At 48.8% G+C, this 143,530-nt stretch overlaps 2 protein-coding genes and 1 long non-coding RNA gene across 7 annotated transcripts in view; 1 reads left to right on the forward strand and 2 right to left on the reverse strand.

The window, feature by feature from the left end:
* SLC41A3 (solute carrier family 41 member 3) overlaps positions 1 to 1,898 on the reverse strand; it is a 73,260-nt gene extending 71,362 nt beyond the window's left edge. The window contains exon 1 of the mRNA XM_046677255.1: positions 1,873 to 1,898. Coding sequence (XP_046533211.1) covers positions 1,873 to 1,883 — 11 coding nt within the window. The 5' untranslated portion in view covers positions 1,884 to 1,898. The remainder of the gene's footprint in view (positions 1 to 1,872) is intronic.
* A 26,787-nt stretch (positions 1,899 to 28,685) lies between these two features.
* On the reverse strand, positions 28,686 to 109,742 carry ALDH1L1 (aldehyde dehydrogenase 1 family member L1). The gene is made up of 23 exons (XM_046680750.1): positions 109,641 to 109,742; positions 92,423 to 92,572; positions 90,206 to 90,440; positions 88,538 to 88,703; positions 86,501 to 86,602; positions 85,640 to 85,729; positions 84,575 to 84,712; positions 82,011 to 82,136; positions 78,527 to 78,618; positions 59,948 to 60,095; positions 58,201 to 58,320; positions 56,837 to 56,964; positions 52,670 to 52,820; positions 51,405 to 51,475; positions 47,375 to 47,480; positions 44,935 to 45,022; positions 41,668 to 41,761; positions 39,299 to 39,398; positions 37,799 to 37,897; positions 35,302 to 35,467; positions 32,541 to 32,646; positions 30,820 to 31,019; positions 28,686 to 28,997 (listed from the first exon to the last, which is right to left on the reverse strand). Exons 2-23 carry the CDS (start codon positions 92,547 to 92,549, stop codon positions 28,942 to 28,944), a joined length of 2,709 nt encoding a protein of 902 aa, XP_046536706.1. The 5' UTR covers positions 92,550 to 92,572; positions 109,641 to 109,742; the 3' UTR covers positions 28,686 to 28,941.
* A 5,457-nt stretch (positions 109,743 to 115,199) lies between these two features.
* On the forward strand, positions 115,200 to 131,213 carry LOC124249632 (uncharacterized). Of its 5 annotated transcripts, none has more exons than XR_006891434.1 (3): positions 115,236 to 116,693; positions 117,473 to 128,499; positions 129,487 to 131,213. It is a non-coding gene; the product is annotated as an uncharacterized LOC124249632 (long non-coding RNA). The 5 variants fall into 5 exon arrangements; XR_006891435.1 differs by having other exon boundaries at positions 129,670 to 131,213; XR_006891437.1 differs by having other exon boundaries at positions 115,240 to 116,693; positions 117,473 to 124,931; positions 125,077 to 131,213.
* The last annotated feature ends 12,317 nt before the right edge of the window (positions 131,214 to 143,530 follow it).

Consider the following 143,530-nt stretch of genomic DNA (forward strand, 5'->3'; position numbering starts at 1 on the left):
TATTTGTATGAAAAATTTTGTGGGACAATCAGTGTAAGCAGAATTGTGTATTTCTCAACATATCCGTGTATTCAGGCAACCTCTCGGCACGTAACAACACAGCGTCTGAGCCTTGGTTACACGAGGCGAACGCTCTATGCTGATGAACGAGTCTACAGAGGATGTCACTGACGTGGGAGCCTCATGTGCACCCGCTGGTTACCTCTTCATCTGTGGAGGTTTCAGTAATGGCCTTTCTGCCTGTGCAACTCATTGCCTTGACAGCTGGGGAACAGAAGGACAGCGTGCCCTTGCTGTATCCACTGTCCTGTTCTCTCTGCATGACCAAACAGAGACCTCTCATTGTCTCTGCCGTTGAATCTGCATGGTCGCTCTAAATGAGAACTCCCAGGAGGCATACGTGACTCTGGGTTTGCCTCCATGGGAAGAGCTTTCTCCCCATGGATTGGAGTGAGTGCCAATAACGCTCTCCCTGACACCAGAGGAGTTGGCCTGCGCCACAGCCAAAGCCATTTCAGCTCAGCAATGGTCCCTTCACTCACTGGCCAAGGTAGTTTTGGATAATCATATGGCACTGAATTATCTACTTGCTGAATAAAGAGGTGTCTGTGCGGTGGCGAACACCTCCTGTTGCACATGGACAAAAACCTGTGGGAAGTAGAAACCCAACTACCTAAGATTATAGAGCAAGCACATTGGCTACAACAAATTTCACCTGACAACCCACTGTCTCTTGATTTGTTCAGCTGGTTACCTTCAGGTCTGGGCTCCCGGTTTAGAACCATCCTGCAGGCCAGGCCTATAGTATTGCTCTTAATCTTACTCTGTATCCTTGTTGTGAAGTTCTGTACCTATTGCCTGTTGAATCTCTGTGAAAATGACGTGCCCAATAAGGTGATGCTGGCTCAGCCCTTTGAGACAATCTTCAACACCTACAACCTTGGGGGAAACAGACACTTTAGAAGGGAAATGCCTGAGAGTTCTCCCTTCTAATCTTCCTTGCTACTCAAATGTGGCCTAAACAGTTTCCCATTGCTATGCACTTTCCCTCCAACGTCAGACATGACAACCAGCAAGGGTCCTTCCTGGCAGTGAGAGACAAGAGCACTATGTGCAGGGAGCCTGAAGGTTGATCAGCGATGCTTTCAGAGAAAGATCTTCATCAAAAGGGGAAATGTAGAAACTAACTAAATTGGAGTTGGGAAGGCCTGTAGGGGAGCTCTGATGACCTATCACATACTGTTAATTACACCAAATAGGAAGAGACAGATGCTTGCATCTCTGGCAGGAAGTACAACTACTTTACTGATGAAGGAAGATTTCTCTCCCCACCTGGCAACAGCCCAGCCAATGAGAAATGCCACAGCTCAGCCAATGAGAAATGCCACAGCTCAGCCAATGAGAAATGCCACAGCCCAGCCAATGAGGAATGCCACAGCCAAGCCAATGAGGAATGCCACAGCCAAGCCAATGAGGAATGCCACAGTTCAGCCAATGAGGAATGCCACAGCCCAGCCAATCAGAAATGCCACAGCCAAGCCAATGACAAATGCCACAGCCCAGCCAATCAGAAACACTGCAGCTCAGCCAATCAGAAGCCGTTGCCACCCTGGACTGTTACTTTCCCCCAATGGACTTTTGTTAGAACAGCCCCTCCCAGACCCCCTTTTTCTCTATAAGACCAGCTCCCCTCATTCCTTGGATTTGCCTATGATTCCCTATAGTATGAGCATCCTGAATAGTAATTCTTTTGGCTATTCCTGAATAAACTTATTTTGAGGGTGAAATAGCAGATAAATTTGCACTTTGACAGACTGGACAGTCAAACAGTGCTAGAAAAAGCAAAACCATACCAAGAACAGGAAAACTCACCCAGCACTCATGGTCACAGGATAACTAGGCAGAATGAAGGCTCACAGCTGAAGCTCCCAGATGGTCAGACAAGATAACCAACTAAAAAGAGGGCCCAAAGTGTTCCACAAGAACAAGCCAATTAGAGAAACATAAACCATACAGATTTGTTCCCTCCTGCCCAAGGGAGTAAAACCTCTGGGTGACCCACTCATTGTGGTAGGACTCAGGCAGAACACGAATGAGTTTTTAAATATGCCAAGAAACCAGGCTGGCTCCAGGAGGAGCTCCCTCATTGCTGTGAAAGAAGCCGCATCTAAAGAAAATCACATCTAAAAGACATGAATGTGAGTCTGCTGGAATACCAACTACAACTCTGTGACAAGATGGGGCTCAGCCTGAGGACACACAGATGACTCTCCTTGGGCTGTATGACCGGGACCCAGTCCCCTGGCAAGAACCAATCCATGGCAATCCATTACAGCCAACGTCCTGCTCTGAGATGGCTATTTCATTTTCTCTTCTTTGGCAAGATTCCTGAAACCGTAGGAACATGCAAAAATATTAGTGAAATTACTTACACCATAGGAAAACAACACAGGGAAAGAATAAGAGTAATAACAATAAAGATAATGAAGACATACATTTATAGCCATGGTATTGGATTTTTTTCTGAGTAACTGAACTGATTAATTTTGTAATCATTATAATATTGTGTGCATATTGAAAACATTATAGGAATCCAATATATTAGTTGTATAGTTTTAAGTAAGTGTTCAGAAAAGTCTGAATAAATACACATGTGATCAATATTGTAATGTTTGGAGAATTTGTTAAACGCATAAATTTTGATTTATTAGCTGTGTAAATAAATGAGATGTAATCATTTTGAAGAAAGCAGATGTCTTTAAAAGTGCTGACCGCTCAACAGGTGTACTGAAGTCATAAATCAGGTGTTACACCAAGTCAGGAATGGGGAGGCCTCTCTGTGCAGGTACCCAGACATCCAGGCCTCGTGGACAGCACTGAAGAGCAGGTGTCCAGGTGTCCAGCTTTTTCTGGGCTCTCTCCACCAGCCAGGAGGGGCTTAGATAGCCTGAGCAGCCAGGGAAGCAGTCCATCAGAAGGACTTTTTACCCTAAATTAGGGATTTGAACCTACTAAGGCTAAAACAGGGAAGATCTCCACTCCCTCCAAAAAATAAGCTGAAAGCAAAAACCAGAGAGAGAAAAAAAAATTGGCTATATTAAAGTTTAAATACTCTGTGGGACAAAACTTCTAAACAAAATTAAGAGACAAGCAAAAGTCTAGAGAAAATATTTGGAACTAACAGACGAGAGAAAGGGACAGTATGCAAAAACAATGAAGAACCACCCAGCACCAAGGGACAAAAAGACCAGCGTAGAGAGCAAGCCCAGTGGCCTAGTGTTTAAGTTCAGCATGCTCCGCCTCAGGGGCCCAGGTTCAGTTCTCAGGTGTGGACCTGCACTGCTCTATTAGCAGCCATGCTGTGCTGGCAGCCCACACCCTAAGATTGGCTACAACAGATTTCACCTGACAATCCACTCTCTTGGAAACAGAGGAAGATTGGTACGATGTTAGCGCAGAGCAAATCATCCTCAGCAAAAAAAAAAAAAAAAAAAACCAAAAAACAAAACAACAACAACAAAAACCAACAGAGACAGAGGCAAAGGACAGAAACGGTGCTCAACGGAAGGAGGAAGACAAATCACCACAGACAAGACTCACCAGGCAGTCAGGCGGCCCAGAGGCCGCAGGAGAGGGAAGCGCCCTGGCCGCCGGTTGGGGGAGGGCAGGGGTCCCCCTCTGCCAAAGGCAGCTCGGCAGTGACTGTTTGGGCACAAATGTCCTCACCCCACAAGGCACAACTGTGGTGACTCACTGACACGGGGGCACAAGGAGACACGCCCAACAGCAAAACCCAGCACAGCCAGTGCTGGACTGTAGGCGTCCCTACGAGGACGGCATGCGGCCACGTGAAGGAGCGGGCAGCACTGCGGGCACCACCCAGAAACAGCTCCAGTGGAAACTGCCGCGGCCTGGGGAAGGCACCCCGACGGCTGTCGTCTGAAAGCGCCCCACGCTGCCCTGTCCTGTGGTCCACCTTCACTAGGCACACACGTAGGGGTGCAGGGAAAGGCCTGGCCAGGGGTGACCTCGGGAAGGAGGGGAGCTGCCTGGCTCAGAAGCCCAGCCGTGTCCAGCACCCAGCAGTCATTGCCACCCACTCTGTGCCGCTCACAGGGTGGGGACACTGTGATCCACCAACAGGGACCTCACGTCTCTGTGGATGGTGGTCAAAGGCCCTGAGCTTCATCGGGAACGTGGGGGTGCTTCATAAGGAGAATGTGTTCAAATGTCACTTAGATCAATACCAATGAGTACAGAGGGACAAATCAGGTCTCGAAGGGCAGGCCTGCTGGGCAGGGAGGCTCCTGTCGGGAGAGTGGGCTGTGGCTGCAGGAAAACCCAATCCTTTGCCACAGGGAGGGGTGAGGCTGGGGGGAGGTGGCACTGACTCCAAGGCAGGGGTCCCCACTCAGGCTTCCCCCTAGGGGACACAAGAGGGACAGGCTGCTGCAGGACAGCCCCCCACAACAAAGGTATCGGTAGTGTGGACTGACAGCCCTGCATGAGCCATAGTACTAGGAGCCCCTCCTTCGGGAGCAGGCCCTGAGACGGGCTGGCATGGGGATTGAGTCCATCTGGGCTGCCAGTCACATGAGTCTAAAAGGTCACTGATCTTCTCGATGCCTCACAGAGTTCATCCCCACCAGACTGATGACACTGGCACTGCATTTACGCGGTGAATGGGGGAGGGGACAGCTGGTCCTGAATCCTAGGGTCTGGGCACCTCATAGAAACTAGTGCTCTCCCCAAGGCAGGGGGACAGGGCCATTCCTGACCACCCGTGGGGCAGATGCTGGAACCACCTAGCTCTGCTCAGCTGCCACAGCTTGGCCGTCACCTTAGAGCCTCCGGGCTTCCCAGGCGGCCTGGTTCGGCGATGCTCTGGAGCCCACTCCCAAGGTTGGAATCCCAGTTCTCCCCAGATTTGTGTCCTTAGAAAAGTTAAATTTCTGTGCCTCCAAGGCCTGTCTGTTAAATGGAGATAATGGCACCCAACTCATAGGGTCCTGAAGATTAAAAGGAATGATGCATTTGCATCACAGGACACCTGATGGGTCCCCACAGCCAGTTCAAACCCCTCAAAGCTGATGTTTTAGATCAGTGGTCCTTAAAGGATCACAGCATCAGGACCGGTTAAAGACAAGCATGCTGGACCCACCTGAGTAGTTTCTAATTAGTGGGGGGAGGGGGTGGAGAATTTGCACGCGGAGCAGGTCAGTTTTAAGCCCAGACACCGGATGTGTGGAGCCTCAGAACCACCTGAGGAAAGGGGCTCGTCCCCCACGCTCTGGGTCCCGTCTCTGGCACACACCCCTCCCCTGGCGGCACGGAGGCCCCCCCCCCCCCCCCGCCCCGGGCCCCTACCTGGCTCCCTCTCCCACCACGGTAACTCCGTCAGAAACCCCGAGTTGACTCCATCTTCCGCGCCACCCCCGCCCCAGGCCCCAGCTCCGGCGCTTCCCCGGGCCGGCCTCCGCGGTGTGCCACCCCCGCCCTAGGCGCTCCCTCGGAAAGCCCGGCCCCGCCTGGCACCCACGCTCAGCTCAGCTCACCCCGGCCTCAGGCACCCTGGGACCCACCGCTTACCCCCCCCGCACCCCCCCGTCCCCCCCCCCCCCGTCGGCCGCAGGGCCGCCGCCGCCCGACCCGCCCCGGGCGCCCGGCGGGAGGCGGGCACGGCGGGCGGACGACGCGCTCCGCACCGGGACGGCTCGCGGAGGAAACGGGCGGGGCCCCGGGCCCGGCTCCGCCCCCGGCCCGGCCGCGGCGGGGCCCCGGGAGCACCGGGAGCACCGGGAGCGGGCTCGGGGGCCGGGGAACGCCGGGGGCCGCAGCGGGGACCCGGGAGCGCCGGGCGGGGCGGGGCGAAGGCCGGAAGGCCGGGCCACCAGACCCGCCTCTGGGCGGCGGCGCCGGGTGTGGGCGGCGGGCCGTGTGCGTCGCGGAGTCACCTGCAGGCTGGGCTCCCCGCGGCTGTGACTCTGTAAACCGAGCTGCGCGGGGCGCGCCGAGCTCGTGCGATCCGTGGCCGCAGCGGGTGCTCGCCGCAGCCCTTCCGGGCACGGTCTCTTCTGAGGCTGGTTGACAAGGGAGGAAACCGAATCACGGCGGGGAAGGAAAGGGGACATGAGGGTCCCTTCTTTAAGGGATGTGGAAGCCCGTCATTCCTACGGCACAGATGCCCGGCCTGCAGCCGGTGCTCCGTCACGTTTGCAGGATTCGTGTTTTGTTGTGTGGTTAACTTTTTAATAATGGAAATGTTCAGACGTACGAAAGCAGAGCGGTGAACCGGCCCGCACGCCTGGCGACCAGCTTCAGTCAAGGTCTGCATCTTGCCTTTTGTTTTCCCTCTATATCCCTCCCACAGACACACCTTATTTGTTTCCTGAAGTAATTTTAAAGCGTCCCAGTGACATATTTCACCTTTAAATACTTGAGTGTGTTTAATCGATAGGGCCTGTTTTTCAAACATTCCCATAATACCAGTATCACACCTAATAAAATTAACAATACTCAGTCCAGTTCAATTTTCCCGGATTGACTAAAAAATCTCTTTTGACTGTTGGCTTGTTGTAACCAGGGTCGGCAGAGGGATGAGGGATTTGAGAGGAAGGGGGCCTCAGGCAAAGTTTACCTGCAGGGTTTTGCCAGAAGCCTGCTTGTCCTGCCCTCCCCATGGAACAAAGCATTCTGTCCACTGGGAGCCAGTGGTCCTACCCTACACTTCCCAGACCACGCTCCAGCTACCCGGGACCTGGGAATTCCCAGGGGCTCTCAGCCCATCTCTAGGATGTATGCCAGATCGGCGCTCCCAGGAATGAACTCGCTGGCAGACGCGGGCTGTCTCTTCCTACGGGGCCACACGGAGCTCCAAGGAGCCCAGGAAGTCTGCATTTGAACCTGGCCTCCCAAGTTGCTATGGAGGTACATGTGTCAAGGCCAGAAAATAGAATGAACTCTATTTTGCAGCTTGTTGGTTTTATTTTGCAATTTTACCTATTTAAACATATGTTTGTGGGCCCTCATTTATACTCTTGCCCTGGGTTCTGTAAATTTTGAGGTAGGCCTGTCTTGTTTCAGTACAGTTATGGGTACAGGAAACATTTCATTTTATTCCTAGCTCTAACGCAAGAAAAATAAACCAGCAGAAGTTTAATGATAAATGGCAACTAACAGTTGACCTCAGTAGTAGAGAATTCATCGGGAGAACATAGCACTCTTGAAAAGGGGCAGCCATAGCTAAGCTCCAAGGAACTATTGCCATGCCAGGACACAGGATCCATTCCTCGGGGTCTTGTGAGTGGCAGACAGTGTGCACCACCCATTCCTGCAAGCTGGCTTGCGTGCCATTCACTCCCCTCATTACAGGTATTTGTAAGTGCCCAGAGTGCAGGCTCAAGAGCCCAGAGTCCTGGCTGGACTCTAAGCAGTGAATAGCTTTTGCAAAGAGCTACTATGCCAAAACTAGCTTGGGGATGGAAATTTAAGGTATGTAGACACAAAAGACATTTGTAAATGATGAAGTTCCAAACAATGTTAAGAGATATTATGGACAGACTTGTGTCCCCCCAAAATTCATATGTTGAGCCCTGACCCCCAATATGACTGTATTTGGAGACAGGGCTTATAAGGAGGTAATAAAGGTTAAACGAGGTCTAAGGATGGGGCCTGACCGGTCAGGACCTGTGTGCCGACTGAAAGAGGAAGAGATGTTAGCCCTCTCTCTGCACGCAGAGCAGAGCCTTGTGAGGATACAGAGAATGCGGCCATCTCCAAGCCGGGAAGAGAGGCCTCACAGGAAACTGTCCTTGCTGGCACCTTGGTCTTGGACTTCCAGCCACAGAACTGTGAGAAAACTAATTTCTTTTGTTTAAGCTGACAGTCTGCAGTCTGCAGTCCGTAGTCCTTTGTTATGCCTGCCCGAGCCAACCAACACAGGGGCTCACGTTTCCACAGCAAGCTGATCTTGGGGAAGCTGTGCACCTCGGTTCTCTCGTCGAGGAAGTGGGGTAGTGTTGGTGTTGACCTCATAGCACTGAGCATGACAGCAGCGGGCCGGTAGAGCCCAGCACGGGGTCTCGCAGAGTGAGCGCCCGCACGTGTTTGCTGCTGCTACGTTTGTTGCTCCTGTTCAAGTTCTGACAGGATGCACTTCGAATGGAGGGGCGATCCGGGCGCCGGGATGGAGCAGTGGGGGTGACTGGGGACACAAGGAGGGCCTGTCTGTTAGATGCACACAGGCACCCAGAGAGGCCTGAGCCTGCCCACACCTTGCCTCACGTCTGTCCCAGTTTCTTGCTGTTATTCTGCCACCGTAGCATCTACCCTGCATTCCCAGCCAGTCCTCGCCTTCCCCAAATGGCCTTCAGATTGGTGGCAGTAGCCGCAGCCCAGGGCCAGCCCAGCCCCACCTCCCTCCTTCCGACCCCTCTACTGCCCACCAGTGTCAGAGCCAGCGGGCAGCCCTGCTGGGCAGAGGCCTTTGTGATGGGCTGGCCTCGCCCAGCTCTCACCTCTGCACAGAGTGATGGATGTGGCCCAGCTCCACAGACTGACCCCACAAAATGACCTTGGAGGTTAGGGCCCTCTGCCTCTCCCCACAGCAAGCCTGCCCGCCCCTGTGCTGCCATCCAGCCCTTCAGAGCCCGTGCCTCTGGGCAGCCTGTCCCTGCAGAGGGCACCCTCTGTGATGCCTCCTTCACGCTCTGCCCAGATTTGTCCTCCCTGGGCATGTCGGGCACACGGCCCTCGGCCTCCTTCCTCGCAGTCCCCTGCACCTCTTCACTATGTCCTTGTGCTACGTTAGGTTGGATATTTTTGCCTCTCCAACTGTGAATTCCCCAAGGGAGGGGGCTCTGTCCTTTCATCTCTGGGTTCCAGCTCATTGCTGCGACATCGTAGACACCTGCCTTAGGTGGCCCGTGCACCCCGGCCCCCAGAAGCAACCTTGAAATGAGGAGTCAAGTGCAAGTAGGGGGGATGATCCCAGAAAACACTGGTAGAAGAGTGAGGCGGCGAGACAGGGAAAGGAAGGCAGCCAGGGAAGTCTCATTGTCAAGCAGTCACCACCATGGGCACCTAGAGCGCAGCCCTACCGGGACCTCTGGAGCCTCAGAGAGATCCCACCTGGAGGGAATGCCAATCCCGACTCCCGTCAATCCTCCCGCCAATCCACAGGGTGCCTGGCCCCCAGGCCCGACGCACAGTCCAGCGAGATGGGCCGGGCCGCTCTGATGGGCAGAGAAAGCCCTCTTCGGAATCACCGTCCCCCAACATTAAGAAGTCAGGCAGGTGTACCCGGGGCTGGGGGGCTGTGGTCGGGGCGGCGGCGGTCGCCTCTGCAGCACCAGGAAGACATGTGCTGGTCACAGGAACAAGTGAATGGCTGCCACGTGGAGAGCAAGCGTGATGTCCCAGCACCGACTGGGGCACACGGTGCTTTCTGTGCATCGTCACTAACCCTCAGGGCAAGCCTGCGAGGGGAACTTCCGCACACCTGCTTCGTGGATGAGAAAACTGAAGTCCCAAAGAGTTCCTCCACTTGCCCGGGGTCACAGCCTTGAGTGGGATTCAGACTGTTCTGACAGAGTCTAAAGACAACACCTTCCGTTGCATCAGGCTGCCTCTCTCAAACAAATGAATCGGTGAATGAATGAATAAATGCGTGCTTAACAAGGAAGATTGGCAACAGATGTTAGCTCAGGGCCAATTTTCCTCACCAAAAAAAGGGGAGATGCTCTGATTAATCCAGTGTTTCAGTTAAAAGATGACTGCTCTAGGGCTTATCTGCTTTTTGATTTTAAATTTATCATATCTAATTTATATATGAAACAGTAAAATTCCAAGGAATGAAATTTGATCTCTGATGATGATGAAGATGGTTCACGATCACTGGGGGCTGCCCCTCACCGTCCCCCCTTGGCATGCTGGGTAATCTGGGGCTGGCTCAGCTCCCACCGCCCCAGCCTGTCTTACCCGTGTGCTTCACTCACACACCTGGAGAAGTGGGCCGTTGGTGTTGTTTATCCTGCCAAATCAACGACCACATGCCGGATCTCTGCAGGGAACTGACAGAGACTCAGTGACAGCGGAGGCGGAACTGGGCGGGGCCCTGAGGTGGGACAGGCTGCAGCAGGCCACCTCTGCCCAGCCCGACCACGGCCTTGTGCGTCCTGGCTGTGCACTGCCAGGAGGGAAAGCAGCGCTGCTCTGGGAACTCTCCTGCCATTTGCAAAACGGTGAGCGTGAACAAAAATGTTCCTGTGGTAATGGACACAGCACAGACATTTCACTAGGGTGTCCAGCACACACTTACCTCCATCACGTCACGGAACTGGCAAGGCAGCCTGGAGGCAGGCAGAGAGGGCACTGCCACTCCCCTTTTCCAGTGAGGAAACGGGCTTGCCCGCTAGGGAGTGGCTGGCTGCGCTGGACTCACAAGGCAAAGGACACTCGTTTCTGTTAGAGTCTTCCCTACTGCAGACCCAGGAGCCTTCTGCACCCCAAAGTGCTTAACAACCAGCGACGGGTCCTGTTTTTAATTAATCAAACCCAAGAGGGGGGCTGTGGGAACCTCAGGTGCTCTTGTCTTTGTTGACGCTCATGAGGAGGACTTATAGCACCCGCGGAGAGCCGTGGACTCGGGATTCGCCTCTGTAAAGCTGCTGGCTCTCCCTCGAGGTAGGGATGTCAGGAGCAACTGGACCAGCTTCCAGGACACAGCCGACCGGAGACACAGGAGGGAGCAGCCCTGAGGAGGAGGACAGCACGTGTGCACCAGCTGCTGCCCCAGCGCTGGCCAGACTGTCAGGGGTAGGACAGCACCCGGGCTCTGGGAGATGAGCGCAGTGATCCAGAGCCTGAAGGGCCTGAGAGGACTGAGCCTGCTGCTAAAAATAGTCACGCAGGTTTTGCTGACTTCACTTTGAGGAGCAACTGGCAAAGGGGAAGAGATTTGTAGCCAGTCACTCCCCAGGCCCTGCAGGGAGCCTGTGTCCTTGATGCAAACCATTCCCTCCCCAGGCCTCCCAAAGGCCTGAGAGGCCCAGGCCATGTCAGTGCTTGGAGACCAGCAGTGTATCAAATAGATGAAGCAGCGCCAGCCCGGTGGCACAGTGGTTAAGTTTGTGCACTCCGCTTCAGTGGCCCAGGGTTCACAGGTTTGGATCCCGGACACAGACCTACACACCACTCATTAAGCCACGCTATGGCGGCATCCTACATAAAACAGAGGAAGATTAGCAACAGATGCTAGCTCAGAGCCAATCTTCCTCACAAAAAAAAAAAAGAAAAAAAGGATGAAGGAATGCCAAACAGGGTTACAAAACTTGTGGTACATTTTAAAGGTTAACATTTCTGATATTGTGATTTCTAATAAGAAATATATATTTGATCTTCATCCCTGTCTCTGGCACAGAGCTCCTAAAACCCTTGGAATTTCCTAAGTGATGAGAGAGATAAAGGTGTCTCTTTGTTACATCAATGAGGTGACTTTTGGAAAGCACCTGGGGATACAGGCTGGTTGTCAGGGGAACCAACCACATGATTGGAGGGTTGAACTTTCAGTCCCACCCCCTGACCTCCAGGGAGGGGAGAGAGGCTGGAGGTTGGATCAGTCACTACTGGCCAATGATTTAGTCAGTCGTGCTGTGTAATGAAGCCTCCATAAAAATCCATAAAGATGGGGTTCCAAGAGCTTGCAGGTTGGTGAGCACGTGGCGATTTGGGGAGAGTGGTGCCCAAAGAGCATGGAAGCCCTCTGAAAGACCTTTCCCCAGACCTTGCCTTAAGCATCTCTTCCATCTGGCTGTTTCTGAGTTATGTCCTTTTGTAATAAACCAGTAATCTAGTGATTAAACAGATTTCCTGAGTTCTGAGTTCTGTAGGTTGCTCTGGAAAATTAATCAAACCCAAGAAGGGGGTTGTGGGAACCTCTGATGTACAGCTGACGGATCAGAAGCACAGGGGACATCCTGGGCTGGGGACTGGTGTCTGAAGTGGGGGTAGTCTTGCAGGATTGAGCCCTTAACCTGTGAGATCCGATGCTATTTCTGGGCAGAGAGTGTCAGAATTGAGTTGAATTGTAGCACATCAGCTGGTGTGTAAGAATTGCTTGTTGGTTTAGGAACCCCCTCCCCACACACACACTCACTGTAATTGGGTACAGAACCTTTTAACATTAAACACATTAATGCTTAAAATATAATGTAGCAATTTTGCCAGGATTAAATCATTGCAAGATTTATTAAAAATTCTAAGTCATTGTGTACTATGTGGTGGAAGTGTTACTGCACAAAGGGCACAATCTACTCGCTTCAAGAGAAAAACCAATCTGTCAAAAGGCAAGATGGTGGCAGAGAAAGGACTTTTATTAGGCAATGAGCTAGCTAATCAGAAGATGATGTACTAACATCCCAAAGAATCATCTTAAGGGGAATACAGAAGCTTGAAGCAGTTATATAGGGCTAGTGGGCTACAGAGGAGGGATTCAGGAATGTTGACCATCTGCTGCCATAGACTGGGGGATGCCGCGCCAGACCTTTCCGCTGTCATTGATGATGGATGCCAGGATAGGATTGCCATCTGTGGGTCATCACATTCCTAAGGAACTCAAAAGAAGAGAGTTATTGTCTCATCACAGCGAAGCAGGGGTCATAAATCACGATGCATGCAGTTTCCTTTATGTTTCAGTTATTTATTGTCCAGCCTATGTGCAAGCCAGAGTATGTCTAGCTGGGTTAGTTACTCAGAGGGCACCAATAGTTACAACGAGGCTCCCTTCCCACAGTATGGCTTCCCTTATGCCAAACTTATGTTCAGCTAGCATCAAAAAGGTACAGATTCAAATTGTATAAGTGCGTCTTTTTCCTTCTGGCTCTAAGTGACATCTCAGCCTTCTGAATTACCTCATTTGCCGCTGACATTAAAAGTCTGTGCTTGGGAGAGCTTCAGCTGGGAAGATGAAAAAGGTCTGGAGATGAACGGTGGTGATGGTCACACAACAATGTGAATGTACTTAATACCACTAAACTGTGTACTTGAAAGTCGTTGAGATGGTAACTTTTAGGTTATGTGTACTTTACCACAATTTTTTTAAAAGTCTATGCTTGGAGCCTTTCATCAATGGGCAGGGCCAAAGGCACAGCAGCTTCCCTAGGACAGGCCTTGAACAGCCTCACCTCCTTTGCAACTGGGTCCCCTGCTTCTGCATTTCGTGTAAGAAAAATCTGAATTGGGGTTAGTGCTCCGGAGCCTGGGCAGCACCCCAGCTTTCCCACTGCCTCCCCTCCATATCGAAGCACATTTTATTTTATTTAAAAACTCTTTTCCTTTATTTCTTATTTATATTAAAATGTTGGCAATATATTAATTTTATTTAGATTGTGTGTATCAGTTGGTATTATGTTCTATGAAGCTTGTTAGAGGATATTAAAAGGGTGATATAAAATATTTGTTATATAAAATGAAGGTATTGGAATGGGTAGGGTTGAGAATCATTGATTTATCTCTTCCTATAGTGTTTGATATTTTGGATGCCACAAAAATTTATGGTTTTCTTATAAACTATGGCTGAAGGAATACCCATCTATTACTGTAGCAGTCAGGATGAGCTGTGTCAACAAACAATCCTGAACTCTCAGCAGCTCATAGCAGCAAAGGTTTCTTTTTCGCTCCTGCCACCCATCCACTGCAGGCCGGCAGAGAGTGTTCACCCATTGTAACCACTCAGGCTTCCAAGCTGGCAGAGCAGCAGCCTCTCAAATATTGCTGGTCACTTTGTCAGATAGGGAAAAGGATCTCAGTTGGCCGTTAAATGCTGTGGTCCAGAAGTGAAGCCCTTCACTTCTCCTCACACATCATTTGCCAAAATCAGTCATGTGACTCCATCTGCCTACAAGAGGACCAGGAAGTCGAGTTTTTCCACATGTCTAGAAGGCAAGGAGAACTGGGTATTGGTTCTATATGCCTCCCACTGGTCACTCTTAATTAGTTCCTTAGGATACGTTTTTATAAGTGGGATCACCAAATCAAATTCTCTTCATTCCTATTGAGAAAAAGCTTTTCAGAAAGGTTTGATATATAATTATTCTGTAGCCTTATCACCAGAGTATTCATGTATACCTTGACATATTGTCTGCAAATAGTGATAATTTGGTCCCTGCCTTTGCAATATTTGTACTTATTCCCTGCTGTAGTGCATTGGCCAAAACTTCTTATACAATTAAAAAACAGTGGTGACATCAAGCAATGATGTTCCCCATCTGAATGCAAATATATTTACTCATTCAGCCTTGACAATGAGCAGTGCCTGGGATCCTCTTATGCACGGCGTTTCATCTTCTCTAACTCACTCGAGGCATCGCTATAATGATTGTTCCCTCTCTTCCCTGCATCATAACATTTTTCTCTTTCTATTGAAACATTTCCCCCAGCATACAGCATGTTGTACCCCACTCTGCAAACTCTGGAAGAGCTGTCATACTTGCTTTTCCAGTGTCTCCTCCCATTCTCTTTGGAACTCACTCTAGTCAGGCTTTTGCCCTGACTACTCCTCCAAAACAGCTCACATCGAGGCCACCAGTGATCTCCATGTTGACAAATCCAGGGGTCAGTCTTCAGTTCTATCTTACACAGCATTTAGCACAGTTCATCAATGTCTCCCTCCTCCTTAAAGACCGTTTCTGCACATGGCTTCCAGGACATCACTTGCTTGGTCCTCCTCCTAACTCTTGGCGACTCCTTCTCATTCACCTTGCTGGCTTCTCCCCATCTCCCCAGTCTCAAAGTATTGGCAATGCCCCAGGGCATGCCCATAGTCTGCACCTCTCCTCTATCTGTACCTACTCCCTAGCCAACCTCATCCAGGGTCATGGCCTTAAATACCATCAATGGTGATGATGCCCAAATCTACATCTTCAGCATGGACCTCTCTCCTTAATTCCATCTGTATAATCTGTCTTCTTGACATCTCTACATGAATGCTTAGTAGGCATTTCAAATTTCACACATCCAAAACCAGCCCACTCAATTTTCCTGCTCAACTTCGTTCTATCGTCTTCTCCATCTCATTAAATGGCACTTATAGTCTTCCAGTTGCTCAAGCCAAATATCTTGATATTATTCTCAACTCTTTTCTTTCTCTCATACCACACACCCAATCCATCAGCAAATATTATTAGTTCTAGTTTCAAAAAATGTCCAGAAAAATTAATCCCCATCACTTCCACCACTACCAGCTTGTTCTCTCACCTGAATTAGAGAAACAGCCTCCTAACGGTGTCCTTGATTCTGTACACGCCCCCTATGGTCTAATTTCCGCACTTAAACATTGATTCAGATACTTCTTTTCTTAAAACCATGTGTATCAGTTAGCTTTTGCTAGATAAAAATCCACCTCAAAACTGTGTGGTGGGAAACAACAATCATTTATTTACCTCATGATTCTCTGGGTAGATAATTTGGGCAGAGCCCAGTCGAGTGGCTCTTCTGCTGGTCTAAATGGGGACTTCCTCATGCACCTGCAGTCAGCTGCCTGCCACGTAGGTGGGTGTGCCTCTGGGGGCTGGCAATGTTGAACCACATGTCTCTTATCCTCCACCAGGCTTGCTTGGGCTTGTTCAAAGGGTGGGAGGTGGTTCCAGCACCGCGAGAGCGAAAGCTGTGCATCTGCTTAAGGCCAAGGCTTGGACCCAGCATGGACATCTGCCACGTGCTATTGCTCAAAGCAAGTCACAAAGCCTGTGCAAATTCAAAAGACTGAGAAATAAACTCCATTTCTTGATGAAAACAGCTACAAAGGATTGTGACCATTTTTATAATCCACCGCACATTGAGTGGCATCGCACCTCATTCCTGTCTCCCTTCAGATCTCTGCTCAAATCCCAACTTGTCAGAAAGACCTTCCCTCCCGACACCACTCTCACCCCCAGACAGCACTCCCTGTTCCTCCACTGCTGTATTTTTCTCCAAACAATTATCACTACGTGACACATACTATACTGGCTTACTGGTTGGTTTTCCTCCACTAGAATGTATGCTTTACAAGAGCAGAAACCTTTTCTCCTGGAACAGTGCCTGGCACACAGTAGGTGCCCAATGTATATCTGTGGAATAAATAAAGAGATGGGTAAACGACTGACTTAGCTATTGATTCCATGTGATAATAATAATGGTGATAGAATTGACTAAATTGAGCACTGATGTCTCACACAAACGTGCTGAACACTTCATACTTGTGTTTTTCAACTCTCACAATGGTCCTAGGAAGTAAGGACTATGATGTTCCCATTCCATACGTGCAAAAAACTGAGGATCAGAAGCATTAAGGACTTATCCAAAGTCGCACAGTTAGTAAGTGGTGGACCTAGGATTTGAAGACAGGTACATAGAAACAACATGTTATTGTCAGTGGAGGTGATTCTGTTTTCTTCAGTTGTCCTTGCATTCCTTGGATGCACATGATTTGGTCATAATGACTTATTCTCTATATACAGTTGAATTCAATTTATGAGTATTTTATTGAAGATGTTGAAGATCTTGCCATTTGTGTGTTTAATCTAGTTTGGGTTTTGTACTATTTTTGTCAAGTCTGGGCAATGCAGATGTGATTGTTCTGTAGAAAGAATTAGAAAGCTTTTTCTCTTTTTCTATGTTCTACAACACAGATATGGAAGTTATCTGTTTCTTCACAGTTACAGAAAAACTTTCCTGGTCTGAGCTGAGGGCCTTTGTTGGAGGTTAACGCTGCCCACTGGTCCTCTGCTCCCCCTGCGTCTGGGTGCATAGCAACTGAACCTCCCACCCACTGGGCTGAGTGGGCTCTGTGGCTGGCCTGGGCCAGTTGGTTGGAAGCAGAAGCCACGCGCCATTTCCAGTGAAGAGCATCTAAGTGCTGACACAAGCCTCTGCAGGGTGTCTCTCCCTCTGCCACAGTGGGTGTCGATGCCCTGGAACAAGGAACCCTGGACCGAGCCCCAGCAGTCTGCCATGGACTGCAGCATAAGCAAGAAACAAGCTGGTCGAGCTGCTAAGCCGGCCAAACCTGAATGATACAAAAGGGAACTCTTTGGTGGCTTTTCCGTGTTTTCCCAAAAGTTAGTGAATCTGGTCAGGTTCTTGACTATTTCTTTTTTTTTTTTTAATTTTTATTGAGTTAATGATAGGTTACAATCTTGTGAAATTTCAGTTGTACATTATTGTTTGTCAGTCGTGTTGTAGGTGCACCACTTCACCCTTTGTGCCCACCCACCCCCCCTTTCCCCTGGTAGCCACTAATCTGTTCTCTTTGTCCACATGTTTAAATTCCTCATGTGAGTGGAGTCATACAGAGATTGTCCTTCTCTATCTGGCTTATTTCACTTAACATAATTCCCTCAAGGTCCATCCATGTTGTTGCAAATGGGACGATTTTGTTCTTTTTTACAGATGAGTAGTATTCCATTGTATATATATACCACATCTTCTTTATCCAATCATCAGTTGATGGGCATTTATGTTGCTTCCACGTCTTTCCTATTGTGCATAATGCTGCAATGAACATTGGGGTGTGTGGGACTTTTGGAATTGCTGACTTCAAGCTCTTTGGATAGATACCCTGTAGTGGGATAGCTGGATCGTATAGTAGTTCTATTTTTAATTTTTTGAGGAATCTCCATACTGTTTTCCATAGTGGCTACACCGGTTTGCATTCCCACCAGCAGTGTATGAGGGTTTCTTTTTCTCCACAACCTCTCCAACATTTGTTACTATTAGTTTTAGTTATTTTTGTCATTCTAATGGGTGTAAGGTGATATCTTAGTGTAGTTTTGATTTGCATTTCCCTGATTATCAGCGATGATGAGCATCTTTTCATGCGCCTATTGGCCATCCGTATATCTTCTTTGGAGAAATGTCTGTTCATGTCTCCTGCCCATTTTTTGATTGGGTAGTTTGATTTTTTGTTGTTGAGTTGTGTGAGTTCTTTATATACTATGGATATTAAGCCTTTGTCAGATGTATGACTTGCAAATATTTTTTCCCAGTTAGTCGGTTGTTTTTTTGTTTCAATCCTGTCTTCCCTTGCCTTGAAGAAGCTCTTTAGTCTGATGAAGTCCCATTTGTTTATTCTTTCTGTTGTTTCCCTTGTCTGAGAAGACATGGTATCCAAAAAGATCCTTTTAATACTGATGTCAAAGAGTGTACTGCCTACATTTTCTTTTAGAAGCCTTATGGTTTCAGGTCTCACCTTTAGGTCTTTGATCCATTTTGAGTTTATTTTAGTGAATGGTGAAAAAGAATGGTCAATTTTCATTGTTTTACATGTGGCTTTCCAGTTTTCCCAGCACCATTTGTTGAAAAGACTTTCTTTTCTCCATTGTATGCCCTCAGCTCCTTTGTCGAAGATTAGCTGTCCATAGAAGTGTGGTTTTATTTCTGGGCTTTCAATTCTGTTCCATTGATCTGTGCACCTGTTTTTGTACCAGTACCATGCTGTTTTGATTACTGTAGCTTTGTAGTGTGTTTTGAGGTCAGGGATTGTGATGCCTCCAGCTGTGTTCTTTTTTCTCAGGATTGCATTAGCAATTCGGGGTCTTTTGCTGCCCCATATGAATTTGAGGATTCTTTGTTCTATTTCTGTAAAGAATGTCATTGGGATTCTGATTGGGATGGTGTTGAATCTGTAGATTGCTTTAGGTAGAATAGACATTTTAACTATGTTTATTCTTCCAATCCAAGTGCATGGAATGTCTTTCCATCTCTTTATGTCATCATCCATTTCTTTCAGGAAAGCCTTGTAATTTTCGTCATATAGGTCTTTCACTTCCTTAGTTAAACTCACCCCGAGGTATTTTATTCTTTTTGTTGCAATTGTGAATGGTATTGTGTTCTTGAGTTCTTTTTCTGTTAGTTCGTTATTAGAGTATAGAAATGCTGCTGATTTATGTAAATTGATCTTATACCCTGCAACTTTGCTGTAGTTGTTGATTACTTCTAAAAGTTTTCCAATGGATTCTTTGGGGTTTTCTATATATAAGATCATGTCATCTGCAAACAGCAAGAGTTTCACTTCTTCCCTCCCTATTTGGATTCCTTTTATTCCTTTCTCTTGCCTAATTGCTCTGGCCAAAACCTCCAGTACTATGTTGAAAAAGAGTGGTGATAGAGGGCATCCTTGTCTCATTCCTGTTTTCAGGAGGATGGCGCTCAGTTTTTGGCCATTGAGTATGATGTTGGCTGTGGGTTTGTCATATATGGCCCTTATTATGTTGAGGTAATTCCCTTCTATCCCCATTTTTTTCAGAGTTTTTATCATAAATGGCTGTTGGATCTTGTCAAATGCTTTCTCTGCATCTATTGAGATGATCATGTGGTTTTTATTCCTCAGTTTGTTGATGTGGTGTATCATGTTGATTGATTTGCAGATGTTGAACCATCCCTGTGTCCCTGGTATGAATCCTGCTTGATCATGATCTATGATCCTTTTGATGAATTGCTGAATTCGGGCTGCCAAAATTTTGTTTAGAATTTTTGCATCTATGTTCATCAACGATGTTGGCCTATAGTTCTCCTTTTTCGTGCTGTCCTTGTCAGGCTTTGGAATCAGCATGATTTTGGCCTCATAGAATGTGTTAGGAAGTGTTTCAACCTCCCTAATTTTTTGGAATAGCTTGAAAAGGATAGATATTAAATCCTTTCTGAAAGTTTGGTAGAATTCCCCAGGAAAGCCATCTGGTCCTGGGGTTTTATTCTTTGGGATGTTTTTGATTGCTGTTTCAATCTCTTTCCTTGTGATTGTCTATTCAATTGTCTGCTTCTTCTTGAGTGAGCTTTGAGAGATTGTAGGAGTCCAAGAATTTATCCATTTCCTCCAGGTTATCCATTTTGTTGCCATAGAGTCTTTTGTAGTATTTTCTTATAATCTGTTGTATTTCTGCAGAGTCTGTTGTTATTTCTCCTCTTTCATTTCTGATTTTGTTTATTTGAGCTTTCTCTCTTTTTTTCTTTGTAAGTCTGGCTAGGTGTTTGTCAATTTTATTTATCTTCTCAAAAAATCAGCTCTTTGTTTCATTGATCCTTTCCACTGCCTTTTTTGTTTCAATAGCATTTATTTCTGCTCTGATTTTTATTATTTCTCTCCTTCTGCTGACTTTGGGCTTTGTTGGTTCTTCTTTCTCTCTAATTCAATTAGGTGTAGTTTAAGATTGCTGATTGGGATTTTTCTTGTTTGTTAAGATGTACCTGCATTGCAATGAATTTCCCTCTTAATACAGCTTTTGCTGTATCCCATATGAGTTGGTATGGCATGCTATCATTTTCATTTATCTCCGGGTATTTTTTGATTTCTTCTTTAATTTCTTCAGTGGTCCATTGCTTGTTCAATGGCATATTGTTTAGTCTCCACATCTTTGTGCCTTTCTCAGCTTTTTTCTTGTAATTAATTTCTAGCTTTATAGCATTATGATCGGAGAAGATGCTTGTTATTATTTCAATTTTTTAAATTTGTAGAGGCTTGCCTTGTTTCCCAACATATCATCTATCTTTGAGAATGTTCCATGCATGCTTGAGAAGAATGTGTATTCTGTTGTTTTTGGGTGAAGTGTTCTATGTATGTCTATTAAGTCCAACTATTTTAGCTTTTCGTTTAGCTCCACTATTTCCTCGTTGATTTTCTATCTGGATGATCTGTCCATTGATGCGAGTAGGGTGTTGAGGTCCCCTACTATTATTGTGTTATTTTTGATATCTTCCTTTAGGTCTGTTAATAGTTGCTTTATGAACTTTGGTGCTCCTGTGTTGGGTGCATAGATATTTACAATAGTTAGTTCTTCTTGATGAAGTGTCCCTTTGATCATTATATATTGGCCCTCTATGTCTCTCTTTACCTGCCTTATCTTGAAATCTGTTTTGTCTGATATAAGCATTGGGACACCTTCTTTCTTTTGTTGGCCATTAGCTTGGATTATCGTCTTCCACCCCTTCACTCTGAGCCTGTGTTTGTCATTGGAGCTGAGGTGTGTTTCCTGGAGGCAACAAATTGTTGGATCTGGTTCTTTAATCCATCTTGCCACTCTATATCTTTTTATTGCAGAGTTCAATCCATTTACACTGAGGGTGATTTTTGATGCATGAGGGCTTAATACTATCATTCTGTCATTCACTTTCCAGTTTTCCTGTGTTTCCTTTGTTTCTTGTCCTGTGTGTTTTAGCCTAGCCATTGACTTCTGAAATTTCTTATGCTGGGTTTTTTTAGCTTTTCCCTTATTTATGTTTTGTGTCTCTGTTCTTTTTTTTAGTTTAGTGGCTACCCTGCAGTTTGTATTCAGAACCTTGTGTATAACGTAGTACATTTTCTGGTGGTCTCTTACTTCCTTAGCCTAGACTGTTTCAGTCCCTTTCCTCCTCCCCTCCTAAATTATTATTTTCATCTCTTATTCCAACTCGTGTTGTGAGTTTGTGGTTAGAGTGATAAGATTGTCTTTGCTTTGTGATTTCCTTCCCTTTATCCTAATGCTATAGTGGAATATTTGCTATCCTATTCTGGTTCTATCTATTTGTCTCCCTACTCTGTATTTTGTGACCCCTTTTTCCGTTTTTTTCTTTTTTCAGGTATGAGGGCTTTCTTGAGGGTTTCTTGTAGGGGTGGTCTTGTGGCTATGAAGTCCCTTAGCTTTTGTTTGTCTGGAAAAGATTTAATTTCTCCCTCATAGCTGAAGGATATTATTGCTGGATAGAGTATTCTTGGCTGAAGGTTTTTATCCTTTAAAGTTTTGAATATGTCACTCCAATCTCTCCTAGCTTGTAATGTTTCTGTAGAGAAATCTGCTGAAAGTCTGATGGGGGTTCCTTTGTAGGTTATTTTCTTCTGCCTTGCTGCCCTGAGTATTCTTTCTTTGTCCTTCATTTTTGCCATTTTTAATACTATGTGCCTTGCAGTAGGTCTTTTTACATTGACAAATCTAGGAGATCTGAAAGCTTCCTCCACACACATTTCTCTCTCAATCCCTAGATTTTGGAAGTTCTCTTCTATAATTTCGTTAAGCACACTTTCTGCTCCATTTTCCTTTTCTGTGCCCTCAGGAATTCCAATGATTCTTAAGTTGCATTTTCTCATTGAGTCAGCTATTTCTCTGAGATTTTCTTCAGTTTTTCAAATTCTTAGTTCTCTTTCTTCCTCTGTCTGGAGCCAGTCAGCCTGTCTATCTTTGATTATGCTAATTTTCTCCTCTATGGTGTCTACACGGGCATTCAGGGAGTCCGTATTCTGTTTTATCTGATCCATTGTACTTTTCATCTCTAGTATTTCTGATTGATTCTTTATAGTTTCAATCTCTTTTGTGAAGTAACTCCAGAACTCGTTGACTTGTTTCTCTATATTTCCCTTTACCATTGAGTTTTTGGATGATAGCTACTCTGAATTCATTTTCACTCAGTTTACCTATTCCCAAGTCCTCAGGACTTAATTCTGTGTTTTTATTGTTTTCCTTCTGGTCTGGAGCTTTTATAAATTGCTGGATGGTAGAGGAGCGGTTTTTGCACATGATACTGTTATTTGGTTGTAGTTACAGCCTGTTGCCACTAGGTGGGGGTCGAGAGCTATGCATTCTGAGCTCTCCGGCTTCAGCCGCGATGGCAGTGTGCAGTGCGGGTTTGGGGAGGAGGGGCACTTTCTCTTGCGTGCAGACCTGGATTCCGATCAGCTCTCGCTCTCTGGTCTCCCGGGGCCCTGGCTTGATGGGGACCACACATGCGAAAGCTTTCGCCCATTTGTGGGTTTCTGCTGCACTGGTGGTGGGAGTCCTGGACGATCTCTGGACACGCGGCCCCTCCCCCGCTCCTTCCCTCACCCACGGCAGTGATCCCAGTCTTGGGGAGGGAGCAAAGATCTCTCCTACCCCATTCCATCTCCTCCGAGGGTGGCTCCAGCCTCTGCGCCCTCCGTCGTTTGGCTGCTGTGGATCTGTGACAATTTCTGTGTTATTAGGATTTTTTTGGTTGGAATTCAGTTGCTCCTTTTTGTTGTAATTTGGAGGGGAGAGAGTCCCGGGTGAGCTCACTCCACCATGTTGCTGACGTCACTCCTTGCTCATTCAGGTTCTTGACTATTTCTTGAAACAATTTTGGAAATTTTTTTCTAGAAGATAATCCATTGCAGTGAGAATTTAGAATGATCAACACTCAGCTTTGTCCAGTTGGTCAACAAATATTTATTGATCACCTATTCTCCATGAGGCCCTGTCTTGGGCACTGGGAAGAGAAGCAAACATGCTATGTGTTCTGTCCTCATTTTTTTTTTTTAAAGTATGCACTCAATATTTATTTGTTCAATAAATGAATAAAAGTTTAATGTAAACTAGACCTTGAAAATCATCCAATCTGCTCCATGAATCAGACCGAAGCTGACATTGATCTTGTCCTCACTGAGTATCAGGCATTTTTTAAACATAATGACATTTTTACAGATAAGGGGATGGAAGTACAAAGTTGATAACTCGTCAAAGGTCAGGATGAGACAGGTTTATCAATTCATTCATTTCTAGTTACTTATCAAATATCTACTATGTACCAAGACTCTGTTTCTAAGTGAGTCGGTCTCATGTAGGCGTTTTAGACAAGACTGCCCACTGCATGTAAGAATTTCAATTTGGTTCTTTTTGTAGAGTGATGTGCATCTTCATCTTTTTAATATATTTATTGTTAAACTCCTTTGCCCATTTGAAATGCAGTTTATAAGGGCCTCCACTCCTTGGCCAGCTCAGTGGCCCCATGACACCAGCACTGTGGTGAGAGTGCCCGCCAGGCACTCATCAGGGAACAGAAAGAAACACCTAGCTACTCAATGGCCTGACAAGCACATTTGGAAGAAGCAGTATTTTTGGATGATACTCATGGACGTGCAGTCCAACTGGGTCCTCTATGTTTGCACTTCCATAACCAGGTGCTATCTGTAAAGTTCTTTGTTCCTGCACTCTGCTCTGCTTGTATCCCATTGGGGACATGAGCCCTCTCCTCTTTGGGTTTTCCCAAAAGGGGCAGTGTACAGGAAAGTTCAGGGAACAATGAACAATTGTTGACTTTGGAGGGAGAAGGGGAAGGGCACGTACACCACATATCCCTACATTTTCCCCAAAGACTGTTTGCCTCTCTGCCCTTGGGGGTCTCCCTTCCCCTCCTTTCCCCCATTGTACCCAGCCTTGCCCAGTTGCCTCCTCCTGTCTCCATCTCATTTCCAAGTCCTCTTTCCTTCATTATGAAGAGCAATCCTGTGACCATCTTTTGATCCTAAACATCCTCTGGTGGTGGTTTTTACCACACCAGAACATTTCTCCTGGGTAAACGCAAGGCTCTCCCTGAAATGGCTGCTGGTGAATTCCACTTCCTTCAGCTCATCACACCTGAACGAAGTCAGGCCAGCAGAAAGCCACATGTGGACCATGGCAGGCTGTGCACGCCCCACACTCTCACTCTGACTATACTACAGTGTGATTGTATGCTACAGCACAGCGACTGTACCACAGTGTGGTTGTATGCTACAGCACCCCGACTATACCACATTGTGGTTCTATGCTACAGCACCCCGACTATACCACAGTGTGGTTCTATGCTACAGCACCCCGACTATACCACAGTGTGGTTGTATACTACAACACTCCGACTATACTATGTGGTGGTTGAATACTACAGTGCTCTGACTATACTGCCAGTATAGTTGTTTGTGCTGGTTGTAGTTTCACGTGTGCTCAGCCTACTTTGAGACAGGTCATAAGAAACAGCTTTCTGCAACTCACCACCCTACTGTAAAATAGTACGACTGATTATCACATTATAAAAAACTTTTCAGGAGCACTCATGAATTTCTTTCTCTAATCCAGAAAAAACTAGTTTATTTCCGTCATACAAACATGGTGAATTAGGACACTGGTCAGGTTTCCTGACACTCTTGGCAGCTTGAAAGCTCTCAGCTCAATTGTCATACAATTTTAGAGGGGTATAAAATTTCACAGCAGGCAGTTTCAACACCAACCACACTCCTGATTTTGTCTTTCTATTGCATCCCTCCGTGCTCCAATTTGCCCATGCATATTTTGATTTTGTTTATTATATTTATAGACTGCCTTTAACTCTTCTGTTAACATGGTGAGAAATAAATGCTTTTAAAAATTAGGGGGGAAAGTGGTAAAAGTTTCTTTCTCCCATGTAATAGTCTGCGAGCAAGTCCCCTCAGTTATAGCCACCTCCGTGATGCTGGGGATTCAGGCGTCTTCCATCAGTCTTCCATCACGTGAAGCTCTGTTCCCCTCCCCAGGTGCTGCCATATCTCTATGGTTGGAAAATGCCCAGCACCATGTCCAGGGGGTCTGCTTCCAGCCAACTCAAGGGGAAGACAAGAGGGAGAGTGACAGCATGACCTCCTGCCCTTGAAGGGCATGTCTCAGAAGTGGCATCTATCACTTCCACTTGCATTCTGTCCACAGACTTGATTCCATGACCATTGCTTAGCTGAAAAGGAGGCTGGTCTTTCTTCGGGGTGGCCATTTGACCAGGTAAAATTTGGGGGTTTTATGACTTAAGAAAGAAGGTGATAAAGAAAACGAAATGGGAGATAACAGTCTTACGCTCCTTACTGTGAGATGATAGAAAATACATATTGGTCTCTGCCCCTGGTTCCTGGCACAGAGCTCCTAAAACCCTTGTAATTTCCTAAGTGACAACAGCACTAGGAGCATCTTTTGCTACATTGAGGTGACTCTGGGTCAGCTCCCGGGTGGCTCCTGGATGGGGGCAGGTCACCAGAAAGACCAAGCCACCATTAGAAGCTTGGGATTTTTGGCCCCACCTCCTATCCTCCAGAGAAGGTAGAGGGGCTGGAAATGGAGTAAATAATTGATCGTGCCTACATGAGGAAGCCTCCATGAAACCCCAATAGTATGGGGTTCGGAGAGCTTCCGGGCAGGTGAACACATCCATGTGCTGGGAGAGTGGCGCACCCCAGCTCCGCGGGGACAGAAGCTCCTGCGCTCGGGGCCCTCCCAGACCTCACCCAATGTGTCTCCTCATCCGGCTGTTCATCTGTGTCCTTATCATATCCTTTAACAAACTGGTGAATGGAAGTGTGTGTTTCCCTGAGTTCTGCGGGCTGTTCTAGCAAATTAACTGAATCCAAGGGTCAGTAGATCATGGGAACCTCCAATCTGTAGTCATGTCGGGCAGAGTTGTGGGTCCCCTGGGGCCCTACCACTTGTGTTGGCATCTGAAGTGGGGGCGGCCTGTGGGATGGAGCCCTGCGCCTGAGGCTGCCCCCGGGAGACAGTGTCAGAGTGGAGTTAAACGGTAGGACATCCAGCTGGTGTCACAGAATTGTTTGGTGTGGGGAAGACCCGTACACGCTTGGTGACAGATGTGTCAGAAGTGAAGTGTTCCGTGCCAAGGTAAAGGAGACACAACAGAAGGGAAATGCACAGGAGAGGAAAACTGCATGTTTTTTCTTATATGTTTACCTTCGGTCTCAGGAGACTTCTTAAAGAGGGAAGGAGATAGACAGCTAGGAGCCAGTCCTGCACATCTCAACCAGAAGTCTCAAGTAGAACTATAACGGGCGCCCCGGCTAAAACCAAGCTCTGTGTGCGTCTGAAGAGGGAGAAGGTGCTTTTTGGGTTTGGGTGGGCCTGTGCTTGAGGCCTTGCCTGCTCCTCTGCCATGAAGGTCCATTTGCAGGGAGCCAGGGCTGCCCCTCTGGACGCTGGGCAGACTCGTCTCATGCCGGGAGGAGCCTGAGAGGACAGGCTCTAAACTGAGGTGAAAAACACATTTCTTGTTTTCTGTGGCAACAAGACTTGAGACTGGATGCTCCGGGAGCATTTGGGGTGGAGGCGAGCCAGCCCTGTGGGGGACAGGTGGGACTCGGGCAAGGGGGCACCTCCGTGGGGCCCGGCTGTAGGTCGGGGCTGCAGGGCCCTGCGGTGACCCCGTGGCAGGAGTTGTTAATTCTTCCTGACCGTCTAAGGAGGTCTTGTGAGAAGGCACAGCCTGGTGGCAGTGGGACACGGGGCATGGAGAGGAGGGCCCACTTCCTGTTTGAGGTGGAGTAGACACGAGGAGACAGAGGCACGCCACCCCAAGGTGGGAGCAGAGCCCAGTGGCATAGCCTGCTACCCTAGACCACAGCAGCTGAGGCCTGACAGAGAGACAAGCCCACGTAGGCTGACCCCCAGCATTGGACAGAGTCTGGGGGTTCAACACCAGGGGCTCTGGGAGGAGTGAGTCACTCCACAGGCAGAGGGGGCTTCCAAGCCCTCCCCACCTGGGAACAAAGAGGGATGCAGCTTCAACTAGCCATGTAACCAGGCAATTACTCTTCTCTGCCTCAATTTCCCTGTTTATAAATGGTGATAAAAATAATTGGGTGAGGGGACAGCCCGTGGCCGAGTGGTTAAGTTCGCGTGCTCCGATTCGGTGGCCCAGGATTTCTCTGGTTCAGATCCTGGGCGCTGACACTGCACCGCTCATCAGGCCATGCTGAGGCGGCATCCCACACGGGACAACCAGAAGGATCTACAACTAGAATGTACAACTATGCACTGAGTGGCTTTGGGGAGGAGAAGAAGAAGAAGAAAAAAGAAGATTGGCAACAGATGTTAGCTCAGGGCCAATCTAAAAAAAAATAGTTGGGCGAGCGAAAGGATGAAACAAGATGATGCATAAGGAGGGTCTGGAACCCTGCTGGGCATCCACTTGGTCCTCAGTCCTCAATCCTACTGTCTGCTACCAGCTACTATCATCACTCACAAGAAGATGCCTGGACAGACCCTCTATAAGGGCATATTCTGGGCGGAAGAGAAGGAATAGTGGAGGAGGCCAGGTACAGGGCTTTCAAAGGGACGGGAGGGGGCGTGGGGGTGGTGTTCATAGGCCGCTAAAGGACAGAGTCTGCTATGTGGAGAGGACTGAGGATGCCCCAGTATGGCCAGGGACCTGCAGAGGGAGGACGGGGCCTTCGGGGAGCTGTGGGACCCACAGGGGCAGAGCCAGGTGGGGGTGGGGAGTAGAATGCCAAGAAGAGAGTGGCACGTGGGGTAACTAAGGCAACAGCAGGTAAGTGAGGTCGTAGGGTTTGGGACCTAGGGAGTGGGGGTGCAGAGGGGAGAGCCCCAAGCTTCTGCAGGGTGAGAGAGTACAGGGAAGAGAGAAGAAAGTGCAAGGGGGACACCACTGGGCTGACGGGAGTCCATGGAGACACAGGACACACAAGCTGGGGCAAAAGATGGAGGCCGGCCCATGTCTGAAAAGCCAGCCTGGGGCGAGGACCTGGCGGCTGTCCAGGAACTGGCCTCCGCTGTAGTGGCCGCTGGATCCACGTCAACAAAGGCCAGCTCTTGGAGGCTGAGCAGCAGGGGTGGGCCCGGCCCGTCTGCCCGGGAGCCTGCCACGGCAGGCCATCTTCACTGAGGGAGACTGAGCCACGGCACAGCCCCAGGCTCCCACTGCCCATCCTGCTGCCTCAGCCTTCCAGGGTAACCCCACACACCTCTTGCACCCGAACTTCATTCAGCACCTGCTTTCTGAGGCTGGAGTTGATGCATACCCATTTCTCACTTCTGCATCTCTCCCCAGGGTGCCTGGCTCTCCCAGGGCTGGGCAACCTTACTCGAGTGCCGGAACTCACAGGGGCAGCCACAGATGGGGTGGAGAGAGACAGGGATGCCAGCTGCTGCTAGTCAGAACCTTTATTCACCTGGGACCACTTTCTTAACCAGCCAAAGGCCACTCGGATTGGATGGGTGGCGGGTGTCCTGGACGGGAACAGGGGGCAGATGGGGAGCTTCCACTGGGGCTGCAGGTGGAGGTGCTGTGCACTTGGGATGGGGTGAGAGGGCCATCTGGCCACCAGGCAAGGCAGGCAGGTTGTGGAGGGCAAGGACACACCGCAGAGATTGGGGCTGTTGCTCTCACTGGACCTTTCCCTCAGTACTCGAAAGTAACTGTCTTGACCCGCAGGTACTCATTCAGGGCGGCCTCTCCTGCAAGACACCACGGGTTGTTGGACACATCGCGCCACAGCTGCTCCTCCCGTAGGCCTTGCTGCCCCAGGTGCTGCGTGCACCTTATCTCACCAGACCCTGGCAGTGACCGTGTGGGTCAGCCCCGGCCCAGCCCAGATACAGACAAGGCAACGAGGCCCAGGCAGGCCAGGTGCCCGTGAGAGGGGGCAGGATTCCAACAGACGTCAGAATACAGACCAATCCAGGGCCACCATTCCAGAAACTTCCCCTGTTCTGACCATCACCTTGCTAGGGAGGGCTGCCCCTTCAGTCCAAGGGCAGCTGAGAGGCTCTCTTGGTGTCCTCATAGCACCCAGATGTGCTGGCCCATCGCCTCGCCCCCTGCTGCCCCCAGCTAATTCCAGGTCACACTGTGACTGGGAAAAGGGCACCTCACAGGGCGCCCATGGCCCTTGGAACCCAGCTGTGCTCTGTGGCTGGTGTGTCTTAGCCCCACAAGCAGCACAGAGAGCCTCCCCACCCACTAAGGCTGGCTTGGGGAGCCACAATTTCCCAGCTGGGGCTGAAGAGGTCTCTGGACCACCTCGGGGGGCTGTTTGGAGGCCTGGTTTGTGGGCCCTCTCTCTGCAGGGCTGAGGGGATAGGGGGAAGACGAGTTGGGGAGCTGAGGGGATAGAGTCCTAAGTGACAGATATCATATTCTGGGTACTTGGCACCCACAGCATCCCTCAGTGACAATGGCCCTGTGGATTCCTGTGGAGGACACCAGGAAGGTGGCCTGGGGAGACAGGAGGAGGTGGCAGACAAGGACAGAGAGGCCAGGAGCGTCCAGCATCCGTGTGTGCAAGCGTGTGTGAGTGTGAGCCCCGCTTCCGTGTGGACAGTGTGCGGTGTCAGCCTTTGGTTGGTGCTGTTGGGGCTCCCTTTATAAGCACCCTTGGGGCTTTCTGCAGAGTGGGAAAGATGGAGCAGGAGGGAAAGAGGAAACAGTGACAGCCCTTCGGTTTCAGACTCATCAGGAGCCTGCCTAAGGACCCCGAGTTGGACAGGGGGCCTGGAGGGACGGGGCCCTCTGGAAGGTAGTGTGCTGCTCTCTCACAGCTTCTGGCCCTTGCCAAGCTTGGCATCAGAGCTGTGATCCCCACCTGGAGCTGGTCCCCAGCTGCTGGCTCCCACACTGGTAGGCAGGGTGCAGCGCCCCTCCTAAACCACAGGGCAGCCCAGGGAAGGAGGAGCGTCCGGCAGAGCTCCACTCCCTCAACAGGCAGCAGGGCTTGTGCTCGGCTCCCCACCTGGTGACATCGTCTCTACCCTGAGGACTCACACTACCCCCAGGGCACACTCGGCCCCCACGGCTTCCCCTCTCTGCAGATGAAGGTTGAGTCCTGCCTGTGGTCCCCGGGCCCCCGCCTGCCTCTCCTGCCCCCTCTCCTCTGGCCGCCCCACCCGGCCCACAGCAGCACTCAGGCCTCCGGCCACAGCTCCAAAACAAAGCTGGCGCTCAGGACCTGCCACTGCTCTGTGAGGAACGTGCACCCTTAGGGCTTTATGGCCGGCTCCTCTATCCACTCGGGTCTCAGTGTAGGTGCCATCTCAGAGAAGCCCACCCCAGCCCCTGGCTTACGTCGCCCTCCCAATCTTCTTGCCCGGATCACTTCGTCTTGTCTGCTTCCCAGCACTGCTCACTTCTAGCAGGACCTTGCTGACTTTTGTAATTATCACTTGTCCCCTCCCAGTAAAAAGTGAGCACTGACAGCCATCTTGTCAATGCCACACCCCTGGCCCCTGGGACAGGGCCCGGCACCGAGCAGCCTGTAACAGATGTTTAGGATTAGGTTACCCAGGTCTTTGCCAAATCCGGACTGCTTGAACCCTCCAAAGGGAGCGGCCACGTCGGTCTTGTTGTATGTATTGACAAACACGGTGCCTGCCTGCAGCTTGTCACTGACATACAGAGCCTTGTTGATGTCCTTGGTGAAGACGCCAGAGGCCAGGCCAAACTCCGTGGCATTGGCCCGAGACAGCACAGTGTCCACGTCACTGCAGGGAAAATCCAAGAAAACCTCAGTGAGGGAGGGGCAGAGGGGCAGCCCTCGACATGTGACTCAGAGAGACCTGCACCCCTTCCCCCAAAGGGGAGTCTGGCCCCCTCCCAGCTCCCCACCATGCAGGACCCTTCAGGAGAAACGCTCTGGAGCTACAGATGGTGTGGAGGGGAAAGAAGGAAAGGGAGGAGGAAGAGCAGGTCAGATTCACACCCAGTGGGCCAAGAGGACCCCTCAGGTCATCCAGGGTGATAGCCTCACTTTACAGTCAGGGGACCGGGCGCTCAGAGTAGAGGCAGGCCGGGCCCGGCCACACACGGGGAGGCATACCCCAGGGAGCCACGTCAGGCCTCCCTGCCACAGACGTCATAGACTTGAAGACTTAGCACAATATTTACTTGGTAGGTGGCAGAAAAATGTTATTCTAATAAAACCCATATGTGATGATAATTTCAGTAATTTTTTGACAGTTGGAAGTATAGTGTATTGAGGATGAGGTGCCATTTTGTAATCTGCTCAAAGGCACTACTCTGAAAAAGAACAGCCAGGAAAAGAATCTGTGGTAGATCAAACATGGCCACAGAGCCCGATTCCTCTCCCTTGAAACCCGGGCTGGCCTTGGTGACTTGCTGGACCAATAGGACCTGGTGGAAGTGAGGTTCTGGAATTTCCAAGGCCAACTTCTGGATCTTGAGGAGCACTGCAGCTTCCACCTGGCCTCTGTAGGGGAGCCAGGTGCTGGACAGAGGCTGCCATGAGGGAGACAGCCTGCGAGGAGAGACCCCTACGTGGCACAGAGCACAGGCTGGTCCACCCCTCCAACCAAATTGCAGATTCATGAGTGAAATAAATAACTGCTGCTATTCCAAGGCACTGAGTTTTGGGGGTGGTTAATTACATAGCCGTAGGTAATTAGAACAGAGCCCAACATGCCAAGAGACATCCAGAGAGCCACAGAGGAAGCTCACAGTGAGACCCAAAGCAAGTCCCTTGACAGTCCCCTCGGTGTCTCCTCCCCTCAGTGGTTGACAAGGACTCAGCAGGTGGCCACACTGCAGCCACAGCCCCCACCCTGTTTGAGTTCTCCTTCTGGCCCCCTGGGGACAGCTCTGCACAGCTCATGTGAAGACCCCAGTAATGCAAGGAAAAGAATCAGACACGGGGCCGGCGCCATGACCGAGTGGTTAAGTTTGCACTCTCCACTTCGGTAGCCCGGGTTTGCCAGTTCGGATCCTGGGCGCAGACCTAGCACCACTCATCAAGCCACACTGTGGCAGCATCTCACACAGCAGAACTAGAAGGATTTACAACTGGGATATGCAACTAGGTACTGGGGCTTCGGGGAGGAAAAAAAAACGAGGAAGACTGGCAACTGATTTTAGCTCAGGGCCAATCTTCCTCACCAAAAATAAGAGCATACCTTTAAAAAAAAAAAAAGAAACGGAGGAAGAATCAAAAGTGTGGTTAAAAAAAAAGACGAATCAGGCTCTCCAGAGACACAAGCAGGATTCCCTACCCATTGGCAAACCGAGAGATGATCATGATGGGCCCGAAGGACTCCTCCTTGGCTATGAACATGTGGTCTTCCACGTCCGTGAAAACAGTTGGCTCAAAGAAGAAACCTATGGAGGAGACAGAGGCCCACGGTGTGTGGGAAGGCGGCCCTCCAGTGGTCCAGTCTCTCCCCAGCCAGGGCTGGGTCCCTCCAGCCGCTGTGCCCACGCTCACTCCAGCAACATAATGCATGATGCCTCTGTGATGGACACCACATTCTGTGGGTGGCTTTCCTGCCCCAAGCTACAATTTCATGTGATCCTCACACCTTTTAACTAAATGCTGCTGAAGAAAATAAGGCTGAAGCTCAGAGCTGGTGCGCGACAGGGCTGAGACTCAAGCCCAAGTCTGTCCCACGCCAGTGCCAAAGCTCATGGCCGCGGCAAAGACCTGGATTTTCCAGGGACATTTAATCTGAAGACATGTCTGGTTTCTTTGGCTACTGCAGCCTCCCAGATGGCCCTCCCTCGTCCCTGTGGGGTGGGCAGGGGCTTTGGACACTGGTCCTGACAGACAAAACCCCGAGGCCGAGCCCTTTCCCTTTCATGGCCCCGCAGGGTGGGCGCTGGCACCCTGGGCACAGGGAGCGTGCTCTCTCAGACAGGCAGTCTCCACTCTCCTGTGACATGGGTCCCACCCAGACTGCACTCGTACAGGCCCTGTCGCCCAGCCCGAATCATTCTGATGGCAGAAATGCTGTCACAGACCACTGCACCTCTGAGACCTTGCTGGACTAGATTTAATTTGGCCTGATTTAGGGAACATCAAGAGACCTGAAATTTTTTCTCTTTAGTTTTTAGAAAAATAAAATTTTTTAACTTGAAAAGTAATTTAATTAAAATAGTCCACATTTTCACACATTTATAAATTACATTTTAATTACCATTTTTAAAACGTGAGTTATGCATGAACACAAACTGACTCGTGGGGTGGCCTGTATTCACTCAATCTGCAAACCAACTGTTGCCCACTAGGTGTCATGAGCTCTGGGCTGGCCAGTCTCTGTCCCCTTCCTGCTCCTTCAGCTCTCTTCCCTGCCCTGCTCTGTGCTGGGGAGGAGGGTGCATGCCCAGGCTCCCTCATCCTCTGGCTTCCAGCTGGATTTGCTCCCATAGGAGGCAGCCCATATCCACAGCTCTGCCCCTCACCAGGTCCCAGGAATTCTTCTCCCTCTTCTTGCTTCTCAGGCCACGGGGTGGTGGCGATGGCTGCCCACCGTTGCTGGTTGCTGGGTACTGCCCCGCCCCTAACTGCTCTGAGAACAGGGCCTTCACTTCACTCTCTCGCATCGGGCTTCATGGAACACCCAGTCTAGTGGGGCGGGAAGGGGTAAGCAGACAGAGAGTGGCAGTGCAGTGGCGATGACACTGTTGAGGGAGGACCTGTGACACAGCAATGGCCTACACCTGGATGCCCTGTGAGCTGGATGGTGAGCTCACCAGATGGGGAAACTGAGGAGGTGTTCGATAACCAGAGGAACAATGAATGTACAGAAAGCAAGAAAATGCAAGATGTATTCAGAGAGAGTTAAGCACGGCGAAGGGTAAGCGGGTTAGAACCGGGTCAGGAAAGGCCTGGCGGGAGATGGAGGGGTCTGAGCTGCTGCTGCAGGAGAAGAAGCCACCATGAGGTGTTTCAACACTGAGGGACAGATGACCAGACCTCTGGAAGCTGCACAAGTAAAGGATTAGCGGGGTTCAAGAGGTCCTGTAGGAATCCGCATGACGGTCCAGGCAAGACAAGGTGGTGGCAGGGATTCAGGGGAGGCAAGAAAGATTTCCAGATTTAAGGGAATCAAGCAACTAATTAAAAGTAAGGGGTCAAGAAAAGAGAGCAATCCAGAACTCATTCTTTCCGTCCCTCCGTCATTCCATCAAATTAACTCAGGCTTGGTGTGAGGCTCAGTGCTGGCACGAACAACCTAACGGTGTCGAAGAGACACATGGCTCCTGGCCCCATGGAGCAGGCAGTCCAATGGGAAGCAGCACAAACAGTCTACACCCGCAACTCCTGCTCCTCTGGCTTGGGTGACTTGATCGGATGAAAGATTCGAGAGAGGCAGGTGTGTGCGTCTGGGGTCAGGTAGGAGCTGGGACCCCGTGATGAAGCAATGGATTTGGTACCCATTGAGTTTGAAAGGCCTGGGGGACATGCAGGTGGAGGTGTCCCGGTGGTCAGGAGTTCTGGGTGAGGAGGAGCCCACAGACAGATATTTGGGAGAGTCTGAGCCATTGTGGGGGTGAGATCCTCCAGGAAAGTGAGAAGCACTCCAAGCTCAGGACAGACCTGAGGATTTACGACATTTGAGGGACGGGTGGAGAGGAAGGGAGCTTCCAGCAGAGAGACTGCTGAGAAGTAATGGCCTAAGATAGGAAAACCATCACATCCAGGGCCGTGGACGCCATGGAGGAGAGAATTTCAAGGATGCAGTAATGTTAGTGGCACATCAGAGTCTACTTCAGTACAGATTAAACCAGCACTGACGATGCTTTCAGCTCTGGTCCTAGAGCTCATTATCTTGCCAGCCCCACACCTGGTCTGGCAGGTGTCCAAGTAGCCAAGGCTGCCCCATCCAAGATCCCAGATAGGGCCTGAGCCCTGGGAACCTGACCATGCAGGCACCTGGGCTTTAGATACCTCCAGTGAGAGCCGGGCAGCAAACCAGAGGCCATGCTACCTGCTGCCTCAGTTTACCCAAGTGGGCCAGGCCTGCTATGACTGACCTGGCCGAGGGACTTGATTCCCACCACAGACGAGTGTGGCCCCTTCCTTCACACCGCGCTGGCAATATTCTATCAGCTTCCGCAGGTGAGCTTGGTGGTTCTGCGGTCCATGGGTGGTGTCCCGGTCGAGAGGGTTGCCGATCTTCATCTTCCTCACCTCTTCTACCTGCGGAAAGTCCTCCCAGTCAGGTCCCCCTTGCGTGCCACAGTTTCTGATGATGGTCCTCACCTGACCCACCTCCAGTGTTTGCATTTTTGGTAACCAACCACTGGCCCCTGAAGAAAGTCTACACTCTATATTCTGGCCCTCTAGGAGCTCCATATTGTGGTTCCAAACCTGCCTTCCAGGCTGAAACCCCGAGGTGCATCCAATGTGCACGGAGAGCCAAGCCTAGTGTCAGACGGGCTGGGAAAACGGAGGTGTCCAGGGATACGGTGAGCAGGGAAGACAGAGGGCAGCACAGGCTTTGTCTCTGCACTGGTCCTGCACCCAACTTCACCGACTGAGAAGGTGAAGGAACGCTGGTCAAGAGACTCCAGGATACGGGATGGGGATCGGGTGGCAAAACACCATCCTGCTGCAGTGCCCTGGTGACGAGGTGGGACAGACACCAAGTGCCTGGGTCTGGAGTCCACCCTTCCCTGCCCCTACTTCTGTCTGCTTCAGAGCCCAGCTTTAAGGCTTCCTCCCCCAGGAAGCCTTCCTTGTTGCCTTGGCCAACAAAAAAGTTGGTACCACCCAGGACCACCCTCTGCCCTTCCCACCAGGGCCCCCTTAGCTCCTCTGGCTCTCCTGAAGGGGGGCTCCCACTCTGATACCAAGCCACCACTTTGCTCTTGTTTTCTGCTCCTGTCTGGTCCCCCAAACTGCTCTGGGATGCCAAGGCCACCTTGGTGAGTCTCCAGGATAAACATCTCACTTCTTGTGTCAGGAAACCATCACTATCCGCACAACTGTCCCTGGGAATCAAGCCCTCTGGTCACCCTGTTGGGGCCTGACGACACCCCTGCAGACTCCTGGATGTGGCCTCAGCTTTGTGCTCCCCACCACCACAGCCGCTCGGTGAGCACCCACGTCCCCTCCTCGTCTCCAGGCAGCCCCGGCCGTGCCACAGGCCTGGCCATCCCAGCGCTGGGCTAATCGCAGTGACGGCTCGCCCACCAGGCTGGCGGCTCCCAGAGGGCAGGGGTGGACAAACGGATGCATTTCTCCGCAGTGTCTCCCATCCGGGTGGAGCACGTGTCCCCAGCCCTTGAGTCTGGCTGGCCCGTGACTCTGTTTGGCCAGTAGAATGTGGTGGAAGCAACATTTAGTGAGTCCCAAGCGGCCCCTAACCCTCTGCTCTCACTTTGAGAGTGCCGCCACCACCCCTGTGTGCCAAGCACAAGCCACAGAGTGAAGGACCACAGGCACAGAGATGAACCGCCCCATGGGAGCCACCAAGTGCCCCGCCTGACCTGGCCAATGGGTGAGCAAGCTCGGGTGAGCTGCACCCCCACAGGACTGCCAACCCACAGGACGTAGCTGCGCGACGCTGTCATCTCAAGCCACTAAGTTTTGGGGTAGTTTGTTACACGGCAAAAGCTGTTAGACTCCTAGAAAATCCGTTCCTTCCCTCACTACCTTTCATATTTTACCCATTATTCAAGATCTTCTTCTCCAGCACCCCTTCCTGACAGCCGCCCACCCTATCCTCAGATTCAGCTCTCTCTTTTTTTTCTTCCAAATACAGTTTCTTTGGAATTGCGCAGAGAGCCCGCCCTTCCAGCAGCTCCTCTCCTCTCTGCAGGGGTGAGGCTCTGTCCCAGGTCCTGCACCCCTGAGTAGACCAGTGTCGACCAGGGACCTGGTCATGCCAACCAGCATCCTTCCCCGCAGCCTTTCTGACAGAGTCGGCGGGGAAAGAGTGATTTCCCTCTCTGCTTCTTCTGTAAGAACGTAGGAGATGCTGTCAGTGCCTCACCATCCCCTTTACCTGGGGCACCTTCCCCTAAGAGGACATGAGAGGGGCCTGATGGTGGCTCCCAGGAGATGATGGGAGCTGCCAAACTCCAGCCAGTGGACAGCCCACAGCCAACAACTGCTGACAGGGCACAACAGCCAGCCCCTTGACTCTAGGTGTACACCTGAGTGGTGTCACTTGTGGTCCAGAGCTCCTGTTTGTGGGTCAGGCCAGGCTGCATGTCACCTGAGACCATGTCCTGGTCCCTCCCGCCTTCCAGGCTTCACCTGAGAGCTCACCCTTGGTGAGCCACATGCACCTGTGTTCTCATCTCAGGCTCTGCTGCTAAGACCAGACCTAACACAGCCTCTTTGGGTTTTGTCAGTGTGAGCCGAGGGGTTGCTGTTTCTTGCTCAATATAAACCCCTGAAGATTTAATACAGCTCCCTGTGAGGGTTCCTTGACCCAGCCCGACCTCCTCACCCCCAATGCCCTGCAGCACCAGGCAACTGTGTCGATGAACCAGCAGCTCTGAGACCCTGCCGAGAACTTACCACCTTCTGCACAAACTGGTCATGAATTGAGTCCTCCACAAAGAGCCGGCCCGCGGCGATGCAGTTCTCCCCTTTGTTGAAGAAGACAGAGCTCATCCCCTTCGAAGAACAAACAAGAATGCTGGATTAGGACTCTTCCCAGCGGCGCCAGCCCCCAGCTCCCCGCTGGGCCCAGGTAACCTCTTCTTATAGAGAAGGGGGGGAATACACATGTCCTGGCCTCCTACCTTGGACCAGGCCCAACCAGCGCTGGACACGTGTGCTCCACTCATTCCTAAGTCACCACAAGAGGCGAGGCGAGAGGGGACAGTGTAGGAAGAGAGGCCATGAGGTGAGGAGGCAACAGAACTGTGGCCTGACTCCCACCACTGGAGGACAAAGCCAGTGTCCACATTGCAGAGAGAGGAGGACAAGAGGGAGTGGAGCGAGTGACGCCGGAGACTCCGCATGCTGGGCAGACTCCCTGGGGTGGCCCAGGAGGGGTCAGAGCCCATATTGGTGGAGCTGAGCCTAGCGAGTCTGTTAGCGTGGAGCAGGCGGCAGAAGGTGGGCAAAGGCAGGCAGCCAGCCACCGTCTTGGATGGGGTGCCAGCCCAGGCTCAAGGAAACTCCCGACAGAGTCAGAATAAATGTTCTCAGAGGCCCAAGGGGTCCTGCTTTTTAGACCTGGGGAGCTCCACGTGGGTGAAGTGTGGCTCTCCTGGAAGCTGGGACCACACCGGCAGCGTTGGCCTGGGCACCAGGGCCAAGACGCTCTGGCTGATGGGCTTGCCCCCCTCATTCCCCTATCTAATGAGGCTGGGCTCCCTTTCGTGTCCATGCTGGGTGTCATATTGTCCTCCAAGGCACAGGGGGACTTAGGTGGAATGGGGGGCATCTCTGGGCACCTGGCTAAACATGGCCTTACTGGTTTCTCCAACAGGTGTGGAGAGAGGACTGAGGCATAACAATGACAATACTAATGTGAGAACAACTGACACATGGCACCTGCCACGTGCAGCCACTGTTCCACGCCCTTCAGACACGGTAGCTGGTGTAATCCCTGTGACAACTGTAGAAGGGAGGCATTACTGCCCTCCTCACCATGAGGTGAAAGTGTTGGGGCCCAGAAAGGGTAAGTGACTTGCTCAAGGCTGCCCAGTGAGTCGGGGCAGAGCTAGGCAAGTGTGGAGACAGCACAGAGTTGGGCAAGGGAGTCTATGCAGAGTCTCAGCACAGGTGTCCAGGGTTCTGCTCATTTTCCCTCGGAGAGGAAAGGTGGCCCGGCTGACTTCAGAACAGATGGAACTGTGGCCCAGGTTTCCATCTGAAGCTGATTTCAGTTACCCTAAGTTATGAAACTTCTTGGGAAGTTTGTTTTCAAGGGCACGTGTCACTCCAAGGCCCCATCCTGCCAATCTGTGCTTGTGGTGACACTACAGTCTAGGCTAAATGTGAGTTTGACTGTGGAATCAGAGAACGGTCCACCCCTGCCCACCGGGCACCCAGGCCGGCTCTCACCATCTGCACCGCCTTGCTGAGGTCGCAGTCAGCAAAGATGATGAGAGGCGACTTCCCGCCCAGCTCCAGGGAGACCTTCTTCACATTACTCAGGGCACAGCTGGAAGGAACAGAGGTTGGTGGGGCTGGGTCCATGGGGGACGGGGGCACAGGGGGCTCCAGGTGGGGGAGCCGAGGGCAGCTCCAAAGCATGCTTTCCTTGAAAGAGCAAGCAGAGGGTGGGAAGGAACCCCGTGCGAGAGCAGGCCGCGCCTTCCCCCAGCCCCACGCTCGCCCAACAGCCCCTCCCTGCTCTCCACGACGGGCTGCGCGCTGCGCCTCCTTCCTCCCGCCACCGCGCAGCCCAGCCCCGCGCCCGCGCCCGCCGGCCCCGCCTCCGCCGCACGCGAGCCCCGCCCGCTGGCCGGCCTTCTCTGGGCAAGCAGCTGGCGTTTGGAAACGTCGAACCACTAAATCAAACACAGACGCATCCCCAGTTGGGGCGGTTGCGGCGCCACAGGGGCTTCAGCACCTCCGATTTTTAATGATGGGAGCGAACAGAGAAGCGGGGGCCTGTGCACGCCGCACCAGAGGGGGCGAAACGGCCTTGCTGATACTGTCCGAAAAGGGACGCTCAGTGGACTGGACCAGTGAAACTTGTGGCGGGGCACGGGGCGGAGGTCCTCACTCAGGACCGACTCAGGAGGAGGGCTCCCCTGTTTCCGGCACCAGCCACGGGGGCGGAGGGGAGGGGCAGGGGGCGGGGACGCCGCTTGGAGTGGATCCCGAGAAGAAGGTAGCTGCAGAGCCGCGGAGCGCCGCCCACGGAAGCCCTCCTTCCCCGAGGTCTGGGAGCGGACGTTCACCGAGCCCTCACTCCGGACTGCGCACACGCGCTTGGAGGCACTGTCATCGAAACTGCGCAGAGGAGCAGAACAGCCAGCTTTTCAGTCCGGAGAGGCAGATAAGCTGCTGGGACTACTTGCGGTTACTCCCCGCTCACTCATCTGTCTGTCTGTCCCGTCAGTCCGTCCTGGGCCCCCTCCAGCCTCCCTCTCTTCTCTGCTGCATTCAGAATGACTCAGAGCAGCCCTGCCTGGCACGCCCACAGGCTGCGACATCAGCCTTCTTGACCCTAAAGACATGATCCACCAGCCACATCTGCTGCTCCCGATTCAAAAGGAGTGACATGGCGGGTCACTGTAATCAGCACAAGCAGGGTGCCCACTCAAGAAGGGGGGACACAGCCCAGGCTGCTCCAGCCCGCTCACAGAGGGCATGTGTGGGGCTGAGGGGCACAGAGGAACCAGTAGGAAATGGGGTCAGGGGCTGCAAGAGTGTCCCTCGGAGAAAGAACTGCATTCTGCAGTGGGAGCTACAACGCGGAGACGCTGTTTGAGCCCTGGAGAAGCCTTTCACCCCGTGGAGTTGTCACGCCATAGCTGGACTGCCCTGGAGCTCACATGCATGAAACTTGGAGCAGAGACAAGTTGGTGGTTACATGTGCTCAGAGAAAGGCAGGTCAGTGTGCTCAGCAGAACCTCTAGCTCCTCTCTGTTTGCACCTGTCACTCAAAGTGCAGATGCCAGAAACCCACCCCCAGAAATTCAGCTTTAGTGGGGTGGGGTTCGGGCAGCCAGTGGTTGTCCTGGGGCCGCCAGGGCTGTGAGCCGCTGCCCTGTGGTCTGGCCTGTCTGCCTCTGCAAGCTTGTCAGCTACGCAGACCAGAACCACTGAGCATGCTACCTTCACTGAACTGGTGGTGAAACTGAGGCCTGAAAGAGTCAGGGCCCAGGTCACGCCATGAATTAGTGACAGAGCCAGGAACACAACCTCAGCTGGTTTAAGGCCAAAGTTCAAGGAATAAGAGATGGGAGAATATTCTAGATCAGTGGCATCCAACAGGATAGAATGAAAGCCTCAAATACTAGCCATTTCCATAAATGGCAATGTTTTTTTAGTAGCCACATTAAAAGAAAACTAAAAAGAAACCAGTGAAATTAATTCTAATATATTTTCTTGAACTCAATCAAAAATTTTATCATTTCAACTTGCAATCAATATAAAAAATTATAAATGAGGTGCTTTACTTGGTGCACTAAGTTTTGAAAATCTGGTGTGTCTTTTACGCTCACAGCACATCTCAGTTCAGAGCGCCTGTTCCTAGCGTCAGCAGCCACACGTGGTGAGCTCCTAAGTGGCCTCGCCAATGGCTCGTCAGACACGCAGAACTGGAACCTGCATCAGCTGGCCTCCAGGGACAACCGTGCACACGGAGGCATGAGAGGCAGGACTGAGCTCACACACAGCCCTGCCCCTGTCCCGACACTGTGACCAGAGGCCACAGCTTCTGTGGCAGCGGTCGCCTCTCTCACCCCCCAACCACTTACCTCTTCATGATGTGCTTTCCCACCTCTGTGGAGCCTGTGAACCCAATTTTCCGCACATCGGGATGGTCTGAGAGTCTCTGGCCGACCAGCGAGCCTGCAGACAGGAGGGGTGGTGCTGAGGGGCGAGAGGCAGGAGCCTGGCCAACCTCACATGTCCGCCCTGAGGCCAGAGCTCTGGGCTGTGAGACCCGTGAGCTTAGTGCCCTGAGTTCCTGGGGCTCACTGGGCCTTGTTCCCTGTTATGGGTGGAACTGTGTCCCCTTAAAATTCATATGCTGAAGCCTTAACCCCCAGTACCTCAACTGTGACTATATTTGGAGACAGGGCCTTTAAAAAGGTAAGTTAAAATGAGTCGTTAGGGTGGGCCCTAATCCAATATGACTAGTGTCCTTATAAGATGAGATTAGACACGCAGAGTGAAGATCACGTGAAGACACAAGGAGAAGATGGTCATCTGCAATGCAAGGAGAGAGGCCTCAGGAGGGACCAGCCCTGCCCTGTGACACTCTGATCTCGGACTTCCAGCCTCTGGAACTGTGAGGAAATAAGTATTTGTGGTTGAAGCCGCCAACCTGTGGTCCTTGTTGTAGCAGCCCGAGCAGACTCACACATTCCCCATGTGGCTTCCCAGCTATCAGAGTAGTCCCCAAGAGTGAGCACGTGCAGACTTCCAGGGTCTCCAGTAGAGACCCAAGGGACGCCTGGCCTGGCCCGTGGGGGCAGTAGTGCCCGAGCATCGCAGACTCCAAAAGACCTGCCCGCAGGCACAGCCTGTCTGAGAGAGCCCCAGGAATGGAGAGGCCAGGTACTTGCTGCCCCTTCTGTTCGGAATGCTTCGACTCCTAGCCTGCCCCACACCCCAGGGCCTCCCCACTCCACGCCAAGCCCTGCACACACCCCACCCCGCTACATGGCTACTTCCTAGTCACTCCTCAGGTCTCCTTTCAATGAGATTCCAGGTCTCCTCTCCCAAATTCAGCGTAATCTCTCTGCTTAAATCTCCTTCTTCTTTTGGCTTCTGACTCTGCTCTCCTAATGCCTCCTCGTTCTCTGACTGCTCTTTCTCCATCTCATTTGCTCAACACTCTTCCTCTACCCAACCTTAAAACACCCAGTGCCTCTGGCTCCATCCTGGGCTCTCTCCTCTCTTCAGTTCACACTGTCTCCTCAGCTGATCTCACCCTGGCTCACCTCTTCAAATGCCATCTTCCAGCACATCATCCTCTAAATCTGGATCCCCAGCCAAGCTCCTCTGGGCCCCAGATCCATTTATCATTCCTCTGCCCGCTCAGCACCTCCCCTTGGATGTCTCACAGCCTCTCCAATTCAGCATATTTGAAACTGAACTCTTAATCTTCCCCAAGACGTGCTCCTTCTCTGGGTTCTCCATTTCAGTAAACAACCTCTCCTTGCAGCCAGTTGTTCAAGCCAAGAATCCGGGAGTCGTCTTGACACTGCCCTTCCCCATCCCATCCACCGCCCAGCCCTGGGCTCCTCCACCCACCCAGTTCCTCCATCTTTGCTGCTCCCCTGCCTCTGAGCTTGCAAACCCACACGTGCCCGGGTGCACCCAGGAATGTTTGGTTTGGAAGGTCTGGAGTGGGACACACATCCTCTCTGTATATACTTAAAGCTCAAAAGTGATTTTCATGCTAATTCCATTCCACTGCTCTCTGTTAAAATGATCACTGTTTGGGGGAGAAAATATCTGAAAAAGACATGTCTGATAAAGTACAGTTAGCCAAAATACACAATAACTCAAGAATAAGAAAACAAAAAACTCAATTTAAAAATAGGCAAAAGATTGTAGTCTTGGATTTATAACAAATGGAAATGATATATATTTGACAACAATAGCAGAAAGGAGGTAGGTGGGAGCAAAACAGAAATGGAGCAAGGAAATGACACCAAAGGGTGACTCAACGACAGAAGCGAATGACGAGGACAAGAAATGTAAACAAGAAAGTTAACGTAACAAACTCTGTAGATACAGACTTGCTCTCCTTTCCTTTCACCTTCTGTAATAGACATAAAATTACATAAAGTAATACTTACAGCAATGTATCGGTGGGTTTGTAACATATATGGATGTGATATGCACACAAAACTATGTGACACTAGCACAAAAAGGGAGAGAGATAATAGAGGTTTGTCGGAATGGCGCTTGAATATTTCACTGGAATTAAATTAGTATAAGTTTAAGGGAGGTGCTGATAAGTTAAGCAGTACGCGGTAAGTCCTAGAGTAAGCACTTTGAAAATAAGAACTACGTAGTGAAAAGTCATTAAAAGAAAGCAGTAAAGAAGGAAGAGAGGAACAAGACAGGAGACACGGAAAGCAAAAGGTAAGCTGGCAGACGTAAATCCAGCTGTATCAATAATGACAGGAAGTGTGAATGATTCAGCAACCCAGTCAAAAGGCAGAGACTGTCAGACTGGATAAAAAACCAAGATCCAAGTACGTGCTATCTACAGGAGGCGGGCTTTAGACTCAAAGACACAAACAGGGTGAAAGTGAACAGGTGGAGAAGACTCATCACACAGACAGCAACCGGATGGAAGTTGGAGTAGCTATGCCAACATCAAACGGAAGAGACGCGCAGATCAAACTACTACAAGAGAGAAAGTGCCCGTCAAAAGGGGGGCCAAAGCTCTCTTTAAAAGCTTTCCTTATTTACAGTGCAAAAAATAAAATTAATGAACTTTCAACTCCGAAAGTTACCAAAACAATAAACACACAGGAGAGCACAGAAGGAATAATAAGAAGAAGAACACAAGAAAATAAAACAGAATAGCAGTGGAATGGGTAAAGAAATTCAAGAGCTGTTGTGGTTTATTTTTTAGGAGGCGGTATGGTGACAAACAAACATTTTTCATGAATTTAGTCAATTTAAAAAGAGAAAGGAAAAACGAAAAGTATAAAGAGGATATTATAACAACCACAAGGAGAATCAAAAAGGGAGATACTTCCAAGGGCAGATAATTCCCAAGTTACAGAATTTATTCTAGAGCACACACACAAAAGGGAAAACATTTGGGGAGGCGTTTGAAAGCTAAAACCCTTCCAGGGGCGGGTCTCCCCACTACATGGGAGAGAGACTCCTCTGCCACCCAGCTGGCTAGCCCCTGCCCCCACCCCAGCTTTGCACTAGGGCGCTCTGTCCCCCAGGGCACATCCTGCAGCAGGCCGTGTTCTGACCAAGTGCATCTCCAGCTGCCTGGAACCCTGGCTGCCCCAAATGCCCACTCCTCTGTCCATGGTCCTTACCAGATCCCGGGAGGATGTTGATCACGCCCTTGGGAATGCCGGCCTTCAAGGTCAGCTCTGCAAACTTCAAGGCTGTGAGTGGGGTCACCTGAGGAGTCAGGAGAGAAGATTGGGTCAGGGGGATTAGGGAGCGGGGCTCTGCCCTCCTCTCCCAGCAGCCGACGTAGTGAGCAGGGAAGAACAGCTGTGGCAGGAAGATCCCCAGGGAAGCCACGTTCATGTCCCACTGCAGCGGGTACCGCCCACCCAGCCCGCTTCCCCCACAGCTCCAGCAGAGAGCTGGGAACTACAGACCCCAGGTCCACACTGCCTGTTCAGCGCTGCCTCCTGGCTGAGCTCCAGCCCTGCCAGGCCCGGCCTTTCCTGCACAGCCTTTGCTCCTTCAGGCAGCACAGGCGAGGGCTGCCTTGCAGGGCCGCGTGCTCAGAGGGCTGCAGGGGGCCCTCCCTCCCCAAAAGCCAGCCTCCTCTTCTGGGAGCGGCCGCCCTGCCGTGGGCTCCGAGAGCACCTCAGTGCCCAGGCCAGCCTGGCACTCCATCGTCCAGGTGTGGCTCTCACCCACTGCTGTAGGCCACCCCGGCCCTGGAACCCCCAGCAGTCGTTCACCTGCTGGAGGAAGAGGGGGTGAATTTCTGGCCAGGGTAACTTTCCCCATCAAGATTAGGTCGCCCACCTCCAGGCTGCAGGCTGAGCAGCCAAATCTGTGGGGTGCTGGCCCTGGGGCTGTTAAGGCCTGTGGGGGGCTGGGTGTTCTTAAGGGCGATGGGTCAGTGGGGACCTTCCAGGGACAGCACCCCACACTAAAGGTGGGGGTTAAGCATCATCTCAGAGAGTTGTTGTGAGGCTTAAATGAGCAAATGTATGGAAATCATCACATCATTTGTTCTATATGTTAAAATGCTAGAGGAAGGCCTGACTCAGGGTAAATACATAAATGTCATCTAGTAATTCCACTTCTGGGAATGTATTCAAAGGAAATGAAAGCACTAACTCAAAAAGCCACCAGCACCCCCACAATCACAGCAGCATTATTCACAGCAGCCAAGACACAGAAGCAACCTAAGTGCCCATCGATGGATAAATGGATAAAGAAGTTGTGGTATATACACATACAGTGGAATATTATTCAGCCATAAAAAAACAAGGATATCCTGCCATTTTCGACAACATGAATGGACCTGAGGGCATTATGCCAAGTGCAATAAGTCAGACAGAGACAAATACTGTATGATCTCACTTATCTGTGCAATCTTCAAAACAAGATCACAGAGAAAAAGATATCAGACTTGTGGTCACCAGAGGCAGGGGTAGGAGGAGAGGGAACTAGATGAAGCTGGCCAAAAGGTACAAACTTCCAATTATAAATAAGTGCTAAGGATGTAATGTACATGATTGATGACTATAGTTAACACTGCTGTGTGGTATATTTGAAAGTCGTTAAGAGAATCCTAAGAGTTCTCATCACAAGGAAAAGAAATTTTGTTTTCTTTTTCTTTTCTCTTGTGTCTCTATGAGATGACGGGTGTTAAGTACACTTAGTGTGATAATCAACTCACAGTATATGTAAGTCAAACCACCATGCCGTACACCTTACACTTAATACAGTGATGGATGTGAATTCTATCTCAATGAAACTGGAAAAAAATAAATGTCAGCTACCATTATTGTTGGGTTTTTTATTATGTTAATACCCTTGGGCCCAAATTGCCCCAAAGAAGCTGGGAGAGCGAGAGAGCTGGGCGCACTGTCAGAGCGTCTCACCCTCTGTGCCCACTGCCCTGGAGACAGGCAGGGCGGGCCTCATACTGCCGAAGCACAGATGATGACTCTGAGGCTCATGGAGGGTCCTCACCCCTGGGGGACCCTGGTCAGGTCCTCCTGGCTTGCCTGAGTGACCCTTGACGTCCTGCCTCTAAGCCCCTGATCAAGGGCCATGTCACGTGGCTTCTCTGTGAGGGGCTGGAGTCCCTGACACAAATCCCACCCCTCCCCCTGCTTCCCTCCAGGACTCTGGTTTCTGAAGCCAGACAGGAGACCAGCACCAGCTTTACTAATAGAGCACACCATGCTGTCTCAGAGCACGGGGCCTGGACAGGGACACGAAGCAGGGTTTCTGCTCCCCCGAATCCAGAGTGCTGGCATCTGTGGCGAAATCTGTGACTCTGCTCACCAAGCGGCTGCAAACACAAGCACAGCTAAGCTGACAGCTGCCCTACAGCCGAAAGAACACGAAGTCTGCCTATGGCCAGCACCGGTCCTCCTGTAGGCCGCCTCTGCCCACTGTGAGGCCAGCCCATCAGCGGTACCCTTCCCATCTGGAGGAGACGCCAGAACCGGCATCAGCAAAGGGGCCACCGGGCCGTCTTTCTCCTCCTTTACAGAACACTTCCCAATACCCTCTATAGTCCACTGGGCCTGCGCGGAGCACAGCCACACCCACCTGGGCAGGCTTGATCACCACCGTGTTCCCAGCAGCCAGGCAGGCAGCCGTCTTCCAGGAGAGCATCATCAGGGGGTAGTTCCAGGGGATGACAATGCCACAGACCCTGCCATACAAAAGAAGTCTGTCTCTCCACTCAGCCACGGAGCCAGAGTGGACCTGCCAACTGCCCCTTCTCTCCCAGGGCTGACGTCCACTCCAGAGCCAGGCTGCTTGATACGGCACCAAAAGTCCCACTGAAGAACAGCTCATGCCTGCCTTTCTAGTCCCTGATGGGTCAGGATGTCCAGTCTGGCAGTAGCCCCTCTTCCTAGCAAGGCACGATGGCCCAGACACTGGACAGGTTCTGATGGGACCTGTGAGACCTGTTCAGGGAGACAGTTTGGTTGGGCGTGGCACCAGGCGATGGGGGTGGGGGTGACAGCAGGCAGGCAAGGGTGAGAACCTGGCAGCAGACAGGGCCTGAGAGGAGGCCAGGGGTCACACATGGGGGCTGAGAAGGTGTGGGAGACAGTCGGGATCACACTGGTGACTCAGAACGACATGGGAGAGGGTCCTTCTGGGGGTGAGGCCAGGTCAGTCTCGTGGAGAAGAGAAGCATGGAGTCAGCCTGGGAGGCCTGATAAGGCTTGGCCTGATTTGCATGAAGAGACAGCACCCAGTGTCGGCACCACCCCTCAGTCCCAGAGGAGGCCTCTGAGGCCGAGGCTGAGCAGTGTCCACATCAAGTGGAGGCCCCATGGCCCCAGGGGACCTGATGGTGACACCTGTGGTCCCAGCAGGCAGATGGCCCTGCCTTCCCCTGGCCCCTGTAAAGTGACTGTGATACAGCATGTCTCCACATCAGCCCCAACTGGATGAGCTGTCCACACAAGAGCCCCGCACAGATGACGTGACTGTTGTTTTCATCATCGTCATCTTCATCTTCATGACCACTATCGCCATCAGAACGTTTCCCCAAAAGACAACCTCTAAGCTGAACCAGTCAGTGGGAAGAGCGTGTGCAAAGGCCAAGGGCCGGGTGGCGAGGAGCGAGAGCACGTGGGCTGGCAGAGCGGGAGTGACGGGCAGGGCTGGGCGGAGGCTAGCCTAAGGCCCACACACTATCCTGGGGGTGACGGGGTGCGCTGAGGTGTTAGGAAGGCCGCTCCACACCCCATGTCTCCCCAGAAGACCCAGAGGGACAAGATGGCGGGGCAAACAGAGCAAGTGTCCCAGGGAAGTGGGTAAGGTCCCAGGGAGAGAGGGGTAGGCTGTGGTGGGCTCCAAAGAGGAAAACACATCTGAGGAGTCCCACTGTCACAGGCTGGATGCTGCCCCCAAAATCCATATGTCGAAGTCCTAACTCCAGAACCTCAGACTGCGACCTTATCTGGAAACAGAGTCACTGCGGATGGAATTAGTTAAGATGAAGCCCTATTGGAGCAGGGTGGGCACCTAATCCACTGTCACTGCTGCCCTTATCAAAGGAGCCCCGTGTGGACAGGCACACACACACAGCAGGCGAACCCCATGTTGACATAAAGTCAGAGAATGGGGAACGTTCCTCACTCCCCAGATGCCAGGGAGGAGGCCTGGAGCAGGTTCCCCATCACGGCCTCATGAGGAACCAACCCTGCTCACACCTTGCTGGGACTTGCAGCCCCCAGAATGCCGAGACAACGGCCTATTGTTTGAGCCTCCGAGTGTGTGTTGCTTCGTTCCGCAGGCCTCGCCAACTCCTACACTGGCCAATGTAGGGGAAAGGCTGTGGTCCCTGGGACTGGGGTCTGCAGAGTTGGCCCTGGCCCTGCTATGGGGTCAAAGCCAGCAGGGGTGTGGGACACGGGAATGGGACGAACGCTCTTTCCTCAGCCTCCCTGCTTCGCCTATTCTTGGTGGCCTTTCTTAGTTGGAAACCTCAGGACTTTGGCTCAGCCACTGTTGAGGCACCCCTCCCGGGCACTGTCCTGCTGTGCCCCAGGTCCCTGGGCACTGCCGTGGGGTGACTCCTCACAGCGGCAGGGTTGCAGGGGCAGTGTGCCTGGACAGTGGGAGGTGACACCTTCCTCTCAGTAGAGAGCCCTCTGGCTCCAAAGGATGTTGGGCTAGTGTGCAGCCAAAGGATGGGGGAAGGGGAGGGCCTTCCATGAGGCGGCTGTGGCTTTGCTCCGGGGGTTGCCAGGCCCTGGCCAGGGGCGTTGGTTGGTGCACGCTGGCTGGAGGCGCTTCAGGCACAACCCGTGTGCACTGGCAGCATCAGTTCCAAAGGTGTGTGTCATACAGAGAACAAAAGGAGGTCGCAGACCAGCGAGGGCGCTGACCTGGGGCGCTGGCCTCTGGGAGGAGGACATGACACAGCTGACGGCTGGATGACCAGCAGCCGGGGGACTGGAGGTGGGGGTGGGTGGGTGTGCATGTGCAGGGGACGTGAGTGTGGAGGGCCTGGGGGTCCTGGAAGAGGCCATTGTAGCTGAGCACTGTGAGGGGACGGGGTAGGGGCACAAGGCCCCCATCGAGAGCGGCCACAGTCAGGAGTACGATTTCATTCCAGAAGCCCTGGGGGACGCTGGGAGGGGCAGTGAGATGGCCTCATATAAATTTTCTAGTATTTTCCAATATGAACATCACAAAGATCTGGCCTTTGCTCTTTCTTAGCACCAGGTAAGAATTCTCCTCTTCGCCCCGTAGCTTAAGGTGGCCTGGCACCGGGAAGCCTGGGTGGGGACCCCTGCCTTGGAGTCAGTGCCACGTCCCCCCAGCCTCACCACTCCCTGTGGCCTAAAGGATTGGGTTTTCCTGCAGCCACAGCCCACTCTCCCGACAGGAGCCTCCCTCCCTGGCAGGCCTGCCCTTCGAGACCTGATTTGTCCTTCTGTACTCATTGGTATTGATCCAAGTGACATTTGAACACATTCTCCTTATGAAGCAATCCCACGTTCCCGATGAAGCTCAGGGTCTTTGACCACCATCCACAGAGACGTGAGGTCCCTGTTGGTGGATCACAGTGTCCCCACCCTGTGGCGGCACAGAGTGCGTGGGAATGACTGACTGCTGGGTGCTGGGTGCTGGGCACGGCTGGGCTTCTGAACCAGGCAGCTCCCCTCCTTCCCGAGGTCACCCCTGGCCAGGCCTTTCCCTGCACCCCCAGACGTGGGCCTAGTGAAGCTGGACCACAGGACAGGGCAGCGTGGGGCGCTTTCAGACGACAGCCGTCGGGGTGCCTTCCCCAGGCCGCGGCAGTTACCCCTGGAGCTGTTTCTGGGTGGTGCCCGCAGCGCTGCCCGCTCCTTCGTGTGGCCACATGCCGTCCTCGTAGGGACGCCTACAGTCCGGCACTGGCTGCGCTGGGTTTTGCTGTTGGGCGTGTCTCCTTGTGCCCCCGTGTCAGTGAGTCACCACAGTTGTGCCTTGTTGGGTGAGGACATTTGGGCCCGAACAGTCACTGCCGAGCTGCCTTTGGCGGAGGGGGACCCCCGCCCTCCCCCAACCGGCGGCCAGGGCGCTTCCCTCTCCTGTGGCCTCTGGGCCGCCTGACTGCCTGGTGAGTCTTTTCTGTGGTTACTTGTCTTCCTCCTTCTGTGGAGCACCATTTCTGTCCTTTGCTCTTTCTCTGTTGGTGTTTTCTCTTCCTTGGTGCTGGGTAGGAGGCCCTCATTTTTATGCACGGTAATCTTATACTCTTTTCAGACAAAATCTTTCAGGTAAACCCTCCGTTTCCCACCATGACCCTGACTGATATAGGGTTATTGTGGGGATTAAATAAAATCATACTTCTAAAGTCATTCAGACAGTGCCCGGCACAGAACAGGGAGTCTGGAAGCGGAAGCTGTTTCATCTGCTAGAATCTAAGACCCCTGAGGACAGGAGTTTCCAGCAGTTGGGATCACTGCCATATCTCCAGCGCCTGGAATGTCTGGCACATAGCAGTTGGTGAATAAACAGCTGTTTGATAAATATGTAAAAAGGGGATGTTTTGAGCGCCCCACCCAGTGCACTGCCTGGAAAGCGCCTGGCAGGTGGCCGATCTTTGCCCAGCACAAGGACTCACCCAATGGGCTCCTTCCGGGTCAAGCTCAGGTTGCGGTTGGGTCTGGCATGGTTGATGGGGATGGTGGAGCCCTGGAAGAAGCACAGGGTGTGTCAGTGGGAGGGCTGTCCAGTTTCTTCCCCTTCCCCTCTGCGCTGCCAGCCCTCTCCTAGGGCCCAGGGAGGAATAGGGTCTTGTCTGCATCCTGACGCCCCCACTACCCAGATGGGTAGGAGACCCAAACCTCCCAGCTGACGTATGACGGGACCATCTGAGGAGTTCAGATACAGGTGGAGTGGGCAGCCAGCAGGGCTGCACTGAGCCTGGCACAGTCCTCAGACAGGAAGCTGGTCCTAGTACTGGTAAGGCCTCTGGTTTTGACACTGGGGTGGAGAAACGGTGAAGGTGGTGCACAGGGGACCAAGTTGCCTCTAGAGGCTGTGCTGGCCCTGGAGGCCCTGGGTGGAGGCCAGCTCCAGCCAGCAGTGATGCAGCAGCAAACAGGGAGTGGGCACCGGGTGGCCCACCCCCCTCATCGCTGCCACACCAGCACTCTTCAGCCCCGTAAGAAGAGACGAGCTGTGGAGGTCAAATCTGGGGGGCACAGATGCCATTAGCCCCAAAGCCATGGGTCTCCCTGGGGTGGGCAAACCTCCAAAAATGACCCTGAGGCCACACCCTGATCCCTGGGACCTGGAATGTGGTGAGCCATCCTGCCTGCAATAATGCGGTACAGCACAGCTGGCCTCAGACCTCGGGGAAGGGAGAGGATGCAAGTGAGCCTTATGTAACCACAGGAGGCCCCCAGAAAAGCAGAGAGTTTTCTCCAGTTAGTGGCAGAAGAGAGTCAGAGGGATTCTAAGCCTGAGAACAACAAGCTATTAGTGGGGAAGGAGCGCTGGGGAGGACCAGAGAGAGGCCTGCAGGAGCTGAGAGTAGCCCAGCTGGCAGCCAGCAAGGGTTCAGGACCACAGTCCTGCACCCATAAGAACTGAACTCTGCCAGCACCTGAATGGACCTGGAAGTGGGGTCTCCCACAGAGCTTCTGGGTAAGGCCCAGCCCGCACCTTGACATCGACACTGTGAGACCTTGGCATAGAACCCACCTGAGCCCACCCAGACTTCCCACCTGCAGAACCGAAAGCTGATGAATGGTGTTGTTTTAAGCCGCTAAATTGTGGTAATTTGTTATGCAGCATGCAGACCAATGTGCTGCTTTTGGAGTTCATCACCAGGCCAGCCCACCTGTGTGAGCTCTCTCGTGGAGAGCAGGAGCCAGCCCCCACCTGGATCTTGTCGCACCAGCCAGCAAAGTAGCGGAAGGTCTGGATGGACATGCCCACGTGGGTCTTCAGGGCCAGCGTGTAGACGGCGCCTGCGTCCAGAGCCTCGATGGTGGCCAGCTCCTCCTGATGCTGCTCCATGAGGTCTGCCAACCTGCCCAAGGTGTGGGGGAAGGAGGGCGGTGGGCTCAGGCCCAGCACAGCCTTGCCTGCTCTTTCAAGGCCCTTTGTCAAGGAGTTGAGGGGCCCTGCCCTGCATTCCTGGCTCTGCCACACTCAGATGTGCTGACCTCAGTTTTCTCATCTGTGAGATGCAACAGTAATATTTACTTTGCTGGATGGGTGTAAGGATGATGCCCTTCTGTCCCTCTCTCTTGTCCTCTTTTTCTCTTTCTTCCTTCTTGAAAATATCAATGGATTGACTACTTTATAATCACCCTCACACATGACCCTGCAGAGGAGCCCACCTGCCTCTGTAACAAGGAGGTCACCACCCCAAGAGGCCGCCTTCTCTGTCTCTGCACAGCTGCAAACAGGGGAAGCACGTGGCTTCAACCACCACCGGGTCCAGAGGAGTGTGCTCCGAGGTTGGCGTCTCCGGGACAGAGAGGGAGGGATGATCGGGGAGATGCAAGGCAAGGAGCATCCACACGGCCCTCCTTGAACCTCAGGACTCCCCAGCCCAGCGCCCTCTGTGGCTGCTGGGTGTGCTGCTGTGGGCAGCCTGGGTTTCAGAACAGTACCCCCTTTCTGATGTGAGGGTCTCATGCACCAGGGCAGGGTGGACAGGGCAAGATGGAGACCCTGGGTCTAGAGCAGCCCTCAATCCTACACCCAGGGAAGCTCCCGCCCAGAGACAAGTCTGGGACCAAAGCCTGCTGGCCCATTTCCATCCTGCTCCTTCCTGCACATGGGCACCACCATGGCCCTCACACCCCCAGGTCTGCTCCTGTCCTCCTGCCTACAGCTCCAGGACCCCCAACGGCTGCCCACCACACTCAAGATGAAGCCCCAACCCTGTGCCTGGTCGACCAAGTCTGGAGCTCTGCCCATTTCCTCCTGGGGTCGCAGCACCCTCTACCTTCCTCCTGCCCCCTCCTTATGTTGGCCTCATCCAGGTGCTCCTGCCTGGGACCTTTGGGAGCCGCATTAGGTGCGGTGTGGCTGCACTGTCCCTCTCGACCTCCAGCACCTCTTTCAGCTCCAACTCACACCACTCTCCCTGGGAAACCAACCCTAACCTCTGCCCATCCCAGACCAATCATATCTGCACCTTTCTTAAAACCTCGCCTGACATCCTGACATTCACTTAGATGAGCCTGTCAGTACCATCTGCCCCTCCCACATGGGCAGGGACCGTGTCTGGTCTCCTGCTCCCACTGGATCTCCCACACCGCCGGGCACGTGGTCAGCATGCAGCACAAGGCAGGCGAGGGAAACTGCGGACTGAATAAGGAAATCAGCCACAGAGTCATTCTGTCACCTCAGAAACAGAGACGTGCCTGGGTCACTCTCTGAGTAAGAGGAGCAAAGGTGTAAATCACTTTTTGAGAAAAGTTATAGACCAAATAGTAAAAATGTCATGTTCCAGCATTTCAAGGACTAGGGTTTCATCAGCTACAAGGACAGAGGAGCCAAAGGTATAAATATGTGTCATAAATAAGCCAAAGATGGCCTCTGTATATTGGCCCCTAGGTTGCTGTGTCTTTACTGCAGGCTGAAACCCATTAGCTCGAAAGCCTACTGGTGCCAATTTTTACACATCCAATGATTTTAAATATAGCCCCAACAAGCAGATTTTTAGCCATTTACAGCCTGCCTGCTTTGCATCCCTTCAGGAACTTCATGCGGCAGCTGTTCCCACAGGTGAGATGGGCCATGCAGGTATGGCCATTGCCCGTTGGAGCGCCCTGGCCCAGAGACTCCAGCCATGCCGCCGAGTGACACTGCATGGACACGGGAGCCCTCTCCGCTCTCCCTGCTCCCCCAGGAGTTCCCCTGTATCCCTCCCATTCTGAGTATCGACCCTCACCACAGCCTCTGGAGGGTCTCCTGCTGCGAGGCTTCCCCACAGCAACCTGCCCAAGCAGCCCCGGCAAAGCCTGCTGCGTGTCACTGCCTCTCATGGTTATGTTTTCCCTTGAGCAGCCCCAAATCCCTCAAACCCCCGACACTTCTAGACAATGCCACGTGTGTGTGACAATCACACGTGTGTGTGATGTGGCAGAGTCACAGACCCAATTCCCAAGACACTCTTCCTAAAGCAACTATCACCCAGGCTCACTATTCGGGAGGCTCAGCCCGGGGGCTGTGTGGGCTCATTCTACTGTCAACTCGGCCCAGCTGTCCCCACATGGCACCAGGTGTGGGAGTAGTAGTGAAGTCACGCCCCAGCAGGTCTGCAGGGTGGACGCAGAGAAGGGCCGGCCCAGAGGTGCCTGGTGGGCTCAGCCGGAGCTCCAGCATGCCCCTGACCAACAGCAGCCCAGGCCACCCCCAGACTCTGGGCCATGGACCTATGGAAAGTGTCCGAACACAGGGCAACAGCTTTCCACAGACTCCCCCAGCAGCTCGGCTCCTGAGGAGCTCTATCTTGTCTCCCAGGAGTTCTGGGGGCTGCCTAGTGACTGTCTCTAACTCTCTCTTCTGGATCCTTCTTCCCAGCTTCTCCCACAATTGCATGATGTCTCATTCCTGTAATGCATTCCATATTCCCTAATACTCATGCTGGTCCTATTTCTTCCTTGAACCAGGGACGCTCTGCAGCCATTTCTGTAGGAAATCCTGTCCCGCTCCCTCCCGGGCCAGTGATGGGTGTGCCTCCTCCACAGGGACTGGGAGGCTGCACGGGGCAGGGACTGGGTCACTAGGAGCTCTCAAGCCTTGAGATGTCTGTCCACCCGGCCGGGTCTCCACTTAAGCCGTGCAGGGTGCCACCCCCTCACTGTCACTGTGGTTACTGGGGTTCTTATGACATGTGCCACCAAATGGCAGCAGAGCGTCTCGAGGGAAGGACACTGCTGTGGGTCCTGCAGTCTACCCCAGGGGTCTCTGCTCCAGGGCCAGAGCATCACCACGACCAGCCTGGGTGTACACGGTTCACAGCTCTGCCTGATCTCCAGGGGCTCTGGGTCACTAGCCAACAGCTTCCTAAAATTGACAGGTTCTCCAAGGGTCTTCAAACTAACGTGAGATAGGGCAAGCTGGCACGCCCTTGCCTGCCCCAATCCCCACCATCTATATTCAGTTTTGTAAACCATGCAGCCCCCTCTTGCTGGTTCTTTGCAGCAAGGGCTGCCCTGGCATTTCCGGCCAATAGAATAGCAATAAACAGCATTCTGACTGCGAGGCCACGGTGGAGGCTGCCTCCCATCGGGTGGCAAGCATGCTCGGGCCACAGGACCACCAGGCTCCGTGCCTGCAAGCTTCCCCAGGACCCAGAGCTCCTGAAACCCGCTCACCAGGCTTTCCAGTTCTGCTCAGCTCGCCTGCTCAGCACCCTCCCTTCTCCTGAAAATATCACCTCACTTTCTTGCGGGCAACTGCTCCTCCCCCAGGGGGACCCCCCACTTCCAGGGGAGCAGCATCTCTCTTCTGAGCCTCACTTCCACCCTGTGGTCACAAACTGGAGTGGCCCCAAGTCCTTCCCTAAGACTTCTGATTGGAGCTAAGGGGAGAGGGCCCCTTATGTCCTGGTTTAAAAGGAAGGAAAAACAAAGAAAAAAATGTAAGACCAGGAGATTCTGGTAGCCAGAGCCAGGCTGAGCAAGGACAAGGAGAGACAGGCCGGCTCCCATCCCTGCCCTTGCTGGCTTCTGTGCACAGCAGTCTCAATCCCTCCTCCGGCCTGGCCTGTCTGGGTCTGCCCAGGGCCATCTGGTAGCTTTGCTAGTCTTGGGCTCCCGTCCGAAGCACACTGTCACTTGTACTTCCTTGTGTCTGCTCACACTGTCCCCTCCACCAGGGACACCTTTCCCTAGGGCCACTTGTTTCTGGTGAAATCCCTCCGGCCTCTCAAGTCACTTCTTTGAAGATGCTTCTTCTGAGCCTTAGGCCCCAGGTACATGACCTGTGCAGGATCCCACCTCCTCCTGACAGGACCCCAGGAGAAGGGGCCTTCACCCGAGCATCCAGCCTCACCTGAGCCGAAGGTGGTGGGGGGGCTCTCACCTGTACAGGAGCCGGCCCCGGTCGCGAGCGCTAATCTTCCCCCACAATCCGTTCTCAAAAGCATCCTTTGCAGCAGCCACTGCCTTGTCAACATCGCTGACCTGGGCAAGGGACACCTGGCAGATGGCCTGTGGTGAAGCAGACCCATGAAGCCATGCCTGGGCTGATCAAGCACAGACACCCCACACCACCTGCTCCCCTGGCCACCTGGGTGGGCTCAGACGGCCAATGGGAAGGCACTGGGACTGCTGGTGCCACAAGGGCAGGGCAGGGGCCTTCGGAAAGTTCTGTGTTTCTACATACCAGGGGCCTTTTCTTCACTTTCCCACTGGGCTCAAACAGGGTGACAGACTCAGGCTGCAGCTACAAGGCTGAGGGTCAGCCCAGCGTTTTCAAACAAAGAGCAGAGACCCATTAATTCAGTGAGTCCCGAGTGGAAGGTTTTTCTTAAGTGAAATAGGGTAGACATGGGAGATGAGTGGACCATGCCTATCCCCACTCTCCATTCTGTGCCCTGAGGGTGTCCACCTGCACTACAGCATACGTCTGGGTTTGGCCAAAGGGAAGCTGCTGGGAGGCGGGGTGGGAGGAGGGGCCAGCACCTGCTTGCTGATCACCATGGACAGCGCCAGCCGAGCGGCCCCCACCTCCGAGCAGCCGTGTCCACGTGGCCTCCTTCCTAGGGGTTCCTGAAACTCCAGCTCCCGATGTTCCTGCCTGAGGAGACTGCACCCCCATCCATGTCCCCGCACCATACCCATCCTTTTCTTTACACTCCCCTCAAATGACCCACTTTGAGTGTGCTATCTGCTTTCTGCAGGGACCTGAGTGATGCCATAGGCTAGGACAGGAGAGAAAACAATCAGGACACACCTGTAAGAGTAAGTGCTGTTTCAGATGTGCACGTGCGTGAGAGTACAGTGTGCATGTACTGGGTCATGATGTAAGAGGGTCACAGGAGACAGTCTAACAAGCACGGGACTCAAGGAAGAATTTTCCGATGGTGGGGTGTTAGAACATTTGAGGAGGTGGGGCCCATGCTAGGGTCATTGTCAGAGTGTGGAGGGGCAGGGAACGGCCTTCATTTCTTCCTTGAGGGGTTTAACTCTGCTCTCCGTCTCTGAAGCAGACTCAAGACCCTTTAGAGTCCTCTTGCCTCCCCACGACCCTGCCCCACCATATCTCCCCTCTACGCCATTCCTGTAGGAAGGACTGGAGACTGACTGCACCCCTTTCGTGTCCAAGCAGAGGCCTCCTGGGCCAGGACCCCCAAAGGCCATGTTGGGGGAGGTTAGGGAGCAGATGGGAGAGGAGGCCGTGGCGGAAGAAGGGGAGGGGGGAGGGGGCACTGGGCCTGCACTCACACTTCCGTCTGTCGGGTTGATGGTCTCATAAGTCTTGTCCCCCTCGGCATCCACAAACGCGCCCCCAATGAAGAGCTGGTGGGGCATCTTGATTGTCAGCCTGTTCGCTTCCTTTTCTACCTGGGAAGGAAGGTTTCACAGGCTACAGCCACAGTGTGGATTCTTCACAAATGAGCATCAGTGAAGGCCCACGGCCACAGACAGACACAGGAAAGGCTCACAAATGGACAGACAACCACTCAAGTGCATACACACACACAACCAAGGGGGCCAGGGCTTGAGGCCCTTGGCGTTCTCAAAGCTCTTTTGACAAATCTGGTCCTGCTGTCCTCTTTGGCCCAAGGAGCTGTTATGTGGGCAGTTCTAGGAGCTGAGTGAAAAGAAGAGGTGAAAAGCACAGACTCTGAGGCCAGACTGCCTGGCTTGGAAGCCCAGTTCTGCCACTTACCCTCTGTGTGACCTCAGGCTGGCTGCTTGGCCTCCATACACAGGAAGTGCCAGTCAGTGGACAGGCCCTTGTAAGCCACCAGACATGACACCAGCCCACCACTCACTTCCCTATGGATCTGAAATCCACACTGAAAGCAGGAGCCTCTGGGATGCCATCCACCTCCTGAAATCTGTTCATCAGTCATTTGTCCATAATCCCAAGGCCAGCCTGGTGTCCATCCTGGCCACATATACTTTCTTCATCAGCTTTTGTTCCAAACTATCAGCCAAAAAAGCACCCCAAAGCTAATTCCTATAGGAGTTGGTAGCCTGCCAAAATACCTCAGGGATAATTTTTGAAGAATGTCTTTAAACAAATAGATTTGTGGAGCCAATGTGGTGGCGCAGCAGTTAAGTTTGCATATTCCGCTTCAGCGGCCCAGGGTTCGCTGGTTTGGATCCCGGGTGCGGACTTACGCTCCGCTTGTCAAGCCATGCTGTGGCAGGCATCTCACATATAAAGTAGAGGAAGATGGGCACAGATGCTAGCTCAGGGCCAGTCTTCCTCAGCAAAAAAGAGGAGGATTGGTGGTGGATGTTAGCTCAGGGCTAATCTTCCTCAAAAAAAAAAAAAGATTTGCAATTATTTTATCATACTTCTGTATATACAAGTATAATACATAGGATCATGTGTTTTCTTTAATAGGAAAACATTTCTAATGTCTTTCTTTCTTCCTTGGTTCTTTTCATGTGTGTTTCAACAAAAAGAATTTAATGCAGAGAATTAGCGGAACAGGTGATAGAAGAGCTGAGAAGCCATGAGTCAACCCAGAGGTTGGTAACAGCAGGAAGCCACTGACATTGCTAGACTACAGGGACAAATGGCAGAGGTGGTGGTACCAGAACTAGGGCATGAGGCCACCCAGGGAACTAAAGTCCCAGCAGGATGGTCTGGCAGGTGCTGGAGGCACAGTAGAGATGCAGCCACTGCCGGAAAAACCCATCTAGGAAAAAGACAGAGAGAAGTACTCTATAAAAGTTCCTTCTTAATATCCTGCTCTCATGTCTTGGAATTCAGAATTTGTCCCATACACTTAGACTTAGACAGCAATTCTCTCTGTTGAGTTTGCTTTACTGCCGTGGCATCCTCAGGCTATCCAGGGTAACCAGGCAGAGTTTGGGACACCGAAGGGTGGGCTCTTGAGGGTCCTGGCTTCCTCGACATCCAGGTTTCCCCCATGTGTCATTGTGGACTACCAGACATGGATGCTGGAGGGGCCAGCAGGGCCATGTCCGCATGGAAGGGCCCAGGACTCACATAGTCAATGACGCACTCGCTCTCTTTGTCATCTCCTCGCAGCTTTCTCACTAGTAGCTGGATGAAGTCCCTGAAGGTGGTCGCCATGTAAACATCTTCATTTTCTAATTCCAGGCCATCGCACAGCTCCTTCACTTCTTCCACCAATCTGGAGGAAAGGAGATGGAAAAGTGGGAGCATGGGAAGAGATCTGGCAGACCCTCATCATTCTAGTGCCAATGATGGTAGTGCCAAACACATTTATTCTGAAGATACCTCCATCTCAGCACCCAAAACGTGGGTTTTAGTCTAGAATTGGGGTTAAGAGCCCAGTCCATGGACTCAGAAGGCCCCGGTTTGAAGTCCTGGCTCCGCCACTTACTAATTTGTGGCTGTAGGCAAGTGATGAACTCCTGTGAGCCTCATTCTGAGACAGAAAATGGCAGAGTAGGAAGCTTCAAGAATCCATCCTTCTACCTAAACAACTACTGAACTACTGAACTAGCAGGAACTGTATGAATCAAATATTTGAAATTCTAGAGTCTGGTTGAATACTTGCAGCATCCAGGACAGAACATGATGAAGAGGCTAGTAAACATCAGTAAATTACAGCCTTTCATGAGGTGTTACCCCCTATCTCTGTGACAGGAAGCAGTGGGGCAGCGGGTTTCATTACTGGTGCAGCTTGCTGGAACCAGGTTGGGCAACAAAGACCTTGTCCTCTATATATTTGGATTGTGTGTTCTGAGTGCTGATGCTACTTTTGATCACTGAGGGGCCAGCAAAGGTGGGCACCCATTGTTTCAACTCCTACAAGCTGAAAGACCTTCCAGGGGACTTAAAGAGGCAGTAGTCCCCCCCCCCCCCCCACTTTGGGAGCCAGACATTTTTACAAAGCCTTGTCAGGCCACGGGCTGACCATAAAGATAATAGAAGAGAAACTTTAATGAGTATGCACAACAAGGAATACACACTGCAAAAAAATTTTTGGAAAAGTCACAAATGGATGGTTCCAGCCCTCAACAAGCAAGTTTTAGCAACCTCTGAAGAGTGAGAGAATTAGATTCTCAGCATTACCACACACAACACTCAAAATGTCCACTTTTCAACAAAAAATTGCAAGCATACAAAGGAAAGTATAGCCCATTTATAGGGAAAAAATAATTTGAAAGAAATTATCCCTGAGGAAGACCAGATATTGGCATTATTACTCAAATATGTTAAATCAACGTTCTTAAATATGTACAATGACTTAAAGGAAATCATGGACAAAGAACTAAGGGAAATCAGGAAAATTATGTATGAAAAAATGAGACTATCAATAAAGAGATAGAACTATAATAAGAAACCAAACAAATTCTCAAGCTGACAAGTAATGTCACTGAAATGAAAAACTCACTAGAGTAGTTCAACAGCAGATTTGAGCAGGCAGAAGAAAGGGTCGGTGAACTTGAAATTACCCAGCATGAGGAGCAGCAAGAAAAAAGAATGAATAAAGATAAACAGAGCCTCAGGGACCTGTGGGATACCATCAAACATATCAATATACTCATTATAGAAGTTCCAGAGAAGAAGAGAGATAGAAAGGGTCAGAAAAAATATGACCACAGAGGTAAAGTGCCATTTTCATCACATCACATCAAGTCTGAGAAACTGTCACAGTCTGGAGGAGACATAAAAACTAAATTTAATGTAGTATCCCAATGGGGCACTGGGACAGAAAAAGGACATTAGGCAAAAGTTAGGAAATCTGAATAAAGTAGGACAAATTTTCATTAACAAAAATGTATTGATATTGGTTCACTGTTTGTGACAAATATACCATACTAATGTAGGATGTTAATAATAGGGTGATGGGTGTGGAGTATATGGGAATACTCTGTACTATATTCACAAGTTTTCTGGAAATCTAAAAGTGTTATAAAATTAAAAGTTTGCTTAAAAAGAATAGTCCTATACTACTTTGTGATGAGTAAATGAGATGATCCATATAATAACAGCAATTAAAAGTGTAATTTTTAATTGTCTATTTACATCTTCCCAAAAGCACTAATAGTCCAGGAATTGTGTCTGTTTTGTCACCTGCTGTATCCCAAATTTCAGTGCCTTGCTACTAGTAAGTGCTCGCTAAATATTTGTTGATGACAAAAGTGAATTCACGACCACAAATTGTACTCCCTGTTCACACAAACTCTGAGAAACACCCTCCCACCCTCCACTTCTAGCATGGATTTGGTTTTCCTGAGCTCCAAACAGAATCTTACATTGGCCTTCTACATTTCATCTGGTTTCATGGGGCCAAACTCTAGCTTCCCACAGGGCCTTTTCATTCTGATTTTTCTACCCTGTGTGTTCTCATCCCTCCCAGCTATACTGCATTCCCAGAAGGGACTGGTGGGCTCTATAGCACTCACATACATTGCTGTTGAATAGTTCAGCCCCACGGACAGAGCCAAGAGCAAACAAGCAAGCCTTGTGCAGAAGTTGGGATCCACCTGTTACTCTATATGTTTCTGGTAGCAATATTCATTCAAGGGTGGATCTTCAATTCTTAATTGTCCACCTCGAGTGTAAGAAAGCCAAGGGATATTTTTTCATAGGCCTGGTTGCAGTCTAGCTCTCTTAGTAAGATGTATGCTCTCTCTTTACCTTCCTATATCACTTCTTCATCCTTCTCTATCCCGTTATGTGTTCTAGAAGGTTGGATTTTGTGCACTACAGCAACAAATCTCTCTTGCCTTTGTAATTCTGGTTTTACTTGGCCAATAACAGATATTAGTAGGAGATTGGAAGATAAGGAGAGAGAGTTTGGGGTATTTATCCTCTTGCTCTTTCACTGCTGAGCCATGGGTTGGCAAGGCTGTATTCCCATGCCATGGCCACAGCTCCTGTTAGGCACCCTCTCCAACAGCTCCAAGCCTCCAGATTCCAGTAATTTCCCTTCCTCTTGTCCCTTCAGGCTCAGGCTCCCAGATCTTGTGAGTCCTAAGGTGCCTTACCATCCCTTGGTCTCCCTGCCCATCCCTTGTGCATAGAATCTTCATTAAACTCTCTTCAAAAGTGCAGCTTGAGGGGCCGGCCTGGTGGCGCAGTGGTTAAGTTCACACGTTCCGCTTCTCGGTGGCCCGGGGTTCGCTGGTTCGGATCCGAGGTGCGGACATGGCACCGTTTGGCACGCCATGCTGTGGTAGCTGTCCCATGTATAAAGTAGAGGAAGATGGGCACTATGTTAGCTCAGGGCCAGGCTTCCTCAACAAAAAAGAGGAGGACTGGCAGTAGTTAGCTCAGGGCTAATCTTCCTCAAAAAAAAAAAGTGCATCTTGATTGTGCCATCTTTGTTCTGTGGGGACCTTGGCTGACACACTGGGCCTCCCATATTCCCTGAGCTGCCCACCTAGATACCTGTTGAAAGAAGAAATGGGGCAGACCCTAACTAGGTTTGCTGCTTCTGTTTTTAACACTCCATTTGAGAAGCATGCCAGAGTCACACAAGCTCTTTGTCTATAAGCTGAATAATCCACATTAATTTCTTCTTCTCCTCCTCCTCCACCTGTTCCTCCTCCTTCCTCTCCTCTTCCTTTTCCTTCTCCTTCTTCTTTTTGAATTGGGACATGTTCCAGTATTCAAGCCCAGAATCACAGGTCAAGTCCATCCAGCTTAGGGGGATGAAGTCTGTATGGCTTAGGAGCTAGGTCTCCGTCCCCATTAGGGTACTTGTTTCCTTCTGCCTTGGAATCACTTGGGTGGATGGAAAAGATGGAAGCAAAAGAGAAGGTGAAAAATCAGCTTTCTCAATGCAGTGGAGTAAGATCAACACCATGGTGGAAGAGAAAGCCCCAGACCCTCTTTCCTCCCAAAGAAACACCAATTCAACAATACATGGACCAATCCTCTTTATGAGAAATCCAGAAACCAGTTAAAAGCCTCCTGCATTCCCCCTGAAAGTGTGAAACCAGCTGCACTGAAGCTAGGAGGAAAATTTGTGGTATCCTCTTGCCATAGTCCCCATATCCAGCACAGAACCATGTGATTAGGAGGAAACTCCAAGTTCCCAGTTTCTCCCTGGAGAGGGAAATAGAAGACTTGGCCATTTTTTAATGTTCTGACTTTTCAGGATGGCTGCCCAAGGGACTGGCTTCTGCATCACCTGTCTTGGAGTCCTGATGGGACCCAGTATACTCTAGCTGCCTGGGAGCTGCTGTGAGCAAAGTAGCTGAGCAATGTGCTGCTGCTCCAGAGACCTGTAGTATAGGAGCCAGAGACTGATATAGCTTCTTGGTCTCTCCCTCAGGAGAAAAGAGAAGAGTGCAGTGTGCATCCAACATTCTAGGTTTTTTGGGGGTTGTCAGAGGGATTGATTTCTGTCTATCCCAACTCAGGGAGCTGGGAGACCCAGAATACTCTAGGTCCCTAGGGGCTTGTGAGAGTAAAAAAGAGCTAGGCAAGATGTTGCATCTTCAGAGGACCTGTGGTACAGCAGACTGACACCAGAGGGAGCAAGAGATTATGAGTTCCTGAAAAACAGTCAGCAAATCCCTCTAATTAAGAATGTACAAGCACAAGTCCAGAGAAGACACATCCAAAGAAAAGGTTTGAGAGGCCTCTAGGATCTCTAGCTGGGCTGACTGGTGACAGACTTTCTCTGGACAAAGCAAGTCTATAAAGACTGGGAGAGGTGGTCATTTTTTCAAATGCACAGATACCAATGCAAAGTTACAAGGAACATGAAGAAACGGCTCAATCAAGAGAACAGAATAAATCTCCCAATATTGATCCTGAAGAAACAGAGGTAAATTAATTACCTGACAAAGAATTCAAAATAACCATCACGAAGATGCTCAGCAAGCTCAGGAAGACAACACATGATCAAAATGAGAATTTCAGCAAAGAGGTTGAAAATATAAAGAGAATCAAACAGAAATTTTGGGGTTGAAAAGTGCAATAACTGAGGAGAATTTCACTAGAGTGGTTTAACAATTGACTTAATCAAACAGAAGAAAGAACCAGTGAACTCCAAGACAGATTATTTGAAATCACTAAGTCTTGTGTAGCAAAAATAAAAAAGAATGAAAAGGAGAAAAGAAAGGCTAAGGGATTTCTGGGATACAATCAACTGGACCAACACACACATTACGGAAGTTCCAGAAGGAGAACTAATAGAGAAAGGGGCAGAAAGCTTATTTAAAGAAATAGTGCCCAGAAATGTCCCAAATCTGGAAAATTAAGGAGACATCCAAATTCAAGAAGCCCAGTGATTTCCAAATAAGATGAACCCAAAGAAGTCCACATCAATACATTATAATCCCATTGTCAAAAGTCACAGACAAAGAGAGAATTTTGAAAGTAGCAAGAGAAAAGCAACTCATCACATACAAGGAAACTCATAAAAGTCCGTGGATTTGTAGTAGAAACATTGCAGGTCAGAAAGGAGTGAGAAGCTTCGAAGCACTCAAAGAAAAAACCCTGCCAACTAAGAATGCTAAGTCCAGAAAAACTGTCCTTCAAAAATGAAGACGAGATAAAAACTTTCCTAAAAAAACAAAAGTTGAAAGAGTTCATCACTAACAGACCTTCTGTACAAGCAATGCTAACGGGTGTCCCTCAAGTCAAAATGCGATGCTGAAGAGCACACAAAAGGTTGAAGACATAGAGCTTACTGGTAAAGGTAAATATAGAGGCAAATGCAAAATGCCGTAATACTGTAATGATGGTGCAAAGACCATTTTTAGTTCTGGTATAGAAGTTAAAAGACAAAAGAATAAAAAATAACTCTAACTGTAAAATGTGTTAATAGAGACACAATATAAAAAGATGCAATTTGTGATATCAATAATGCTATGTGCGAAAGGGAGAAGTAAAAGTATAGAGTTTTTGTACACAATTGAACTTAAGTTATTATGAGATTCAAACAGATTGTCTTATGTAAACCCTATGGTAACCACAAAGAAAATACCTATAGAACATTCACAAAAACAACAAAAAAGAAATCAAAGCATATCACCACAACAAATCAATAAAACACAAAGGAAGACAACAAAAGAGGAAAAGAGGGACAAGAGATCTATAAGACAAACCAATTAATAAAATAACAATAGCAATCCTGCCTTATCAATAATTACTTTAAATGTAAATGAATTAAACTCCTCAATCAAAAGATACAGACTAGCTGAATGGAGTAAAAACAAGATCCAACTATATTCCGTCTATAAGAAACCCACTTTACACTTAAGGACAGACATAGGCTGAAAATGAAAGATGGAAAAGATACTCCATGCAAAGGTAACCAAAAGAAAAGAGATGACCACACTTTTGTCAGACAAAATAGATTTTAAGTCAAAACTGCCAGAAGAGAGAAATAAGGACATTGTATAATAATAGAACAGTCAATTCACCAGGAAGATATAACAATTATAAATATACATGCACAAAACATGAGACCTCCTAAATACGTAAAGCAAACTTTGACAGAACTAAAGGGAGAACTAGACAACATCACAATAATTGTGTGAGATTTCAAACCCCACTTTCAATACTGCATAGAACGTCTGAAAAGAAGATCAATAAGCAAAGAAAGGGCAAAACACTATAGACTAAATGGACCTAACACACATATGCAGAACAATCCTCCAAACAGCAGAATACACGCTTTTCTCAAGAGCACATGGAACATTCTCCAGGGTAGGTGGGATATTATGTCACTAAACAAGTCTTAACAAATTTAAGAAGATTGAAATTATACCAAATATCTTTTATGATCACCACGGTATGAAACTAGAAATAAAAAACTGGAGGAAAGTGGAAAATTCACACATAAGTGGAAATTAAACAACACACTCCTGAACTACCAGCGGGTCAAAGAAAAAATCAAAAGGAAAATCAAAAGATATCATGAAACAAGTGAAAATGAAAATACAACATACCAAAACTTATGAGATGCAGCAAAAGCAGGTCTAAGAGGGAAGTTTATAGTGATAAATGCCTACATTAAGAAGAAAGAAAGATCTCAAATAAGCAACCTAATTTTACACCTCAAGGAACTAGAAAAAGAAGAACAAATAAAGTCCAAAGTTAGTAGAAGGAAGGAAATAGCAAAGATCAGAGCAGAAATAAATGAAATAGAGATCAGAAAAACAATAGAAAAGATCAATGAAAGTAGGAGCGGGTTTTTTGAAATGATAAACAAAATTGACAAATCTCTAGCTAGATTAACTGAGAAAAAACGAGAGAAGACTCAAAGAAATAAAATCAGAAAGGAAAGAGGAGACATTACAACTGATGTCACAGAAATACAAAGGATCACTAGAGACTACTATGAACAATTATACACTCCAGAAAAGTGGATAACCTAGGAGAAATGGATAAATTCCTAGAAATCTACAATCCACCAAGACTCAATCATGAAGAAACAGAAAATCTGAACAGACCAATAATAAGTAAGGAGGTTGAATCAGTAATCAAAAACCTCCCAACAGAGAAAGCCCATGGCCAGATGGTTTCCTTGGTGAATTTTATCAAACATTTAAATAAGAATTAATGCCAATCCTTCTCAAATTCTTCCAAAAAATTGAAGAGGAGGGAATATTCTCAAACTTTGTTTTTCCTGAGGAAGAGTAGCCCTGAGCTAACATCTATGCCAATATTCCTCTTTTTTTGCTTGAGGAAGAATAGCCCTGAGCTAACATTTGTGCCAGTCTTCCTCCACTTTATATGTGGGTCAACATCACAGCATGGCTGATGAATGATGTAGGTCCAAGCCCAGGATCCAAACCTGCAAACCCAGGCCACTGAAGTGGAGCACACCAAAATTAATCACTGCGCCACAGGGCTGGCCTCTCAAACTCATTTTATGAGACCAGCATTACCCTGATACTTAAACCAGATAAGGACACCACAAGAAAAGAAAACTACAAGCCAATATCCCTGACGAATATGGATGCAAAAGTTATCAACAGAATACTGGCAAATTGAATAAGTAGCACATTAAAAGGATCACATGCCATGACCAAGTAGAATTCATCCCTGGGATGCAAGGATGGCTCAACATACACAAATCAATAAATGTGATATACAACATTAATAGCACAAAGCATAAAAATCACATGGTCATCTCAATAGATGCAGAAAAATCATTTGACAAGATTCAACACATAATAAAAACACTAAACAAACTAGGAATACAAGAGAATTACCTTAACATTATAAAGGTCATATACAAAAAGCTCACAGCTAATATAACAATGAAAGATGGAAAGCTTTTCCTCTAAGATTAGAAAAAGGCAAGGATGGCCACTCTAGCCATCTCTATTCAATATAGTACTGGAAGTCCCAGCCAGAGCAATAAAGCAAGAAAAAGAAATAAAAGGCATCTAAATTGGAAAGTAAGAAGCAAAATTATCTCTGCTCACAGACAACATGATCTTAAATGTAGAAAATCTTTAAAAGTCCACAAAAATACTGGTAGAAATAGTAAACAAATTCAGTAAAGTTCAGGAAACAAAATCAACATAGAAAAATCACTTGCATTTCTATACACTAAAGCAATCTGAAAAGAAAATTAAGGAAAGAATCTCATTTACAATAGCACCAAAAAGAATAAAATGCTTAGGAACAAATTTAACTGAGGACATGAAAGATGTGTACACTGAAAACTACAAAATATTGCTGAAAGAAATTAAAGGAGACAGAAATAAATGGAAAGATATCCCATGATCATGGATCCAAATACTTAATATTGTTAAACTGATCAGACTACCTGAATGATCAGACTAGCTACAGATTCAATGAAATCTTTACCAAAATCTCAGTCATGTAGTGAAATAGCATCATGGCAGAGTGAGCTCTTCCCTTAGTCTCCCATCACTAAGATACAAGGAAAAGGATACTCATAAACCAACAGAGGACATTCACACAACACATCAGATGTCTGAGAGACCCACACAGCCATATAACTGAAGGTGGGGGTCCTGGACCCCTAGGGAGGCAGTAAGGAAGTAGGGAAGGAAGCAAGGGGATGTTCTCTCCGTCCTGAGGGGCAGCAATCTAGGGTGCAGGACCTTGCATAGCAGCTGAGTCACGACACTGAGAGGAGAAGGGGGAAAAGGAAGCCCTCTGCGGGAACACTTGTGCTCTCAGAGTTGCCTCCCAGCCCATGGGAATGGTTCATACCAAGGTGGCTAAGCAACTGCAGGGGGGCCCACACCAAGCTGAGCAGTCCAGGTGGGCAGACAGTGAGTGCAGAGCAGGGACGTGCAGGATTCCACATGCAAAAGAAAGCATCACTCCCCCCTCGACACCTGGAGCACCAGCTTGGCTGGTTGGCCAGAGCAGGGGATCCCCACCAGAGTGCTACTGCACATGTGTGTAAAGCAGTGGCCAGAAGGCAAACACAGACGGGTCCTGTCAGCACAGCTTCTAACAGACAGGCACATCTGCCAGGGGTCACAGAGGGCTCAGAACACAGTTCCTGCCCCCGCCCCCAGGAATCCTTGAAAAAACAGAGCTGATATTATGGAGGACAGAATCACTAATTTAGAGGACGGAAATATAGAAATGCCACAGATGGAGGAGGAGAGAGAAGTAACACTAAAAATGAATGGAGAAATATCTGACTCAATTAGGAAATGCAACATGAAGATTATAGGTATTCCACAGGTAGAAGGGAGGGAGAAAGGAGCAAAGAGCTTGTTAAAGAAATAATAGCTGAGAACTTCCCAAGCCTGGGGAAGGAGCTGGAATTACATGTAAATGAAGCTAACAGAACTCCTAATTACATTGATGTAAAAAGACCTGCTCTGAGGCATATAGTAGTAAAATTGGAGAAAGTCAATGACATACAAAAAATATTAAGGGTAGCAAGGAAGAAGAAAACAATCTACAAAGGAATGCCTATCAGGCTCTCAGCAGATTTCTCAGCAGAAACCTTACAGGCTAGGAGAGTGGAATGATATATTCAAATTCTGAAAGACAAAAAATTCAGCCAAGAATCCAGTAAACTATCCTTCAGATATGATAGAGAAATAAAAACTTTCACAGATAAACAAAAGCTGAGGGAGTTCATCACCACATGACCCACTCTACAAGAAATGATCAAGAAAACCCTCATACCTGGAAAAAAAAAAGAAAGAGTTTACAAAGTCTTGAGCAAGGAGATAAATAGGCAGACAAAATCAGAAAAATTCAGCTCTCTATCAGAACTGGTTAGCAAATACTTAAGTATAATATTAAATATAAAGGGAAGGAAAGCATCAAAAATAACTATAATCACTTTGTTTTAATCACAAACTCATAACACAAAATGAAATAAGTTGTGACAACAATAACTTAGATGGGGACAAGGAAAGGGATGGAAACTGCTTAGACTAAGGAAATAAGAGGCTATCAGAAAACGTACCATCTCATTTATGAGAGCTTTTATACAAACTTCACAGTAACCACTAAACAAAAAATCAGAACAGAGACACAAATGATAAATAAAGAGAAACCATAACAGAGAAACATCAAACTGAACAGGAAGTCAGAAATACATAGATGAGAAACAAGGGAAATACAGAACAACTGGAAAACAAATGATAAAATGGCAGTATTAAGCCCTCGCATGTCAATAACCACTCTAAGTGTAACCAGATTGAATTCTTCAATCAAAAGACACAGAGTGGCAAGATGGATTAAAAAACAAGACCCAAAATATGCTGCCTCTGGGAAACACATCTCAGCTCTAAAGACATACAGGCTCATAGTGAAGAGATGGAAGATAATACTCCAAGCTAATGGCAAGCAAAAGACAGCAGCTGTTGCCATACTTAGAGCAGATAAAGAACACTTCAAAATAAAAAAAGACAATGAGAGACAAAGAGGGGAAGTATACATTACAAAAAAAAAAACAAAAAGAGGGGTAGTATATAATGATAAAAGAGACACTCCACCAAGAAGACATAACACTTATAAATATATATGCACCCAACACAGGAGCACCAAAGCACATAAAGCAAATACTCATAGACCTAGAAAGAGAAATTAACAGTATCACAACAATAGTAGGGGAACTCAACACCCCACCTACATCAATTGATAGATCATCCAGACAGAAGGTTAAAAAGGAAATAGTGGAATTAAACGAGAAACTAGATCAGATGGACTTAATAGATATACACAGAACACTCCATCCAAAATCAGCAGACTCTACATTCTTCTCAAGTGCACATGGAACATTCTGAAAGATAGACCATATGCTAGGAAACAACACAAGCCTCAATAAATTTAAGAAGATTGAAATCATACCAAGCATCTTTTCCAACCATAATGCTATGAAACTAGAAATCAACTACAAGAAAAAATCTGGGAAAGTGACAAATATGTGGAGACTAAATAGCATGCTGCTGAACAATCAATGGACCAATGAAGAAATTAAAGGAGAAATAAAAAAATATCTGGAGGCAAACGAAAATGAAAATACACCATACCAACACATATGAGATGCAGCAAAAGCAGTCCTAAGGGAGAAATTCATAGTGATACAGGCCCACCTTAACAAACAAGAGAAATCTCAAATACACAATCTTAAACTACACCTAACAGAAGTGAGAAAAAGAAGAACAAACAAAGCCCAAAGTCAGCAGAAGAAAGGAAATAATAAAAATAAGGAGCAGAAATAAATGAAACAGAAACCAAAAACAAAAAAGAAAAACAGTAGAAAGGATCAAAAAAACTAAGAGCTGGTTCTTTGAGAAGATAAAAAAAATTGACAAACCCTTAGCAAGACTCACTAAGAAAAAAAGAGAGAAGGCTCAAATGCATAAAATTAGAAACGAAAGAAGAAGAATTACAATGGATACCAGAGAAATACAAAGGATTATAAGAGAATACTATGAACAACTACATGTCGACAAACTGAACAATCTAGAAGAAATGGATAAATTCTTAGATTCAGTCATCCTCCCAAAACTGAATCAAGAAGAAACAGAGAATCTGAATAGACCAATCACAAATAAAGAGATTGAAACAGTAATCAAAAACCTCCCAAAAAATAAAAGTCCAGGACCAGACGGCTTCTAAGGAAATTCTACCAAATGTTCAAAGAAGACTTAATACATATCATTCTCAAACTACTCCAAAAAATTGAAGACAACGGAACACTTCCTAACTCATCCTAAGAAGCTAACATCACTCCGATCCCAAAGCCAGACAAGAATAACACAAAGAAGGAAAACTACAGGCCAATATCACTGATGAACATAGATGCAAAAATCCTCAACGAAATACTGGCAGACGGAATACAGCAATGCATTAAAAGGATCATACAACATGGTCATGTGGGATTTATACCAGGGATGCAAGGATGGTTCAACATCCATAAATCAATAAATGTGATACACCGCATTAACAAAATGAGAAATAAAAACCACATGATCATCTCAATAGATGCAGAGAAAGCATTTGACAAGATCCAACACCCATTTATGACAAAAACTCTCAATAAAATGGGGATGGAAGAAAAGTACCTCAACTAATAAAGGCCATATATGACAAACCCACAGTCAACATCATACTCTATGGTGAAAAACTGAAAGCCATCTCTCTGAGAACAGGAACAAGACAAGGGTGCCCACTCTCACCACTCTTATTCAACACAGTACTGGAGATTTTGGCCAGAGCAATTAGGCATAAAAAGAAATAAAAGGTATCCAAGTTGGCAAGAACTAAGTGAAACTTTCACTGTTGGCAGATGACATGATTCTATATATATATAAAAGCCTAAAGAATCCATCGGAAAACTATTAGACATAATCAGCAATTATAGCAAAGTTTCAGGGTACAAAATCAACCTACAAAAATCAGTTGCATTTCTGTACTCTAATAATGAACTAACAGAAAGCGAATTCAAGAATACAATCCCATTTACAACTGCAACAAAAAGAATAAAATATCAGGAATAAATTTAACCAAGGAGGTGAAAAACCTACACAATGACAGTATTGAAAGATATCGATGATGACATAAAGAAATGGAAAGATGCTACATGCACATGGATTGGAAGAATAAACATAATTAAGACGTCCATACCACCTAAAGCAATCTACAAATTCAATGCAATCTCAATCAGACTCCTAATGACATTCTTCACGAAAATGGAACTAAGAATCCTAAAATTCACACAGAGCAGCAAAAGACTCTGAATAGCCAAAACAATCCTGAGAAAAAAGAACAAAGCTGGAGGCATCACAATCCCTGACTTCAAAATATACTACAAAGCTACAGTGATCAAAACAGCATGGTACTGGTAAAAAAAAAACAGACACACAGATCAATGGAGCAGAATTGAAAGCCCAGAAACAAAACCACCCATCTATGGACAGCTAATCTTCGACAAAGGAGCCAAGAACATACAATGGAGAAAGGAAAGTCTCTTCAATAAATGGTGCTAGGAAAACTGGACAGCCACACGCATAAGAATGAAAGTAGACCATGACCTTTCACCATACACAAAAGTTAACTCAAAATGGATTAAAGTCTTGAAGGTAACATGTGAAACTATAAATTCCTAGAATAAAATATAGGCAGTACACTCTTTGACATTGGTCTTAGAAGCATCCTGCCGAATACCATGTCTACTCGGGCAAGAAAACAAAAGAAAAAGTAAATAAATGGGACTACATCAGACTAAAGAGCTTTTTCAAGGCAAAGGAAACCAGGAAAAAAGTGAAAAGACAACCCACCAACTGGGAGAAAATATTTGCAAATCATATATCCAACAAGGGGTTGGATCTCCAAAATATACAAAGAACTCATACATCTCAAAAAAAACAAATAACCTGATAAAAAAAATGGGCAGAGGATCTGAACAGACATTTTTCCAAAGAAGATATACAGATGGCCAACAGGCACATGAAAAGTTGTTCAACATCACTAATCATCAGGGAAATGCAAACCAAAACTACAATGAGATAGCACCTTACACCTGTTAGAATGGCTATAACTACCAAGACAAAAAATAACAAATATTGGAGAGGATGTGGAGAAAAGGGAACTCTCAAACACTGCTGGTGGGAGTGCAAAGTGGTGCAGCCACTATGTAAAATGGTATGGATATTTCTCAAAAAATTAAAAATAGAAATACCATATGACCCAGCTATCCCACTACTGAGTATTTATCCAAAGAATTTGAAATCAACAATTCCAAGAGACTCATGCATCCCTATGTTCATTGCAGCACTATTCATAATAGCCAAGACATGGAAGCAACCCAAGGGCCCATCAACTGATGAACAGAGAAAGAAGATGTGGGATATATATAAAATGGAATACTATTCAGCCATAAAAAAGACAAAATCATCCCATTTGCAACAACATGGATGGACCCTGAAGATATTGTGTTAAGCAAAATAAGCCAGACAGAGAAAGATAAACACTACATGATTTCACTCATATGTGGAAGATAAACACATGGAAGAAGAGAACAGATTAGTGGTTATCAGAGGGGAAGGGAGTCAAGGCTGGGCATAAGGAGTAAAGGGGCACAAATGTATGGTGACTGACAAATACTTATGTACAACTGAAATTGCACAATGTTATTTATAATGACCTCGATAAAATAATTTTTAAAAATATCAATTGCATTTTTTATGGAAATAGAAAAAACAACCATAAAATTCATATGGAACCACAAAGGACTCAATAGCCAAAACAATCTTGAGAAAGCACAAAACTGGTGGCCTCACACTTCCTGATTTCAAAACATATTACAAAGCTACAGTAATCAAAACAGTATGGCACTGGCATAAAGACAGACATACAGGCTAAGTGAACAGAATGAAGAGCCCATAAATAAACCCATGCATATATGGTCAACTGACCTACAACAAGGATGCCAAGAACACATAATGGGGAAAAGATAATCTCTTCAACAAATGGTGCTGGGGAGACTGGATATCCACACTCAAAAGACTGAAATTGGACCCTTATCTTACACTATACACAAAAATAAACTCAAAATGGATTAAAGACTTAAACAAGGATCCAAAATTGTAAAACTCATGGAAAAAAACACAAGGGAAAAGCCTCATGAAATTGGTCTTAGCAATGATTTCTTGGATATTACACCAAAATCATGAGCAACGAAAGGAAAAATAGACAAGTCAGACTATGTCAAACTAAAAAGCTTCTGCACAGAAAGAGAAACAATCAACAGAGCAAGAAGGCAACCTATGGAATATGAGAAAATATTTGCAATGCATTTATCTGATTAAGGGGTAATACCCAAAATATATAAGGAACTCATACAACCTAATAGAAAACTATTAAAAACTTTTCATTTAATCCAATTAAAAATAGGCAGAGGGCTTGAATAGACATTTTACCAAAGCAGACATACAGATGGCCAACAGCAACATGAAAAGATACTCTACACCAGTAATCATCAGTGAAATGCAAGTCAAAACCGTAATGAAATATCACCTTGCACCTATGAGGGTGGTCATTATTAAAAAATAAAAAAACAAGTGCTGGCAAGGATGTGGGAAATTGGAACCCTTGTGCACTGTTGGTGGGGGTGTAAAATGGTGCAACCACTATGGAGAACGGTATGGAAGCTGCTTAAAACATTAAAAACAGAACTACCATATGATCCAGCTATCCCACTCCTGGATGGTTATCCAAAAGAACTGAAATCAGGATCTCAAAGAAATACCTGCACTTAAATGTTCATTGTTCACTATAGCCCAAAGGCGGAAACAACCTAAATGCGCACAAACAGATGAATGATTGAGAAAATGTGCTCTATACATGCAAGGGAATATCATTCAGCCTTAAAAAAAGAAGGAAGTCCTGTCACATACAACAACACGGTAACCCTGGGGGACACCGTGCTGAGCGAAGTATGCCAGTCACACAGGAAACACTGTATGACTCCACCTCTGTGAGGTGGCGAAGGCAGTCAGATTCATTGAAGCAGAAAGCAGAGTGGTGGTTGCCAGGGGCTGGGGGAGGGAGAACGGGGGTTTCTGTTCAACAGGTACAGTTTCAGTCATGAAAACTGAAAAAGTTTTACAGATGTGCTGTGCGACAATGCTGTGCAGCAAGTACATTGTGCTTACGGTTAACAATACTGTAATGTACACCTAAAAACTTATTAAGAGGGTAGATCTCACCTTATATGTTTTTTACCACAATAAAAAAAGGATACACGCTCTTAACTATTTACAAAAAAAAAGAAAGCTTTCTCTGCATCCTCCACCAACCTCGGCTCGGAAGCTCTGTGCTGGCCTGGCTTGGCCTCAGGATATCACTCTCTTAGTTGTCTGAAATTCTTCCTCTTAGCATTACTTTTTAACAAAACACTGATTTTTATACTTCGCACTGATCATGGGAATAAGTCAGAGTGTGGTACAGGAGACCCGTAGACCCTATTTTCAAGCACACAGGCCCAATTTTGCCCTTTATATATGTGGTAGGTTGCAGAACTGGCCACAGCGCTGTACCCTCTTTGTAGTCCTGGCCTCAGGATGTGACTGCAGCAACTGCCATCAGGTGTTGAGTCCATGTCCCCATCCTGAGAAGCTGCACCAGCCCCATGACTTGCATTGGCCGAGAGAATGCAGTGGATAGGATATGCTCATACTCCTAAGACCCTCTCGCTCCTGGGACGCTGCCACCACTACATGAACTAGCCTGGCTGGCCCGGTCCAGGGGCTGTCCTAGACCAGCCAGCCCCCTGGGCCTGGCAGCTGACTGCAGACACTTAAGTGAGCCCAGGTGACATCAGCTGAGTCTGGCCCAGATCAGCTGAGCCCAGTCCAAACCGCTGACCACACAGAACCACGAGCTAAAGAAATGGTGTGGTTTTAAGCCACGATGTCTTGGGGCGGTTTGTCACCTAGCAAAAAGTAACTGGTGTGACACACCTCCCCGATTCTCATGAACTCATAGCTGCTCTTCAGCATCACCCCCTCCTAAGATCCTCCCAGAACCTCTCCCGGGGGGACCGCGTGGACTCCTCCTCCTCTACCACTTACACGAAGATTTTCATCAAAATATCACTAAATAGGGGAGAGCCTGCAGCCCGGATGACATGGTGTTACTCCATCCAACCTTAGGTGGACTTTTCAATTTGGTCAGATGGCATGTGTGTTCTTCTCTCACCCCAGAGTACAGACGTGAGCCTCCTCCTCATTTTCTCCCTGCACGTCTTGGAAAGTCTCCCATTGCATTCACAAGGGACTGGCTTTCACACATCCTCTCGCACCCTGGATGCCCTCCCTCGCCAGTGCACTGCTCTGATCGGCACTGCCCACGCTACAGCTCGACTGGTGGGACCAACATGCAGATCCTAGCTGAGTGTTTCTCTGAAACTCTTCTGCACACCATATTAACAACACACCCGTCCTTCTTAATTGCGCACAGGAATTTTTCTCTACTTGAGCTCCACAGAGTTTCCTTTGCACCTTCTTGAAGTACAATTAATCTCTCCCCACGTGTAGACATCTTTGCTTCTGCCTTCACAACACCACTTCCTCTACTTCTGGGAACAGCACTGACATTTCCCAAGGGGACAGCCTTCTTCCCTCTTTCCAGAGATGTGGGTTGAATGTAATCAACTCAACCTTTGACTCCAGAGGTGGGCACACGACCTAGCCTAGGCCAGTCAGAGACGCCTCTCCCTGGCCAGCGATCAGCTCTTTGTGGGGCACATGCCTCCACCAGAGCCAGCCAAGTCTGAGTCTAGGACTCACGTGGAAACTGCCCAGAAGGTGACCCCCTCGCCACTGGTAACGTTGAAAAGACAAGAAATTAGACCAGAGCTACTGTGTAGCCATCTCGTCACTACGAGGAAAAATCCTGCCCTAAAGTGAAGCAACAGACGGTGACAATGTTAATGACATAATCTGAGCCTTTGGCGTAGTCAGCTGTGCCCAAAGAAAGCTACTGTGGACTTTCTGACTTTCTGTTTGCTTGTTTGTTAAACCTGTTTGAATTAAGTTACTGCTGCTTGCAAGCACAGGCCTTCTAATACACCTCCCATCCTTCCTGTGTACGCATTTCATACACGGTTAAATGGCAAGCAGGGCAATTCACAGGAAGTTGAAGAAGAGGTAACTGAATCTATGGTGACAGACTGTCCACAGGGCAGGAGGCCACTGACTGTAAAGGGGCAGGAGGGAACATCCTGGATGAGGCGGTGTCTGTATCTTGGTTAAGATATAACTTGTGTTATATGCGACACACATGTCACATAATATCTACATCATATACACGACGTAACTTGTGTGACTGGGTCTGCATCTGCCCTGTTTTCTGGCATCCACGCTCTCAGAGCTGTGAGCCACCACCTGGAATTCCAAGTCCCAGAGCGGCCACTATGACACCAGGCACCAGGCACCTTGGACAAGGACATGCCTGCCCAGCTGTCCCAGCTCCCACCAGTCCACTGGCTGGTAGTCATTCAAGGAAACCCCTCAGGCCCGCTCACATGGGCCCTTTCTGGAGCTCTGACCCGCACAAGATCCACAAGCATAACAAATAGTGGTCGTTTCCTGCCACCCAGTTTTGGGATGACTTGTGACACAACCACAGACACCTGGGACAGGACCCGTCCACTCCTGGGCCTACCTCACAACATCCACCGATGCAGCCCCCGACTTGAAGAAGTCAGTGGAGTCTTCCACCTCCAGGATGTTGGGGAGAATCCGTTTCCAGGCACTCTGCAAAACAGGCCCGGGGAAAACACAGTTCCCAGGGAGCCAGGAGCGGGTGTCCAGGCCAGAGCAGCTCCTGATGCGCACGGGCCGCCAGCGCCAGGATGGGCTCTCTGTCCACTCCAGAGAACCTGACAGTCCAGGAGTGACCATCTCCCTGGAAAGTAAGAGCCCGGGCCACTCGCCTGTTGTCTTCATGCCCAACTCATCTTGACCCCAGCTTCCCTGCGGTCCCCACGCCAGTCCAGGGATGGCAGGAAGACGGACGTGCCAGAGCTCAGGGAGTGGCTGGGGACCCGGAAGGCAGGGCGCAGGCGCTCCCCAGACCCCTCACACCTGGCCCACCTTGGTGCTGTCGTCCAGGTGTGGGTGTCCCCAGCATGATCCTACTATGTGATGTTGCAGCGTGAAAGGGAGAGCAAAGTGGGGGGTGGTTCTGTGGGTGAAAAAGGGTGCACTGGCGTGGCTCAGGAGGCCTGTGTCTTGTCCACACTAGAAACTAGCCAGTTCTGTGCCCCTCTGTCCCAGGACCTGTAGAGATAGTGGTGCCAGCCAGCCAGCCTTGTGGACTAGTGTGGAAAGGGCAGTGACAGCTGAGAGGGCAGCACCCAGCCAGTCTCCCAAGGAGACCATCCAGCCAGTCAGGATGGGACAACTATTCTCTGGGTAGGCTCCTGGCCAGGCCTGTCAGGACAGGAGCCGGGAGGGACCTGATGCTGTGTCTGAGCTCGAGGCCACGGCCAGTCACTGACCTGGATGAGGAGTGGGCAGGCCCAACCAAGACCAGCCCTCCGTGACCCCTGGCCCAAGCTCCTCCTGGCTCCCTCTTCCTTTCTTAGAAGAGTATCATGGATTTGTCCTTCTCATCTTCTGTGATCATCAACAGCCATGCCGAGCCATTCCCTGTACCCACTCCATTGCTGCAGGCTCCCCGGGCCTCCTCCTGGGTCCTCACCCCCCAGCGATGCTCTCCCCTGAACCCCCAGCTCCTGTTTAAATCTTGGGCTTCCTCCAGGGCCAACTGCTGCATCACCTCTTCCCCGAAACCATCACTGACTGCTCCGATGGCAGGGACTGCACTCCTGAGACTCCCACAGTCTAGGATCACTGGTCACCTGCTGGTGTGTGGACACATCACCGCACGGCACCCATGAGATGCACCAGTCCTTATTGGATGCGTGTGGAACCTCTGAGAGGTAGTGTACCCCAAAGCCACACAGTCTCATTTGGGCCCTGCCTCAGCTCCTGACAAGCCGTGGAGATGCAGGCAGCCTCTTGATGACTCTGTTTCCTCTCTGTACAAGGGGCTAATAACAGCTGTGGGAGGAATCCTTGTATGAGGCAGGCAGAGCACTTGGAGTAGAGAAGGAGCTCAGTAAGTGCACTGTTTGTGCCATCTGCAGTGCCCGGCATGGCCTCGGCTCAGGAGGTGTGAGGCTGGGTTGGCCGCCCACAGCATGCCCCAGCCCACTGTGGACCATTGGTAATTTCTGCTGAATGGAGAGCACGGGCTGACCCCTGCTACAGCCACCAGGCTGGGGCCTCTCCACCAACACAAGGAGCTGCAGCCACCCACACTGGCCTCTCCACCGCATTCGCCTCCAGACCACATCCTGAAAGAGCTCAGCCCAGCTCTGAGCAACAGGCATAATGATAACGATGCTCATAGGGACAAAGAGAGGCTAGGACGCCAGCCCCCAGCCTGGGCTCCAACCTCAGCACAGTCCTCATCAGCCGTGACTCCCCCCCTCAGTTCCTCAGCTGGGAAGAGAAGGGGATGACAGAGCCTCATTCACAGAGTGGTGACGATAATTAAATACACGACTGTTCCTGAGTGTTTGGAACTCAGTGTAGAGGAGCTCAGAGACAACAGAAGGCTCTGCTTTCTTTACGACAGCTGTGAGGCTCGCTGACGGGCCTCACTGAGGTCCTGACAGGTGCGACAAGCCAACCCAGTGCAGACACGTTCTCTCCTCCCCCAGATGTGAGGGGGCGTGATTCTCCCTTCCCGCGGATGAGGGACTCAACGGCAGCATCTTCTGACTCAGGCTTGGCTTTACAAACACACAACCTCACACCATCTTGAGTGCCACTCGACTGTAAGCTCCAGAGCGGTTTGTCCAGCTGGCCTGTGATCCCAGGGCAAGCACAGGGCCAGGGCCACAGCCAGTGCTCCAAGAACATTTTTTTAATAAGTCGCCTTTTTCTACCAACATTCAAAATATTCAGCTTTCAACTAAGGAAGTTCTTGGTGCCCTCTGGAGCAGTGTGAGCTCCTCGTGCCCCTCCCTTGTTGAGTCCTGCTTTCTGCACTTGTCATTGATGCCCCGTCACCCATGTGTCCACCTCCTGGCCCACCTCCCTCCAGCACGGCCTCCTCCCTGCGCTCCAGCTGCAGCGCTCTCCCGAGGCTCCCCAGCACAGGCGGGCCCTCCCCGCTCAGGGCCTCGGCACTCGCTGTTCCTTCTGTCTCGAAGGTTCTCCCCCAGATCTTCTCTCTCCACTTGTCTCATCTCAACCCCCACACACGCCCAAGAAGGCCTTCCCTTCTAAAGTTGTCCCCCAGCCTCCAGGGACCTGTTCTCACCCCCTTCATAGTACTGCTTCCTGTCTGAAATTATTTTATTCTTTTTCTTGGTTGTTAATTGGCTTTCTTCCCCATGAGAAGGGACACTTCATGACATCAGGAACATTGCTTATTGTCATATTCCTGGTGTCTGGCTTAGTGCCTGGCATTTGGTAGGAGCTCAGTATGTATTTCCTAAATAAGTAGTTGAATACACAGCTGAATGAGTGAACAGCTGAAAATCCATCAATGCCATCTGTTCATTAATATCATGGCTTCTAGGGAGAGGGAGATGGACGGAGGCAGCAAGAAGGGCAGGGAAGGTTCTGAGAAGTGACCACTGACTCGACTTCAGCTGGAAGAGAGTGAGACTCAGAGAGGGACGTGCTCTCCAGCATCACAGGGGGCAGCTGGACTGGAGCCCAGGACTGCCTGACTAGGATGCCTGTGCTGCTCACAGCACAGGATGCTCCCTCTGGGGGAGCATTTCTGGAAGGTTAGAGTGCACATGTTCTCACCACAGGGTCACAGGCTTGGCATCTGACTCTCAGCTAGTCCAGGGGCTTCAGTTTCATTTGTCCACTATTGACAGTGAGTGCCTAGAAGAGTCAGACCCAGCTGGCCAAGTCCCAGGGCCTCAGTGGCAGAGGAAGAAGCGGCAGGGGATGTCAGTAAGCCCCAAGACCAGATAGAACCAACCGTGCCTGAAGCTGGCACATACATCCACAGAGGGTACATACAGCCCAACACCAAGGAGTGTGACTCATAAAACACATGTGCAGTGAGTGACCCACCCACCCACCCAGACGGCAGCCCTGAAGGGCTCTCTCACCCGCACAGCCTCGGCGGTGACCAGCTCTGCCTCTGTCAGTTCGAGGACACTGCTGTCGGCTCCCTTGAAGAAGTGCGAGGCCAAGATCATCTTCCCGTCCTCCAGCTGGATGTTCTTCACCAGCAGCTGCATGGGGAAGGATTCACAGGGCCTGTGGTTGCCCTCATGGCAGGGGAGAGAGCAATTCCACACAGAGCTGTGCTGGGCACCCCACCCGCTCCCTCCGACCCTCCCCAGGAGGCCAGCATGCGGAGTCTCAGATTAACAAGGAGGAGAGGAGCGGGGGGCTGCTATTCCAGGGGCACAGAGGAAACCACGGCTCACGCCCCCCCAACCCTCACTTTTCGCTGTCACTCACCCTCCACAACACTCACTTTCTTTTTAAATGCAGTGTTTTATTATTTCTATAAAAATGACGCCTACTTATGAGACAAAAGTTGTTTAAGCCCTACTCTGAAAGTCAATTGAGAAAACCAATCACTCCGCAGCCAGGGCCTAGAGACCCCATGGGAACATCTGAAAAAGGTCATCAGATGCCCCTCTGGGCAGTGGAGGAAGGATACGAGCAGAGGACATCTCTGTCTGACAGGAGTGGTCTATGAGGCCGGCCCCATAGCCCAGTGGTTAAGCTCCAGCGCTCCGCTTCGGCAGCCCCAAGGTTTGCTGGTTCGGATCCTGGGTCCTGACATGGCACCGCTCGTCAGACCACGCTGAGGAGGCATCCCACACAGCAGAGCCAGAAGGACCCACAACTAGGATATACAACTATGTACTGGGGGGCTTTGGGGAGAAGAAAGAAAAAAAAAAGATTGGCAACAGACGTTAGCTCAGGTGCCAATGTTTAAAAAAGAAAAGAGTGGTCTACAGGAATGGTACATTCTATACGTGCCTGACAGAACTAGGGCCAGGTTCCCTGCCTGATCCCCAACCTGGTTCCTTTTGAAAATGTTCTGGAGCTTTCTGTGAGCTAAAGCCCAGCCAGGCCAGATGGAAGTTCCTGAGAGAGCTTCAACCAGCAGTCTCCACCACGCGGCCTCCTCTGCTTGCCGCCCCACGAATGTCAGGGAGGACACAGTCAGCAGCCCCCCAGGCCCCTTGCGGCCGGTGCCCCCATCTGCCAGCCGCTGCAGGGTGGGCTGTTAGTGGCCTATGCTTGCGCCCTCCTCCTCGATCACTGTTGGGGTAGAAGCATGGCTATGCACAGAGACGCCCAGGGGCTGTGCCTCATCGCCCTCCACCCTAGCCCAGGGCAGCGGAGACCACAGACTTAGTGATGTGAGGATACTGTGGACTGAGTGACATGAGGATATGGGTCAAAACCAGTAGATGCAATTCACACCACAGAGCAGGAGCGCAGGGTCAGACCAGGGCTGGACTGCTCCAGAACCCTTGTCTTTGCTTAGCATCATCCTTTGTCCTAGCCTGCTTCCCGTGTTGGACATGATCTTCCGAGAGAGCTCCCTGGATAAACCATGTGCCAAGAACTCCCACCTCAGATGCTGCTTCTCGGGCATCTGATCTAAGGAAAAATCACCTTCCAACTGCATGCATCAGTCATGAATCCCCAAAACACCCCACCACTGTGAGTCTCAGATGCTGACGGCAGTGCATGGCAGGACAGGCCCCAGGGGAGCAAACACCAGTCCTGGGCAAGCCACTCCCCACTCCGCCCGCCGACGCCTCCCCTCTCGGCCCGTCCACATGTCCCCACTCCGCCTGCCTGTACGCAGTGATGCAGCCCAGAGGTCAGCACCCATGGGGTTTGTTGAAATTCTCAAAAGTGCTCGGAGACCCCTGCCTGCCCTTCTTCTCCCATGCCCCTGATATTCCGAGGTCCGGACCTCCTCGATCACGCATGGAATGAGTGTTAATGGTAGAGTACCGCAGCCACCTGGTGAGCCTTGGAGCCAGAATGTTGGGGTTTGAATCTCAGCTTTGCCACAGACTAGCGTGGGTGACCCTGGGCAGCTTATTTAAATCTCAGTGCTTCAGTTTTCTCTTCTGTAAAATGGGTATAATACTAATATACATCTCATAGGGCTTTTGGAAAATTAAATGTAATACATATAACTTGTTTTAAAACAGAAAGCACTCCATAATATTAGCTTTACTCTGAGGTACAGAGTCTGCTCATAGGAAGCAGAGCATGTGATGTGCCCAGCATGGCACCCCTGTTAAAGAGAAGGACACTGAGGCACAGAGGCTCAGTGACCACACCCGGTGGTGCTCGGACCACTCTGTAGGACTAAAACGAGGCCCCAGCTTCAGGGCTCCCTGGAGAGGGCCTCTCCCTGATTCAGACACCCTTGCGGGGCACCAAGCTCTGGCCCAGGCGCCTGGTCAGGAAGAGCCAGGGGCTGGCCTTCCCGGAACAGAGAAGTGGGCCGTCCCAGCAGTTGGGGGCAAGCATGAGGTTTTCCGGACTCCTGGAGCCTGCGGTCTCATTTTGTCCTGTTTTCTCCAGAGCAGACTGGGGTCTAAGTGGGGGGCCTGAGCCTCTGGACAAGAGTGTGTGTGGCCTTGAGCCTACAGTGCGGACCTGTGACCAACAGCAGCGCCATTACCATTCTGTCATCGTTCCCGAAGAGCACGAGTCCATCTTTGGTGACAAGCCCCGGCCGATGGGCTCCTGGGATGGGCAGCGCCTCTCCCTCAGGCACCAGGCCCACAGTGTTCAGTGTCGAGTTGAAAAACGTCAGCTTCTGTCAAGCACAGGAAAACCAGAGGATGGTGGATGGGCAGAGGCCCCCTGCCAGCAGCCCAGGAAGGGCCAAGCAGGGCTGGGGAGCGGAGGGGGCCAGGGCAGCAGCAGCAGCAGGGCGCAGCTCCACCACTCTGCCTCCAGGGACACAAGCGACCTGAGGAGCATTAGCAGCTCGGACAGCCGTCAAGCTCTGTGTGCCCCAGACCCTTTGCACTGGTCGTAGCCTCAAACCTCAGGCAGACAGACGTGAGGAGAAAATCTGCTTAAGGCGTCACCGAGTGAGGACACTCGCCCTGGGGATGTCACCAAACACTGGTCACTTTGCAAAAGGTCTTGTGGCAGCAAGGGCAGCAGAGAGATTCCCAGACACAGTCTGGGCAGTCGGTCAGTGGACAGGGCTTCAGATAGTCCGGGGCTTCGTGGAGGAAACGACTGCCCACCACGGGGCACAGATGAAGGTCCCCGCTCACGGTCCTGCCAGCCCCTGCCTGTGAGCAAGAGCCTGTGAGCCCCGGGACGCCCCGTCTTCAGCATCTGGCCTGCCCACTGCCCAGTCCCTAGCCGGGGCATGCTGCCCTTCCCCCTTGGGGGGCCAAGTCAAAGTCAGAGTTGGACTTGGGTCTCTGCGAGCCCAGGGATGAGAGTCAAAATATTTTACAAGCGGTACAGCTCGACACCAGAGTTGCTGCTGGCCTGAAGGCCTCGAGCTGTGCTGGACCTTTACCCTTCAGCCACCAGGGGATCCCACAGATGGCAGAGAGGTCTCATGACCCGGGGGAGGGACCGAAGTGGCTGGAGACACTTGGGTGGGGCTGGGGGTCAGGGCAGTGGCTACTTGCTAACCAGCTCAAACATATTTTTATAGTTTTACGAACAGCGGGGCACACCAGTGCATCTAGCCCAATCCCAGCCACGCCAAACACACCTGTCCACAGGCCTCTGTCCAGGCACCTGGCACCTTGTCATTCCCACGGATCCAGTTATGAATGGCCTCTGCTGGTTGCTCCCAGTTGATCTGCAGACAGGACGTGTGCGGTCAGCCGGTCTTTCCCCACCCCGTGACCATCTGGACAACACCTCTGCCCTCCCCTCCCGCCGTGTTGACCCCTGGACAGTGCGTGGACCCTGGGGAAGGCACTGGGAAGTCTACTTCCAAACAGACATGAGTCTGAGCCCTGAGCCGGGCTGGGCCTCTCCCCGGGGCCCCAGTCCTGGGGCCCTCGGACCCTGAGTCTTTCACACGTAGGGTAAACTTCAGGAGGATTTGGGGAAGATCATGTTCTACTGTTGCTAAGAGGGCCAAGGCCCGACACAGAGTCCCTGGCACAAAGCACAGGCCCATCCCATAAGAGCCCCCGCAGGTTCTCTTCACCTACGGGGCCCACAAGCCCTGAGTAGAGATACAGCCCAGAGGCCCCCCAAGGCTCCCCTCCCTGCGACAGCTCCAAGGAACTGATTCTCTCTCAAGCCTCATCTCCAAGACTTGTGGCACTATGGCTGACCTTTCACATACCTCCGCCCCAGCTCTTCCCCCTGGGCCCTGCCTGCCCATCCTTCCTAAAGAGGAGCAGGGAGGAGCCAGACGGCCGGCTCCCTGCCACTCCAAGTGCCACCTGCCTCCTCCTCCATGGCTCTGCTCATGCTCCCCGACCTGGGCTGCCCTCTCGTCTGGCCTTAAGCAATCACAGCCTGGCCACCCAGCCCCAGCTCCAGCTTTCCCAGGACGTCCTCTGCACCCTAGCCCTGCACAGGCAGGCTTCAGGCTGGGCAGGGCCCAGGCACTCACCTTGGCAGTTTCCTTCTTCTGAATGCCCTCATAAGTGGCTCCCTCCTCAGGCTGAGGGAGCCTGGGGGCTCTGCCCTCCGCGATCAGCCTCACAGCTTGCACCTGGGGAGACCTGGTCAGTCAGCATCCCCAGCGTTCGGACCCTCCCCCAGTCCCCGCCCCTGGGTTCACACGAGTCGGGACCCTCCCCACCCTGACCAGGCTTGTCTGGCAAGGCCCCTGGCACACCAGGCCTGCGAAAGAGCTACGCCCGAATCTGACTCCAGCTTGTGCACAGAGGTCATGAAACCCGCCCTCTCCCCACGCAAGGTCTCAGAGTATTACACAGAGGGCCTCAGATCTTCTGTGACCTCAGAAGATTGTATAAACTGTGGCGCCCCGTACAGCTGCAGCACACAAAAAAATTTCCATGTTTTCATCTAACACCTTCCCTGTCTTTTAAGGAGAACGGATGCTGAGCCCCAGGATGGGTTTGGAGGTCTGAGATTAAGCAGGAAGCAGTTTCTCTGTTAAAAGGAAGAGGACAGATGTGGGGTAAGGAGTGAGGGCAGAAGGAGAGCCCAGAGCCGGGCCGCAGTGACAGAGGGCCTGCGGCAAGAGAGCGTGCCTGAGCCGCTGGGCTGAGGCCGGACGAGCGCATCAGAAACGTGGCGCGGGCCTGCAGTGGAGGGCTCCATGGTGACGGCCATGCTCTACGTCTGCTCTGTCCTACCCTGGCCACCAGCCACGCACAGTTACTGGGGACTTGGAAGGCAAGCAGTGAGACCAAGGAATTCCATTTTTAATTAGAATTTATTTTAATTCATTGAGTAGCCCCCTGTGCCGAGCGGCTGCCACGTCGGACAGCGCAGCCCTGACGGGTGGTTTCAGTTGTTTCAGTGGGATGTGCAAGGCGACCACTTTTTCTGTCTCTCTAATCAGATCTCCAGCGGGTCCATTTTGCTCACTGCTTTTGTGAGCAAGTGGATTCCATGGGAGAGATTACAAAGAGGCATCTAGTTTAACACAACTTGAAAAATAAAAGGCAGCTGGCAGGAGAGAGGAGCCAAGGGCAAGGGGCAGCTGACACTCGTGTGGGGGTCACCACTTGTATGCTATGTGTTATGCTTACGGCTACCCCAAACAGGGAATGCTCTCCTCCTGGAGACCTTCTCCTGTCTCACTCCTGCCTGCTGCTGGAATCAATGAGAAGCTGGAATGCGTCTGCCTTTGGGCATCACTGGCTGGCATCCTCCCCCAGGCCCAGCAGCAGCCCCACAGACACACCAATCCCTATGAGGTCAGGTCCCATGCGGCCTGCCAGCTGTGCCAAGCACACTGTCTCTGCATCGGTCATTCTGGTCCGTCCACCTCTGGTAGCAGAACCCTCTCCTGCAGATAACTCACCTGGGGAACCACAACTGGGCCAGCCTTCCCTAACCCACAGCAGGAAGCATGTGGCTGAGGCTGGCCTATCAGAGCACACCATCATCTGGCCAGTGATTGGCTCGTGGTGATCACATCACCTAAGATCAGCCAATCAGGGTCTTTTCTTATTTTTCATTCATGATTCTAGGGGAAAGAGGGCTGCTCTTCCACTAGAATTAACAGGTATGAGCTTTGAGCCACCAGTGACTCTTTCCTCTCATTCGAGGGCAGCCAAGCTGAGGATGAAGCTAATCAAACAGAAAAGTGGAATCAGAGGGTGAAGAAACAGGGAGAAAGAGAATCCTAGTGACACGGCTTAAGCCTCTGGATCCAGCCATGCTGACTCCATCCCTGCCTTTAGTCTTCTCTATTAAATGAGCCGAAAACTCCCCTTTTTAGCTAAAGTTTTTTGAGTTTTGTGAGTTGTAAACAAGACTCTCACCTAATACAACACATTATATGCTCTAATCCCGCCTCTTGAAACCCTGAAATGAGAGCTCTCTCCCTCCGGAATCCCGGAATTCGGGGCGCAGATTCCCAGCCAGTTCCGGGGCGGCAGGTTGGGCCTGGAGGGGGCGCTGGCTGGGGAAGGTGCAGAGGGCACGTGTGGCACCGCCGCCCCGCCCTTACCATCCCTTTGACGCCTTCGGGGAAGAGGAAGCGGTTGTACAGACTGCTCACGGTGTCGTCCGGGAGGACCTCACACTCCTTCTGGAGCAGAAGGTCCCCAGTGTCCAGGCCATCGTCCGCCCAGAAGATGCTGAACCCTCCTTTTTTGTCTCCATGAATGAGGGTCCTAGGAAGAAGAGGGTCGGAAGAGGGACACTCTGAGTCTGAGAGGAAGGAGGCCCCTGGAGGCAGCCCCTGCGGCCCTGCCACCCCCCAGCACACCCCCTTCTCATTCTGCCCCCAGGGAGGATGGACACCTGCTCTGGCAAGAGCTGGAAGTAGAAGGAAAATGGTATTTATTGACACCAGCCATATGCCAGGTATTGTGCTAAAAGCCCTACGTGCTTTTGGTAACTTAATCCTCCCAGCAGGTGGAAGATTCCCCTTTTACAGATGAAGAAACTAAGGCCCAGAGAAGTGAAGACATGCCAGAGGTCAGGGAGCCTGAATTCCGGCTTGACGACAAACCCGCTCTCTCTTCCCAGCTCAGATGTCTCCCCTTCTGACCACCCGTCCAATCCGCCCCACCCATCAGACACGCCATCCTGTTCACAGTCACGTGTCCCTGAACAGGGATGCATTCTGAGAAATGCATTGAGAGGCGACTTCGTAGTTGTGCAAACATCATAGAGTGGACTGAAGGGGAATAAAATTTGCCTCCCCAAAACATGCCTCTTTAATATGAGGATGATTTTAGGCTGGTTATTTTTAAGAAACAAAAGACTTTGAAAGTTTTTCTTATTACTTTCCCCTTAACTGCCTAAAAGAATTCAGATAGAGAAACCCTGTCTCAGGAAGCGAGTTATCACAAGAGCATAACATGAACTGGGTGGTGACAGGGAGGAACCTAGCAGAGCCTGTTTGCTGGGCTCCCCTCTCTGTTCTTCCGTTTCTCTGGCCAAACAAACACTGTTTTCCAAACCTTTGCTCCTTTCATCTATCTGTGCACTGCCTTCCTTCCCTCGGAAGGCCCTCACTCTCCCCACCCCCAACGTCTTCTTTTGTCTTTAACTGAGGGTGGTACTTAAGGTGAGGGCTGTGGCCATTTTGGCAAGTTAGTTTTCCTGGGTTTCTCCCATGTAGACATGTCATTAAACTTTCTTTGATTTTCTCCTCTTATTCTGTCTCATGTCGATTTAATTCTTAGACCCGCCAGAAGAACCTAGAAGGGTAGAGGAAAGTTTCGTCCTCCCCTATGCACTTACACAGACCTACGTGGTACAGCCTACCACACACTTAAGCTACGTGGTACCAATCCTATGGGACCACTGTCATATCCACAGTCCACCATTGGTGAAAACACTGTTACTTGGTCCATGATGGTGTTGTCACTTCAGAACTTATCATCTCAGACTATCTTGTTCAGGCAATCCTTTACTCGATCTCTATCTCTTTCCAAGTGGGATGCTGCTGGGAGTACAGCAGTGGGTGGAGGTCAGAGCAGGCCTCCGGGCACACTGCCTGGGCTGGTGCCCCCAGCAGCCTCCCTGGTGCCCTCAGGTGAGCCCTTCACTTGCTCTGTCCCAGTGGCCCCGCTGTGGGATGGGAACACCAATGTGCTCACTTCAAAGTTTGCTGTGGGGATCAGAGTGCTTAGCGATGCTGGCCCCAATTTTTTCCCTGTCTCACCAGTTGATGGCCGAGGCCCCTCGGTGCCGGGGAAGCAGACTTGGGTGGTAGATGATGGAGCCGTGGCAGGGCGCGTTGATGATCTCCATGGGGATGAATTGGCTGCAGAAGGGCAGGACGTTGAGCTCGGCACCCAAAGCCTGGTATTTGGCCACGACGTCGGGCAGAGCCTGTCCTTTCGTCCGCCAGCGGGGAAACTTGAACACTGGCACACCATCCTTCTCGGCCTCTAGGCCTGTGGGACAGCAGGTGAGAAACTGACCCTCGTTGCACCCAGCCACACACAGCCGCCACCGCCTTCCCAGCAAAGTGGCTCCTGGACCTTCTCGCCAGGCCTGTCCCTACAGCCTCCCCGCTGCCCCGCCAGACTCCTCTGGGCAGCACAGAGGGGACAGCACCAGCCAAGGGCAAGGTTTCTGGGACTGCTGTGCCTGGACTGATTTCTGCTGACTGCCAAGACGTCTGAGCACCTCCCTCTCCCAGACTCCTGTCTGGACCCCGACAGCTGACCTCTTCACCTCCCGCTGCTCCCGCAGCCTCTCCATGCTGGTCACCAAGTTAGTGTCTCGCCACCCTTCTACTGCTCTTGATGGAGGCTGGGACCCTGCTGAGCTCTGCCAATAAGAGCAGCTCAAGGGAGACTGAAAAGCTGAAGGGGGATGGCTCCTCCTTTCTGTCGGGCTCCTGCCCTGGGAGCATCGTCTCGGCCTCACCCTTCACCCCACCGGCAGCAGTGCCTTCCCAGAAGCCGTGGCGGAATCAGTTTGCAGTTTTCCCAATATCTGCAGAACTAACCTCAATGTACACCCCCCCCACAGTGCCTGCACGCCGAGGTCCAGCTCCCAGCCTACAAAGGCCCCTCCTCCAGCGCCGTTACCAGCACCCATGAGCAGTATGCCCTCTTTGCAGCACTGACTTACAGCCTCCCACCTTCCAAGTTCTCGGAGTTACAGCTTCTTCCCTGTTTCCCTTCCTCAGCGGTGGCAGCTGCCTCCCACAGTCACTACCCCAGTACCTGAGACTCCTCTTCTGCCTGCCCCGCCTTAGCACGGAGCAAACACGCCCTTGTACTCAGTTCTTTGTTACAGCGCCTGGCGTGATGTCTGGCCTGCCGACTGGACCTAACCCACCCTCTAGCCCCTCTGCCTCTGTGCCCCGTGTTCAGGCGTGTGAGGGAGGGCGGGATCAATGTGAGCAGACTGGACTTGCTTGCAAAAGTTGTCCCACTGTGACCAAGGGACTATTTCTGCAGGACATTTGAGGCCAAGGTCAAGTAGCGACCCCAGCTCGGCTCCATCCGGGTCTAGGCTCAGAGGCTGGTGTCAGTGGTCACTTAGTGGCTAGGGGCAGGGCTCAGGCTGTGGTGGGGTCAGGCTGTGTCATGGGTCACACTGGGGTCAGGTCTAAGACTGAGGTCTGGCTAGCATCAGGGTGCCACTGGAGCTGAGTCCAGGGTCAGCCTGCCTTCTAGATCTGGAGAGACTCACTCCTCCTTATGAGCCAAACCCCTGTGCCAGGCCAGCCTCACGAGGCCCCTTTCCTGACCTGGGCTTCCAGCCTTCTGCGAGCCCCAAGTTCTGCATCCCTCAGGCCTGAGAAGCACCCGGGAGTGTCCCTGAAGGGCTGTTCATCTGAGCTGAGGCCCCTGAGTCCTGCTGAGCTGCTGGGTTTCCCAGCTCAGAGGCTAGTGATTCTCAAACTGAGCTCCTCCTAGGCCAGGAGTGTCAGCATCACCGGGGGAACTTGCTAGAAATGCAAATTCACAGGCCCCGCCCCATCCCTCTGAACAGAAACGACCCACATGGGACTCAGCTCTCTGTCTCTCTGTCGCAGGTAGCAGGCTGCGCTCCCGGCTAAGAACGCTGACCCATGGTGGCTCCTGCCTGCCGGCCCTTGCAGAGCTGGGCACTGGGGTCAGAGAAGCCTGGAGCGGTCAGACAGCAGGGCTGGAGCAGCCCAGGCTTCTCCACAGCCCTTCTCCAGGACACAAACCCTGTCCCACAATCAGAGGGGGAGGAGGGTCTCCATTTTGTTCCAGAAAATCCCGGCAGCTGGTTGGCACCTGCTCAGGATTCAAGGTGGACCATGTCCAGCTGCCTCCAGCCAGGGATGCCCACCATCCTCCACAAGACCCTGCAGGCTTCTGCCGCCGTCCACTGCCCTCTGTCACTCACCTGCCTGGGCACCCATTCCCCTGATCCTGGGCCACCCACTCACCCAGAGGATCTGCCTTCCCATCCTTGTCTGGTACAGTGAACACGCCCACGACCTCATGGCCCTCCTTCCTCAGGTGGCAGTATACTTCCTGGCCAAACAGGCTCTGCCCGATCACCGCGATCTTCATGGCAGCAGGTGAGTGGGAAGGACCTGGGGACAGAAGAAGGCCACGGTGTTAGAGAGGGCTCGCTGGCCTTGGGGAGCTGGCCCGGGTCCGAGTCAGAGCAGCTGCATGGCCCTCGCCTGCCTGGCCCCTCGGGCCACCTGTGGGGCTGCCTGGGCGGCAGGCCTCTGCAGGGACACTGCCACAGCGAAGGTTCTACGGTGGGATTTTAGACACCACGGTAGGTGAGTCGGCTGGTGACTGTAGATTTAGGGATTCCTCCTTGAAGCCCTCCCTAACGGCAGGGAGCACTGGGTGTAAGTCCCCTGAGATGCATTTGAGCGTATTCCTGAAACTAACCAATTGTGTGATCTCACATCAAGTCACATCAAGCCTGAGTTGCCTCATTTTTAATGAGAAAGATGCCACATCCCTCAAATGGCTTTGAGCCTACAAAGCAGGCTTATTCCCCTGAGTCAGGGAGGAGCAAGGGGCCTGGGGGCCTGCCCACTTGGGCCTCATGGAAAAGGCTGCCTGGGTGGACAGGCCCCGAGCCCTGAAGTTGGGGCAGGGAGTGGAGTGGGGTGCCCTGGGTTGGCCAGGAGGAAGGAAGACGTACGCAGTGACATGCAGCGGATTAGGCGAGTGTCTCCCTAGTGCATCATTCATTCACCACACTCACAGCTGTGAAACCTGGTATTCACTTGATATATTCCTCCAAATTGTCCATTTACAAAAATATACATATTTCTTGGAAAATTTTATTAAAGTATTACATATTTCACACATACAGAAAAGTGCACAAGTCATAGGTGTGTAGCTCAACAGATTTTCACAACTGAACACACCCCTGTAATCAGCACTCAGGTGAGAAACGCTGCAGAAGTTCCTGAGCCTCTCCCACTCAGTACCCAACAGGAGCGAGCAGACTTTGAACAACACTGAATAGTTTGGCCTGCCTTTTTCTTTATTTTATATATGTGCAGTTTATATAAATGGATTCACACAGTAACGTTTTGTGCATTTTTTCCCGTCAGCATTATCCACGTTGTCGCATGCAGTTGCGCTGTGTTCATTCTCATTGCTGCCTAGTATTTCACTGAGTGAATGCAAATAAATGCGTTTATTTACACATTCTACTGTGGACGCACACGTGGATAGTTTTCAGCTGAAGGCTATTACCAATAAGGATACTAAAAAGATTCCGGCACGTGGTTCTTACTGAACATATGCACATGTGCTGTGTTTGTACCCAGGAGTGGGACTCCCGGCCACGGGTGTGAAAATGTTCAGCTTCAGCAGCTTCTGCCAGTTTCCCAAGGTGGTTGTGCCGATTTCCACTTCCGTGTGCTTTGCGTTGTGGCCCTGTGTCATTTGCATTTTGCTGTTTTGCTATGACAGAAGTTGTCTCATTGGGACTTAATTTGCAGGTCCCTGATGACTAACGAAGCTGAGCAGCTTTTCCTGTGTTTATTGGCCATCTGGAGGTTTTTGTGGGAACTGCCTCCTCAGTCTTCTGCCTGTTTCTTCCATTGGGTGGTCTTTTCCTTACTGATTTGCAGGAGGGTTTTTTTTTGTTTCTTTTTGTTTTGTTTTTAAGCGATTTGGACTGAGTCTTTTGTCAGATATATTTATGGGAAATATCTCCTCCAATTCTGTGGCTTGCCTTTTTCACTCTCTTATGGGGTCTTTTGATGAACACAAGTTCTTAAACTTAATATACTATACTTTATCAAAATTTTCCTTTACGGTTAGTGGTTTTTGTATTTTATTCAAGAAATCTTTGCTTACTCCACGTTCTCTCTGTCTTCTAAAATCTTTTTTGTTTGACAAAGGAGCAAAGACTACACAATGGAGCAAAGATAGTTTTTCAACAAATGGTACCGGAAAAACTGGACACCCACATGCAAAAAAAAAAAAAGAATCTAGACACAGACCTTACATCCTTCACAAAAATTAACTCAAAGTGGATCACAGACCTAAATATAAAACACAAAACTGTAAAACTTCTAGAAGATAACACAGAAGAAAACCTAGGTGACCTTGGGTATGCACTGGTTTTTTAGATACAACACCCAAGGCCTGGGTTCTTGAAAGAAAAAATTGATAAGCTGCATGTCATTAAGATTAAAAACTTCTGTTCTATGAAAGAAGTGATCCAGGAATTACACTCCTTACCCAAAGGCATTGAAAACGTATGTGCACACAAAAACCTGCAAAGATGTTTATAGCAGCTTTTTCATGATTACCAAAACTTGGAACCAACCAAAATCTCCTCCAGTGGGTGAGATCAATAAACTGTGGTACCTCTAGACGATGGTACATTATTCATCGCTAAAAAGAAACAAGCCGTCAAGCCATGAAAAGCTATAGAGAAACCTTACATCCATAGTACCAAGTGAAAGAAGCTAATCTGAGAAAGACTACTTACTGTGTGATTCCAACTATAGGACATTCCGGAAAAGGCAAAACTATGGAGACAATGAAAAGGCCAGTGGGTCAGCGGGACGTCGGGGGAAGGGATAAATAGGCAGAGTGCAGAGGATTTTTAGGGCAGTGAAAATACTCTACATGAGACCATAATGACGGATACATGTTATACGTGCATCCAACCCATTGAATGTACCACACAGAGAGTGAACCCTCCTGTAAACTATGGACTCTGGGTAACACAGTTGTCTCAATGTAAGTTTAGCAATTGTAGCAAATGTCCCGGTCTGGTGGGGGTGTTGATAATGGGGAGGCTGTGCATGAAGGCGGGTGGGGAATATATGGGAAATCTCTGTACCTTCCCCTTTATTTTGCTGTGAGCTTAAAACTGCTCTAAAAAAATAGTCTTAATTTTAAGAAGGGAGAAGTTAGAAAAAAATTCTATTGTTTTGCTTTTCACATTTAGATTTTCAATCTTGCTGGAACTGGTTTTTGTGTACAGTGTGAGGTAGAAGTCCAGAGATATTTTTTCAGGACCATATATGGGTAAATCCACCTCTGAACCTACATTCTGTTCCATTGTCAATTTGTCTATCTTTATGTTTACTATAGCTTTCCTTAAAAAAATTGTTATAGTGGTAAAAGGTACATAGCACAAAACTTCCATTTTAACCATTTCTTTCTTTTTTTTGTTTTAAAGATTGGCACCTGAGCTAACATCTGTTGCCTATCTTGTTTTTTTCCTTCTTCTCCCCAAAGCCCCCCAGTACATGGTTGTATATTCTAGTTGTAGGTCCTTCTGGCTCTGCTGTGTGGGACGCCGCATCAGCATGGCCTGATGAGCGGTGCCACGTCTGCGACCAGGATCCCAACCAGCGAAACCCTGGACTGCCCAAGCGGAGTGCACCACCTTAACCACTCAGGCACGGGCTAGCCCCTAACCATTTCTAAGTGTATGGTTTAGCGATATTATTTACATTCACAAGGTGTGCAAGCATTACAATGATTTCCAAAACTATTTCATTACCCCAATGAGAACTTTGCATCCATTAAGCAATAACTTCCCATTCCCCACCACCAACAGCCCGTTAACCTCTAATCTACTTTTTGGGTCTATAAATTTGCTTATTCTTGTTATCGCTTGTAAGTAGAATCATAGAATATTTGTCGTTTTGTATCTGCTTATTTCACGCAGCATAATGTTTTCAAGTTTCAAACCTGTTGTAGCATGCATCGGAACTTTGCTCCTTTTTATAAGCCTTTTTTTATTTTCTGTTTCATTCCTTAAATATATAATACATATATATTTCCTTATGTTTTATGCCTTATATATATATAATTTGCAAATTTTTTCTCCCATCCTGAAAGAGGTCTTTTCACTTTCTGGGTAATGTCCTTTGATGCACAAAAGTTTTAATTTTGATGAAGTTTGAGTTATCTATTTTTCCGTTGTTGCTCGCGCTTTTGGTGTCATATCTAAAATCCACTGCTGAATCCAAGGTCATGAAGATTTATGCCTATCTTTTCTTCTAAGAGTTTTATGGTTTTAGCTCTTATACTTAGGTCATTAACCCATTTTGAGTTAATTTGTCATATATACTTGAGGCAGGGGTCCTACTTCATTCTTTCCCTTCTTCCTTCTTTTCCTGTGGAAATCGAGTTTTCCAGCAACATTTATTGAAGATACTGTTCTTTCTCCACTTAGTAGATTTGTCAAAAACCAGTTGCCATAGATGTAAGGTTTCTTTCTGGATCCTCAATTCCATTCCATTGATCTATATGTCTACGCTTATGCCGGTACCACACTGTTTTGATTACTGTAGCTTTGGACTAAGTTTTGGAATTGCAAAGTGCGAGTCCTCCAAATTTGTTCATCTTTTTCAAGACTGTTTTGACTATTTGGGGCTCATGGCAATTACATATGAGTTTTAGGATTGGCTTTTCCGTTTATGCAAAAAAGGCTTTCAGAATTTTTGTAGGGATTGTGTTGAACTTGTAGATAACTTTGGGTAGCATTGACGATATTAAACCTTTCTATCCATAAACACTGGTGGTCTTTCACTTATCTAGGTCTTCCCTAATTTATTTCAGTAATGTTTTATAGTTTTCATTGTAGAAGTCTTTCACTTCCTTCATTAAATTAATTCATAGATATTTTCTACTTTAAGATGCTATTGGAAATAGAATTGCTTTCTTAATTTCCTTCTCAAATTGCTCATTGCTGGTGTACAGAAACACAAGTGATTTTTGCACATTGATGTCATACTCGACTTTACTGAATTTGTTTATTAGCTTTAGTAGATTTCTTGTGGATGATTTGGGATTATCACTCTATATAGGATCATACCATCTGTGAATAGAGAGTTTTACTTCTTCCTTTCCAATTTGGATATGTTTGATTTCTTTTTCTTGCTTAACTGCTCTGCCTAGAACTTCGAGTACTATGTTGAATAGTAGTGACAGTGGGCATCATTGTCTCGTTCCTGATCTTAAGGGAAAAGTTTTCAGCCTCTCACCCTTGAGTAGGATGTTAGCTATAAGTTTTTGATAAATTTTCTTTATCATGTTGAGGAAGTTCTCTTATATTTCTAGTTTTCTGAGTGTTTATATCATGAAAGGGTTTTGGCTTTTGTAACTGCTTTTTCTATTATCAACTGAGTTGTTTATGTGGGTGCCATCCTTTCTTCTATTAATGTGATGTATCACGTTGATTGATTTATTATGTTAAACCACTCTTGAATTCCAGGGATAAATCCCACTTGGTTATTGTATATTGAATTCGGTATGCTAGCATTTTGTTGAAGATTTTTGCAACTATATTCATAGCAGATATTGGTCTGTCATTTTTTTCTTAAGATGCCTTATCTGGCTTTGGAATCAGAGTAATGCTATCCTCATAGAATGAGTTTCCTCTTCTATCTTGTGCAAGAGTTTGAAAATGATTGCTGCTAATTAGTCTTTAAGTATTTGGTGGAATTCAACAGTGAAGTCATCTGGACTTGAGCCTTTTTTGGGAGGTTGTTGATGACTGATTCAACCTCTTTACTTGTTATAGGTCTGTTCAGATTTTCCACTTCTCGTGAATCAGTTTATGGAATTCGTGTGCTTATAGGGATTTTTTCATTTCACCTAGGTTATCTAATTTGTCAGCATACAATTTTTCATAGTTTGCTCTTACAATTCTTTTTATTTCTATAAGGCTGTTGTAACATCACCATTTTCATCTCTCATTTTAATTATTGGCATCTTATCTCTATTTTCCTTTGTCAGTTTAGCTAAAGATTTGTCAATATTGTTGATATTTCCAAAGAACCAATTTTTGGTTTCGTTGATTCTCTCTATTGTTTTTCTACTGTGTATTTCATTTACGACCGTTCTAATATTTATTATTTTCTCACCTCTCATAGTTTTGAGTTGTTTGCAGTGTTTTTTTCTAGTTCCTCGGGGTATAAAGTTGGTTTATGGATTTATGGTATTTTTCCTTTCATAATGTAAGTTTTTCTTCATTCTTTTCCTTTTACTCCTCAGATTCGATCATCAATTGTCCCATCTTCAAGTTTACTGATTCTTTCTTCTCTCTGCTTAAACCTGCTGTTGACCCCTTCTAGGGAATTTTTTCCATTTCAGTTATGGTACTTTCAGCTCCAGAATTTCTGTTTGATTCTTTGTATAATTTCTATCTCTTTATTGATATTCTCATTTTGTTTGTACTTGTTTTCCTGATATCCTTTAGTTTTTTGTCTATATTTTCCTCTGCTTCTTTGAGCACATTTAAGACAGTTGTTTTAAAGACTTCATCTGGTATATTGGATGTCTGGACTTCCTCAGTATGATTTCTGTCAATTTATTTTGTTCCTTTAAGTGAGTCATGCTTTCCTGTTTCTTTGTATGCCTTGTGATTTTTGTGTGTGTGTGGTTGTTCAAAACTGCACGATTAACTATTAAAGTGTGGTAACTCTGTAAGTCAGATTGCTCCTCTTCTCCTTGTTTTCCATATGTCTTATACTCTGTTTTGTCCCTTGTTTCCTCCAGTACTGCCCTTTGTGATGTATGATTGATTTTATATTGTGAACATTTTAATTCCCTTTCCATTTCCTATTGTGTATATTTTTAAAACGTTTTGTAGTTACCATAGCAATTACAATCAAATATTTTGCTGTGTTTTGATTGCTGAAGGTAATAGCAGTCTATTTGGTTAGTGATTTTTCCAAAGCATTTTAGCAAAAACTGTATTCCTTGTCATGTTTGATCATTAAAGCCTCTATTTCTTAGCTTGTGTTTTGCCAATGTTTTGACAGAGATTTTCTTGAATGCCAGAGCTAAGAGGAAAAAAACACTTCTCCCAGTCTTCCTGGAATAGCTCTGTTCTGGGACACTCCTTCAACACTTAGCCAGGCTTGCACTGAGCCTAGGGATCAGCCTAAGGTGAAAGCTTCGTATCTTCTCAGATCTTTTCTGAGCATGCACCTGGCGTTCTAAAGCCCTCTATGTACGCCAGTGCTTTTGAGTGCCCTTGCTTCCCAAAGAAAATATGCCTTCTCTTTTCCTCTTGGGCCTTAGGTGGTCTATTGGATGTCATGACTGCAATCTTTTGCCCCAGCCATCCATAGGTCGTTAGTTCACTTTTCAGCATTTTCAGGCAGTGCCCACTGTTTTTAAGCCTGAATTTTGAGTTGGGTGGAATACAGATGAGCACTTTGCACCAGTGCTCCAGGCAGCCCCTGCACAGGCTAGAACAGATATGCACAATGATTTGTGAGTAAGCTATGCTATGTTCCCTCCTGAACCAGAGACCTGGCTCTCAGATTGGAACATGGGCTGCCATTTTCATTACTGCCACTATGCCAGGGAGGAGGGGGGCAAGGGTTAGAAAAGTGTCACCAAGATTTCCTATGTTTTCAAGTTGCTTTTTTCTTGAGCAAGTGTTCACTTGGTTGCTATAACTCTTTGACTGTTTCCCAGAGTTCTGACAAACTTGCTTCTGATCGTTTCCACTTGCTTTTCAATATTTCCGGGGGTGGGGGGGAGCTAGGCTCTGCCTACTCTGCCATTTTGCTGATAACACTTTCTAGAGCTTTTCAATAGGTCTTTATATATGGTAGTCTAAGTCCTTCAGTTTTGATCTTCTTCAAGATTACCTTGACTATTTTAGCCCCTTATTTATCAACTGGTATAAAAAGAAAAACCCTGCTGGAACTTTGATTGATTATATTTTATATTTTATCACACTGAATCTATAGCTTTGTTTGAGAAAAACTGACATGTTGTAATACCATGACTTTCTTTCCATGAACAGAGTATATCCTTTCCATTCATTTAGGTTTTCTTCATTTTGTCCTCAATGATGTCTGGTAATTTTCAGTACAGAAGTCTTTCCTTCTTTTTTGGTTACATTTATTTCTAGGTAGTTGAAGTTTTTCAATGCTATAATAAATGTCATAATTTTTATTTTCCAATTATTGTTGCTAGCATATAGAAATCCAATTGATTTTGCACAGTGATGTTGTATTAACCAATGATTTAATTAATTCACACATGAATTTTAACACTATGTAGATACTTTGGGATTTTCGAAGTATACAATCACAGTATGATGGTGGTTTTCCTTCTTTCTTTCTAATACTGAAGGCTTTCATTTCTTCTACTTCCTTATTGCACTGGCCAGTTCTTCCACTACAGTCTGAACACAGATGGTGATGGGAGCTCCCTTCTCTTTTATGACCTCAGGAGGAAACTGTTCAATATTTGATCATCGGATAGCTTTGAAGATTTTTGGTAGATAGAATAGCATATTATGAAAGTTGTCTTATATTCTAGGTTTGCTAATCATGAAAAGTTGTTGACTTTTATCAAATGTTCTTTCTATACATGGGATTTTTATCCCTTTTTTATCTTACTGTAGTGAACGACAATGATTGACTTTCAAATATTAAACCATCCTTGCATTCCTGGAATTAATTCTACTTGATCATGATGTATTAACTTTTTATATATCTCTGGATTTTATGAGCTAATATTTAATTTAAATATTTTTCTTCTCTGCTCATGAAAGAGATGGGTCTGTAATTTTCTTCCTTGCAACAATGTCCTTTTCAGGTCTTGGTGTGGTTTGCCTAGGTGTGGTTTTCTTTATGCTTATCCTGCCTGAAGTTTACTGATCTGCTTAAATCTGTAGCTGATTTTATTCACCAGTTCATCAGTCCTGGAAAGACCATGCTCATTGTTGCTTCAAATATATTTTCTATCTCATTCTCTCTGTCCTCTCCTGAGACTCCAATTACATACATTTTAGACCACTTAACTGTGTATCATATACCTCTTATGTTCTACTTTTTTCTCTTCTTGTTTCTCTCTGTGCTGCAGTTTGGTTATTTTCTATTGGCCTCTCTTATAGTTCACTAATATTGTCTTCTGACATGCCCAGCCTTCTGTTAAGCCCATCCAACTGAGTTCTTCACTTTACATAGTGTTTTCAGTTGCGGTGTGCCCATTTGATTCTTTTTTTATATAAATTCTAATTATATGGGAAATGCTCCACCTTTTTCTCTATTTTCTTGAAAGTACTCTTTTTGGTTATTTTAATATTCTTGTCTGCTAATTTGAATATCTAGACTATCTCTGAGTCTGTTTTCATAGTCTGCTTTTTTCTTTGTTATTGTTTATATCTTCCAAATATCTCTGCAAATACCTTACAATTTTTCTGTTGATTGCCATGCATTGTGTGTTTAAAAAGTAGATGCTCCTCGTAATATTATATTCTACCAGAGAAAGTTCACTCTTTCCTCTGCTAGGCAAATGTGGGGTTGAGGGTGGCAATTACATTAATGCAATCCTGGACTGATTTGAGTTGAGGCTTTGTTGCAGTTTTACTAAAATTTAGTCTACCTCTGGTTTGCCTCTTTTCCTAGGGCTTGTCCCTCCAGGACTTCCAAATGCAGGTCTGGGCAGGTTTTGTGTCCCCAGCACTGAGAAACAGTGGGAATTTCTGCTCTGCTTTTCGGAGGTTTCTGCCTTAAGTCCTAGCCTTCCACCTGCTGCCACTTTGCAGTTCAACAAATATCATGAGGGAGAAATAATCAAGTGTGTAAGGCACCTCAAAACATCAATTTTGTCACTCCATTCCTGTGTGAGCAATAAAACCTATGCCAGTTTCTTTGTCCCCAGCAGCAGCTCTTGCTTGAACCAAGCCAAGATTCCAAGACTCTAAACTCCACATATATTAGTAAGCGTTCAAGGAAAAAGGCATCTACAGATACTCACTTCATCTCTGAAAGTTATTTTTTTACTGGAATTTTATTCCCTCTAGTCCTTATTGCTTCTCAATGTCTCAGACGCCTTTAAATGGTGATATAGATATAGAGAGAAAGAGAGAGAAAGAGAGAAATTTATCCAACTTTTCCAGTTGTTCTAAGTGGGATAGTGGCCTGCCTTAGACTGCTCTATGCGATTCACTAAGTATACGTATTTTGAACATCTTGAAATTATGAGCTGAATTGCTAGTCCTGTTACTCTAATACACATTAAAATCAATGCATGACTTTTTTTTATGTTCATTCATGGCCCATCTAAATGAAAAGGAAATTATGAAATAATGTATTTTGAAAAGCTTTGACAGTGTGACCATTATTGTGTTAAAAGCAGTAGCTATGTCCATGGTCTCCAAGCATTACACCCCACTGACCTCTGCCCTTAGCACTCTCATCCGTGCCATTAACTAATGAGGAGAGAAGATGCCCTGGGTTTCTGTTTTCAAAGCACAAGGCAGACGAGAAATTTGGCAGGAGGAGAGGGTAGCTGCAAGTACAGGCTGAGCTCCTGCCTTGGGTCTACTCTAGTGGTACTTTGCCAGCAACCCTGGAAGGCAGAGACTTGGAGGTCAGAATGTGGGACACATCTAAGCAATTAAGGCAGAGTCCTCCCTCTGAGAGTTACATCAGAAATTAGCATTTATTCCTCTTGAGAAGCGGGGCCTCCTGACAGCAAGGGTCACAAACTTACGACTTTGCAGGAACCTAGGCAAGTAATATGGATTAGTGAGGTGGGACATACATAAGAAGCCTTCTCCATCTATCTTTCATCTTCTCACTTTAGACAGGGATGTGGGTGCAAAGACATTTTGCTTTCTTCTGAATGCTTCCATAAGGAAAATGGAGTCTGGTACGGTAGTAAATCATGAGATTCAGTCTCAGGGATAAGGGTACATTACAGGGCAAAGGGGACTGTAGGGAACTGGATAGAGCTTGTCAGCAAGAACGTCCCGTAGTTAGAGTGATGCCTAAACCTACTTGAAGAAGGAAAGTTCAGCCGCAACTCAAGCCCTGACACCTCAGGGCACGGCTGTGCCTGTCATCTGGTGAGTGAAGGCAGGAGACGATGATGGACAGGGATGGGCAAGAGAGGAAAAACAGAGCTCTATCCATAACCCACTTTAGCCATTTTTGCTGTCTTCAACCAGCAATATTTGGGTGGGAGTTGGGGGATGCAGAAGAGCACACCAACTGAAAACTTGGTCTTTCCCTAATATGTAGACTTACCTCAATATGAAGAATCACCTTCTAATAAAAATAAAATAAACATAGCGTGAAAATGCATTGATTGAAACAAATTTTTTTAGTCCATGGAGATTTTAGAATCAGTCAATAGTCACATGATAGAAACAGAAACCACGTCCACAGACAGGAAAACGGGAAAATTCAACTACAAAAAAAATGCAACAGTTTAGAATCACCAAGAAAATAATATCACAAAGGAGAGGCATTAATCTCAACAAGAAGAAGCAACAGCACCCAAGGAAATCACTTAAAGACTACAAATAGGAGGGGCTGGCCCCGTGGCCGAGTGGTTAAGTTCGCGTGCTCCGCTGCAGGAGGCCCAGTGTTTCGTTGATTTGAATCCTGGGCGTGGACATGGCACTGCTCATCTAAACCACGCTGAGGCAGCATCCCACATGCCACAACTAGAAGGACCCACAATGAAGAACATACAACTGTGTACCGGGGGGCTTTGGGGAGAAAAAGGAAAAAATAAAATCTTAAAAAAAAAAAAAAGACTACAAATAGGAGAGATATCTCCCAAGCCAAAATAATGCAGGTTACTATATAATATGGAAAAACATAATGGAATAAAGAAAAGATAATATTATCCAGAATACTTCTATTCTTTCTGTGAGTTATGCCCTACCAGACGGTCAGTTTCATAAATGTTCTAGGAGCCCTTGAGCAGAAATGTGCTTTCTGGTTGTAGTGCATCAAGTTCCATATATAGATTGACTTTATTATCCTACTATTCAGATTCTCTATTTCTTATTTTTGAAGTGCCAAGAAACGTGAGAGGCAAGTAGGAGTCTTCCAGCACTGCACTGGTTTCTGTTCACTTCTCCCTGTAGTTTCTTGCACTTTGCAGAGCTTGTCATTGCAAGAATTTTCTGATCGATATCTTAACCTGTCCAGTTAGGAGACCTTCCTCCTTTGTTGGTTTGCTATGAACTCATAGGAATATGTGCTGAGTGTTATCAGATATTTTAGCACATATTGAGAGATCTCTGTTAATTTAGTGAATTTCATTAACAGCTACGCTAATTTGAACTATCCCTGCCTTCTTAGAATAAAGATACTTAAAGTTATTTTTTAAAACACTGTTAGATTTCATTAGCTAATATCCTGTTTAGAACTTTCTGCATCTATGAACGTAAGGAAGATTGGCCATTCTCTTAACCACATCTATATGAATGTATGTGTTCATACACATATGAAGAGAGAAAAAGAGAGTGAGAGAGGGGAACGTTTCATATGATAAAGTTGGCATTTCAGATCACGAGAGAAGGATGGGTTACTCAGTGTGTTGGAATATGTCTAACAACTTCCAAAAGAAAACAATTAGAACAGGACTTTCAGTTTCCAGTATGGCATGTAAGGAACTTGGAAGTTGTCACAGCTGTCTTCACAATAAGAAAAAGTAGAACAAACAGGATATCAGCAACCCTTCTCAGATCCATCAAGAACTGAGAACACAGGACAAACTTCTGCTCTAAAATTGGAGAGACAGACAGGCAGAGACAGAGAATCACATCTCACAAGAGCAGAGAATTCTGGGGGAGCCAGGAACAGGGGAGGAAAACTAAAAATGTAATTGATGAATTTCTAGAAACTCAGTGTGGACAAGCTTGAGAGCTAAAAGCTGCAGGGGAGGCCAGTCTTGGCAAAGGGGTGCAGGGGCCCCCAGACTTTTGTGAATTTTACCTCTGGGAGCCCTGCCAGTCTCTCTCAGAAGACCAGAGAAAAATCCTCTTGTGCTTCTGGCAGGATTATTCAATGTGTTGGAAAATGGCTAAGTTTGTTCAAAATAATAATAGCAACAACTTATTCAGTGATTCTAGCTTGTGGACAAATGAATGACAGCAGTGATGATACTGGGAGGAATCAGGAATATCCTGTTACAGGGTACCTGCACTAGTCATAGAACAGTATAGTGTTATTTGAAAGTGAACTTGGATTAGTTGTAAACTCTAGAGCATCCATTAAAAAAAGCGAAAAAAAGTATAATTGATGTGCTAAGAGAGAAAAGAAAATGGTATCATACAAAATGCTCAGTTAAAACCAGAGAAGTCAGAAAAAGAGTAAAAGATCAAAAAGGAAAGAAAAGGCAGAAAGAACAAGGGCAATGGTTAGAAAACAGTAATAAATATGTTAGCTATCAATCCAACTATATCAATAATCACTTAAATATCAATGGTCTAAATACACCAACTAAAACACAGAGACTATCAGAATGGGTAAGAAATCAAGACCTGGGGCCAGGCCAGTGGCATATCGGTTAAGTTCACGCACTCCACTTTGTTGGCCCAGGGTTTGCGTGTTCAGATCCTGGGCACGGACCCATACACCACTCATCAAGCCATGCTGTGGTGGTGTCCCACATACAAAATAGAGGAAGATTAGCATGGATGTTACCTCAGGGACAATCTTCCTCACCAAAAAAAAAAAACAAAACAAAAATCAAGACCCAACTATATGTTGTCTACAAGAAACCCACTTTAAATAGAAAACCACAGATAGATTAAAAGCAAACAGATGGAGAAAGATATACCCTCTTAACACTAATCAAAATAAGTATAAAGTAGTTCTATTAACTTCACACAAAGCAGACTGCAGAGCAAGGAAGATTATTAGGGATAAAGAGGGGCACTACATAAAGGTACAGGGTTCAATGCTCCAAGAAGATCTAACAATCCCTAATGTGAATGTGCCTAACAACAGAGCATCAAAACATCTGAAGCAAAAACTGACAGAACTGCAAGGAGAAACAGACAAATCCACTAATTTAGCTGGAAACTACAACACTCCTTTATCAATCCCCACTCCTCAAGAGATCCAATGGTTGGAAAATCGGTAAGGACACAGATGCACTGAACAGCACCATCAGTTAGTTGGATCTAATTAACATTCATAGAATGCTTCATCCAACAACAGCAGAGTATACATCCATCTCAAGTTCAGATGTCACCTTCGCCACGATAGACCATAAACTACATCATAACAAATTAAAAAAAACAGAACTCATACAAAATATGCTCTCAGACCACAACGGGATTACTAGAAATCCCTAACAGATATCTGGATAGCCAAAATATGTGGAGATCAAACACACACTTTGAACAGCACATGGGTCAAAGAAATCTCAAGAGAAATTTTTAAATAGTTTAAATGAAATGAAAATGTAACCTGAAAATTTGTAGGATGCAGCTAAAGCAGTGCATAGAGGGAAATTTATAGCATTGAATGCCTATATAATCAAAGAAAAACCATCTAAAATCAATAAAATAAGTTTCCACCTTAGGAAACTGAATAAAAATAGCAAATTAAACCCAAAGTAAGCAGAAGAAAGGAAATAATAAGAATTAGAGCAGAAATCAATGAAACTGAAAACAGGAACTCAATAGACAAAGTAACAAAACCAAAAGAAGTTTCTTTTAAAAGATGAACAAAATTGACAAAACTCTAGCTAGGCTAACTAAGGAAAAAACAGAGAAGACACAAATTACTGATACCAAAACAAAAGAAGGGCCATTCTAATTTATTAACTTAAATAAGCAAATCAATCTAGCTCTATAGTTCACATTTTATTCCAAAATATAGTTCAAGTAGGTTGAAAATAAATACTACTTAAAAATCAAAGGTAGGAAGAAAACGTTAAAGTCTTAGAAAATACTGGGAAGCATTGGGCTCTACACGCTGACACTAGAGAGTTGCAGAAGAAAGCGACTGACACATTTTCATATGTGAAGATTTCACATGTCTCTGAAGCAATCTGCCAAAAGAAAAAAAGCCATTAAACAAGTAAAAACACATTCAAATCACAAGTAACCAAAGGAATGCATAATGAAACAAGAGACTATTTTCCTTTTATAAAATTGGAAGGTATTAAGACAATATAAATATCTCACGTAGGCTCAGTTATGGGAAAACAAACAGTTTCATACACCACCGAAGGGACAACAAACTGGGGCAAACTCCCTGAAAGAAAATTTGGCAGTAAGTATCAAAATTCTAAAAATACTTCTTTTCTTCTGTCTCAGCAATTTCACTTCTAAATTACACTTGGATAAGCAAATGAAGACATGAACATTTTAAAATTATGGTACGTTCACACTGTGTAAGCCATGCAGCCCTCAGAAACGGCAGCTTACCCTGTTTCATGTCCAGGATTAAATAAGCTAAAACACCCTAACAGGTAACAAACCACTATAATTTTTTAAGGCATGTGTGTGCACGTGCACAGGCGTGTGTGTCTGTGTACTTAGAGTGTGAAAACCTGGAAAGATTCCCACAGAAATATTAAGTCACTGCCTAGGGTTTTTTGGGTTTGGAGGTTTGACTGTAATTATTTTTTTCTTACCAGAATGTTCTGTTTTTCCATGTGGAACATGTATTGTGAAAAAATAAAGGGGTACACACGGTTCAGATTCAGATCCTGGGTACAGACCTACACCATTCATCAGCGGTGCCGCGGCAGCGACCCACATACAAAAATAGAGGAAGACTGGCACAGATGTTAGCTCAGGGCCAATCTTCCTCAGCAAGAATAAATAAATAAAAAGTAAGAGGGTACAAAATGCATCACACTGGAAGCGGGGAGGCAGTCAGGGTAGCCAGCCCTGGGGCTGTCGTCACAGTCCAGAGAAGCTGAGTTTGGCGACGACAGGAGCGGTGGGAGGAGCCTCAGCCAATCTGGACCTTGGACACAGCTCACTGTCCTTGCCCAGGGCAGTGTGTGGGGTCCCTGTGGGGCTGCCGTGACAGCAGCAGGATTGTTAGGGCTTCCCAGGCCTCCTGCCCCAGACCCGCAGCCTAGGCCTGGCTCCCCAGGACCCAACCACCAGACCTGCCCGGGCTGGGCTGCCGCCTGTTCCGAGGCCCGGCGACCCACGGGAGAACGCAGCTCTGGAGGGGAGCTGCCCGCAGTCAGCCTTTACGCAGCCGCAAGGCGCCCCTGCCCCAGCTGCCCTCGAGAGGCCCAAAGCTGACTCCTCTCCTGCGATCAGCCCGTTCGGCTTGGCACCTGGCAAGTAGCCCGCTTGTCCCTCCCACAGCCACAGCCGGGGGCCCCTGGGGGAGCAGGGGTCATGCCCCATCTGGTGTCTTCCCCACGTTCCAGGCACAGGAGACGCCACAGTGCAGGCCACCTGGACCTCCTGAGCCTCCAGACCTGGCTTCAGTCCTGGGCAATCGCTTCCATCTCTGAGCCTCAACTTCCTTGTCTCTAAAAGAGATGTCACAGGAGTGTCTCCCAACACTGCTCTGCAGGGTTTACTCGTCTCTTCGGAAGGACAGCAGTCACCACTCGCGGAAGGCCTCCGGGGCCAGACGCCGGGTAGAATTTCATGGAACTCTCAAGGAACCTTAGGAGCTAGGGACCATTATTTATCGCCTTTCTGGTTTCAGCCTAAGAAACTGAGATTCAGAGCTTAAGAAACTTGCCCAAGGTCATGAAGAAGGAGGAAGTGGGGAGCAAACGAAGTCAGCTGACGCAAGAGCCCGACCTCTTGACCTCAAGTCCGCTAGTCCCAGCTGCCCTCGGCCTCCGCCCCCGCCGCCTGCAGGGACCCCAGCCCCCACCCCCAGGACGCCGGCGGGGGCCGCGACAGGGACCCGGGCCTGGGCGCCGGGGAGCGCAACCCCAGGACCACGGCGGGGGTCGAATCCGGGCTCCTCCGGGGCGGGCGGCGGCGGCTGGGAGCTCTCCAGTCACACTCGCAGCGCCCTCGTGCCCGGCCCCCAGATTTGACCAATCAGGGGGATCTTCCCCAGTCCCGAGAGTCGGTGAGAGACTTCGGAAAGGGGACTGACGGCCGAGGGGCGCAATCTGACCCTGCGCCACGGACCACCCGCGCCACATTCCGCTTGTCCCTTTCTCTCTCTCTGAGCCTCAGTTTCCTCTGCTGTAAGCCGGGCCGACGACGCCCAGCCCGTCCTGCCCGCGCGCTCCTCGACCGGCCCCGCCTCCACGTCGCCGTCCTTTAGCTGGAGGCTGGGCTGCTCCAAGGGGAACCCCGGACCCAGACCCCAGACCCGGCATCCAGGCGGCGAGGCTCGTGGACCCCCATGCACCCCAGGATTCCCGAGCCCGGAGCCCCCAGCCCCCAGCCGCGAGCCGGGGCAGCCTCCCTGCCTGGGGCGCGGGACTCACCGAGCGGGAGGAGAAGCAGGCGCTGCGGCCACAGGGACCTCTGAGAGCCGCGATCTGGGCACGGGGACTGGCGCGGGCCGGCCCTGGGCGGCGAGAGGTGGGACCGCCCCGCCAGTTCAGGGCCGGGGCCGGAGCCGGGAGGGGAGGGACCTCGGGCGGAGGCGAGGGGCGGGGGCGCCGGGCGCGGGAAGTCACGCTGGGTGGGGGTGGGGAAGGCTCTCACCGGCTGTGCGACAGTGGCTGGACGCGTAGCTCACCCTCTCTGGGCCTGCTTGCGTTTTTAGGCGAGAAGACTTGCTGTGGAGCCTTCCAGAATTCACAGGGCTTTGTAAAGGCCCAAGGGCCCGGTGGTTATGAGCACCGGCAAGGCTGAGTTGCGAAGAGGAAACCCTCGCCAAACCGGGTGTATTCACTCACTCACTCACTCATTCCTTCATTCCTTCACGCAAGAATAGTGTCCAAGTTCCTACCACGTGCTGCGGGCAGAGCCAAGCGAGATCCTTGCCTCCAGGAACATGCGGCCGGCGGCGACAGTAGCAGCCTGTGGGAGCTGCGCCGCTCTGCCTGCCCCGCGCCCGTCGCGCCTCTCTCGGCGAGTCGCCTTCTCCTCAATCCCTTCCACCTGGTCTGTGCGCCGCTGACCCACCCCCCGACTCCCAACCTGACCAGTCCTGGCTCAGGCAGGGTTATCTGTCCCCCTCTGGGCCAAGATAAGTCAAGAAAAAAGAAAACAGAGGGATGAACCTGTGCGTTGATTGCTGCCTGCAGCCTTTGTCCAGGCGCCCCATTCCGCCTGGAATGCCATTCCTGCCGCAAGGACGTGGGGCTCCTCCGTGCCCTTGCCAGCCTTGCTTCTTTTGAGGCTCTCTGGACCCCGAGGTCCAGCTGCCTGGACCTCTATGCAGTGCCTGAACACATCAAGCTGGCTCCAGCCTCAGAGCCCCTGCGCTCCCCTCTGCCTGCCGGTCTTCCCTCGGCTACTCCAGAGGCAGGCCCTCTGTCCCTTCACCCTGCAGCTCATGGATCGAACATTGATGCAGAGCCTCAGAAGAGCTGTTCCAGGCCACACAATCTAGAGAAGTCCCTCAGCCACTGCCCAGTGTGTCTCTCTGTTTTATTTCCTTCATGGCGCTCACTTGTATCTGACATTTTCTGCCTCGTTATGTGTTTATTTTCTGTCTCTCCCACTAGACGACAAGCTCTTTGAGGGCTTGTACTCACAGTTGTATCCCCAATACACAGTGAGAGCACACAGTAGGTGCTAAGTGCTTGTTGAGTGGCTTAACGTCCACCTGCCAGGGTGAACCAAGACTGAGGGGACCTGTCCTATTGAGGAGCCCTGTAGCTCATTCTCAGGAGTTGTCCCGTTGTTCTTTCTTCTTCAGCCACCAGCTCTCCTCACTGGCCCTCATGGACACTGACCTTCTTGATTCACGAGCTTCCAACAAGGTATTCGTCTTTCTTCTCAAGGGAACCCCTTTTATACTTTAGGAGGCTCCTACTAAAATGGCACATCTTCAGGGCAGCTTTCTGCAACCACACACCCACTGGGGCAGATCGCCTTGTTACAGGCCATAGAGGGGCCTTTAATTTTCCTTCATGCATCCCCCTCCATTGCAGTTTTATCACCTCTTCTGGGACGATTTGATTGACATGTCTCCCCCACTAGAACATGAGGGCGAAGACTATCTTAGTCCCGGAATTCCCCAACACCTGGTGAGGTGCCTCCGTTTAGAGGGTGCTCAGTAAAATGTGTAGAATAGTGATGTGTCAGGGGCCTGGAATGCGGAAGTGGCGTGAGGGGAACTTGGCAGCTGGGGTAGAGAGGGCAGAATGATAGGTGACGGGAGCCGCTGCAAGAATGGCTTGGAGACTGGACACCCCAAAAAGCTGTTAGGAAAGCAGAGAAGAAACCATAGTCTTAGGAGGTGTCTGCGGCGGGAGAGGAGGGAAGTTTAAGCTGAAACTTTCCTAATGCTGCCACCTGCAATAACGTGGAAAGCAGAAAATGTGCCACATGAACTGGGCGATCTGGCTGAAGGAACTCCCAGGCAGAATGTTGAAGGTGCCTCCTGGCTTCTTCTTGCTGCTTGTTGTAAAATGTGAGAGAAGAGAGATAAGCCAAAAGAAGGACTTTGAAATGGAAAGGAACCAGAACTTGCTGGTTTTGAAAATTACCAGCTTTTCCAGATGTTAAATGATGCTAAAATTAACAACAGCTTCCAAGCAAAGATATCATGCAGGGCCACACCAGGAAATGATGGTCTAAAGATGAAGCCAAGGGTGTGGCTGCAAAATCCTTTGTTAAATTCTCAAAAAAATCAAAACTGACGCCTCAGAATATTCGGTTAAACAGTAGGACTTCCAGGAAGCTTAAAGTTGTCATTCAGCAAAAGCCCAAGGTAGAGAAGGGCTTATCTCAAAGAGATGCGTGGATTTGCCAGTAGTCTAAAGGAGTGAACCTCAATAAGATTCACAGAAAATATCTAAACCCTTTAAAAGAATTATATCGGCAAAACAGTGCCAGCTAGGACTGAAAGGATCAGAGAGAGTACAAAATGGAAAGAGGCCTCTGGAACTGCCCTTCCCCCAAATTCTACTGACAAGAGCAGCCTGAGAAAGCACACAGATGCAATGTGGGCTCCAGTGCATGGAAATGGAAGCATGACTTGGAGAACAGAACCAAGAATCCAGAGGGTGGGACCGTGAGCAGGGAGGGCCACTCTCAGGCCAGAGTCAGACTGAGTTCTAATCAAGAGTTCCAACATCTGCCAGCTGGATTTCAGAACTGCAATGGACCAGTGACAGCTGTGTGCCTCCCATCCCTGTCCCCTTTGAACAGGAATACCTGTAGTGGTCATGCTATGCCTGTCCCACCATTGTATGTTGGGTGTGGCAGGGGGGCAGGGGTACAGAGAATTTGTCCCTTGAATTCACAGGTCCTCAGATTGAGAGCGACTGTACTCAAGGAGTTACACTGAAGGAAATATGCCCAAGGAGCCTTCCACATTGGAATCGGATTTAGATGCGGAGATTCTGGATTTTGAGCTCATTCTATAGTAGGATGGGTCTTTTGGGGGCGTTTGGAAGATCGCCTATGTTTTGCATGTGGGAGGATTGTAAACAATTTGTGGCTGCTGAGTGGACTGTGACAGTTTAAAAGCCCTTTGACACCCCCGCCCTTCAAGAGGAGGAGGACAATTGCTTGAGCCCTTGAGAGTGGCTGGACTCAGTGACCCGCTTCTAACAAATGCAGTGTGGTGGAAGTGACAGCGTGTGACTTCTGAGTCTATCCTTTCATGGATCAGATAGAGAAATGGGGCCTGAGGTCTGAGAGCGGCAGAAATATGTGACATTCTCTGAGTGTGTCATCGTGCCCTGACCTCTGCCTGGGCAGCTCCTGTGCTAGGAAGGCCCGCGCTTCATCTTCCCAGCCTTGCTTGTGCTTGGCTTGCTCATTCCCCAGCCCTCCCCCTTGGGAATGTCCGCATTCGCAGCACAGATCACTCTAATATAACTTGGCTTAGGCTCGTCTGCCTCTTTCTCTCAACTACAAGCCTCAGAGGCAGGGACAAGCCCTGCTGCATCTGGTACCCCAGAGGCCTGCGTGGACCCCGCCTCGGAAGAGCCACCACTGAGTGAGCATGGATGGAGGATGCGCCCAACAGAGGCAGCCTCTCCCTGCGCTTTCTGCAGTCCCCCGAGGGGCCGGGCGGGGAGTGGGTGCTTGCACAGGCCTGCATTGTGGGTGAGGGGTGGGGCTACTGCACCAGTCCAGGGGCAGTTCAGAGGGTGAGTCTGGCTCAGTCTGGACAGAGCGATGGACTTGCTTTCCGTTGTGTAAGGATGATTCAGCTTGCCCTTTGGGAACTCAATAACCGGATGCCGTGTGTACACTGCTAAGGAAACACGGACTTGGCAGATTCAGGGCCTTTGGGAAATCAAAGAGAGCAGGGCATGTGACCTGAACTTTCTTTTCAAACTGGGGACAGTGTTCCCCTTTGCTCAACTCTTGAGGTCTCCTGTTCAGATGCAAAGTGAGACCATCCCACGCTTCTACCCTACCTTGTGAATCAGTCATGCTGTCATCTGATATCCCATCCCGTAGAACCTCTGCCCAGTGGGAACCAAGAATTCAGGAGAGTTTTCCTCAATATCCCCTATAAAAGTAGCCAATATGTGATTCTATGTATTGTCTAGTCTGTTCAGGCTGCCATAAGACACTACCGTAGACCGGGTGGCTTATAAACAACAGAAACTCATCTCTCACAGTCCTAGAGCTGGAGGTCCAAGGTCAGGGTGCCAGTGTGGTCGGAGGAGAGCCCTCTTCTGGATCAGAGACTTCTCATTGTATCCTCACATGGCAGAAGGGTCAGGGATCTCTGTGGGGTCTCTTTTAAGGGCACTAATCCCCTTTATAAGGGCTCTACCCTCATGACCTAAGCACCTGCCCAAACCTCCACCTCATAATACCATCATCTTTGGGGGTTAGGTTATAAGGTATAAATTTAGGGGAACACAAACATTCAGACCATAACACAGATAGAGGTGAAATACGAGTTAGCCTTAATGCGGCTCCGGGCCTTGAACTGGGACCCACCTGAGGACCTGGAAATATAAACAAAAATGTTTCTGAGGAGCTAGGCTAATGGTCGGGAAGTTCACAGCCCTTCTCCTACGAGGCCTCACGTAAGGGCCTTTGGCCTCTGTGTGAAATCAGACCTGGGGGTTGTTTCATGTTTGTATCCTCAGTACCTGGGACAACACCTGGCCCGCGGACAGCCACCAGGAACTCACTGCAGGGGGATAAATGAGAAAGGGGAGGGTCAGGTGCTTGTAGCCCCCTCGGGGAGACGAACATGCAGGAACAGCAGAAGTCAAGGATGGAGAAGTGGTGGGAACCACGAGGCGGGACTTTAGGGGGGGCCTGGGGTGCATCAGGCTTCCTTGGGAGGACAAGGCCTGGCAAGACTAGGATAAGTTTAATTAGGAAAATATAGAAAGATTCTATAGGGAGAGAAAAGTAAGAATGAATGTGAGGCTACGTGGAGGTAGGGACCTGTGGGTGGTGTCTAAGGAATAATGAGAAAACATGACCCACCACACACTCGTCAAGAGGAGCTGGAGAGGGCCAGGGTCACGAGGACCTGCAACATGGCACCAGGAGTCTGCATTCCACTGTGAGGTCCAGCGGGAGCCAGACACGTGAGTTCATAGGCCAGGGCCACTTCAGAAGTGTTTGGGTAACTGCCATTGGATTGCTCACTTTTTGTTTTGCAAAGTAAGGACATCCAGAAAATCAATTTCCTGGAAACTTCGGCCTTAAAAAAGAAGGAAGTTCTGACACATGATACAACATGGATGAATCTTGAGGATGTCCTGGTCAGTGAAATAAGTCAGTCACTAAAAGATAAATACTGTATGATCCCACTCATATGAGGCCCCTAGAGAAGTCAAATTCATAGAGACAGAAAGTGGAATGGTGATTGCCAGGGGCTGGGGGAGGGGGTGGGGAGTTGGTGTTTAACAGGGATGAGCTTCGGTTTGGGAAGACGGAAGAGTTCTGCAAATGGATGGCGGTGATGGCTGCACACAGTGTGAATGTACTAAATGCCAATGAACTGTGCGCTTAAAAGTGGTTAATATGGTCAACTTTGCATTATTTTATCATGATCCATTTTTAAAAAATCAATTTCTACCAGCCATCATCATAATTTCACAGAGAAAGACCATTCAGCACAAAAAAAGCTTAAAGGGGCAGTTGGGCCTGCCATCTTGCAAGCAGTGCTCTGGGCTCTGAAGAGCTCCAGTGTCTGCACGTGAGAAACATGAGGTGCAGAGATGGGAAGCAGGAGCCCAGCGAGAGGGAGGCGGCACTGGTCCGAGGGAGCGCAGGTGGTGCCCAGGGTCAGGGACAGCAGAGCTGTTACCACTTCCAGGCCTTAAGGGGTTGTGGGGGAGGGGAGGGAGCATTTACCACACCCAGAGGAGAGCGGCGTGGACAGAGGGCTGTTTGAGAGGAGGAGTGAACTTGGGCAAGGACATAGTCCAGCCACAAGGGGCGGCCAGGGCAATAAATCCCCGTCTCACTCTCCTTCTCTCTGGTCTCCTTCTGGGACTCTCTAACAGCTAAACCCAAATGGAAGTCAGAGGCCAAGAAGCCAGTGGGTGCTGTCCTTGGAGGTCAGACTCCATAGCAGCAAGCAGCAAGGGAAGGAGGAGAGCGGACCTGGAGAGACCAATGGAAGAGCTTGTACCGTCCAGTGAGGAGAGAGCCCACTCAAGTTCAATGGAGGGAACTTACTATGAAGCAGTAGTTACGAAAGAGCTAGAAGAGCCGAGGATGCAAACAGGAAATGATGAGGCAACCTAGAGACCAGCAGCAGACTGCAAGCTGACACCACCCTAAGGCCAGAGGGATGAAGGGAAGATGAGATCACAGACGGCTTTCATGTTACCAAATGAAAGCACATGTTTTCCTTCCCATCTGGACCCCTCCGCAGTGGTCAGCACTGTTGGCTCCCTGTGTCAATCTTGTGCCTGGTTGCTCAAAACGCTTGCCCTGCTGTGCTCTGTATTGCACAATTCTGAAGTCAGAGTCACCCAGCAGGAGAAAAAAACATAAAAGAGGACCACTCAAGAACTGGGACCTATCTGGGATCACGGAAGAGACACAGCTACTCCTGGAGCTGCTGCCTGAAGTAGAAATAGAGGGAAACACCCCGGCTTCGGCTGTTCTCTTCTCATCTCCCACCAGGGCTTCCCAGTGCCTTAACCAACTGGAAGTCACTCGCTTGGCAAGGGAGCCTGAGAAATGTGGTTTGCTGGGGTCAGGCACCTGCAATATGGAGCAGAGGGGGGCGAGCAAGGAACAGAGCTGCAAGCAACCAGGCACATGGCTCACACAGGAGGCCAAGAGCATTGTCTGTTATGAAGAGATCCCGATGGGAAAGAAAGTGTGTGCAGTAGGTCTGGCAGCATGGAAGGCATCGGCCCTCAGTGAGCGCTGTGTCTGGAGTGATGGGAGTACAGCCAGCTTGGAGAGAGTGAAAAGTAAGTGTGCAGTGAAGACATACGCGCAAGCACTTTTGAAGCGTTTGGCTGTGAAGGAAAGATGAGAGAGGGCATAAATAAAAAGGTTTTCAAGGAGAGGAACTAAAGAGTGTAAAAGCCAGTGGGAAGGATTCAGCCGAGAAGGAAACATTGAATGTACAAGGAAGAAAGGGGAGAATTAGTAGTGTCTGTGGTTCTTGAAAAGATGGGAAGGGAAGGCATCCAAAAACAGATTCAGACTGGCCTTCAATCACACTGTAACCAAAGGCAAGCAAGGCAGACAGGCAGGCAGGATGGATGGATGGATGGGTGGGTGTGTGGATGGATGGATATGTAGATGGATGGATGGCTGGTGGGTGGGTAGGTGGGTGGATGGATAGATGGATGGATGGATGGTGGATTTCCTTTGCCTGTGTTTCATGTTGGCATGAGATGGTACTTCTTACCTCATGGCTTTCCTTCTTTCTCTAACAACAAGGTGAGACCATCTGCTCAGTATAAAATGTGAAATAATCCAGAAATGGATAAAGAAAAAGTTAATATTCCTCCCCACACACACGCACACCCACTCCCTTTGGACTTCCCCGAGGTAACTGATACTACGATTGTTTATGTTACAAAATTGGAGTCATGTTGCTATGGTTGCCACTCTGCAATGCCTTTTCTCCTTCAAAAATGCATCACAGATGTCCCTAAAAGTCAGCAGACAGGGAATCTAACTCATTTTCCCCATGAAGCAATTTCATAGGAACTGTGTGATGTCTTTGTTATCACTGTAGGGCCATTGTGGAGTCCTTCACACGCTTTTCCAGAGTTCATCGTCCTCACATCGTGAGATACAGCAGCCTTAAAATCTGTGATGTCACCGGAAAATACATCCTAAGCCACAGGAACCCACTTGCATCTCATTGATAGGTTTTAAAAAATCCTTCTGCAAATGTATATTCATAATTTGTAGAAAAATATTGTAGAATGCTACTAATTATTGTATTCTTTTTCAAGTGCCCTTTAAAAGGCTTGCTGAGTTCAACAGTTAAAATTGTGTTGGCTTTAGGAATATTTACTAAATGTGTGTTATATTTCTTTGTCTCCTTTTGGTTAAATTTATTATGGAACATTTTAAACATATACAAAATTAGAGAAAATGTGTAATAAAATCTCATGTCCCCATAATCCCACCCCAAAAATTATCAATTCATGGCTAATTTTGTTTACCTATACCCATTTTCTCCTCCCCAACATTAGCTTATTTTGAAGCAAACCCAGACATCATGTCATCTCATGTGTAGTATTTCAGTATGTATCTCTGAAAAATAAAATTATTTTTAAGAAACAGCCACAATATATCACACCTAAAAAAATTAATAGTAATTTCCTATTACCGTCAAACATGCAGTGTGTGTTGTAATTCCCCCGACTGTACATTTAGCAGGTCTGAACCAGGTCCACACACTGCCATTTGCTGATACGTCCCTCTTAACCTCTCTCTCTCCCTTTCCCTCTCTCCCTCTCTCTTTCTTTTTCTCCCTTTTCTTTCTCTGTCTCTGTCTCTCTGTCTGGTCTCTCTCTCTCCCTCCCCTCCCCATTCCCTCCCTCTCCTTTTCTCTCTCTCCGCTCCTCCCACTCTGTCAATTCTGTGCAATTTATTTGTTGAAGAGACAAAGTGGATTGTCCTGTAGAGTTTTCTGCTGGATTTGGGGATCACAACCCTGCTGTAAATTGGTAGCTGGAGCTAGAGTCATAGTCAGACTCAGGTTTGGTTTGTTTGTGTGATTGTTGGCGAGAGTACTTCCCACGTAGTGTTGTTACTTTCATCAGGGGGCACATAATACCTGGTTATGTCTCTTTTTAATGTTAGTGATCGTCAATGTTCATTGCCCAGATCCATCACTTTGTTTCACCAGTTTCACCAGCATCTCACAAAGATGACCAATGATTTTTTTAAGCACCATTATGGACTCATGGAATTTGATACATTTTGTGTACCTCAATTCCTTGCAATTATTTTCCCTTATTTCCTATTGTTCAAGTCGCCTATCTTTGGCCAGTGGACTCTCTTCAGCGAGGTTCCTGAGTGTGGGGGCTGTGCCCCCCGGAATGTTTGAAAGCTCCTTGTTTTCTGATAGGAAAGGATGTGGCCGGTTCATTTTGTGCATCTCCCTACCCCAGACCAGGAATTAGCTATTTCTCCAAAGCCCCACTGCCCCCCAATCACTTAGTATGTGCTCAGTGTGTTCAGAGCTCAGAGCTAGGAAACACTTTCAATGAGGGAGAATTTATCAACAGTCCATAGTGAAACTTTCAGCTCAAATGCAGGCTTGTGGCATTGTATTTAACCTCTGTGATCTCACTCACATCTGGATCGCTTCCCTTCCATGCTGAAAACCACCCTTCACAAGGACACTAGTAGTAATAATCACTTCCTTTATCCCACAAACCACACAGCAGTGTAGGAACAGACACTGACATTGCTTCCGACTATTTGGTGACTGGACAGGGCTAAGGTGTTCCTGCCCTCCTCCTGACCCCTGCAGAGCACTGCACTGAGTCCATTCGCCATCGCTGACTCGCAAGTTCACTGGTAGACACAGGCTCCTTCGCTAATGACTGTGTAGGGTGGGTCATGATGTATTCAGCTGTTCTGATGCACACCACAATGTTTCAGTGTCCCTGCCCTCCCTACAACCAACAATATTGTAGCAAATAGCCTCCTGTGCTGGAAATTTTTCTGTAGGCTGGTTTTCCAAAAGTTGAATTGCTGAGTTAAATGGTATGGATAGAGTGGTGCCTGTGGATGTCATCACTCCCTGTCTACCAGGAGGCACACAGATGCCTGCTTGGGATGCCAGAGCAGGACCCCTGACCCTGGCGCTGAGCTTGGGGCTGTCTGTTGGGCCTTTGCTTGACTAGGGTAGAGACACCCCTTGGTTTAGTACCAGTTACAGGGTTTTCAGTTACTTGCAGCCAAATGCAGGTGAAGATGCCGGGAAGGGTAGGACAGGGTCCAGGCAGGAGCCGATGTGAGGCCGCCAGCTAGATGTGACCTGGTGTGCACCAGAAGCAGCCTCTTCTGTCACCTGCAAGGGGAAGCAAAGCAGCCCCGCCATCTCAGCCTCTGCCTCCAGGAAATCTCTGTTGCTACAGCAACCAAGGGCATGGCTCATCACCTCATCACTCCTTCTGGGAGAATGCTGAGCCAGGCCGGGAGGCAGGCAGCAGCCCAGCGCTGCCCGGACTCTGCTCTTTATGGAGGAGCTGGCAGCTCTGCGCAGGTGTTATGGGTTACACACAGCCAAGCTGAGATTCGGGCTAACTTCGATGCTTCCTTACACCACGCACACAGAGGGACCCGTCTAGACAAAGGTGCCCCAGGCCACGTCTCCCTCTTTCCCCTTTCCTGGAGTCCAGAGGAGTGCTCACTTTGCCCTCAGTCCAGTTTGAGGTGTGGCGTGCATCACTCCCCACACTAAATTTCCTTTATGGTAAGACCCATGCATGAGGATGAGTTTTTGTGTTTGCAAAGCACACAGTGGACCCATATGCTGAGGAGATGGCATTTCTCCTGTCGTGGGTCTCCCCACCAGGCCACAATGTTGAGAGCCTGGACCTCTTTCAGGCCTACCTGAACTTGGCCACAGCAACCCCACCTGGCCTGGGGGTGCCAGCCACAGTCAGAGTCTGTGAACCCCACATCACCCACTGGAGAGTTGGTACAGCTGACAGGGCAAGGATCCTGGCAGGCTCACTCAATCCACTTAAAATGATGATAACATTTCAATTCCCTGTGTCATCTAGTAGAATTCTAAAAATACTGGAGAATTAAAGTATTGTCCAGTAGTTAATGTTAGGACAAACAGAAAGCAATTAAAAATAATGAATGCATCAAAATAAGTGTACATGGTTGTCAAATGTTAAAAGCCAAATGATATTTAAGTAGCAACAGTAACGGAGAATGTGTTAACCAAGTCAGACCAGACTGCTCTCTGTCCAGAACACTGAAAGGAGGGTCAAAAACAAGGATAGAGGATTGGAAGGATGTGTTTTAATCAAAACTTTCTGTGACTTTTGGGTCTTTTTGGTGAGGAAGATTGCTGCAGAGCCAACATCTGTGGCAATCTTCCTCTATTTTGCACGTGGGACACTGCCACAGTGTGGCTTGAGAAGTGGTGTGTAGGTCTGCACCCAGGATTCGAACCCGTGAACCCCAGGCCACTGAAGCAGAGCGCGTGAACTTAACCACTGTGCCACCAGGCGGCCCCTGTATCTCCTTTAAAAAGTCAAAATGAAGGGAAATAAAAATAAAGGAACACAGAGCTGCCCTGGCTCCCTGAAGATTCAACTTCACACTTCTCCCAAGGGCCACTGGAGCCAGGCCTATCCTGGAGGCGTGGGTCGCTGTGGGTCGCCGTGAGAATCTGGGGCACCTCAGAGCTTTGCACTCAAACCTGGTATTCCACGTCCTTCTGGAAATGTGTTTGTCAAGGTGGGAGACAGAAGATCTTTGTGTAGCTCGCACAGAAACGTGTGCCCGTTTAGACACAGCCCCCACTTGTGCCACGTGCCCGCCGTGTTGCAGCCAGGGAGGGCAGTGCTCTGCCAAGGCCTCCAGCTTCCCACCTGGGGGCTTCCGATGCCTGATCGAGAGGTCCGGCCAGTGGACAGTCCAGAAGTAAGGGGTCTCCGAGCCCCATGAGGCAGCCCTTGACCGATGGGACACAGGATGAGCCAATAAGGGCTTCCCTTCCCCTGGCAGACGGTTCTGAGACGCATCTCCAAGGGTTCCTGGGAGGTTCCATGGGATCAGCTCCGCCAGGAGGGCCATGCTGCTTTCTCTTTGTCCCCATCCCCCCGTCTCAGTCCCCCTCCAGCTGCCGCAGTCCCAGTTTGAGGACTCACACGTGAGCCTTTGTTCGGGACACAGCGACAGCCCACTTGCTCCGGTCGCCTTGCCAGCCTCAGTTTACGCCCCTCTTGTTCCCCTGAGTGTCGCTCGTGGACTCTGAGTGTGCTCTCCTGCCAGCCCTGCCCTCTTTTTCTACTGAACTCTTACTCCTCCTGCAGGAGGGTCACAGTGGCCCTCCCTGACCTCTCCCTTTCATGGAGCCGCATCCCTGCCTTTGCCCTGGTCTCCATGCACAGTCCGCCCAGAGCTGTTTGCCACCACCGTCTGGCTGGGCAGAGCAGCACCTCAGGCAGGTCCAGCAGACAGTCACCTTACTCAGGTGCAGAGGGCTCCCCCCACACCTCCATCCCCGGGGTCCTGGGATGATGAACGGAACCAGCCAGTTCTGTGAGGTCAAGTGGGCCCTGACCCACACAAAGAAGTTACTGGGCTAGAAGGTCTGTGGACGGCATGCTGGCTGTGGCCAGTGGATGGCCTCAAGACAGCCCAGAACGTGGACTCTTCCTCAGGGGCTCCCCAGGGCTGGTCACTCAGGTGCTGTTTGCTGGAGGAAACTTGTCACCTTTGGGAACTTATCGGGGGTGTGTCCACACCTCTCTCTCGCCTGCCACACACTGGGGAATCTTCACTCTGCGGGGAGGAGGTGTGACACACTTGCGCTCTCCCAATGCCTGGGCGCCTCGCGTCCCCGTCTGCAGCTCCCGCCTGCCCATGTGCGCTCCACTCTTCTGCCGAATGGCCCCGTGAGAAGAAACAAGACTCGGAGGCTGAAGCATTTAAGAGCCTACACACACTCTCTAGCTCCCTGCCCCTTCGAGGGGAAGGATGAAGTCACAGCAAGCAGCAGCAGGGTCCCCGAGCCGCGGCTTGTGAGAGAGCTGCTCTGGAGAGCCGTGGTCGTGGCAGGTTTAGGGTAAGTGGGAAATAAACCTTTGCTGTGTTAGGCTCCTGAGATGAGGGTTAATATGTTATCGCAGTGTAATCTAGCCTCTCCTGATGGATAAAACCTGGAAAAAAGGTTTTGAATTAAAAAGCCAAGAAACTGACAGCTTTGCTGAGTTCTCCTCTTCCGTCTGGACAGCAGAAGACGATGGGAGATCAAAAGAACCAGAGGAGAGGCGCACAAAGGAGCGGGTGTCCGTTCGCCCAGTGACATGCATTTGTGGGCTGATGGAGTCCTGGCTCTCCCTCCTACCGTAAGGGCTGGAGATGGATGTCTATGGGCTCGCCACTGTGTCTCCAGCACCCTGCACAACGCCTGCGGGAGGGGGTACTCAAACAAGAGTTCTAGAGGGAACTGGTGCATAGACACGTAACTGCTTACCCTTGGATGTCCCTCTGGGACCCAGGGGAGCAGGAGTCTTGGTCCTAAGAAGCTACCCCTTGGGAGGTTTGGCTGCAGTTCCCACCCATACCCAGGCTGGGTCCACCCTGCCAGGCCCTAAAGGCACCCACGCACCCTGGAGAGTGCACAGACCATGCATAGGCCACAGAAGGACCAGGCCAGGTGGGCCAGGGCCGCCCCTCCTGGCAGGTCCCGCTGGCCCAGGAAGCCGGGACGTGGGCTGAGGAAGGGAAGGAGGTAGCCTCAGGGGTTCCAGGCTGGACCTCCATGGCCTGTGCTGGAGCAGTTGGTGTTGCACATGCAGGCCTGCTGCCAACAGAAGTGCGGGCGCTGGGCTGGCTCGTGCGTGATCCCGCAGGCTGCCCGTCAATGCCGGTTCTGTGAGGCTCCCTGCCGGCCATCGCTCTGTTTCTCGGGTTGCTCCCGCGAGCTTGATCACAGCACTTGGTTCCCTGTGCTGGGGCTTCTGACAGGGAGGAGCTGCCCCTCATTTCTGGTGTTCTTAGCCTCCCCATGGGAGTGACCCTGTGGACTTGTGAAATCTCTGTGCGGGTCAGATTGAGTAAACCCCAACAAGGTCACCTTCTAATGAAAAGCTTCTGCGCAGCGCGTGGAGCTCCACACTTGGTACAGAGCTGCCCCCGCAAGGACACAGAGAACCTTTCCTGGAAGGGTTTTTCTGGAGCTTTGTGAAATTATTGGTGTCTCCACACTGGGGCAGAGGGGTCACTGAGTTCAACCAACAAACACCCATTGTGTCTTTGCCCTGACGAGGAAGGTAGGGGTCCAGTGCCCCAGAAGTACAAAGTCAGGGAAGCGAGACGGACTCGTCAAATGCATCCTCTCTCTTGACGAAACTGTCCTGGCATCTGCTGTGTGTCAGACACTGCTCTGGACGCTGGGACACAGCAAAGAGCACCGTTATTAAAACGCATCACCCTCTCTGGCACTTATATCTGATGGTTGGGGACAGACAAGAAACACAATAAACAGAGGAAAAATAAAGTGGAGAAGGGGAAGAGGAGAGCTGGGGAGGTTGCCTTAAAACAGGGTGGTGAGAGAAGCTTCGTGTTGAGTTACGGCTGAGCAGAGGCCTAAAGAAGGTGAGAGCCTGTGCCCCATAGGGAAGGGCCCACCAGGGGAAAGACACACCTGGGGAAGAACCCACCTGGGGAGCCATACACCCGGGGAAGAGCCCACCTGGGGAACCATACACTCAGGGAAGAGCCCACCTGGGGAACCATACACCCGGGGAAGGGCCCACCTGGGGAGAGACACACCGAGGGAAGGGCCCACCTGGGGAACGACACACCTGGGGAAGGGCCCACCTGGGGAAAGACACACCTGAGGAAGGGCCCACCTGGGGAAAGACACACCTGAGGAAGGGCCCACCCAGAGAAAATTCATACCTGGGGAAGGGCACAACTGTGTGAAAGATATACCTGGGTAAGGCAGACCTGGAGAAAGGCCACACTTGAGGATGAAGGAAAGGTACCCCTCAGGGAAAGACACACCTGAGGAAGGACACCTTGGGGAAAATAGACACCAGGAGTAAGAGCACCCCTGGGGCAAAGATCACCCGGAGGAAGGACACACCTGAGAGAAGGGTGCACCTGGGGAAGGGCACAGCTGGGGGATGGGTGCATCTTGGGGACAGGCGTACTGAGCACAGGCTCTGGGGCAGGAGTGTGCCTGGCAGGCTTCTGAGTGATCGAGGGGATGCATGGAGTCAATGTGATTCCAGGTGCTTTCAGGGCCCCGACCCTGGAGGGCCATGGAGCACACATCATCCTTTCCTTGTTCATTCGTTCGTGAACGGCTGTTAGCACCAACTATGTTCTAGGCCCTTCGTAAGCAGTGAGAAGTTACACAGTGAGGAAAGCTCGCAGTCTCAGGAGTGACGGAGAGCCGAGCTCTCTCAGGGACTTCACACTGGCTGTCTCCCCGCTCTGGGGTTCTCCTCCCCCGCTGGCTCCTCAGCCTCACCCAGGTACTGACCGGAAATGCTTCCGCCATTGGTCTCTTTCCCCTCCCCTGATATAGTTCCTTTCAGCACTGAGCGGTGTCTGAAATTGTCCTGTTTAGTAACGTAATTTTACTCCCTTATTTGCCCTGTTCAAACCCCATGAGAGCAGGACCACGTCCTAGAACAGCACCTGGCACACAGCAGATGCTCAGGAAACGCACGTGGAACGAATGACGGCCTCCACTCTTATCTCTGAGAACCTGCGCATGCGAGGGTCGTGTATACGTGGAGCTGATTTGTGCCGAGACTGAGCAGGCCCCATCCGTTCCCTCCTCCTCTCCTTCCCCTTTGTTCTGGAAGAGAGCTGTTCTTCACCTCTCCCAGACCCCCAGCCCCCAGGGCTCTGGATCCCATCCTCTTGGATGCCTCAGGGACCTCCTTCCATCATTATTCCATCCATCTCTCTCTATCCTCCATTGATTATTGTCCAACACTATGAAGGTGTGCTCAGATCTCCTCCGTGCTAAAAATTCCCCCTTCGCCTATCTCTTCCCTCCTCTTGTCATGCAAACCTCTAAAAGATAGGCTCTTCTCATCTTGGGGTTTGGGGACAAGATTCACAGAGTCAGTAACCATTAGAAGTACTATGCAGGAATTTGCTGTACTGCCCACAGTGGGATTTTCCCCTAGAGAGATGATTCGTGGCTTTAGTTAGAGTCTCACCCCCAAAAGTTAAGAATCCTGAGATGTTTACTCCACACTGCTTATGAATACAATGGCTTCTTAAGGAACGTATTTCTAGAGGAAGGAGTAGTCAGAGGCACTTGCCAAGCCTTCTGCCAGGAACTCTGCCCTAATGGCTGCCTGCCTCTTCCTGGGGCTTATCCACCCAGATCTGGGCTGGTCGCCCAAAGAGGGAGAGTGTTCAGCAGTGTCAGCTGTGCTCACAGGCCTGGTGACTTCCACACTTGTAGCTGACTTTATGCTTTTCACCCTGGCACATACTTAAAGAACTTTTCAGTTATAGTCCAATCAGACCAGCTACCCTTCTTTACCATTTTATTCCAACCTCAACACATACACAGTAAAATTTGATCCGTTCAGAAGAACATTTTTAGTCATTTGGCAGAAACAGTACGCCTGCTTGCAACATCACTGGAAATTTCCCAATATACAGTCTCTACTAATGAGCTCATTACAAAACCTCTCACAGCCTCCTGGAGGATTATACCGGGAACCAGATGTATCTAAGGTCTTAATATGGCTTCCAGATATTTTATTTTTGTTATTGTGGCTGCAAATAAAGCTTCCTCACTTTATTTCATGAGCTTATTGCTAGAATATATAAATGCAGCTTATCACTGTGTTTATCTTGTATCCAGCCACTTTCCTTGATTTTCTTCCTGTTGTTCCTGAACACTTACTACCTTCTTTGAGGGAGGACCAGACTTCTCTGCCTGTGGACTTCAGCTCTTGGCCAATGAGTTGGGGTGCACTGCTGGTCCTGAGCAGGGAAGTGGTGTGTGTCCCTTCTAAGCAAAAGCTCCCCCTTCTGCAAAGGCTCCATTAGCCCCAATTCCAGCGTGTGTGTGGAGACTTCCCCACGCCAACAAGCAGAGTGTCCAAGAATTCAACCCAGTTCTGACACTATCTCCCTGGAGATAGAATCAGATTCCACAGGTAAAGGGCTCAGTCCCATAAGACCACCCTCCACTTCAGATCCAGTCACAAGCCCAGGTTGTAACCACTGTTTTTGATCAACCAGCTGCAAACTTGGAGGTTCCAATGACCTCTCCTCAGGTTTGATTACTTTGCTAGAATGGCTCACAGACCTCAAGAAAACCCATTTACTCACTAGATTATCAATTTATTACAAAGGGTACTAAAGGATATGAATCAACAGCCAGATGAAGAGATACATAGGATAAAGTTCCAAACAAAGGAGCTTCCGTCCTCATGGAGCTCGGGGCCCGGCACAGCAGCACACGGGAGCACGGAAGCATTCTGGTTGCCCAGAATGGAGGCTCTCCGAAAAAGGTCGATGAGCTGTCCTTTTGGGTTTTTATGGAGGCTTCATTACATACTTGTGATTGACTGAAGCATTGGCCATTGGCAGTTGATTCAGTCTCAAGTCCCCCTCCCTCAGAAATCAGGGGCCAGGACTGAAAGTTCCAGTCCTCTGATCACATGGCTGGTTCTCCTGGCAATTAGCCCCTAGTCTTTAGTGGGGTCCAAAAGTCACCTCATTAACATAAACAAGACACCCATTTCACCTTATGGCCCTGAAGTGTTTTTAGGAACTGAGGACCAGAGACCAAATAGTATAAAAAGAGATGCTCCCATTGCTCTTACCGCTCAGGAAATTCCAAGGGTTTTAGGAGCTGTGAGCTAGGAACTGCGGATGAAGACCAAGTGTATCTGAGAAACGCATTTCAGTCATGTGAAAAGCCAAATACGTATATTTCTTATAAATCACAATATCGCACTCTGGATACCTATTACTACTTTAAAACCATTCCCAAAACATGGTGGCTTAAAACGACAATTATATCTAACAGCCCTATGGATTGACTGGCTTCAGTAGTTTTTCCTTAGGGTTTCTTATGTGGTTTTGGTCAGTGGTTGGCTGGTGCTGCAAATCTTCTGAAGTCTCAGCTGGGCTGGACATCCAAGATGGCTCAGTCACGTAGCTAGCAGTTAATGCTGACGGTCACCTGGAAACTCAGCTGGGGCTCTTGACTGTGAAACAGGTAAACAGTTGGCCTTTGATGATCAAGTAGCTAGTAAGTAAAGTTCTTTCCTTTTTGCAATTACTCATCATAGCTTTTAGTCCTTCCCCGGCCCACTGTTAACTGCGCTGCTTAAGCAATATGCTATCTGACTCCCTCTGGGTTCCCAAAGAGAACATCTCCCTGGAGCCTGGGTCACCATGGTAATGGGTGTGTGAGCTGTTTTTCACGATTTAGGACCCCTTGTCCAGTTCAGGCGGGTTGAGACCACCATCCCATCAATTGGGCCTGCTCAGATGCCCAACAAGCAACCTTTTCAAGAGGCTAAAAACTCCACCCTCAGATCACGCTCATGCTACCATTTTGTGAACATGAGTCCTGTGAAGAGGCATGGAGACTGACCACGCTTGCGCACATCATCAATTACCTCCCCCCAGTCATCTGTCTCCACACTTCAGACCACCTTGCCTACCCCAGAAATATCCCTGTGTCCCCATTTTCAAGGAGGCTGATTTGACAATCATTCTCCTGCTTCCTCCCTTGGCTGCCTTGTTGTTAAAACCCTCTCTGCTGCAATCTCATCGTCTCAGAGTTTGGTTTTCCAGGCACCAGGCAAAAATGAACCTGGTTCGGTAACAACTGGAACGCTCACAAATGGCATCTCCGTGTGGCTTGGGCTTCTCACAGAATGCGAGTTCAGTTCCATGAGGGAGTACTTCAAGAATGAGCGTTCCAAGAGTGAGTGCATTAAGAGATACAGATAGAAGCTGCCAGGCCTAGCCTCAGAAGTCCCAGGATGTTACTTCCGCCACAATCTACTGGTCAAGCCAGTCCCCAAGACCAGTCCAGATTCCAGGGATAAGGTAAGAGTCCACTGCTTGGTGTAAGGAGCATTGGGTGCATGCAGGGGAGAAGGAATTGATAGTGGCTGTCTCTACCTCAAGCTTTAAGGACCATCATATGGTTCCTCCATACTCTTTCCCCTCTGCCATGAGGCCGGCACGTCCCAGAGGAAGGTTGCCAGAACTCCTTCAACTGATTCAACAACTACGTGTGTGAGCCTCTTGCCTTACAACCCAAGGCACTCTTCAGTGACACTCTGGCCTAGGGCATGGGAGGGGTGAGGGGGGATTGGCTGTGCTTGTGAGGCGATGGGCACAGAATTACGGAGTGATGAGAATTACTGTAGAACACTGATGTAGCACTAGCTATGTGCCAAACCCTGTTATAAGCACTTTACACATCAGCTAACATCATGCTTTTTTTTTTTAAACTTGCCAGATAGATTTTTTCATTGTTGTGGTTGAGGAATATTGGCCCTGAGCTAACATCTGTTGCCAATCTTCTTTTTTTTTTTGCTCCCCAAAGCCCCAGCACAAAGTACTTCTTTCTATCCTAGTTGTAGGTCATTCTCGTTCTGCTATGTGGGATGCTGCCACAGCATGGCTTGACAAGCTATGTGTAGTTCCACACCCAAGATTCAAAGCGGAGAATCCTGGGCTGCCAAACAAAGCAGGCATACTTAACCACTCAGCCACAGGGCCGGCCCCTAACGTCATGCTTAATGGCAGAACTTGAGAGGCATACTCATTAAGTTCAGAAAATAAACAGGGGTAGAAGCTATCATTTTTATTGTAAAATTTTTGGATAGTGTAATAAAATAAAAACAAAATAGAATACACAATTATTAGAAGAGATAAAGTATTACTACTTTCAGTATGATGATTTTGACCCACAGAAAACCGAAGAGAATTAACAGAAAAACTATTAAAATTAGTAAGTACGATCGTAGAAGCTTTGTGATCGGGGATCAATCACTTCCTCACACTTTCCCATCTGAATCTCTGCAGAGACTCCTGAGAATGGGTCCCTGCCTTGTCAGCTCAGAGGCGTGGGGTGAAGAGCCAGGGAGAGAGTGGGCGAAAGGGGTAGTGGCCACGTTGGGAACGTGGAGTTTGGTGCCACGCGGGGCGCTCTGCACTTTAACACTGTGGCCACTGTTGAGTGGCGCCTCGTCCCCCTTGGTCCTTCAGGAGCTCCTGGGACTAGAGATGCAGGACAGAGGGAGAGGCTCTTTCAGAAGAGAAGATGGGCCCAGAGGCACGACATTCAGTGGAGGGAACTTGTGGGTACACCACCTCCACCTTCTTTCCACGTTCCCTATACCCAGTCCCAGTGCTGACGGCCTCTTTGAGCTTGCTTTGGGAAACTGCAGATCTGTATTGTATGCAGCCTTGGTGAGAAACCAATCGAGGCATTTCCAGGGCAAGGGCCCGTGACACCGGCCAAGGAGACTCTGGTCCTCTGGGAATCTGAACGGTGGGCAGAGTAAAGCCAAGATGGGAAACAGCTGACCCCCTGTTGCTGCCACTGCTCCCTGACAAGAGCCTCGTCCAGACCTCAGTGGGAACTTCCTTTGCTCCGGTTCTCAAGTATTGACTTTTCACTTTTTCTTTGACTCTGTGAGCTACCCAAATCTCTCTTTGATTCTTGAACCAGTCAACTGGACAGTTTCTGTTGCTTGCAGTCAAAGAACCGCCAATGACAGCAGAGAGGTGAGGCTCCTGGAAAGACAGGGAGTGATACGTGCCAGGCCCTGTGGCCCCTGGACAATAAACATCTCACTGTCTTTACATGACACCCTATGAGGTAGGGATTGTTACCCTCATTTTGCAGATGTGAAAAACCGAGACTCAGAGAGGAAATTGGTTGATCAACGTCACAGCGAGTGAATGACAGGGGGAAAATTTCAATCTAGGTCTGGGTCAGGGTTCTACAGGTGTAGACGGATTTCTCCAAACCTGCGACATGGGCTCAGGCACTGCCAGCTCCCAGGCAGGGGTGCACTCGCCAGCTGGACTTCCTGCTGACTCCAGCCTCTCCAGTGCTGGCTCCCCAACCCTGGGTCAGGCCCTGACCTGCAGGGAGGCCTGGAAAGGCCCATGGGCATCTGACTTTCATAAACCTCAGCCAGGTCTTATTCCTGAAACAGTTTTATCATTCAGCATTTTGACAAAGAAACAATGTGAACAATTTGGCCAAATGAAATTTGGTTTCCTTTCCATTCATGTCTCCATTCTAATTGTGATCTCTCCAAACTGTTTGCCAAATTCCTTCCATGTGTTTTCCCGCTTGGAAGTCTGATTTGAGTCCCCCAGAGGACTCAAGCCCACAGTTTGGTCCTTTGTCCATAGTTAAAGTCAGTCAGGCCAGAGACATTTCCAAGAGAGACCCAGGGTGTTAACAAGGCCGCCCTGGAAAGTGAGCTGCGGGGTGGGGGTTCTAAGGGCTCCCTTGCCCGGGAGGAGGACACAGGCCAGGAGGACCGCCCCCCAGGATGGGGACCAACAGAGCCAGGAGGGCTGAGCAGTCCTGGCCACTGGGGGGAGTCCCCAACTCTGGGCCCAGTCCCCTGCTGGCCTCAGAGGGCTCAGACTTGGCCTGAGTCCTGCTGTACTGCTGCGTCGCTGGGGGAGCCCGGCCAGGCCGCTGCGCCTCTCTGAGCCTCCGTTTCTCACCTGGCACACGACTCGCCTTCCAGGTGATGTATCTGAAACTTGAGCAGCTCAGTTCTTGTGGTGACTTGTGTGCTATGTGTACAATTATTAAAATTTTTCTTTAAATCAAATTATTGTCTTTGTTTAAATATCTTTTTTTTAATTTGTATACATCATCACTGAAAATTGAAAACCAGTATCAGACGCCATAAATAGAATTACCTGAAAAAAATAGCACAACTGTAACATAACTAGTGTAAGGTCCCCTAATACCAGCTTGTGACCCCCAGTGAAGTGCACACTCCAGTTCGGAACCACTGTTCTGAGGGCTGTGGGAGACGATCGCAAGTGTTTCCAGCCCGGAGGCCCGTCCTCCAGTCATCAGGGGTCTCTCTTTCATTAATTTAAGTGACAAACAGCCTGAATCCCTGTTCCATGTATCACAGCAAGATTCCTCCTGCCCTCACCCCCTTGCCCCTACCAGGATGAGTGTGGACGTTCAAAATGCTCATGTTTTCCCAGGCCGTGAGAGCTACCTGCTTTCTTGACAGTGCCTGGCTCCTAACTGGCAATCTAGGCTCCAATGAGGCCCAAATTTACGTCCCAAACCTCGGTTCTGAGCAGTAGATTCTGACATCCAGCACACACCTGTGAATTCCGTTTGGCTATCTCATAGACACTTCAACTAGTATATGGAAAACAGAACTCTTGCTCTTTGCCATAAACCTGTTTTTCCCCCGTCTTCCCTGTCACGGTGAGGGTTTATCCCTTAGATTCTCTTGCATCCACGGTCTGTTCACTGCTGCATCCCCACGCAGAACGCAGTGTCCGCCGTCAGTCAGCCAAAACTGTTACGCAGCAGTAACAAGTGACCCCAAACCCTAGTGACTCAGAACAACAAAGGCTATTTCTCACTCATGTTGATGTCTCTCGTGGCTTGGCTGGGTCTCTGCTCCCTGACGCCTTCATCCAAGAATAGGGCTGAAGCAGCCCCAGTGCGCGCCGGTCTGGCCCAGAAGCAGCGGTGCAGCCGCCCGCCGGCTCGTGGAGCTCCCCTACTGCTCACGCTTTGCTGGTCCAGATGGAGTCAGCACGGCAGGGGGCATGGCCTCCCATGGACTCCTCGAGAATGAGAGCCCAGTCTGCTACCAGGCTGGGCAAATATTTAGCGAACGTGGACAGAATGAACCAAGTCTCACAGGCAGCTTCAACCTGGGTCCAGGACCCGGATTTTGTGCGGTTGAGAAAATGGGCTTCTTGCTCTGGTCGCGGGCACGCGTTTGAGACCTAGAGCTCACCTACCGGCCTAGGATCCTAACTTCTCACATGAACCTGGGATCCCGCTCACACATGGGCGAGTGTCCTGGCCTAACCCACAGGCTTTGGGGCCAAGGCTCATCCACAGGCCTGGGACAAGATTCTCAGTCTCAAGTCAAGGCAAGGCACAGTGCAGGTACTGGGCGTCCTCCCTGCCGTGGTCATCCCTAACCTGAGACGCGTGTCCTCCCGATTCCCAGCACCCCTTCTTGTTGGCGCAGTTCACCAACCTCATCCTCTGCCCCCTGGGAAAGGCCCCTGTGTGAGCTCTGGGCCTCTCTGATGCTCTGCCTTGAGCTGTGGACCTTCTGGAACCATTGGGAAAGGCCAAGTGCCCATCCCTGCTGAGACTGGCAGCCTGCTTTGGGATCGAGACAGAAAGCTCCCCTCCATTCTCAGATCTGGCTGGGAGCCGGAAGTCACTTTGTCTCCCCTCTGTGTCCTTGCTCAGGCTCGCTAGTGCCCTGCCTCACTCCTCCTCTGATAGCAGAGAGGCTGCAGGCTGGCTGGCGCTATGGGCTGGTCCACCTCCTTATCCCCTTTAGGGTGCCTCTCTCCACACTGGCCAAGGCCTCTGGCTCACAGCCCAGCTCCCACATCAGAGCCTTGACCATGGGGCCTCAGGGGCAATGCACTGGGCCGGGCGGCCCAACATGTCCTTGGGCTTACTGCCCCAGGCTCTCCGAAAACTCTCGCAGCCCCTTGGGGGTCAACAGGACTGGAGAGGTCACTATGAGCCTTCTGTGGCTTGGTCCTTGGGAACGAAAGTCTCCCACTGGGTGCCACCCACGGGGCCATCCCGGGAGGTGGATCAAGATGTGCCAAATCTTCCCTGGGCTGGAGTCTCATACAGGTGGAGGCTGAGAGGGTGGCAGGGCCGGGGAGGCAGCAGCACATGGCTCGCAGCCCTGGCAACTCTCCAGGTAGCTGAGGCTGGTACACAGCCACTGTGGGTCTGGAGGGTCAGTGGCGGGTTAGGTCTAGATGACGAAACAGGGAAGGTTCCTACACATACACCTGCATGGAGGCAAAAAGGCACACATAGAAGCCACACTCCACTCGACAGGGTTATGGTTAAAAAGATACTGGATCACAGGGCAGCTGTGAAAAAAAATAAAAAGCTCTCCATGCATGCATAGAGGGAGATGTCTAGGACATGTTGCTACATTTTTTAAAAAAGCAAGGCACAGAGCAATGAGAAAGGCGTGAAGTGGGCTGTGTGTTCTATTTGCTTGCATTTCATACGGGCGTAAACTTTTAATAGATGGACCGAGAGCTTGTAAAAGTGCCTACAGGGGGCGCAGGAGAGCAGGACGGAAGAGCAAGTTTTCAGAAGTAAACTATCATTTTGATTTTTGAACCATTTAAACATATTACCTGCTCCAAAAATAAAATAACTTAAAAGAGAGGGGACACGCAGAGCCATTCCCCCCTCACAGACCCAGAATCTTTGAAGCCCCAAGGACCTGCTGTGACCCCCGAGCCCAGATTTCCTCCCCCACCTCTGGAGCCCAGCCGAGTGCCCCCAGTCTGGTTTCCAGGCTGGAGTCACACTTGGGTCTGAGCTCATGAAGCCTGAGAGCAAGGCTTGGCTGCGCTGCCTCGTCTAATTTGTATGACAAGAACGTCGTGCGGTCCTGGCCACAGTCCTGGCCATGGCTGCCTTCCCAGAGGACAAGAGGACAGCAAGCTTTGTCCTGCTGCAAATGGGGACACGAAGGCCCAGAAACCTGAGGTTGGCTCCCAATGGGGGGCTCAGCTAGCACCTCCAGCTGCTTCCTGGGCCTGCCTGCCAGGGCCCAGATTGCCATGGAGGGCCAGGGCTGGCCCCACTCTGCCATCAGTCAAGGGGGCCTGAGACGTCAAAGCTCTGTCCTCGCCTCCCAGCCACAGCCCTGTCCCTCTCGGGCCAGTGGCACTTCTGGGGCCACGGCGTCCTTGCTCTGCGCTTTGCTCTCTGCTCTTTCCCTGTCTGTCTGTATTCAAGGCAGCCCGCAGCTCCACAGAGGCCTCCAGGACTACAGCCAAAAGCATTTCATCCAGAATTCAAAAGGGCTGTCTCCTAGGGTGTGGGCTGTGAGCCTCAGAACCTGAAGGCAACAGGAGGGACATGGCTTTGCTGTGTTTGGAAAGATTCCACCCAGCCCGGCCCCTCACCAGCGCTTGTAAAATCAGAAGGGGTGGAGGAGGCTGGGACACTTATCTTTGTGTGTTTCCATCTCCCTCCCTGAAGGCCTCCCCGGGTCCAGACCTTTTTCTTTTTTCACTTTTTCACATGCAATATGCACACAGAAAACATACATCCCTTAAATGTACAGCTTAACGAGTCATACATGGGTATTCCCATGTAACCCGATAAAGAAATCAAACATTACAAGCCCCCAGAAGCCCTCTTGGCCTCCCACACCCCCCCACATACACTAAGAAAAAAACCCTTTCCTGATTTCTGGCGCCATTGGTTCATTTGCCCACTTTGGGACTTGAAGTCCATGAGTCACACAGTAGACATTTTTGTGTGTCTGGCTTCTTCCACGCGCCATCATGTGAGAGTCCCTCATGCAGTTCGTTCTCGCTGCTGAACAGTATTGCACTGCGTGGATGATGCACAGATGCTCTCCCATTCCACCCCTGGTGGGTGCTCGTCCGGGGCCATGAGGAGCAGTGCTGCTCTGGGCATTCTAGCGCATGCTTTTCGGTGAACATGCACAAACATTTCTCTTGAGTATACACCTAGGAGTGGAATTGCTGTTTCCCAGCACTTTGGGCCAAAATCTTGCTGTGACTTTGAAGCCGGAGGAAGCAGATGGACCATCCATATTCATGATCCCAGTCAGGTACCAATGGGAAAAGTCACAGGAGAGCAGCCACACAGAGGTGGAGGCCAGGCACTGTCATTTGCTAATGTCTCCCGCCCTGAAGGGGCGGCCACTCCCTTGTTGACCACAGGTGTGGTTGCAAAGCCCAATGGGTTAGGAGGGAAGGGCAGCAGAGGGCTCTCGGCCACTTGTCCCCCAAGGTCCATGTGTCTCTTCCCAGCTCCACCCTACCAGGAGTAACTAGTTGGATGTGTCTGGGCGTGAGGCACTGAGCAGCCCTTGGTACTGCAGGCAGGACTCAGGGCTTTGGAGGTAAGATCCGTAATCCGTTACGTCAGCGCTCACTTCCTGCTTCTTGCCTCACGGCACTAGGCAGCCCTGGCAGAACCTGGGCTGTCCAGGCACTGTGGCCCCTGCACCCCTTCTCTTGCTTCCATTTCCTCTCTGCCAACAGGAGAGACACCCTGACATGGTGACAATTAGACGCTGGCTCAGTGTGAATAAGGAAATTTGGGGTCCATTGGCTGCTAGTCCCTTTGGGGGTTCCCTGGGGCTGAGGATAATGGACAAGGAGGCGTTGGTTATTTATATTTGCCCGGTTATAACAACACCAGAATACCACCAAAGACTAAACAGAAAAGAAAATGTCAAAAACTTGAACTTCATTAGAATGAACTTGTATTCATCAGAAGACACCATTAAGAGTGAAAAAACTCACAGAAGTTGCCTTTTATTCAATAAAAGGCTCATGACCAGAAAATGTAAAGAACTCAAACAAATCAGTAAGAAAAAGACAGACAACTCAATTAAAAATTGGCAAAAGAGTCGACTAGATATTTCACAAAAGGGACTATCCAGATAGTTAATCCACACATGAAAAGGTATTTAATATCATAACTCACGAGGGAAACGCAAATTAATGTCACAATGAAATACCACATCACACCCACCAGAGTCACTAAAATAACAACATCAAATGTTGCTAAGAATGTGAAGCAAGTGGAACTCACACACTGGTGACAGGAGCAAAACTAGCACAACCACTTCATAGGCCACGAGGAGGCATCTAATAAGGGCAAACACTGATCGTTTGAACCAACAACTCTGCCCCTGGTGTATAATCCACAGAAATGCGTGCTCGTGGCCCCCAGATTCACAGTTAAGCAAACCCACAGCAACTTTACGTGTGTTTTTAGCCCCAAACAGAAAACAACACAAATGTCTTGAAATAATGGAAAGATCAATTAAATGGTGGCGTTTTAAGAAGGCAATGGTATACCGCACAGCAACAAAGGACAGACTACTAATCTTTGCAACAACGTGGGTGAATCTCACAGGCATAATGTTGAATTTTCATCCACGCAAAAGGGAGCGTGACTATGGATTCCATTATGTAAAATACAAAACCAAGCAAAACTGGCCTATAGTGTTAGAGGTCAGAGTACAGATTTGGGGACAATTGTCTGGGAGCAGACCACAGGCTGCCCTCTGAGGAGCTGTGAGTGTTCTATTTCTTGATCTAGGTGCTGGTGACACGAGTATGTCCACATATAAAACTTCATCACACTGTACAATCAAGATTTGTGCCCTTTACTGTAGTAAGTTGTCCTTTAGGAAAGGAAAAGAAAGAAAAATGCCAAACTTCATCCTTTACCTTTCTCCTCAAAACAATCAGGTGTCAGAGACCTGTGGTAGAAACTTCTGGCGCTGATCACAGCCAGTTCCTGCTCCATTTGTAGTTAGCCAAGACCATGTGACCAGTTCTGTCCCATAGGTTGTGAAAAGAAATGATGAATGTCAATTCTAAGCTGAAGCTTTCCATTGCCAGCGCTGGGCCCTCTGGTCCTATTTTCCTTCTGCAGCAATCCCAGTGAAGTTCCAAGATCCATGTGGTCTACACAGCTGAGTCCTTGCATTGAGAATACCAACTGGACATGCAGTGGACTCTGGGGTTAAGGGAGAATACAGCTTTATTGTGTTAATCCAATACCATTTCAGGGTTACTTGTTACCACAGTGTCACCTTGCCTTTCCTGACTAACACAAGGGTGTTCAGGAGACTGACAGAGCTTGTTCTTGGCCTTGGCCATGTATCACATCTAGCATCAGACCACCAAAAGTCCTATGTCTACATTTGATGGAGCCCACTGTGGTGGTCCCCGGGGTGACATTACAACCGAGGTGAAGTGCTGGCCTGCAGCCCTCTCAGAGCAAGCCTCCTCAGCATGCTGCTCCCTCTCCAGCTGCCCCAAGTAGCTGACATTCTGTTCGGTGCACACCCACTGCCCACAGCAGATAGCCTCCACTGGGCATAGTCGGGACTAATAACTTCTCTTCCTGGGGCTATTTCCTTTACTACTTCGAACTCTTGTTTCTTGGCAATGGAATCTGCCCAGCATTTTGGGTTACCTGTTAACAGGAGGTGGAAAAATGGTCCAATAATTTTGACCATGTTGAAATGTGTGACTGAACACAGCTTGGTGGGGAGGTGAAGAGCTCAGCGCCAGGAGCCCAGATGGGCCGAGTGCAAACCTCGTTCCCTTCCTTGGCTAACCATGAGGCATGGCCATATTATTAACCTGGTGCTTCAGTTTCCCCATTTGTACTATGGACAGGATGATGGTACCAGATTAGAGGACTATTAAGAGTATTAAATAAGTTAATATGTATAAAGTGAAGTAATTTTTTAAAAATAAGCTATAGAAAGACCTCAAAGTGTGTCCACAAACTTCAAAAACAGTCTTGAGGTTTCCAAATGGAGTAGTTGTTTCTTCTCGTTTTCTAGAAAAGTGAGCATAGATCCCCAGCACCTGCATCCCTCTGGGGTAAGACAGATCCGTCTCACTAATCACACTGCTTGGCAGCATCCATTTCAAGCGTCATACCTGGTAGGTCAAAGAAATCAAAAGATAGTTGGAGATGAGCAAACTCTCGAATTTAGCGAGCAGGCAGTCACCTTACATGTTAGCTGACTGGTCACAGAAGACTTTGAAACAGAGACTTGTAGTGTGAATCAGTGATGGAAGTGTGCAAGACACAGCAACACAGGCATGCTGCTATAGGAAGAATTAAATAAAAAACGGGTAAGGAAACTAAAAATGCAAAACAGAGAGAGCTCCAAAGGCAAGATGCCAGTGCTAAGGGCTGGGATTATCAGGAGACAGACTGGAGGTCAGTTTTCAGAATTAGAGCTTAGTGACAAGGTAGCCTTGCGCAAAAACCCACCTCAATTTTTACCACTCATCAATGAGGCCTCTGCTTGGCTCTTATTCCAGAGAACCTGTTCTCCTAAACTGCCTCTGCCAGGCCTCCTGCATGCCAGCCCCTCTCTTGCTTATTGGGCATTGAAACTTCCTGGAGGTTCTGGCACATCAAGGTGAGTTTCCTTTTATAGGATGCTCGTGGCTTCATCCATGGCAAATGGGATACATTAAGGAGTTATTTCTTCTAATATGAAAGCTGAATAGAGAAAAGATGGACCGTGTTCCAGAAGCTCCCCATCTCATATCCAACAAGATGATGAGAAAACAATGCAGCCACAAAGTGTTAATTTTCCTTTCCTGGTTCCATGGATCTACTGAATAGCTTATTTAGGGAAGTAATTTTAGATGAACTAAAAAAAATAACAAGTAAAGAGATTGAATCAACATTAAAAACCTCCCAATAAAGAATCAGGACCAAATGCCTTCACTGACGGATTTTTAAAGAAGAATTAACAACCATCCTTCTCCAACTCTTACAAAAAAATTGAAGAGGAGGCAAGACTTCCAAGCTCATTCGATGTGGCCAGTGTTATTCTGATATTAAAGGTATGTAAAGACATCATATGAAAAGAAAATTGTAGAATATCCTTTATGAATATAGACGCAAAATTCCTCAAAAAAAAATACTAGCAAAATACTAGAAAATCAAATCCAACATCATGAAAGGATTATACTTCATGACCAAGTGGGATTTATGTTGAATTTTGCTTTGTTCAACATAAAGGAAAAAATCCCACATGAACATCTCAATCAATGCAGAAAAAGCATTTGACAAAAGCCAACACTTTTTCATGATAAAAATAGTAAAAGAACTAGGAATAGAAGGAAAATCCCTCAATATGATAAAGGAAGTCTGTGAAAGAAACCACAGCTAACATCACACTCAATGGCAAAAGACCATTAGCTTTCCCCCTACGATCAGGAACAAGACAAAGATGCCTACTGTGATCGTCAATTGTGTGTGTCAACTTAACTAGACCACAGGGTGCCCAGATTAAACATCATTTCTGGATGTGTCTGTAAGGGTGTTTCCAGATGAGATTAACATTTGCATCAGTGGACTCAGGAAAGAAGATTGCCCTTCCCAATGCCAGGAGGCATCATCCAATATGTTAAGGCCGGAAAAGAACAAATAGTGGAGGAGGGGAGGAATCATTCCCTTCCTAGTACCTGCTTGATCTAGGACATCACTCTCCTTCTGCCTTTGGACTAGGGTTTAAATCATCAACTTCCCTGGTTCTCAGGCTTTTGGACTTAGACTGGAACTACACCACTGACTTTCTTGAGTCTCCGACTTGTGGACAGCAGAATATATATAATCTCCCTTATTTGGTCTGTTTCTCTAGGCAAACCTGACTAATATTCATTATTTCACCACTGCTATTCAACATTGTACTAGAAATTGTAGCCAGAGCAATTATACAAGAAAAAGAAATAATAACTATCCATATTGAAACAGAAGGAATAAAATTGTTTCTATTTACAGGATGGCATGATCCTACATATAGAAAGTCCCAAAGAAGCTAAAAGAAAAAACCTCTAGAACTAATAAATTCAGCAAAGTTAAAGGGTATACAAAATCAATGCACAAAATTAAGTTGCATTTCAATACAACTGAAATGAACAATCTGAAAAGGAAATTAAGAAAACAATTTAGCATACCATTCAAAAAAATAAAAAATCTAGGAAAAAATTTAACCAAGGACGTGAAGGAATAAACTGATTAAAAAATGAGCAAAAGATCTGAACAGACACATCACCAAAGAAGATAGATAGATTGAAAATAAGCATATGAAGAGATGCTCAACATCATATGTCTTTAGTGATTGCAAATTAAAACAATGAGATACCACTACACACCTATTATAATGGCCAAAATCCAGAACACTGATGACACAAAATGCTGGTGAGGATGTGGAGCAACAGAAACTCTCATTCATTGCTGGTGGAAATGCAAAATAGTACTGCCACTTTAGAAGACAGTTTGGCAGAAACAGAAAAGAAATAGAAAACAGAATAGCCACAAGAAACAGAATAGCCGTTTGCAAGCTAATGTACCCCAATATCAAAGTTTGATCAAGGCAGGGAGAGAAGGCTTGGAAAGTCAGAGGGCAAAATGCTTTTTAAAAATCCTTTAAAAACAAGTCTGGCATTTTCCTTTTCCAAAATGAAAATATCCTTACATTTTTTAACTATAAAAATAATAGATAGTTGAAGTAAAATATTCAAACAAAAGATAAAAGTTTAAAATATAAAGGGAAGTAATATCAACAAGATGAAGGACTAGAAAACTACAGTCCCTCTTTCCCCCACAGAGACACCAAGTTAACAATATATGGACCAGAATAACTTTGTGAGAACTCTAGAGACTAGTTGAGAAGCTACAGCACCCAGACCATTGTAAAACTAAGAAGGGATTCAAGCAAAAAGGGTGGAAAAACTCACAGCATTGGTGTGTTCATTCTCGCTTCATCCTACACAGATTTAGTGGGGAGCAGCAAGGAAGACACTCCCCATACTGGGCCTCCTCTCTTGCAACAGAAAGAAAAGAATGGACCGTGCATCCAATGTCCTGTCTTGTCTGGGGGGTGCCTGAGGGACTGGGATTCTGTCTTGATGGACTCAAGGTGTTGAAAGAACCAGTGACAGAGTTTGGAATATAGTAAGTGCTGAAAATAGAAGCGAGCAGCACATTAGAGTGGCAGTTCTGCAGGCAGACGCCAGAGGGAGCAAGAGATCAGAAAAGGTTTAGAGCTCCTGGAACTTCCAGCCAGTTTGATTGGTGAAGGTCTCCTCCAGCAGCAGGCTAGTAGGCATAGACTAGGAGAGGTGGTTGTTTTTTCAAACGCCCAAATCCTAGCAAAAAAATTACAAGGCATACAAAGAAAGAGAGGAAAATAGCCCAATCAAAGGAACAAAATAAAACTCCACAAACTGACCCTAAAGAAATGTAAATCTATGAACTGCCTGATGAAGAATTTTAAATAACTGCCATAAGGATGCTCAATGAGCCAAAAGAGAACACAGATAGCCAACTAAATGAAATAAGAAAAGCAATACATGAACAAAATGAGAATATCAACAAAGAGTTCGAAACTATAAAAAAGAGCCCAACAGAAATTCTGGAGCTGAAAAATACAGTAACTGAATTGAAAAATGTATTGGAGAGATTCAGCATCATACTTGATTAGGTAAAGAAAGTACCAGTGAACTTAAAGACAGGTCATTTGAAATCTTGACTCAGTGGAGCAAAAAGAAAAAAGAATGAAGAAAAGCAATGAAAGCCTAAGGGGTTATGGGACACTACAAGTAGACTAATATAAACATTATAGGAATCCCAGAAAGAGAAGAGAGAGAGAAAGGGGCAGAGAGCTTATTTGAAGAAATAATGACCCAAAACTTCCCAATCTGAGGAAAGAAATTGACATACAGTTTCCAGAAGCTCAAAGAGAATCACACTGAGCCACATTGTAACGAAACTGTCAAAAGTCAGAAACAAACAGTTGGAATCTCGAAAGCAGCAAGAAAAAAGTGATTTGTCACAAAAAAGGGAGCTTCCATAAGATTATCAGCAGATTTCTCAACGGAAACTTTGCAGGCCAGAAGAGAATAAGATAATATATTCAAAGTGCAGAAAGGGAGGCTGTCAAATGAGAATGCTGTATCTGGCAAAACTTCCTTCAAAAATGGAGGAGAAATTCAGACTTTTCCAGATAAACAAAAGCTGAGGGAGCCAATTACCACTAGATCCACTCTACAAAAAATGCTAAAGGGAGCTTTTTGAGTTAAAACAAAAGGATGGTAGACAGCAACATGAAGCCATATGAAAATATAAGGTTCTCTAGTAAAGGTAAACACATGAACAAATATAGTAGTCTGTACTGTTGTAATTTTTAGTGCATGGAATTTAAATGAAAAAAAATTTTTTAATTATAAATTAATATTTTATGGGCATACAATATTTAAATATGTAATTTTTGATATCAATAAAATAGGGTGTGGAACTATAAAGGAGTAGAGATTTTGTGTGTACTTGAAGTTTAGTTGTTATCAGTTTAAACTAAAATGACATAGCTTTAAGATGTCTTACATAATTGCAATGGTAACCACAAAGAAAATATCTGTAGGATGTGTTAAAAAAAAAAGATGAGAAGCGAATCAAAGCACATTACTACCAAAATAACCAACAAAATACAAAGGAAAGCAGTAAGAAAGAAAAGGATAGACTAAAAGCTACAAGACATACAGAAAACAACAAAATACATGAGTAAGTCCTTCTCTATCAGTGATTATTTTAAATGTAAATGAATTAAATTTCTGAATGGATTAAAAAACAGAATTCAACTATATGTTGTCTGCAAGAGACTCATTTTCGATCTAAGGACATACATGGGCTGAAAGTGAAAGCATGGGAAAAGATGTTCCATTCACATGATAACCAAAAAAGACCAGGTGTAGCTACAATAATATCAGAAAAATAGACTTTAAAACAAAAACTGTTACAAGAGATGACGAAGGGCACTATATAATGATGAAAGGGGTCAATTCACCATGAAGATATAACAATTAAATATATTTATACACCAAACCTCAGAGCTCCTAATTATGTAAAGCAAACTTTAACAGAATCGAAGGGAGATAGACAACAACATAACAATAGTAAGAGATTTCAATACTCCACTTTCAATAATAGATAGAATAACCAGGCAGATCAATAAGAAAATAGAGGACTTGAACAACACTACAGACTAACTGGATCTCACAGACAGACACAGAACACTCCACTGAACAACAGCAGAATATGAAATCTTCTCAAGTATACGTGAAACATTCTTCAGGATAGACTACATATTAGTCCCCAAAATGCCTTAACAAATTCAAGAAAATTAAAGTCATACAAAGTTTCTTTTTCAATCACAAGGATATAAAAGTAGAAATAAATAGCATAAGGAAAACTAGAAAATCCATAAATACATGCCATTAAACAGCACACTCTTAAACA

The sequence above is a fragment of the Equus quagga genome, chromosome 1 (genome assembly GCF_021613505.1).
Source record: "Equus quagga isolate Etosha38 chromosome 1, UCLA_HA_Equagga_1.0, whole genome shotgun sequence".
NCBI lineage: Eukaryota > Metazoa > Chordata > Mammalia > Perissodactyla > Equidae > Equus > Equus quagga.

What these genes read in the sequence shown, in the direction of transcription:
- ALDH1L1 (XM_046680750.1), bottom strand. Translation starts at nt 92,549, where the DNA reads ATGAAGATCGCGGTGATCGGGCAGAGCCTGTTTGGCCAGGAAGTATAC. An exon ending in GGACAGAGGCCTGTGGACAG is followed by an intron (nt 84,713 to 85,639) that starts GTGTGTTTGGCG and finishes TGTGCTTGACAG; the next exon opens with AAGCTGACGTTTTTCAACTC. An exon ending in GAATCAAGTCCCTCGGCCAG is followed by an intron (nt 32,647 to 35,301) that starts GTCAGTCATAGC and finishes TCTCCTCCATAG; the next exon opens with GTTTCTTCTTTGAGCCAACT.